The sequence below is a fragment of the Sylvia atricapilla genome, chromosome 3 (assembly GCF_009819655.1).
Source record: "Sylvia atricapilla isolate bSylAtr1 chromosome 3, bSylAtr1.pri, whole genome shotgun sequence".
Taxonomy (NCBI): domain Eukaryota; kingdom Metazoa; phylum Chordata; class Aves; order Passeriformes; family Sylviidae; genus Sylvia; species Sylvia atricapilla.
The window spans coordinates 91,201,196-91,318,115 of record NC_089142.1 but is presented as its reverse complement, the minus strand read 5'-3'; the positions used below and the strand labels follow the sequence as shown (position 1 = coordinate 91,318,115).

Here is a 116,920-nt window from a genome sequence, read left to right as displayed (position 1 = left end):
ATGTGAAGGTTTATAATTGTTCCATAAAGAAAAGTGAGCTCTTTGTCATCATAAACACATTAAGAAAAGCATGCCTGGGATCAAGGTAATTTCAGATAAATTACACTGCTTGGAGTCTGTTCACGCCTCTGCTGGAAAATATATAGGTGTCATCTGTCAAGTGCTGTGTTTCTTTTATGTTAAACACAACTAGGCCTGCTGGGTGGGAAGTGGGAGGCTTAGAGTGGACAGGTTGAGATTTATTAGTTCTTTTATACTGATGGTTGTTGCTGTGTTTCATTCAACATTCTGGAATTTTCCAAAGACTTCGCATTTTAGTGGAACCAGTAGAAGATGATGGATTTTCTACAGCTCCAAAAAATCAGGCCTTCAGTCTCAAGCACTTATTAGTATTTTTGAATTCTAGTCTTAATGTTTTAAGGCAGAAATTAGTAAAATTAGTTGTATAACTGGCTGTTAAATGAAACAGCAAAGCATTTGCTAACTGCCTTTCTACTGTTAATATCCCCCAACAGAGATTTTTTTCTTTGTTTTCTTTCCTTTTGTAGTGCTGTCTTCCAGTTATAGGTTTCAAGAGTGATCTGCTTTCCAGATCTGAATGGAATTCTTCTGCATCAGGACAGTTGGTAACTTTTTCTTGGAAGATGGAAATGTCATGTTGCAGTTCCTTTGAGAAGTCAAAGGACTTGAGCAGTTGTAGACACTTTTTCCTGATTAAATGCCTGTCACCAGGCATGATGTCATGCCCTTCTAAAACCTTTGCCAAAATATGAGACTCAAACTGTGTTATACAGTGTTAGTGGTGGATAGATTGAATGGACTGGGGAATGTTAGGACTTGGCACTCTGTTAAAAATAGTATTTTGAAATAAATTATTTGTTGCACCGTAGGAAGGCTTGTTCAGGAACGAGCATAATGGGTTAGTGCTAACATCTGTCTTGCCCAGTGCTTTGATCCTGACAGTTCTAGAGAGGAACTCATTTTGGAGCCTGTGCCATAATCTCTATTCAGTGTTGGCAGGAAGCCTATTCTTGGTCTTCTAAAGATTTTTACTCTGAAGTGTGAAGCTCAGTACCTTTTAAAAATTTTATTTTTCCTATGGATGTGTTACGAAAGCTTCTGTTTCACCTTTATGTATTTGTAGACTTGTTTCAGTGACTTCCTATACGTGAATTTTACTGATGCTGTATAATTGTATTTTTTTTTCCTTAAAAATAAATTATTTTTTTCTTTCTCTTGACAGGAGGGACAGGTGTTCCTGCTCAGCCCTTTCAGTATCATTGTTTCATTTCTCTTCAGTTAATCTAAATATCTGGTGAGCTGTACTGTTTACAAAGAGTAAAGAGGTTCTGTGTCTGGTTGGTTATGATGACACACTGTGGGAAAAGCCTGAGTGTAGCTGACTTAATCTTGTGTTACATAGGCAACTCGGGTCAACAGGTCATTCCAGAAAGTCAGTTTACAGATATAATTTAACCACTTATATTTTTACATATCTGCTTTAAAGGAAAATTTGGTAATAACTGGCAGCATGTCTTTGAATGAAAGCATTGACATTCAGTATCGTCAGTAAAGATTCTCAGACTGTGTATGCCTGGCTGAAATGGTAGCATTTCTTTACAAATAATTTGGGTTTAGGGCCAATTGTTTCCCACAGAAGGGAAAAAGATATTGTAATTGTTTTGGTAAGCTAGTGTGCTTTTACTTTGCTATTTCACTTTTGCACAGTTACCTAAACTACTTTTCATAGAACTGTTCAGCAGAAAGCAGAGGTCACCTAATTAATACTTAGAGGTGTTGGACTTCTGTAAGAAATGTAGTTTGGTTCTCCTGCATGATGTTTACTTTTTTGTGCATTTGTTTGTTGTGGTTTAGGCGGGGTTTTGTTTCTTTTTTAAATGCAAAGCAAGTGCTTTGATTCCATGCAGTTGGGGAAACTCTGCTAAACTTAAGCTTTACTCTTTTCTTGTCAGGTTGTCTGTCACTATGCTAACTTGAAGAGGCAACCATTTGCTGTGAGTTAATGATGTTTATGCTCTCTCCTGTGGGTCTCTCCTCCTTTTCCTTCTGTGAAGCAACATCACAAAAGGAATACACTGTGCAAGATTTTTTCCTTGCAGTTCATAGTACCAAGCACTTATTTTGTTGAGAAATGTTCTTTAAAGCATACTAGAATAAAAAAAAGAAAATGCTCTGTTACCATTGTTGTGTGCTGAATCTTGAAAAAGAGAGAACTTTACCCCAAGCAGCTTACAGTTTGTTTGGGATCCAGCCAGTGTATGTAATCAGAAATTGCATTTCCAATTAGGAAAGGAAAATGAAGGAAGAATAAAGGAAACATCTGTAATATGTTAAGGTGGACAAATTATGTAACATTATGTAACAATACATAATCTGCTGTCCATCCATTTAAGATAGTGTTACTGCAGGAGTAATCTTGGGGGTCTGAAAGAACCAAACCTGGAGAACTTTACTTGTGGAAGATTTTTTTACGGTTTTTTTTTTTACTTTGAGGAAGATGTGATTTTACATGTGGAAAAAAGGTGTAAGGAGTGATGTAGTAACCAGGAGTGGCAACTTTTTTGGCTGTATGTCTTAGGCCTTGGACTGTCAGAGCATTTTATGCTGTAGCATACTAGCACCTTCTGCTAAATTTTGTCTCCCACAGTTTATCCTCCCTGCCTTCTTGTGGTTTAAGGGTGGGGGAAGGAGGCAGGTATAAAGTGGAAAATAACACTGTCTAGAATCAAAAGAAGGTCCCTGATGTATTACAAGAGTTTGTATTTCTGCTTTCTGTCTTTTTTCTATAGAAAAGTATACACTGTTTCTTCGAAATACCTGTGTTATGAAGCTGTGCTGGATTTTGAAGGTCAGTGTTGCTGGACAGTGTGGATATCAAAACATTTCTGCTATTTAAGTGTCACATTTTTTGCTGCTGTAACTACTGTTTTGCTTATGTCATGATCCACAATTCAGATATGCAGTTTAGGAAAGATCAGCAAGATGTTCCATTTTGAGAATATCTCCAAGACGGGGTTGCAAGCAACAAAAATATAATCATTAATGAAATTTTTCTCATATAAGTAAGATTTATTTTTTCCACATGGAAATTGTTATTATAATACTGTTTCACTGGAATTTTCTAGGAGTACAAATTGAAAGTATCCTGTTAAAAAAAACCCAGCAGCTCAACAACAAACAAATCAATATGGGTATATCTGGCTCTTCAAGTTGTATTATACAGTGCTTCCAGGAATGATGTTCTCTCTTCTCCTGTCTGAGGCAAATATGACTAGATGAATATAAAACTGAAATCTGCAATTTTGCATTTAAGGATCAGTACATAAAGAGTCAATCTACAGTAGCAAAATTGTCCTTGGAAAAAATGAACTCTTTGCAGAATTTCTGCTGAAGTGTTTGTTAAACTGAGAGAAAAAACAAAAGCTCATGCCTACACGGCTTTAGGGTGAAAATGTTGGATACCACTAGGACCTTGCTGTTGTTGGTCTCCACACATCTTTTAGAAAAGCGCCCACTCAACTTCACTCTCAGCCAGTGCTTCAAATTCTCTTCTTGCTGGAGATGATGTTTTTACCTGCTCTTATATAGTACACTATATTCCGTCTAAATTCCATCTTAAATCTGCTTTAGTGAAGGTGGCTTTTATCCTCAGTTAAATTAAACTGATTAAAACTTGAAATATGTTATAGTCTGGGAGCCTGTTCTGAGGTCCATTTGTGTTAGACACATATTGCTCTAGAAAACCAAAGAGATGACCCAAGTTTGGGAGTCACACTTTGAGCCTACTGCCAGAGATCCCTCCCTATGGATACTGCAGAATTGGCAAGGGCATTTTTGATATATGATGTTCTGCTGATGTTTATTCTGTAAACATACACTTCTAATAAGTGTATTCTTGCCCCATCCACTCCTTCCCTAATTTCACCTTCCCATGTGCCACATGCTGTATTTTAGTTTGGTAGCTGCAGATAGGTCTGGATATTCTAAAAGAATGTCCTGATACTTCTCAGTACTGTGTGATTTTACAGAAGTTTTTGCATTAATTAACTGGTAGCAGTCTTTGCTTCATAATAATAGGTGGAAGTAAAAAAAAAAAAAAAAAAAACCCATTCTACTTGTATTGTAAAAAAACCCCAACAAAACCAAAATTAGAAAAGGCAAACCTCCCCCCCAGCAAGTGTGCAAGTATTTATGAAAATCAGTAGCTCATGTGTTACTAGTTACTAAATAAATAGGAGACCAGTGCTGATAAAGACTATAAAAACCTGGTTTTAAGATACGATCAAATTTAGAAAATCAGTAATTTTTATTTTCTCAATGAATTGCTGGAGATAACAATAAGACACGAGTTAGAATGAGAAATTTCGTTATCACTTTACTTAAAATTTAAATTTTAAGTAAATTTACTTTCATTTAAATTTACTTTCATTTAAATTTTAAATGAAAAAAAAAAAAAAAAGTGGTACTAAGCTAGTTACAAAACCAACCACTTTCCCTCCCTCCTAGATTTATGCTCTTCAGTTATTTGGCTACTTCTGCTTTTCCCTTTCACTGTCAAAGAATGCAACAAAATTTTGTCTACACAGAAAGCAAATACTGTGAGTAATGCAGCCTGTTGACATTAGTAAGTGGGAAATATGTGATGAAATGTTAAACTCAGGAAAAATATGAAATAAAGTGAGAAGAGTTTAGTCTGTTTTTTTTTTTTCATTCTCTGTTCTAGGGAGTTTTTTTGAGGAGAGGTTGATTTCTGGCTGTTGATAAATCTTCTATAACTGAAAAAATACAAGGAACTGGTGTGGTAAAGTCTTAAGGTAAGAAACTTTATCGAATATGTGACTTCAAAGCAGGAATTCTGAGTACAGGTAAGCCAAAACCTATAAATTATAAGCTCTGTGCAAGAAAATTATTCACTGTGCTGAGGACAGTTTTATGCTAGGTGCTCTCTAAGGTGTGTTTCTTGCAGAGGCTGCTTGGAAAGAAACACTGGCAGTGCCTTTACCACTGTCAGCCTCACAGGTAGGATACTTCTGTCCAGAAAACAAACAATGAGGCTTTTAAGACTGTTTGGTTTAGAGTTTAGGTTATATTATAATCTGAGGAGTCTGACTCAGTATTGTTTAGGAATTCTTTGTATTATTATATTCTTGGAAAATGCTGTATAGTAGCATACACAGGGGGAAAAAAAAGGCATCTGCTAGCTAGCACAAGCATATTCCTAACTAGGAATTATTTTTCTGAATCTGGGCTTAAGCCATCTAATTTTCAGTTTTATTCTTTAGACAGTATATAATGAAAACATAGGATTTAAAGTGGCTTTTAAAAATATTGTATATTAGAGACTACTAGGCAACGTTGAGAGATAGAGATGCAATTAGTAACAATACAGTAATTCAGCCTGCAGAGCTACTTGCTACTTTACAAAAAACAATCACCCAGAACTATGGGTTGCTAGGCTTATTGTGGACAGGGCATACAAATAAAATCAGTTGTTACAATTACTTAACAGGGCCCTGCATTCTGCTAGAATTCAAGCAAACTGCATCCAAACTGCTTAATTGTGCCTTGTTTTATATTGATCTAGAGACACAAGAAAAATGAGGCCAGTGAAATACACAGTAGAAGTGTTAATGGAAAAAAAACCCATCAAACCTGGAACCAAAGAAACTTCGGGTATTTTCTATCCCTTCTCTGAGTAACAGCACCAGTGGGTCACTGCCTCTGCTCTGAGACTGGGAGAGACTGGTGCATGTCAGGGCAGGTTTGAGCCAAGAGTATTGAGTGGACACAGCTGCAGTGAGGGGAAGGGTGATAGTAGCTGTTGTCCCAAACAAGATGTGTGGGGACCTCTTTTATGTTGGGTTCTGGGGGGATTATTTTATTCCCTCCCTAACTCTGGAAATCCAGGATGCTTCCACCTTTTGAAATAAATGGAGATGGACATCTGTCCAAAGGGGGAAAATTTTTCTATGCCCTTTCGAGGTGTTCTTTAAGAAGGAACAGTTCCTCCCCGTTAGCCCACACTCCAAATGTTAGATGTATAAATAAAAACTGGCTGTGTACTGCCTCATCAGTTTTATTTTGAGATTTTTTTTTTTCTTCCTTTTAGAACATTGGATTTTTTAGTTATTTTCCCGTAATTGTTACCCATAAGAAGTCTGGAGGAAATTCAGTAATTCCCAGACTAGAAAAGTGTCAATGTTTATTGTTTGCCAAATTTGTTGTGGCTCCTTGTAAATACTAACATACCTCAGTTCCTAGGTCTACAGTCTGCTGTACAACTGGATATTTCTTCAAGTTTATTTTAGATCCCAGAAATAATTAGACCTTTACAAACTTCAGGCTGAACTTTAGCAGTGTCTTGAGATAGTGTAGAAATAAATTGAACCCTTTCAGTAAGATGCACAGACATCTTCTCAAATTTTTTCCTTTGGATGGACACATGTGCTTGTTAAACTACGGACTTGCCTCAGTTGTAAGGACTTTTGTTTCTCATTGCTCTTACCACAAGATAACAAATAAGGTTAATCATAAGCAAATAAGTATTCATGGATGTTATTACTTAACAGGAGGCCTTTGCCTGCATTCCTTTGGGGGTAAGAATTTATGCAATAATGACTGCTTTATTGATTTGAATGTAAAAATAAATAAATAAAGTTATAATTGTTTCTCCATCTTAGTTGGAATTCAGATTTTTTTTTTGTTTAGTATCTTATGGCAGTGTAACTTGTGTATTACCTTCTGTACTTTGTTCTTCTATCAATGCATTTTATTTTGACAGCTTGAATTTGAACTGAAACTCAATTGAAAGATTGAATGCTCTTTTTATTTCCAGAATTGGTGATAGTTTGTTATAGCTGTATTATGATTCTTATCTTTGACAGTTTATTTTTTACAAAGAGCAAAAAGAAGTGTGCAAAACAGAGAAGAAATCAAAAAGACCTTAAATAAACCAGTTCTTTTCAATATAAACTAGCTAAATTCTTAGCTTATGAGATGTCCTTAACTACCATGTTTCTTTACCCATTTGATGCTGTGGCAGTGAAATAACAAGTCCCAAAGTACTGGCAGAGTCTAACAGCAGAAGCCTTGTGCAACTTTGGAAGAACGGGGTTTGTCCAGACTGTGAGGCAGCAAGAGCTGACAGATGAGCATTACAGCAACTTTTCATGCACTTGAAAACTTGCAAAAGGGTTGGTGATTTTTGTGACTGTAGAAGGAAGAGTTTTTACTGGCTTCAAAGACCAGATGACTTGGTGACATTTTGGGAAAAACTTTCTCACAAGATTTGTTAGACATTGGAACAGATTGCCAAGAGACTCTAATGGCTGACAAAGGGGAAGTTTTTAAAGTTACCTTAGTATCTCTCAAGGGTGAACCGTGTGACAAAGTGAAAGAAGTGAGCTCTGTCCAGTTCCAGTGTTTTTATTTCATTGATGCTGTGGGGTTAAATGACCTTCCACACAAATTAATTCTTGGGACTGATGTTTTCGAGGTGTTTGTGTGTATGAACACTGGAAGTTGTCAGTCGTGTTAGTAAATAGGTTGATGCAAACACAGGCTGCTGCCAAAGAGGAAGGTGTCTTAGCTGCCCTTTTCAGGCTAGTTTTCAATTCAATGGGGTGACAAATATGCACAGTTTAGATGAAGGCAAATCTGTCCCTTTGGCAGCAGCAGCTGCTCAGTGTGACCATGGAGCAGGATCTTAAGGCTCTGCAGCCAAGGCATGGTCACTTGCTGGATTGATTCATACTACATGTCCTGACCTAGGGCCTTGTTCAGGAGAGAACAGGCTGAAAGAGCAGCAAAATGCAAGACAGCTGAATGTCTTCTGTAGCAAGCTTTTATATTGGCCTTGAATGAAAGTGTTAGGTATTTAGTTCTGTCCAGTAGGGTTTAGCAAACATGCAAATTGAGCAACTCCAGTTTTCAAATTAAAAATTTTCAAATTAAAAAAAAAAAAAGATAGCTGAATAACTGGTAATGAAGTTGGACAGCGTATGTGTCCTGCTTCAAGTGGGGCTTTACCTTCAGCTATGTATCATTTGCAAAATTTACCAGTAATGGTAAGAAAATGAGTATAGCATTCAGAATAATTACAGTAAAACATTATTACAGTATCCCTCTGCTCTAGTGGTGTAAAATTCATACTGCCAGCAAGAATCATATTTTGCAGGGGGAAGAAAAATCTAAAAGGAGGTAGGGGATACAGGAGAAATCTTCCATTTGTTACTGGTCTAGCAGAGGTGGATTTTCCCCAGAGCTGTGCTGTGCACTGGCAGCAGTAAAGGTGCCCTTAAGACACCAGCATTGTGGCTGCTGCTGAGCAGCGCTGGCACAGCAGCAGCACTGTCACTCCATCATTTCCCCTCACTAGGGGGCTGGGGGTGGGCAAAATCTCGGGAGGGGACATAACCAGGATAGCTGACCCACTGACCAAAGGGATATTTCATACCATGTGATGCCTGCTCAGATACAGGAGCTAAGAAAAGGAGGAGGGAGGGGGGGACATTTGTTATTTACAGTGTTTATCCTCCAGAGCAACCACTGTGTGTGCTGAAGCCCTGCCTCGTGGGAAATGGCAAGACATCACTCACTGATGGGAAATAAATAATAAAACCTTTGGTTTTTCCTTTACTTGTGTGCACACTTTTTTTCTTTTTCTTTAGTAACCTGCCTTCTCTTGACCTGCAAGAGTGTTTTTCCATCTTATTTTGCTAAGGAGGGGAGTGATAGAGTAGCTTGGTGGGCATGTGGCATCCAGCCAAGGTAACCCACCACGCTTTGCAGTAGCATTTTAGTCATTTGCGATGTTACACGGTAGATGTAAACTCGGTGTAGATAAAATAGTGCTTTTGACATGAAGCTTGTAGGATTAAGCATGACACTGAAAAAGTAGGTAATCAGAATCTGGACCACACAATGCAACATAAACTGCAGCCAGCCCACACTTCATGGAGTTTCAGAAAAAAGCCTTCAGTTTCTTATTCTTATGTCACCTTGTTCCCACTGCTGTGTACTTGCTGATTCAGTTAAAAACCTTTTTCCTTTTAAAGGCCTCAAAATTCCTGTAATGTACGTCAGCTCCAGGTGTTTCCTAAGTCACAGATATTCCTGCAGAGCCCAGCAGAAGCTAAGATATATCGTGCACTTATTCCTCTGGCACAGTGGCTCTGAAGAATATTGAAACACTACTCTGCATCCCAGTTTTCCAAACCTCACTCTTGGTTGTTGGCAGTTGGGTAAATTCAGTGTCAAAGGCTACATTTACAATTTTGTCAGAGAGTTTAGAATCTTTTCAGGTTTGGCTTGTGCTGCTGAAGCTAGCAGGAACTAAATAAGCTGGGGTCTTTGTATAGATGGTTGTTAGGGATACTTAGATGTTATAAAGATGCAAATAAATGCTTCTAAGGGCTCTTAAACCCCAACAATTCAGGGAGAGTTAGTGGTCTTTTTGCAGCTTTAGGCCCTTTATTTTTTTTCTCCTAACCTGCCTCTCTGGCAGCAAATGCAGGTGTCCAGTACACAGATAATCACCAGTTTAAAAGAGGCTTCTGTGGCACAACTAATTCCTGCCTGGCAGCTGGGCTGGCCCAGGGGGGCTCTAGGAGTTTCCCAGGTGCCTGGCTGTGTGAGGGAGTGCTGGTGCCAGGATGCTCAGGGACTTCATCTGTAGCTCCTGTTGCAATGAAATTGTTACCTGCCTTCATCCCTCGAGTCTTACACTCTTAAAAATGCTGTGGGTGGCAGCGAGATCAGACTTTTCATGCAGTGTTGTCACAGTCAGCGTTTGGCCACAACTGTGTGGCTGAATTGGATCCTGTGTGTGGCTCTGCTGGAGGTGACTGCGGTTCCTGGCTGTGCTGTTGTCCTGGCCCAAGCCTCACCCAGGAGAGAGCAGGCTGGGCATTGCCAGAGTTCTGTGGGAACAGCGGTAGTGGTTAAAATGCCAGGTGACACAGGCCATCGTGTTTGCCATACTTTCTTTACTGTGAGAAATAGCTTTTCCTCAAGCACAAGAACATGCAGAAACATACTCATGTCTCCAGTATGCCTTGAGCTGTGGAGCCTGGAAGTGTTACACTTAATGAGGCCTTACAGCAAGTAAATGCCAATGCCAGCAAGAAAAAATACGCCTTTTAAATTTAAAAGATCTGAGTATTTTCCATTTACTGATAGATTGGTAGTAGGGGGGAAGAACAAAGTCGATTACATCTCTGAATGAAAACTTGATGTCAGTTAAATATCTCAAAGAATTCAAGACCTGTCAAAGTCAGGTCATTTAAACAGTTCGTCTCGCTGTTTTCACGGAGCTGTTACGCAGTTTGACCACATAATACTAAGTAGCCTTCTAACAGAAATCATCCTAGGGAAGCGTGAAGCGCGACCCGGGATGAGGGCGGCGAGCAAAGGCTCCGGAGCTTCGCGGCGACCCACCCGGGGTGGGATATGGCGATGCCTCCCGCCACCGAGGGAGCAGCTGCCGGGAGTTTGTCAGCGGTCTCTAGCACTCCGCGTTTCTCATCGCCCCGGGCGCGCCGGCGAGGGGTCGAGCAGGGCGGCAGCCGCCCCTGAGGGGGGAAGAGGCCGGCGGAAGGCGCCGTTCGCCGCGGACGGACGGACGGGCCGAGCGCTCCCGGGGCTGGCGGCGCCGGCCCCAGACGATGGCGCTGCAGCCCCGGCGTTGCGGCGCGGCGGCGGCCGGCGGGGGTCGCTGCGGGGCGGTCCGGCGGCGGCGGCGCGGGGCTGCGGTGCGCGGGAGGCGGCGGCGGCTGCGGAGCCCCGGTGCCGGTCCCGGCGGAGGCATGAGGCGCGCGGGGCGGGCGGGCGGCGGCGCGGCAGAGCGCGGGTCGGCGCGGCCCTGAGCGGAGCCTCCGCGCCGCGCTGCGCTCCGCAGAGCGACTATGGCCGGGGGAAGGCGAGGGCTGGTGGCGCCTCAGAACACGTTCCTGGAGAACATCGTGCGAAGGTCTAACGGTAAGGGGGCACCGCGGGCGGGCTGCCGCCGGCCACAAGGAGCCCGCCGCGTCCTCGGCGGGGACGGCGCCGGGCGGGGGGCGCCGAGCCCCGGGCGCTGCCGGGCGGCTCCGCCGAAGCGGCGCATCCAGGTGCCGGAGCCGGAGCCGGTGCCGGCTGCGCCGCCCGAGTCCTGCCGAGAGCCCCCGGCCCGGACGGCGGGGCTCGGGCTGCAGGTGCGCCGGCACGGCGGGCGCCCGGCGGCAGCGGCGGGCCGGGATCCGAGCCCCGGGGGCCAGCGGCGGCGGCGCCCGGCCCGGGGCGGGGGGCTCGGGGCGTCCGGGGAGCGGCGGCGGCGGCTCCGGACCGGGGCGAGATGCGGGGATCCAAGATGGTCCCTGGGCAGGGAGAGCCCGGTGCGGGGGCATCGGCCAGGGCTGCCTGCCCGGGTTGAAAGGGAAGGTTTGTCATGAGTGCGGAGAGAGTTTGCCATTTTGAGGGCTGAGGGTAGATATTTCTTTTTTTCTCCTAGTGCACTGTAACCAGGTCTGTCTCTTGGAAAACTGTGGAGTGGAAAATGCCTCGAATTTCACAATTGCATGCAAATATGTATTAATGCTATCCAGACTCTTTCACTTAGGGACTTACCAAAAGCTGCTCCCTCTGTAAGCCGGCGACCATGCAAGCGTTCATGGATTTGTTTAACCTAGGCATGTGCATTTCTTTTAAAGCCCCGAGCCTAAGTTGTGCCATTTTCACTGCTTCTACTGACTTCAGTGGGGTTACTTCAGGGATTAAGGACTTGTAGTATGGTTGAGAATATGAAGGATCAAGCTTCTTTTGAAGACAAGTCGAGTTAATTAATTAAAAACATAGTCAGTTTGTTCTGATAAGGCGAAGACAATTAACCCTCTTGATAAGCAGCTAAAAACTCAAATGATGCCAAGAATGATTTTCAATTTTTTTTCAATTAGGCAGTATTATTGGACAACTAGCCTTTGATAAAACCATATTTTCACACAGAATTGTGAGGCTCCTTTTATAGGTTATTTCTCTCTGCAACTTTCCTGTAGAAGGGAGGGAGCTGGAGGCTGCATTCCTGAAAAAATTGCTCTCCAGTCTTACAGTGAATCTTGCCCTCTTATTTTTATTAATGTATCTTAAAATGAATGTTGCATGTCATCATATTCAGGCTGCTTCTCTAATCTTCCAACAACAGTTATTGAAGGTTTTTCTCAAAACAGTCTCGACTTTGTAGATTATTTTCTTCATTAAAAACCAATTTCCTCTTTTGGCTTTCAGTGCCAAAGCCTTGATGCAATAAATCAGTTGAGGCTTGGAGATGGGGGGAATCATGCAGCAGAAGCTATGCTCTGTTTGTTCTTCTCTTCCCCCATTATTAAGAAAGTGTCATAACAGAGCATGGTGCCAGACAGCACAGGTAGAATGACAGCACTCCATTTCCAAATGTTCAGCAAGTCCTGAGGGCTGGAATCAATACAAGTTTTTTAGATTAAGCTTGGTAGGAAATGATGTGCAGTTCAGACATTCTAGGATAAGCTTAGGTAAGTGACTCAGGTTTAGAAGCCTTTTTCTTCTGTGATGTGCCTTCAAGTTTTTACTGGACCAAATCCAGCTTTGCTGTAAATGTGGTGCTGTCACATACCAGTGTTAGATGAATCAGTTTTTCTAACCTTCTTGTGTTTGAAGAGGCAAGGATAGGCTCCTTTCTCTCGTGCTGAAGCAGGGCTGTGCTGACCAGCACGGGGGCAGTATGGAAACCTGCCAGTTCCTTGTTGCCCATCTCATCTTGTCCTGCCTACTTGGCCATTGAGATGATTTGGGATGCCCACAGGATGAGTGCTTAAATGGGCCCATAAAGCTTGAGGTTTGGCTCTCCTTTCTTGGTTTTGTTCAATTGGGTAGTAATGTGACCCACAATGAAACTATCTATGCCATTTGGGATTTGCCAAATAAACCTTGGGCTTGCTGTCAAGTTTGTATTTGCTGGCACATGCCAGCAAGTTGAGTAGTGCCAACAGATATTAAGTTGATACAGATATAGGAATGTTCCTAATTTGGGGAGGATTCCCTTTGAAAAGAGAGGAATTTTGTCACTGAACAGAGATAATGTACTAAGTGCTTCATGGGAAGGGACTTGTACATTATATGAGTATCATCAGTCATGGGTGAACTGAGGAAAGTGTGTTTTGGGGCAGGGGGTGTTAATTCAGTGAAAGGATCTGTGTGGTGATAACAAAGGCATGCAGCCTCTTTTGCAAGCATTGCTCTAAGGACAGCCCTAATTCCACCATGATTTTATCTGTAGTTTTAGCAAGGAATTCCTTGGACAGCCTTTTGTGTTAGATGTGGGACTGATGCACATTCTATGGCTAGAGGTAGTAGACATAGACATGCAAGTTCAGGGTTTTTTCCATTAGGGTTAAAATTGGGTTCATGTTTATAGCACCTTCTGCAGCAAGATTCACCTCCAACACCTTTGGTCTGAATCGTCTACTTCGGAATTATCAGGAGTCAGAGCTTCTTCACAGGCTGCAAATCAGCTGAGACAGGTTCTCATGCACTGAATGCCAGCCAAAAGAGCTGTGCTAGGGTTAGAGCTGCAAAGCATTTCCTTCCCACTGGGGTAAAGAGAGGATGGGGTGGCCTTAGGGTAACACACACAGGAAAGAACATGTAACGTGTCATTTTCCTAGACCTGTGGACCTTGACTGGTCCTCTGTGATTTCTTCTCACACAAAGACCTTCTGGATGAAATGTGAGCTTAAGGTTTGCCCTTCTTTGAAATGAGGAACAGCATAATTCTGATCATCTTGTATTTAATGTTTAAAATCTGTTTCTATACTAGCCATGCAGAGCTAGAAAAATAAATGTTGCATGCAGTGGTTGGTTGATAAAAATTTCTTTGAAGCATTGAAATATTTAAAGACCAGAACACCCAGTGGGACAGAAAATGAGCCCATGCTGTAACACAGTGCAGTATATAAAGAATCACTAGCCCCTGATGGTTACTGCTAATGTGATATTAATGTTTTTTCTTAGTAATGTAATACATCCACAGTGTACAAGCACTGTAATAATAACAGTTATAAACCTGGATCATGGCCAGGGCACCCAATTCAACTGGTGCAGTTTATTGTAGAGGTTATTTGTGATATTGCAATGCTTTATCAATATCTGGAGACAAAAATAGTTTTTGATTTATGTAAATGTCAGCTGAATTCTTCAATCCTTTCTGGATCAAAATTCTCATTAAGGTGTGTGATAATTGTGCATGTATAAGAATGGAAAAGTAAGTCCTCTGTTTACATGGCTTAGGAATTTCAGTGGGACTCACAGGTGCTTTTCTGATTTATGGACAAAATAAGGAGGTTAGAAGAAGGGGAAGTTAGAAGGCATAAAGCTTGTGTGAGTTTAATTTTCCTTTCACAGAATCCCTGGGAACACTCTAAGGAGACATCAGTTATGGAAGCAAACCTGCATCTTTTGATGAAGAATGTAGAGTTCCCTGTAGAGAGAAAGAAAAAGCACCTTCAGACATAGATCTTGAGTATAACAGACATTTGCATGATCTATGGCATTGCTTTCATTACAGGCTATAAAGTCCCAGTACAATAAACATTTTGCATCCTGGGCATGCTAACCTTGTACCATCATCTGAACCTAGGAGAGAAATTAACTTTATTGTAAACACTTCTGAAACTAAAAAGACTGGTTTTGTGTTCAGCCAGAGAGAAATGCAGAGGAAACTTAATGGAGAATGAGAAATGAAAACAGCAGACCTTCAGAAACTGCAAGAGGACAGCTTGTAGGTTCTGTGTTAAGGACATTTTCCCTAAAAGAATGATGCAAAGGGTTTTATTGCTTCCTGATCTTCCTTCTTTCCCACGTAAACAACAGTAGAGACACATATTTTCATGCTTGCTTTTCATACAGTTGGTCAGTAAATTGAAGTACCTGTTCATTACTGACAATCTTTTTTTCTCAGTATCACTGGAATTGAATGTAATAATTTCTTTTTTCAGCTGGCTTTTACTAGGCTAGAAGTCTAGTTTTGAATGTGTGCCTTTATGCATTTAGAAATGTACGACCTCGTTTTGTTAAAATTACTTTTATAGATAGTAAGGAAAAAAATGTACAGCACAGAGATGACAGGTAATGTGCTTTAAAATTAATGTTCTGAAAGCTCAGTAAGTTCTGTGATAATTCAATGTATCAGTCCAGTTTCACATTAAATCCTAGAGCAAGATTGTAAAACAAAACTTAATGAAACCCATTCACTGGGGAATTGGTTAATGCATTTTTGTAACTCATAGATAAAAGTGAGCAGGGAGTTAGGTCTTGTCTCAAATACTTGTAAGGCTATAATCAGTAAATCAAATGGGTTCTTTAAACTAAAGAAAGGCTTGTAATCAATGCAACCAAAGTATGCCTTTTTCTGGATTAGCGTTCAGGTCATATGGGATGGGAAAACAAACCCCCATAACAGCTGAATAATGAAGTCTCACTGCTAAACAGTGTTTTTGTCCTTTAATAAGAGTGGTGCAATGTCTGACTATTACCAACTGAAGAGCTTTCTCATTTCTGAAAATCATCTAATTATCTCACTCTAACATCACGTATGTGTAAATGTTGTGGGATTTGTGTTTTAGTGTTTATTTTTGGAGGGGTTGTGTTGGATTTTTTTTAGTTTCTCAGTATGGATAGTGCTTCAAGGAAAGGTGACAAATCATGCTATTGTGCAATACCTTTGGTACAATTTTGGTGCCACTTCAGCTATTCTTATTTTGTTATTTTGCAGTAATTGTTTTATTTTAATAAATATTGATAATTATGAAGATTTTATAGCTGTTAGAATGATGCATTATTTTCAATATAAACTTTTCTCATGGTAGATGCCATGGTGAAATATTTTCTATAACTATGCAAAGTAAGAATGTTGAGGTAGAAAAGGTAGTTTTTTGTCTATTCTGCTGGCTGCAATTAGCATTCATTTTCTGTAATGATTTAAAGCTACTCACTTGAAGTTGTTGCTTTAGTTGGAGTCTCGTTATTTGTGGAGAAAGCGATGATAAAAATTTTTTAATGATTCTTTTCAACCTGCACTTGCACTTTGCTCTGGTATACACATGCCATTGTAAGTCATGTTTGAATAAACATGGAATGTCCGTGTTTAGGGAATTGTGTTCATGCTGTAGCAGCCAAGAAACTCTTAAATGCATTTTGTTTTGAAAATTAAACAAATAGTTATATAAAACTTTCATAAAACAGCCCAAATGAACTTATCTGTAGGGGTTTATGTTTTTTGTGTTACAGTGAGCTTAAAAATTTTGGCCTCAATATTGAGGATGGATAATTTTGAGGCCACTGTATCATTATTCTATAGAGAGATCAAGTTGTTCAGTGGGATATTTAAACACTGAACCACCAAACACTTCCATTGTAGGAATGAATGCAAGATGATACTGAGTGCATGTGGATATTCATGTAACACCACTGACTTCCACAGGAGGATGTGGGTGGGAGAGCAGAATTATTCCTACTTATTTTATTCTACCATATGAATAGTCTTTCTGTCATTTGAGCAGGTCTGTACTTGCTTTGGCTGCAGTTACACCACTTCTGTTAGGATGAAAATATGTTTGGTCCCTGAAGTGCAAGTCTCGAATCCCATGTGTACAAAAAAAAAAGATCGAATAAGTACTTGAAATTCAGTGTGACTTACTTGTACTGACTTAGGGCCATATTTTAATCTCAGAAGTTACATTTGAACAATGTAACTAATCAGTGTGACTAAATGCTTCTGGTTTACTTTTTTTTTTTCAAAGCTAAGACCAAGCATGAGCAAAAATTCATACATACCTATCCTTTGTTAGCAATTTTGACAGGCCTACTTATACACAATGTTTGATTTCTATGCTCTGGGAAGAAATTAGACAGAAATGAAGGAATCTCTTTTCTCCCCAGTATCCAAATAATGCTGTTTGTTATGCAAAGTCACAAGTTAGTAAATGCCATGTGTCCCTTGTCCTTAAGCTGTATGATACAATCTTACCTGCTTTGAGAGTGGCACATGATTTTTGCCTGCTGCACATTTCTTATGCTGGCTGTGACACAGCATCTCTGCTGCTCTGTACCCAGTTCAGGCAGCAGTAGCTGTATCCTCCACCCCTGTTCCATGGATAGGGTAAGAGACACATATGATCTGCAGTCCTTTTAGTTCTGCTGTAGAAGTAGTTGGTGCTTGCTAATGCTGAAGAACTAGGTTTGCTCCCCTGAAGATCCATGGGAAAAGTTTGAGACTGGATAAAAAAAGACCTGCTGGTCTCAATAACCAGGGCTGTCATCACCCAGCATGAGGGAGGCTGTGGTCTGGAATGAGGAGGGCAATCTCCTTCCCCTTCCTCTCCCTCTCCCCTTCCCATCTGGTGAGGAGCAGGTCTCCCCACCATGCTGAGCCTGGTTCTCCTTTTCCTGAGAGGGCAATAAATTGGGAACAAGCCTTTTGAGTGCTGTGTTTGTACGATGACTGGGGGGGAAATACATGAATGTATTTAAATCACATTTGTGCACCACACAAACCCAGGCACCCTGACCCAAATATGAGAAAGTGCAGTGGGCACCAGCCTCTCTTGTTACCGAGGTCTGCACTACACCTGCCTGGGCAGGTTTCCCTCAGCTTCCTCTGTGCAATGAGGGAACACCTTCAGTGTGGGAATGTGTCTGGCAGTGCTGTGGGAATATGTTTGGCTGTTGGTCTCCGACCTTCTGCCAGTGTGTCCCAGAAGAGGACCAGTGCATCACTGGTGAGACAGGGAAAGTAGAACTGGTGTGCTTGCCTCAGGAAAGACGTGGGGGGCATCTGAGCTTGGCAAGATCTATGTTACAGGAGAGGCTGGGATGCAGTGGGAGTGAATATGCAGCTGTGCAGGGCAATGAATAGTAGAGGGGAAACGTTTCAGTAACTTGCTCCTCCTCATGTGAGGAGGTGACCACTCCACAGTGAGCTAGTCCTGGCCAGATAAATGTCTGTGAGTGCAACTTATCTACAGTAATTTTGGAAGCTGGTGGGCAGTTTTGGTTAAACAAACTACTAAATGTAATGGTAGGATTCAATAGATAGAGTAGTTTTTTTAAGATGTCTGCTCCAGACACTTGTGGTTGTTTCTGTTTAAAGGACCATAGTTATTTAGAAAGACATTTTCTGATTCTTCTGTGATGGTCTGTTTTCTGAGTGGAAGAAAGTACTGGTTTCAGTGACTGAGTGAAATCCATTCTTACATTTTGGAAGGAGTTAAAATGTTTTTCTTGTTGCTTTTAAGTGGCCATGTCTACTTTAAAGTGATTACCCAAACTGGATCTGACATTTGAGTGTATAGATGCTGACGTGGGTATACTGCAGTGAGCAGAGCTAACCTGGGGAAAATGCAGGCTAGAAAATATGAAGTGATGCACTGCACAAAGTGATCCATGCTGCAGAAGCCTGCCCTAGTCATGCAAGTAATTGCACTGTCTTTGTGATGCTACAGCTCTTACTTGTGTTTCTGCAGCACGTTGTGCTCCATGCTGCACCTCTGCATATTTCCTTGCCTCCCAATGCTCTTGCTCAGATTGTGCCAAATACAACACAAGCCAGAAACTCAGGTCTTTTATATGAGCCTGCCCTTTCCAGTTCTAGCTCAGGTTTTCTTAGAGCTCATAAGAAGGGCCAGCTTCTTCTTGGGCCAGGCAATACTGCTGACAGAGTTGCCATTGTGATATAAACTGCTTTCCAGATAGGGGAGTTCATTGAGTCCTTTCAAAGAGGTGCTTCAAGTCACTAAATAGGTTTGATACTGCTCCTATTACATGTCCATTTCATCCCTGTCTTTGAAGGGAATTTAACAGTGGGTTTCTTCATAGTTTTCCCCTGGACAACTCCTTTCTTGGCCTTGCTGACCCACTTGTGAGTCTCCAAGAGTCTCTGCTCTGTGATCCTCAGAGTTCACTAGAGCATCCCTCATGCTTGTTGTGTAACAAAGCCACAGCTGTTTCCTGGCCTCTGGGACCCTGTGTCCCTGCAGATGAAATGGCAGTATTTGCCTCACTGGATGTTATTCAATATTTTCTTATGTTAGGAAAAATTTTTAACAGATCATGAGCTGTCCCCAAGCAGCACATTGTCAGGGATGTCAGTGCAATTGAATGTAAATGATAGCAATGAGGACAGCCCTTCTACCTCTGGGTTGTCTGCTGGAACAAGCCAAGCTATGCAGGGAAGTTATAAGTGGGAGTCCTTACTTTGTGCTGTGTCTTGCCAGCGTTCACACAGGCAAAACACTTGTCAGAGACACTTCTGAAGAAACGAGGTGTGTTTGTCAGCTATGTAAGGCCCAGATCAAAGAAAGATCAAGATGTATGAAGTTGGAATTAGCTAGAAGGGAGAGACACTTACGAAACAATGCCATCATCCAAATCTCTGACTTGTTCTTTGGTTTGATAGTTGTGCAAAGTTTTTCCTTTAAAGCTTTATGGGTACATAAAGATCTTGCTTCTAACTTGCTTGCTTCTAACTCATGACTAAACGCAACCTGGGCTCTCATGAAACATTGTACCCCTACATGCCGGTGAGGCTCACCCAGTGTTGACTAATAGGGGTGCATAAAATATGACGGCCAAGTCATACTGACTTAAAAACTCACATGGTTTGTGAGGATGTTGACATCTAGTCTCTGTGGTAGCTTGATGGTTAGAACAGTCATTCAAGAGCTAAAATAATGGTTGAGCTTTCACCGCCCTAAGGCTGCTTACATCTTCTAGGAGAATGTCAAAACTGCTGTTGGGGGAGAGAAATGTGTTCTCTATGCATCCTTTGGAAACTGCCAGTCCAAAAATATTGGGCTTTGCTGGGCCAAAGTATAAGGAACGTTATTCTTCAGCTCCTGCAATAATGGCAAAGAATTGAGTATTGTCTTTGGGAACTGGGCTTATGTTATAATATTAGGTATTGTAACACACATAGGAAAGGGGGAAAAAAACCCACCTTAAAATATCCCCCTTTTTCATTGTTTTCTGTGGTTTAACTTGGTCAGATTTCTATTTGCTGTGCTAAAGTTTTTCAGTTCTCCTCTCCAACAGTGCTCACAGAACTTCCAGCTCCCAAGTCTTTGAGAGCTGGGTATCTAGGGACTAGACTGTTGCAGTCTCACTTTTGGAGCTTAAATTCACTTACAGATTTAGGGCTCTGTTTTGACCTGTAAATAAGAGACAAGAGCATTGTTGTAACTCACAGAAGCCTTGCAAGGCTAGATAAAGTGGGATTATCACAGTGATGGTTATCAGAAATGTGTCCTATATAGCCCTTTAATGAAAAAACGCAAGAGATTATTTATCTGAAGACAATAAGGTTTAAGTGTGAAAGGCAGGCAATTCTTTAACAGGAGCGCTTTAGGAAGTGGAGAGAAGGCAGTGACAATGAATTCTTAAGCAATTCATGCGTGAAGTAACACCATTCAGATCAGGGCAGGACCTGGCCTAACATTTGTATTTGCCTCTTTTTTTGTACTGATTGATGAAATTTATTGTGATTTTTTGTACTTCATGATGAAATTTAAAAATATCCTAACACACTCTAATTTAGTGTTTATAATAAGACACTCAAAATCACTTGATTTAGCAGTGAGAAATTACTTGGTTTACTAATTCATAGGAAGGGGTAAAAGAGGTGTATTGTTTTGGGGACAAAGTGCTTCAACTAAGCAAAACCCATGGTATTTAAAAGAGGCTGTGAGAAACAAAGCTAAAATATCCTGAAGATATATTACTGGTGAATTTCAACCTAAAGAGTGTATAAAACCACACTTAATCATGCTTGTGGGATTGGGCAGTGGATTTGGCTAGCTATGGGACTCCTTTATTTAAACCCACTTGAAGTTTGGGGTAAAGATTTTGAAATGGGAAATTGAAACAAACTAAACTATGGATGTGTGGGCAGCTGGGAGTTGATACTGAAAAGTGGACAGTGTGGTGGACTCCCGTAAGAGCTCTCCTTAAAAATGAGTGCTTCTTGATCTCATGTGACTCCCCAGCCTTTCTTCCAAAAGCCAGAGGGTTTTTGCAGCTGTGACAGGAGCCACCATCTCCTGCTGTCTGCCAGTGCCCAGGGAGCAGCACTGCTGTCTGTCTTGGCACAGGTGTGGGTTTGAGTTGGCAGCCACAAAAAATGTGGCACACACAGCTCCAGCAAGAATGGAGGCGTGAATCCTGCTTAGTTTGTTTTCTCGTACTGACTGAAACTCCTTCTGGCTTGTATTGCAAACAAGGAGTTCCTTCTACTGATGTAGTTGCTAGCCCTAGTTCTTGGTGTCCTGCTTGAAGTGATGTGCTGCACACAAGTGTTTGAGCTTGTGTGGCCAGCAGTGAAGGCAGTGTCGAAGGAGCCAAGTCTGCATTCAGAGAGGAGAGCAATTGCTATTGCTCGGGTGTTGCTTCACATTCAAGCTGAGTGTCATGGTGGATCAGTGCATGTGGCACAGAGGCAAACAGTTTGGTGGATCTGTCCTCAGCCAAGAGGTGAATTTTACCATCATGAGCTATTTATGCTCTGTCTGAGTAATTAACACTTCTTTTAAAAAGAAAAATTTGCTTAAAATTAAAGCCAGGAATAATCCTGTTGACTGCAGTGGGAGTGATATCTGGGAAAATTCTGCAGGGACTGAAGCAACTGGGATTGCATTCTGAAATGAGTATTTCCTCTAAAGCAACCATAGCTTTGACTAATACCTAACTGATGTGTTTTTTCAAACAGATACTAATTTTGTCTTGGGTAATGCCCAGATCGTGGATTGGCCCATTGTCTACAGCAATGATGGATTTTGCAAGTTATCAGGATATCACAGAGCAGAAGTTATGCAAAAAAGCAGCACCTGCAGGTATTTGAGAACAGATTTATTTTGTGTTAAATAGCTTGTAGTGTTGTGCCTGTTGCTTGTGAAGAAAAGTAATCTGTTTATTCCAGTTTTGTCTTTTATCTCCTGAGGCTACATCTGTCAAATATGCTTTCCAGGTGAAATGAAACCAAAGAGGAGCCATTTCTAAATGGGTCCTTTTTACACTGTAAACAAATGGCTTTGTGTCAGGTGTCTGACTTGAATGTCTCTGTTTATTTGCAGTTTTATGTATGGAGAGCTGACAGACAAAGATACAATTGACAAGGTCCGACAAACATTTGAGAACTATGAGATGAACTCCTTTGAAATCCTGATGTACAAGAAGAACAGTAAGTAGTCAGTTGGTTTCTTCATTAATGTAGGTGTGTACAGTTGTTCTTAATTGTAGTGTAAACTGCAATTCTGTCACCTTGGAGGACAGTGCTTTATCTAGGGTTAAATAAGCCCCAGTTCTGCCACTTGATCTAAAAGGGAGAAATGAGAACATTAGAGATGAAAGTCACTCAGGGAGGCAGAGGAAGCTTTCTAATTTGTTCTGACGTTTGGAGTAATTTGTGTGTGATGCTTTAAGACAACACTGACGATTCCATCACAATGGTAGTACACAAGCCAGGTTTAGGCAAGTTGGCACTACAGAGAACATACTCTCAGATTTAATAAACTTGATATAGTGAAGCTAGTATATAGTAGTTTTGGAATAAAAAGAACCCATCTTTTGTTTTAGGAATTGAACTAATTCTGATGTTTTCAGATGAAACGTCTTTTGTTTTGGACAAAAAATTCTTAATTGGGACATTATTTTTTTTCCTGGGAGATTCAGTCTGTCTGTAACTCACACAACAGCAGATGAACTACTTGCCCCAAACTTGGTGTCTCACCTAGTGTGGACTATGTCATGCACAGTTATTTTCATCTGCTTAATGTCGCCTGAAGTGTAAATACACTGAGGTCTTCAGCCTGGCCAGATGTTAAGCTGAAAAAATTGCATTCTGTAACTTATTTTGCTCTTTGCAGTTTTGCCTTCTAATAATGAAGCTGGTACTGCCTGTGTGCAGAATCTGTATGGCCTTGCTTTGTGCTGCTTTCCTCCTAGGGCTACCTGCCTCTGCTGTTTACCTATTTCCTAAAAGCTGATTTCTGTTCCTAGCTCAGTTTGTGGCCATGGGGACCATATGCAGCTCACATCTATGCATCCAAACGCAAGTAAATAAGCTGCAGTCCTGGGATCTAGGAGAGTCTGGAATTCTCTCTCAGTTATCAGCTATTTGGCACCAAGAGACTATGCAGCTACTCTTCTGTCATGCTGCAGCATATGGCCTGTAGTAGAGCCTGGGGCCCCTCTGTCTTTTATGCAGATTTAAAGCAAGGTAACCGTGGAGTGAGGAATATTTTCTGGCCTGCTGTGCACTCCTCTGAGGAGAGGTGGCCTGGAACAAAGTCCAGCTGTGCAGGAGCTGTGTTGTGTGACATGCCAGAAGACAGAGTGTGATGGGTCTGCTCTGTACACAGAGGGTCACAGGCATGGGAAAAAGGAAAGCACAGAGCTCGCTTTCAAGTTTAACAAACTGCAGGGCACCTAATGTTTGTTGGATTTGCAGCTTTAGAGATACATTAACTACTGTTACAGAAACTGACTAATAACACTAGAGAGTTTTAACTGAAAAATATCAAAAAGGGGACATCCTGGAACTTTTTCTCAATATAAGCCACATCACAGGAAAACACTGTCCTATTTACCAGCCAGCACCCAGACTGCACTTTCCTTTGTGGTCACCTAACCTCTGCCTGCAACTATGGCAGTGGTTCAGATAATGAACATGATTGGTTCTAACCTGCTCTCAGTTTGAAACCTTGGGAAAGGATCCTGAATTTTGTTAGACATCTTTTTTGCTGCTCTTTGTTTCTTCTGTTTGGTATCTCTATTCTTTCCTCATTCTATTTTTCTTTTTCAAATTAGCCAGTGAAATAGATGGGAAATAGATTTTTCTTGTTCTTTACCTGTCTACTCCCTCCTTATAAACTAACAGTCACAATAAATAGCAAGTTTTTTTCCCATTTTTGAGTTGTTGGATAATTGGTACATTTTCCACAGCCTTACATTTAATGTAATTCTGCCTGTTTTAATAGTACAGTTGCTGTCCTTTTGGAGAAACAAAGGAAAACAAAATAGGAGTTTTGAGTTAATAATGACGTCTGCAATGTGAGTCAATCTCGTACTTTTAGGAGCAGCAGCCACTTTTTTCTTTCTCTGAGTAACAATTATTCCCTGGTGTTACCTGCCAAAGCAGATTGAGACATTTAATGATGCTACTAGAGGTGATAGGCTTTTTTTTTTTTTTTTTTTTTGGCATGGCAATCTCCATGGTGCTGACGCAGTGCTAGTATTTACTTGGTTGTTTGATAACAGTACAACATCCAGCTGTTGATAGTTACAGTATATCCACAAACTTCATTCACAGTTCACAGTATTAACTTTAGAAACAACGTACAATTTCCTGCCTTCATGTTTGCATTTATGGATGCTGCCTCTACCCTGGCCTTCCCTTTCTTTGTCCAGTCCTCCCTGCATCCAAAAGTGGCCATACTTCCTGTTTTCAGAGAAGTTAAGATGTGATAGAGGTTTGATGATTTCTTGGGCTTAGCCCTTGATAACTTAGCAGATATGTAAAAATCATTGTTATTCTGTGGAAGAATTGCTTCCCAGAAATACAGAGCCTCTTCAGGATAATTGGAAGCAATTAGAGCAAACAGGTGCATAGCCACCAGAATTTTGTCATTGTTGCTTTGATGCCATCCAGTTGCATGCAGTGGGGATTCATTGTCATACCTGGAAGGAGACAAAGTGAAAGCTTTCTTTAATCAGGACTGCAAAATGACAACAGACAGACTGGCAGTGATTTCACATGAGAACTTCAGTTCCACTGTTTAATTAGATGTGAGCACCCAGTGATGCTGGAATTATTGTTTGTTTTTATATGGGAAAATTAAAACATTACTGAATCTCAAGTCAGTGGAGACAAATGAACTTATACTAAGGAAGGGTACAGCTAATGTATAAGAAAATATTTTGTATCTAGCCATAGTTATCTTACCTTACTGAATTGACATATTTTAAACATCTAACTTCTTACGAGATTTTGACAGCCATCTGTTAAGTTTTTACACTTTATGGTCAGCCTCATGAGTTAAAAATGGCTGAGTAAATGAGCACTCAGGATTTTCCTTGGCTTGTTTTTCATCTACAATGTAGGTCTGGTGTACAAGCAGTGCAAAAGCAGGCTTATTCTATATGCACTTGCTTTTGTTATTGATGAAGTAAAGTTCTGTAAGAATACAAAATTCACTTGCTTCTCTCTGCCCCTAAAAAGGTGGTGTCCAATTGAAATCTAACCCCCTTTTCTATGCAGACTTGACCTACCTCAATGGAAGAATATTTGAAGTGGGGTGAACTTATCAAAGGTGAAGTGCATCAAGAGTTGGAAGACTCTTCAAGAGTCTGCTGTCTGAGCAGAGGCATTCCCATTGCTTCTGGTCTGCAGCTGTGCAGCAGAGAGAGTGTTGACACCTTTTTTTTTTTTTTCTGTCTCAGAAGTTCTCTACAGATAGGACCAGCAGAATGACTGCCAGAATGCTGGGTTGGCTGTAGGTAACTATTTTGCACATTGCAAAGCAGTTTGGTAAAGCAGTAGCTATTTGCTGAGTAGACATATTATGGTGACAGTCCCAAAGGCTAGGATGCACTTTCTATTTGTGCTGGGGTTCACTTCCCTGTTTTCTGAGTGCTTGAACATTTAACAAGCTTAATAACGTGAATATTTGTGTGTGTGTTTTTTTAATTTGATTGTTTGATTTTTTTAAAATTTTCATTTTAACATGTGCACAATCTTCTCCTTCCTTCTCTCTTCTTCCCCCCACGTATTAGAAATCCTTCAGATGTCAGAGAGTGACAAATCAGCCTAAAATAGTAATTTGGTAGATTCTGCTGGCATTTATCTTTGGGACCAGTGCTTTCTATAGAGGTTCAAAAACAAACAACCCCATCCTAATTTACAGGCAGCAAAATTCACTTCAAGGGGGTAGACCTGTAATTGCCCATCACTAAAGATTTTCTCATAACTGTTACTGGTTCAAACCATCTAAACCCATTTATATTTGTGTGTGCTATGCCTGTAGGGTCTCCAGATGGAAACCTTTGCTAACCCATATTATTGCACAGGAACAGAAGCAGGAAAGAATGAGGGTGTTGCAGTCGAGTGACATGTATCCTCCTCAACCTCTCACTGAAGTGTAGCTCCACTATTTGTCAAGCAGTATGCACACCTGCATCTCCTGTGAAATCCATCTGTGTGAGTTAAGTTACCTTCAGCAAGGTCAAATTAAATATTTTGGGCTCATAAAACTGGTAGTTTCCATTGATCTTGTCAACTTCAAATGTATTGGCAAGAAAGACTTGCTGTCATTTCCACAAATATGTACAGAATTCCCAGCAGTAATCCTTAAGTATTTTTCTTGGGGTAAATGGAAAGAAGATTTCAAAACTTTACTGTGTCTTATACTCGTGTTCTTCAGAGAACTTGGGATCAGGTGAACTGTGTCAGCACTACTGCAGTACCAGAGTGTGTGCTGAACCTTGATTTCTACTGTGTTGTTTCAGTGTGATAGGATTACCCTTGTGAATAGCAATTCTATCTTTGGGGACTAAAACTGATTTTTCTTATCTTAGCATGTAAAGATCTGACCTTTAGAAGCATTAGGTGCCACAGCATGCCAGCATCAGATAGAGAAGACATGAAGGTAACAGCTTTAAAAGTGCTGGGAGTGTATTTAAAGGTTTACTCTTGGCACAGAGTCGTGAGGTGCATACAGAGTTGGTCTGTTCTCACTTGGTACACTGCTCAAAACTAGGGTCTATAGGAAGACTTCTGTTCTTTGTCTTGCATGGCCAAATGTCATGGGCTTCTCTGAACACCTTGTTAAAATCTGTGTGGGTATAGTGGCTTAGCAAACTCTCTCTGACCACACCTCATCGGTTGGTTTGCTACTTTGACATTGGAAAAACTGTTCAGTCTGTGTGGGATAGAAAGAAACAGCCTTATACTGAGTACCTGGGCATCAGTGAAACCCTAAAAGGGGTGGCTGTCATGGTCAGCCATGCTGTTTATATAACTTAACTCCTGCTCTCTGCAGTGCTGCATGTAGGAATTGGTGGAGAAAGGGCACATGTTTCTATTTCCATACTGCTCGACTGTTTCCCATCAGGACAATATGTGTCTCATGAATGTTTGACTGAGACTTTATCAAGTAACTCAGAGGTTGTGCTGCTTAGAGGAAACTTGCCCCGCTCATTAATGGCAGTGTAGATGTCAGCTGGATTGTCAAAACATGGTTTTTCCATTGTATTTTAAAACTAATTTTGGTCTAATTAGTCAAAAGAAAAATTGTGTATTCCAGTTTTATTTAAATGGTGCTTTTTGTAATTTCAAGAAACAGCTGGCCTCTCTGGTTAAATGGCTGAAAGTATGGGCAAAGAGCACATTTAAACAGTGGTTTTGATTTTTATATAGCTTATTTTTGTTTGGCAGGAGAGAAAACTTAGCAGAGCTTAATGGTGTGCTCAGGAAGAAGCTGGAATAGACCTTTAAGATCTCTTTCATTTGATGTAAGAATTTCTGAAAGACTTCAACCAAAGTTAAATAGCATGTGAAATCCTGGTGTTCCTGCCCAGCAAGAGGCTGAACATATCTTTGTTGAAAGACACAGGATGGGGAAAAATGTTAGGGAAGAGACAGTAGTGTTTGTCTTTCAGACAGGAAATTGAAAGATATGCAGACATTTAGAGTGTGTTAGTCTGGAGAAGTCTTGGGACTTGAATCACAGCCCTTAAAATTATCTTTGCTTTAAAGCAACACTGTAAGTGCTGTCCTTAGGCCATAAAAGCCTATCAAGAGCTGCACCTGTTAATTCTGAATTGGATACATAACTTTGGTACCACAAGCCAGGCTGGTCCTATGGCTACTTTCAGGCATTCGTTGTTCATTCAAAGATTTTCATTTCTTCTCAGTTGTCCAAACTGTTTGTCCTGCAGCTTTGAAGGGGCATTCCCTTTTCTAGCATGATTGGTGCTATGCCACTAGACAAACGCTGGATTCTTTCAGTGCTGATTCCAAATCTAACAGAAGCCAATGCAGCTCATGAGTGTTTACTTTTTTGTTTGTGCACTGGTATTATCACTGAACTTTACCAGGGAGAGAGGTTGCCAGGACTAAACACAAAATATAAATAGAACTAGATGTATTGTTGGAAATGCTGGTAAACACTTTCTGTGTGGCTGTGCACCAGTGCAGACTGGGAAGTTACTCTTGTTTTGCTGTGAGAACTCTGGAACATGCTGCAGTTCCACTGAGTAACCCACAGGCTGAATCTGAAAAATCACATTTTTCATTAAAATGGCCTTTTTTGTACCTCTTGCTAGTCATGGTTGTCTGGCTGAGCAGGGATGTTGGCTTTGACACCAAGAGCATGAGGGCTGCCTGTAGGACGTTGAAATTCTAGTTTCCGACCTGATTTATAAGTAGTTTATACTTTAGGCTTTCCTGTTTAATAGTTAAATAAACTGTTTAAGAAGTAAAATTCTTCTGATAATTAAACCAGTACACAGGACAAAAGCAGAGCATGGCCAACTCTTGGCTGAGCCATTTGGTGTGTTCCCACATTTCAGATCCCAGTCCTGCTGTGAATGAGTTGCAGGGCACTGTGGAAAGCCCATGTAAGCCAGCACTGTGAGCACTCACCTCGTGACTTTTTTTTTATATCCACTTGTCTCCCGTTCACAAGAGACACTGACAAGATGTTAGGGAAAATACAATGAAAATACAGGGAAAATACAATGCTGTGGAGGCAGGTACGTGGCCTGGCAGAATTTTCCATCTACTCATTTCTGCCTTTGCAGTGTTGCTGTGTTGGTCCCAAACTGGAGATGGTTTCTGCAGGCCCTGCGTGCCACCTTGATTTTGCATTTTGCTCTGTTTGTGGCACTCTGAAAATTACAAGGGTACCCAAATAGTGCCTTTCATCAAACACACCTACTTTTAGTGTCAAGAACATCTGGCTCTTTCTTTTAGTCTGTGGGGTGTATCACTAAATTTTACACTTGGTTCCAGTAAAAAAGTGTTTTGTGTCCCTTCTTCCTATAAATAATGCAACACATGAGTGGGAGTCAAGGGAGTCAGAAAGTAAAAACCCTGCTGATAAAAGCTCCTTACCCTGCAGCAGCCTTTAGACAGGTTATTGGGAAAAGTCCTTGTGCTGCATTCAGAACATGTTAGAAAAATCTTGCAAAAACATACAATAGCATAACCATAAAGGGAAGATGACATCATGCATCTGACAAATAGCCAGAACAGGAGGGTGACTTGCATCTTTTCTGTGTTGAGTACAGCATCTTCAAAAGCACAGTAAGTAGTAAGTTTTTAGAGCTATGAGAGGCAGAGAAGAAACTGAGTGTGTAATTCAGCCTCAATGCTATGAAGGTCAATATTGTGAGCAGCCCATAGCAGAATGGCTGTAGCTCGAAGTAGTAAGACAGTCCAAGGTGGGTTTTGAGAGGGGAAAGAAATTCCCAAATCAAAAAAAGTGTGTGCAGATAAAGATCAAAAAGCAAGGCTGTGGATGGAGGTCCTGGCTGATTAAAAAGTTGCCGTGTTAGTGAAGGGTGTTGAAGTGGGTAAAATGAAATGCAGTTAGTCACCAAGCAGTCTCTGTAAAAGCAGGATAGAGATTTGATCAGCCTCAGAATAGTTCACATGTGAAGTTGGGAAAAACAAGTAGGCAAGAAGTTGAGGCAGGCAATTTTAGGAGCTCTTGAGAAAGGGTACTGTAAAGGGTGTTACTGTCTAGAAAATTGCTGTTGGCTGCTTTGTGGCAGTGTCTTCTAAGCTCATTAGCAAGTTAGTGATGATTTTACTGGCACAGTTACTTTGCTGAATCTTTTTTCTCACTTAGTATGTTTGTTTGTTTATACTTTTTTTGGAAGAGGTTGTTCAGGAATGTTAACTCTTTAAAAAAATTATATTGACCCTTGAATAATTTCTGCTATGGAGGCAGAAAGTATATTTCAGAAATGGCCACCAGTGATTCCATCTGGATTTCTCTGCTTTTTGAGCAGAGGCCTCCATGCATCATAGACCCTGCTGTTTATAGAAGTGGCTGTACATATGGCGTGGAATCTCAGCCAGAGTTTGAAACTGCTTATGTGTTATGCAGGCACAGTGGGAGCCTTAGGAATTGAACTTGGTTTATGGAAGTTGTCCATGGGTTTTGGAGATGCCCTACCTTTCTGTAGCCAGAAAAGACTGCTCAGCACTGAGGCTGGGAAACAGCCAGGTGAGGCACTGATAACAATAACCTCTCTTCTATTAACATAGTTGGGAATAAAGCTGCCTTTGCTTCTTTTTTTTTTAAACAGTAACTTGTGAGGTAACTGAGGTTTTCTTGTGGCCCTTTGACAGACAGGAAATGCAAGTTGCCCTTGTTACTAAAACATATTGCATGAAATATACCATGTCGTGCTCATGTTAAAATACTGAAAAATTCAGATGAAAGAGAATCTGATCACTAGCGGGTCCTGTGACTGAGAAAGAAAAGGAATAGTCTTCTATTAACTCTAAATAGACTTTGCTACATGAGTGACAAAGATTGTGTGGTGCTATTTATTCTGGCTTTCTCAGGAGGTCAAGCTCCTGCTGGTCCTGGTCTTATTTTGGCCCCTGGTGTGTAGACCCTTCTCTCCAAACAAAGCTCAAAAGAGACACATAAAAAAAAAAATGTTGCTCACAGCAAGCAAGCCTGAATCCTCTTTGTCTCTTACTTCTTGTGTTTGCAAAAGCATGATGAGTTATTTTCATTGTCTCTGAGGGTGTAGGGACAGTCTAAGAACCCATGTAAAAACTCCCTGAAAGCTGAGGTCTGGAGTATCTCTATTGCCATGTACCTCAGAGTTGGAGGAGTCTTTTTATGTCTAAAGTTAAGACTGCAGACTTAAAAACGGTGCTTTCATGGAGGTCACGTTATCACATTCAGGAGCCAAGTGCTTTGTTCTGAGCCCTCCAACCAGGTTATACTCAAATATGGCTAAAATCAGTGTGGTGAGTCCTGTGAAATGAGTGGTAGACACTGCCTTGTTACATGGAACTTCACTGGTCTCATTGGGGTCTTTTAAGCGGTGTCGATAATACAGAAATACAGAAAGGCAGAGCTGACTGACAGATTCTCTCCTCAAGGTGATCTGATCTGTGTGGATAGAGGTCAAGGAGAAATGGCAGCAGCATCTGAAGGGTTCTATTGTGGGACCATCTTTTTCTGTGATCTGCAGGCTTTCATCTCTCAAGCAGTTTTAATTAGCAGTTCATCTGCTGCAGTAATTAGAAAGGTGCAGTTCTATGATCCCATCCAAAGCTTGTGTTCTGGTCCTAATGGCTTGTTCTCTCCTGAATCCAGTGGGGTCTTGCTTCACGCTGGAGTGACTGGGAGCAGGCCCAGGACAAGGCAAGCTGAAAAGCAGCTTGTGAAGGGTTTCCCTTCCATGGGCAGATTTGCAGATTGGGCCAGAGCTCCCAGAGCCTGGCTCTGAAGCTAGACGTAGGTTACTATAGTAGCCTATATCTAGTTACGGCATGGTCTTTTTCAGGGTATTCCCTGTTGGCAGGGAATTATAAAGTCAACCAAACTGGTCATATTCTTGACTTGAGAATCTGTGTTATGCTCATGTCCTAGGCACAGCTGGGCTATTCTCAAATCCTGCAAGAAATGTCAAGACACACGTTGTTGTGTGCAGCCTTGGCATATACATGGGGCTCTTCTTTCAGGAGATCATAAAGCAGTTCTTAAACCCAAGTGATGACTTTGCAGGTGAAGTTCAGAAATAGGGTGATTCCTGAAGGTTAAAAAGCTAAGCAAAGATAGAGCAGAGAACCTAAATAACAGACTTGTCAGCTGCCTTGTTATTTTCCCTAATAGGTGTTTGTATAAAAAGGCAACATTAAAGTAACTCTTACAGATGGCTGATTTGAGATGTAAACATCCAGACTGGCACATTTACTGTTCTGCCTGCCATTGACCAACTCTTTCATGTATTTGTTTCCAGGAACACCTGTCTGGTTCTTTGTGAAAATTGCTCCAATTCGAAATGAGCAGGATAAAGTGGTTTTATTTCTTTGCACTTTCAATGACATAACGGCTTTCAAGCAGCCCATTGAGGATGATTCATGTAAAGGTTGGTCTTTTTCACAATTATATATTTATGCTGCTTTTGTTTGTTTGCCCCGATCTTGAAAGAGCTGAAGTCCTTTAAATACCCAAGGCAAAAAATTAAATGTTAAAATAGCTTGTAGCTGTGCCACTGGGGATGGCATTTGTGCAATAAATGGTTGCTGGTTTCTTTAGTGAAATTGCTCTGGCCTGCACTGGAAAGGGTCACTGCTAATGAAAGCCCCATTTGCTTCAGAAAGCCCAGTTTACATGGTAAATAAGTACTGTTCTTCCTTTAAAATACACCATTAACCCACTCTCCAGTGTGGCTTTCAAGGATTCACAATGTTGCTCAACAGCCCTGTACAAATTGTGTGTGAAACTATACGCAAAAACTGAGGAATTAACTCTGGCTGAGTCTAGCAAAGATCGGAATAATTAAATTCTGCCTGACTTGATGTTACTTGTCATTATTACTGGATTTCTTGTGTTAAAGTTCTGGACTAGTTTCCTTTAGCCTATGTGAAGAGATTTCAGTTATCTTAAGTGGAATCATGTTTAAGCTGTCCCGGTGAGTGAAGTAGCACTACAGTGTTCTACTCTTAACCCTTTGCTGAGCTACAGCCTGGAAACCTGGAAGCAAACTCAGCTATGACAGCAGCATGAACTTTCACTCAGGTTCAGATCCTGTCAGAAATAGACATTTTGTACCCTATACAGAATTACAGGGACTTGTGTTCTCTGGGTAAAAAAGGATGTAAGTTCTGTTTGCATTTTTGTAGTATTTGATAATATTTGTAGTATTAAATTAAACAGGAAACTTGCTGTGAAGATGAACTGATTTACATTTGTTCTCAAAATGTTATTCTTTAAAAACATAGTTTCTCAAAGTGGAAACACCTGTTACCATGAAAAAGGAAGTACAGCCTTGACAAACATACCCTCTTCCAGGCTATGTGGGAAATTTTTTTCCCTTGTTAATGCTATTTGTTTGATTCCTTATTGCCTTAATAAAACTAAAAAACTTACCTTGTCAAAAAGTTTGGGTCTACAGTATTTTTTCCCTGCCTAGTGGTCCTCACTGTAGCCTCATTCCTCATGAGGAGTGACAGCACAGATAAATTAACATGATGCAGTAAAGCTGGCTCTCATTTATTGCTGGTAGTGAAGGCCCTTGCTTCATTTAGTCAGTAGATAAGCAGAACTTTCACTCAGGAGTGGTAGCTGTGTGTTTTTGCTTTCACAGGAGCTCCCTAATGTGGTAGGGATAGGCAGTTTATCCTTCACTTTCAGTACAAAGAAACGCCTATTTTTTGTAAGTTTGTTTTCAATACAAGTATATTGAAGAAAGGGAATGCTTTTTTATTTATTTTTTTTCCCTGTTCTTTTCTTTTTATATCTCGTTTGGATCTTGAAATTATACTGTTCTTGCAGTGAGCATGGTAATTCTCAGTGGTTACATATCTACAGCAGTCTGGGCACTAAACCTACACATAAATGCATGAACTTGCAGGAGAGTTGATGATAAGCAGAATTTCTCTCTCTGGCCCATGGAAAATGGCAAAGTGACTAACAAAGGCTACAAACAGGAAAACTGAATGTATTATTTAGAGGCCACTGATTCACAGCTCTGCCCTCCTTCCCTGAATGCTATGTCTTCATGTACAAAAGGGCTTGTGTACTAAATTAGTCTTCCAAAGAAGACTGGTAAAGAGTTCTCTGTTACTGTGTTCACAAATCAAGCATGATAAATGCAACTGTACTTTCTGTTTTTATCCTTAATTTATCCCTTTTTCTTCCATAATTTACTTGTCGCAGGCTAGCTTTGGAATTTTGTTGTGTGATATTGTATTACTCACTTGATGGTTAGATGAGCAATTTCTTGGAGGAGCTGATTTGTCAAATAGAATTTTTTACATGTGTGTCCATGTCTTTAATGTTAGATCTCATTGTGGAATTGTATACTGTGAGAGGGAGAAGAAAAGACAGGTATGGAGTTTTAGAAAATCATCTGTAGTAGGCTCTGGGATTCACAGAGTGGAAAAATGTTTTTAAAAATCTATAAAAGGTAAAATTCTATTGGCTTGTTCTAAGAATCATTAATATATGTGAGCTTTGAAGAGGGCATATTCTTTGTGCTGTGTACAATGTTACACAGGAACTTTGTAGCACGCTTTTGAAAGAGGGCAATTTTCATAGGAATGTTTCTCATATTCTCAACCCAAATGAGCTCTCAAGCTGAAAAACTAAAACTGTGAACTGAAACCTGATTGCTAAATCAATTATTTTTTCCTTCTTTCACCTTCAGTCAGCTTAGCAAGTACTTTTCTTGTACTGTGTTTGTATGTGAAATCAGTTTCCTGTGCTTATGAGCACTTAATATGTAACAGGTTGCCTGTAGATGCAGGTATGTTAATAAAATGTGCTATTTGCACAGTTGCAGAACGTTATAGCTTAAAGTATTTAAGATTTTCAAAATCAGTGCCTGTATGTCTATGTGAAGGAAAACATTAAATCGATCATGTTCTTGTACTACATAAAGAGCAACTAATCTGTCAGGCAAAGGCTGCTTAGCTGTGGTGTATCTTGGTTTTCTATCACCTGCTGGCAATTTCAAGCCTGATTGTTCAGCTGCAAATGATGCAGCTCCTTGAGTGAAAATGTAGAGCTGTAATGGCAGGTGTTTGACTACACAAAGATGAATAGGCATCTTTCATCTGAAGGTGACTCAGAGGGATAGAAGGTCCCAGTACAATTTTTCATGCTTTTCTTTTCTTATTGATTAATAATATCAGACATTGGAATAGATGAAACAAGAAAGTCACATAAAAGGTAGACTTCTCTTTGTAGCCTTTGTTAATTGATTCAGATAATTTAGGTGTTTCTTTTATTACTTCAATGGAAGGTAAGTAAGCTTGCTTTTAAATGCAGAAGCTTTAAAAATAGTGCGTTCTAAATAAAACCACTTAAAAATAGTGTGTTAGTGATGTTGATAATATTTTTAAACAACCTCATTCCACTTTCCCTGCTTGCTTGCCCCTTGAAAAAAAATCAGGGAAATGAGGTTTACTTGAATAGAAGAAAGCAAAATCAAGCTATAGCATAGCTAAATTTGGCTTATCAAGTGGTAGGTCACCTTAGCTGAATTTTAAAGTATATGCTATATTTGGAATTAATGCATTTTGTCTTTATATGTCTCTCCTGATTTGAATCTAATACACCAAGTATGAGATGTTTGACAATAGCATAGAAAGTGTAATGTATCACTTTATGCAAAATAATTATTTGTGCAGACAAATAGAAACTGTGCTTGGACTCTGAGTAGCTTGTAAGAAGTTTGCCTGAACAGGTTTTGAATGTATTAATACAAGGTGAACTTATCCAGAAGCATCTATGCAGTCTGATAAGAGTTTGAAAACTAAGCTCTGGATCCTAATTTTTGCTTCTGATTTCTCATTTTTATACAAAGAGGTGGTCAAATTCAACATCATTGAATCAAATAATGGATGGTTGTTATCCTCCAAGATGATGTAGCCTTCTGTGCTTTGTAGCACTCATCAGTTGCTGTCTCCTCTGCAGAAGATGCTTTATTTCATTTTGCAGCTAAGCTGTTCTTTGCATAACAAGCAGGAGTACAGACAAAAAATATTTTGTTTCCTTCATCTTAATTCAGGGAAAAATTCACTTTTCCATCTTTTCCCTTTTTATTTCTGGGTTTGGTTTTTTGGGGCTTTTTTTTAGTTTTAGTACTGTTTTTAAAGATGTATTTATATGAACAGAGCCAGTGTTTGAAATATTTTGATTAAGATATACTCTGCTTTCATCTGGATGAAATGTTTTCTTAAAAAGAGGAAACAAATGAAAGGGAAGTAGTAAGTATATTAAAAAAAAACTTTGGTATGCTTTCCCAGTCCAGATGGAAAAATAATACTGTTTTAGTCATGAGGTTTCAAAGAGAAGGAGCACTGCAGAGAAGCTGGATGGATGTACGCAAGGATCTTTCATGTGTGGGAATACAAAGGTGGCTTGAATGGAGGCAAGAACTGCTGGAATCATGATTTATTCACATTTACACAGTTGTGAGAACAACAGACCTGTGGACAGTCAAGCTTGTTCTCTAGCAGAAGATGGCTTCTTGTTCTAACTCTAGGAATTGTGTAGAGTGATGGATCAGCAGTGTGGTAACAAGGGTTCTGTAACCGCCACAGTTCCCAGTGTTTGAATTCTTGAGTTATCAGGAATGAATTGAGAAGAGTGGTAGGAAACAAATAGCTACTGACAAATAAATAATAAATGTTGTTGTGCTTGAATATCAACCTAAAAACACAGAAAATTGGTGTCTTCAACTTAAGACCACTGTGAAATGAAACTTCATGCTTCAAGAAGAAAAGTTTTGATGAGTTGAATGCCACAGCACAGAAGTATATTTCAGTGCTGTATTTCCTCATGAAACAAATCTCAGGGCACAGTTTTTGTAATCATCTTGTCTTGGGTGTTATCAGAAGCAATTTCTATTCACCTTTTTTTGTGAAGAAATGGTGGAAAACTGAAAGAACATCATAGAATGCAGGAGTGCTGAAATCAGTGCTGTTAATCTTGAAGGTTTTCCATCCTTTTGAAGCTGGAAATGTTTTAATGTCGTCACATTTCTTTGTCTGTGCATGATACTTTCTGCAGGATGGAAAAAAATAGGCCAAACAATGATAAAAATTGGTTGGAATCAAAGGGACAAAGGCATGTGCTGCCATGGGGTGGTATCCAGCTTTATGTTTGCTTCTTGAATTTCAACCTGTTTTCTATGTGAGCTTATCTTGTTTGCAGAATATATATATGCCTGTATTAGAACAACCTAGGGTTGTTAGTTTTAAAATTTAATTTATATTTTCTCTGTTTCTAGAGAAAAACAATGGATGTAGGGCTATACCCACTGCTTGTGTTGAAAAAGAACTCCTAATCCATATAATCTGGTCCCTCTGTTTTAGCAGAACTGACACCAGTATATTCTTACACCATTTTGAAACTTAGTTCCTTGTCTTGGAAAGGTCCATGACCCTTAAAATTTAGTGTTTGTGTTCAGTCCTGTGGCTTAAGTCCATTACTTGACCTGTCTTTGTTGGATAGATGACTGACCTGCTGTTGGCTGTGTCTGCCCTTAGGGTTCCAGAGGAAAAGTTACAATAAATTCAGTGGGACCTGTTGTCTTTTCAGGCATTACTGGAGATGTTATAATTCAAAAGGTTTACTACTGGCATTCTGTTTAGTTTTCATATTCTTTTTCCTATGCCACAATTGGCAGGTCTAACTGTATGTTGGAGTTGCCATGTTTTTGTCTTTTTCTTTCACAAAAACCAAGACCTCAAAAGGCAATACAAGGAGGAGAATGTTCTGTTCTAAAGATGAAATTCTTAGGCCTTGCACATTGATTCAGTGCCTGGTTTTAGGCATACCATGGCACAGGGGTGGATGTATCTCCAAGCTGGGCTCCCACCAGGTGTGGTACCCTCTGTGGGGAGAGAATTAGGGTGTGTACTCCCAATTTGTGTCCATACTGCTTTAAAGAGCCAAGCTGAAAAGCCGTGCCTCATGACAAAATCTCTTGCCTGGAACAGTTACATTGCATTCAGATCAGAGTTTGGAGCAGAGGGTGAGATCTAATGTTTGTGGAAACAGCTCGCTTGTGGGCCATTTAGGCACCTACAAGTGAGATGTTCAACACATAGGGAGGGGAGGTGCTTACAAGGGATGCTGAGGACAGAGGAATGGGTTAAGCTGTACTTTTCAAAAGGAGATAACTCCTGGGAAGAAGGAGGTGCTCAGCATTCGTAGCTGCAACTCATGCCACAGAGTTGTCTGGCAGTGCATTTGTGCAAGTAAGCTCAAGTGAGGGTTTCCTTCTCATCCTCTCTCTGTGTATGTCCGAATAGCCCTAATCTTAGAACGATGTAAGGAAGAAAATGCACATTGACAGTTTGTCCTCAGGTTTTGAACCAAATTTCGAACCTTCCAGGAGAATGCCCTCCCCATCAATCCGGTTTGAGTTAGTAAAAGGAGCTGTTTTTGTTATCTGGCGTTAGAAATATTTTGCGCGTGGTAAGGGAGGCAGGTTTCGGGTTCGCGGGTGGAGCCGGAGCTCCGTGGTCGGTTCTGTCTCCCGCCGGGGCTGACATTGGCGGCCCAGCCCCGTTCGTTCCGTTCAGCACCACGGCCAGCGCCCGGCCCGCCGCCGCTCCCGCCCGGCCCCCGAGGAGCGCATCCCCTCGGGCCTCGTCGGGCCCACACCTGCCCAGTCCTGCACCTGGGCCGGGCGAGAGGCTGGACACGACTGGGCGAGGTGAACTTGAAGCTCATGAAGCCAGCTGTATCCTGGGATGCACCAAAAGCAGTGTGGCCAGCAGGCCAATGGAGATGATTCTCCCGCTCTGCTCCCGTCTTGTGTGAACCCACCTGGAGTACTGCACTCAACTCCGAGTCCCCAGCGTAAGAAGGACCTGCTGAGTGAGTCAGTGGAGGGTCACAAAGATGCTCAGAGGGCTGGAGCACCTCTGCTGTGCAGACAGGCTGGGAGAGTTGTGGGTGTTCAGCCTGGAGAGGAGAAGACTCCAAGGATGCCTTATAGCACCTTCCAGTACCTAAAAGGGGTCTACAAGAATGCTCTGTAGGCAGCGTTTTCCAGAAACAGGTTCTCATTATAAACTGAATCTTCAAAGTGCTGAGCATTCTTAGCTGGAGTAGGAGCTCAAGAGCTCCCAGGTGGTGCTAGCATTTTTCAAGATTGGGACTAAACAGACTGATACTTTTCCTTTCAGTATACCAAAAATACCTAGATGTATACTCTGCTTTTCTGTTATGGCAAACTACTGCTCATAAAGATTATAGTTGTAGCTAGCTCTTGTGACTGTTGTTGAAGGTCTTCTATTTTGAGGGATATTTGAAATCACTGTAAAAAATATTCTGAATTAAAATTCAGCATATGACTTCTCTGCCAGAAGCTGCTAAATGTTTAATGTGAGTTTGAAAAAAATCTATTAGTATATTCCCCCTTTTGTTTAGGGAGAGTAAAATTAATGATTTTGTTTTGCTTTTCTGCTCTGCTCTTTATTATTTTATATATATTTCTCTGCATATTCCATATCTATGCTTGATGCATCTGAGGCCAGATTCACTTTTGTTACAGACAACTCTAATTTTCATTGTGCATGACTCTAACCTTACATCTTGATTAATCTGGAGTGTCCTCTCTAGTGCTGTGAGATCCAAATCTCATTAGATTTAATATGAGATTATTGTATAGTGGACATTTATCCTTGCAAAATATGCAGTTCATGTTAGCAGTGCTTTTGTAGTCATTCAATACAAAGCCACAGCAGTCATGAGTTTTATTACTGTACCACACTGACACCTTTTTTCTGACTTGCTTTTATCTGGTACTTGGGTAAATTATACTCCCTTCTGGTCAGTATTAAAGCAGATTGCTCTGTTTTAACGTCTATTTCCTCCCTTTAGTTGTAAGAGGTTTTCTGAGGTAGACTTGCAGCTTTTTTTGGTGATGTGTCTAACTTGCATGTTTTCTCAAGGTTGGGGGAAGTTTGCCCGCCTGACCCGTGCCCTCACGAGCAGCCGAGGAGTGCTGCAGCAGCTCGCTCCCAGCGTGCAGAAAGGAGAGAACGTTCACAAGCACTCAAGACTTGCTGAGGTAATTTTTTCTTTCCCCAGGAGGCTGTAGAGAAATGTTTTTAGCATTTGTGGATATGTTGTCTCTGCCTGAGCCAAGAACTGTCAGTCCTCCCTGCCCTGGGAATCTGGTATATGTGCTGTGAAATGTGTCCTGTGACAGCAGAATGAAAACAGGCGTTCCAAAGACTTCATGTAACCTAATTGCAGAGTTGTGTTCCATATCTTAGCAGAGTCTTAAAGGTGTTATTAAAATAATACTTTCTTGCTTAGTTTCCATTCTTTTGAAGGTCTCAATATGAGTAGGATCTTGGACTATCTACTCATGCAAAACTGAGGTGAGAAAAACTCAGTCTAGTGCACAAGGAAATCCTGGAGAATCCATGACATGGTTATTCTCTGAATTAATTTATGTCTAGTTACTTTTCAGTGGGATCCCAACCCTGCATTACTAAGTGGTTAAATCATGTGTTGAAGTTGCTGCTTTTATGGACAGAACAGTTACAAGATGCCACAAACAGCACTGCGGACAGATCAGGAGAATGAAACTTTGTGATTTAAGTTGCCTCTCAAAGTTTTGAGATAAGCTCCAGGCAGAGAAGGCCCCTCAAAGCACTTAGGGTTTGAGGGCTTTCACCACGAGGGGGAGAGGCTGTCCCAAGTTTCTTGTAGCTGTCTCCTGGGCCAGTAGCAGGGTCTCCCTGGTGTTAAAACAGCTTGGGGAGAGGTTTGATATGGTGTTAGTGACAGCACAGCCAATATAACGTGACAGTCCTGTGTCACTTCCTGCTGTGAATGCTATGGCTATGAGTTGACAATAATTCTTGATCTTCCTGTGCAGTTGGAGGTGTAAGGCCTTGATGGGTTCCATGGGGTCTCCACACAGTCAGTTTTATTATACTCTGTTAGTTCTGTTGTATGTGTCTTAGTTTCTATTCAAACTAGGAGTCTCCTGTTTTGTTGTCATGTGTAGTGGCAGAATTCCCGTAGACAGGATCTTACCTAGTCAGTATTTAATACAGAAGTCAAGAAAGGGAAACTAATTTCTATTGGAAGCAGAGAAATAACATGGATCATACTGGCACAGGGGAGGGACAGGCATTCACATGGACACTGTACTGCAGAAGCATCATGTGATTAGCACATATCCACTCTGAGGTAGTTTTAGTGTCCTGGAATTTGGAATCTAATCCTATTCAAGGCTTCATATCAAATAATCCTTTTTTATCTTTAGATCTCTAGCCTTGAATTTTAGTTAATGCTAAAATGTCGGCAGCAAAACGTAAGGCAAAGAGTCTGAGGTTATTCTGTTTGGCAACAGTCTGGACACCAGTGACTACATGTTACCAAAACTTCTTGCAAGTCAATGTGGTCAACAAGTCTGTGCAAGCATTCTTCCTGGCACAGGCAATTGATTCATTAAAAATAATACAGAGCAAGTGTATAGTTTAGGTATCTGAAATGAGTTTCTTTAATTGCTGACTGAATATTGCGGTCATAATTTTACAAAGAACATTGGCCCCAGCCGTGATGTTAGGTAGCTTTTTTTTTTTCTGCTGTAATTCCATTTAAGTCAATAGAACTACACCAGAGGAAAGAAGAGTGCAGATAATCATACAGACAAGACCACTTTTCTTTATTTGAAGATACATGGAGTGCCAGGCTTCTTATTCTGCAAAGGTTCCTTCATAATATTGAATATGGGATCTCTAGCAGTTTCACATTTCTATTTTCAAATATTTTTTCTCTTTTCTTCATCCCTGCAGTAGCCTATCTGAAATTTTAAAATGCATCCTTTTTCTTTTGCTGCTCGCTATGACATTTCACATCAATCTTGTTTGTGTGAGAAGGTTCCATGTTTATTGCAGTGTTACTTGTGTTGCTCTTAGTTATTTATCACTTATATATTTGAATGTCTAGGGAGGCTGTTGCATCCTAGAACCTGAGTAGAGCAAGGTGTTGGAGCCTGCCACAACAGCTTACAAATTTTATTGTTTATGAAACAGTTTAAGAAAGGTGTGAGTGACGGACTAACAGGCCATGGATAATACAAGTGGTGTCTGTGAAGCTTCAGTCTCTGACTTTTGCCAGTAGGCATAGATTTTTTTTTTTTTTTAGCCTAACTTCTCTAATAGCAGTCATATGAGAACTACTCAAATTAACTATGCAATTAACACAAGTGTGTTAGGTAACTGTGAGACAACATTTGCATTTTGCATTGCATTTTGCAATAGGAGTTTGTAAAGTAACTGATGGATTTCTGTTGCTTAATCTCCAAGGAGCTGGTTGTAAGGATGGTTCTTCCCGGTCACTGCTGAATGAATACATGTCATCTGCACCTCTGGTCTTAGCTGATGTGTTCTGCACCTTTGCCAGGCAGTTCTGGGCAAACAGGCAAACATGACTGTGTCAAAAAAGAAAGAAAAAAAAAAAGAGAGAGAGATAATTAGGAGAAATAAAAGCAGAGAAATCATAATGTTGCTTAGCAGCACTGCTTAAGAATGGAACTTTTGCCATATTTTTTTAACATTGTTTACCAGGAGCTTATAACTGCCACTAAAGTTGCCAGTCAAAATATTGAGCCTTAGCACCTAGCCCTTAGCTTGGGAGCAATTTGTGTGGGTGCTTAGGAGTACAAAAGCAAGGGAGAGTGAGAGAAAACAAATAGGTGCAACTGAAAACATGAAAAGGAGAGATTAAGCTGGAAACGAGTGACTGGTTGTGTGTTAGCTTCTTTTTTGCCCCCAGTCATACAGTCTTAAAAATGAATAAATCATTGTAACCACTTTTGATGCAAATAATGATTCCCGACTTGGGATATACTCACCACTTTGTAAAAACATAGGATTTTTTTTTAATTACTGTGTTTAAAAAAAGAACACAGTCTTGTAAAACCCATGATGAAATTTGGTGTTTCTGCTCTTGGAATAAAATTCTCCAGCATTAGAGGGCTAATGAAGCATCATGCATCATCACCACAAATAATAAATGCAGATAATACAGCTGTATTATCTGATGAATAATAAGTAACTGAAATAATACTTCCATTAATAAGTTTCTGAAATAAATATTTCTTTTACTATGATAAAACTGTATAGTAGAGACAAATCTTCCAAAACCAGAGCCGTCTCAATTATTTAGAAAATTGTAGTAATCAAATAGTCCAGTGCACATGAATCAAAGCTCAGCATATTGGTTTATACAGTTGTATACATTTTCTTCATAATTTGCCTTTACATCAGTCTCTTGGGGCTTGTGATTTTTGCCCTCTCCAGGGGAAGTAGCTTTACAAGCAGTTTGAATGTGGTTAGTTCATGTGGTTACACCTGACTACTTTGGCAAACCTATCTCAGGTTGGCTCTACTCTCCCTAGAGGCTGCAGTGCAGCAGGACCACCTTGGAATAGGGCAGAAGGTACTTTGCATCGACCTGGGTTTGCTGGATAGTGCAGAGAGAGTGGGGTTTATATAGCTCTTAGTCTCCAGATGACCCTGGGGTGGTGTGTGTGTGGGGAAGGATGGTGAAGGAATAGACTCGGTGTGGCCCTTGGCGTGAAAGGTGGAAAAAGGAGCTCTTGTAACTTTCAGTGGAGTGACCTGACAAAACTTTGATCTCTAGCACTGAGTTCTGTGGACTTCCCTCTATGGTTTCTGTGCAGTACTGAGCTCTTTGTTGTGCTTTATGATAAAGGCACATGCTTGTTCTCTGAGATGGTTAAGCTTTGTTGTAGGCGTGTTTCTCTTCCTTCATTGAAATGAAGAATTTGGTGCCTTTGGAAGCTCTTGGCTGGCAGTGCCAGGCACTGTGAGACTTCTGCCAGTGTGCAAAGCAAGTTGCCTTTGCTGGCAGAGATAGTGTAAGCTGGGGCAGTGCCCTTCTTTCACCTCAGGCAGTGAACTCCTCTCTAGCACTGCCAGCAAGATGGAGTGGTTTTACAAAAGTGTGTGTTAGTGATGTAGTGAGAGGCAGCCCAGGCTAGAACTGTCACCTCCACTCCCACCAAAAAGAGGGCTGGAGACACCTCAGGCTTGCTGCATGTGACTTTCCCCACCTGGAGAGTGATTGGCATCCCTGTGTCATTCCTTGATGCCTGTCTCCTGCCTCTCCATGCCCAGTGCTGGTGTACATCCTTCTGCTGGAGACCAGCTAAAGCCATGGCTCCTGGTCTCTTTAAATAACCATTGGCAGGGCTTCACCAGAGACTCCAGGGGGTAACAGAAGTTCAAAAGACTTATTAATAAGGTCCACAGCTATTCAGATCGTTTAGAGTATGTTTACTTTCTAAATAGAAAGGGAAGATCAATCAATCACCAATCCTTTTTTATTTTCCTGTGCTGTAGCCCTTGAATCTCAAACAAGTAAGGAGAGAGTGCTTTGTATTTGGTGATGACATTTTAAAACACTGAAGCAGCAGTTTATTGTCTTAACAAGTTGGAACTAGAAGTCTGTTTTTTCTGCCTTTCAATTCAATTTTATATCCTTGCAGTTCCACTGGCTTTATTTTTATGTTTTTTTCTATTTACAGAAAAACAATGGACACCATAATTTAGCTCCTTCTTTTTTACTAAACAGAGATTGTTCTTGCCTTTTCCCCTATTTGGGTATGCAGGTGTACATTAGTGTATTTTCCAGTAAATTTAGTTTTGTTGGAGCAAAATTTCCACAAATTCAAAGAAAGGAGCAGTGACCAAAATGGACTGCATTATTCAATTCTCTATACGTTTTCTCTATAGATATTTCTCAATATCTATACAATTTATGTATCGATAAAAATCAGATGAGAAGAACAATTTTTTTTTCAGTTTTCATGGCTGAGGTTCCTGTGCTGATTAGAAGAGTTACCAAAATATTTAACTTATTCATGTAATACCAGGGGCTAAAAAAATAAGCTGTAGTAGGCCTGTGACTGCAAAAGAAGCAATTATACTTTCCTGCTGCATTTGAAGGGAAGGGTGATCCCATCTCCCCACAGCTAATTTTACTCTACTGCTGAGTAAAATCTCAGCATTAGAACTGAAATCCCACTAAAGGAAAAGTGTTGCTATGTGATGGAGATGCTTGGTTTTGCTGATCAATTATTGCAGGGAATGAGTGTTGCAGAAGAGTCTCCTTGCCTAGTGAAGCATATTTCAAGCTTAGGATCCTATGTTAGAGCTGCTGCTCATGCAGAGCTTCATAAAAGCCAGTAGTAACTCATTGCTTTCCAAGTAGTTCAGGTACAGCTGTAATGTGCAAAATGAAGGGCAGGAGATATTTGCAATATTGATTTGGGCTTGAGGATTTTGTTGGGAAAAGACATCCCAACATCTGTCACTGGGACTGCAAACAAGCCTTGAAGGGAAAAATGCTCTGATCACACATATGGACTCAATACACAACCTCTGCCCCTTCCAGTTACACCAGTGACTTTTGGGGACTGCATGGGCTGGCCAGTGCCTCCTACAGAGAAGTCCAGTGCCTCCTCCAGTGCCTCCTGCAGCCTTGTGCTTCTTCCAGCTCCTCTCAACACAGGACAGCTTAATTCCCTTTATTTTTGGGAGTATGGAGAACCTACATGAATCAGGATCAATAGATTCTGTAATTCTGCAGTGAACAGCTCTGAGTTCTAGTTGGGTCTGCAGGTGAAATCTTCCTTTCTCCACTTTGTTGTCGTTCTAGAAACTCAGTGCAACAAAAATGCTGAGTCCTCTTATTTTTTTTTTTACGTTGAATTTTTTTCAAACTCTCCATGCCTCTGTGGTAACATGCAGGTCTGTCAGAGCAGGTCATGTTAATTCTCTTCAGGAGAACATACTGGACTCAAAGTCAGCAGGCTTCCAATTCTCATTCTCATTTACACATGTGTGAGGAGCTGTTATCTGACAGTGTCTGACCCCTGTTGTGTACACATGAGTAAGTGATTATGTGATGTTCAAAGCAGGAGGGAATTTCATCTGAGACTGTTTTGTCCAAACTTTTGCAGCTGATTGTTTTCTTTTGTTCCCTTTAGCTGAAACTGTCAGAAAAAAATCTCACCAATCCACCCAAAAAAAAAAAAAAAAAAAAAAAAAAAAAAAAAAAAAAAAAGAAGGAGAAAAAAAAGGCACTCAGAAAAGCCTGCAGATAAAATCCATGTCTAAATAACTGACATTAAAATAGCTGAGATAAGGAGCATGAAAGGAAGACATCCTTCTATTCTAGCTGTGTTGTCTTATCTTTTCCCAGAGAAAAATGGTCATTTAATTTCCTTCCCTGCTTCCTATTGCTCTGAACTATGTGTAAATAAATGTGAAAAAGGAACCATGCTCCAAAATACTTCTCACAGATTGTATGAGTTTGGCATTACCAAACACATTTCACTCAAGCAAGCCTCCTTGTTCCTTTCTGTTTTCATTCATAACTCATCCAGGGTAAAATTTGCTTTAAAATTTAACTTCTCTTTATTTGGACACAGGTTCTTGATGTTGATTTCACCCTCATGTATATCTATACATATAAACAAACACATTCTTATTCACAGGTATGTGAAAGAAACTTGAGTTCCTGAGAATTACATACAGGTTAATTCTTTTTTTGCAGCAGTGGGCAGAACTGGAGATAAAACAGACATAAAATGGGCAGCATTGGTTGAGACTGCAGTTATGCAAAACAGCGCTCAGTGTCAGCATGTGCTCAGCTTGAGGCCCAGGGTTTAAAACACATGCTAGCAAATCATCTTCTGCAGCAGTGCTTTTCTGAATTCAGGCCTAACTGCAGTGTAACTCAGCAGTGTGCCTCGGCAGGTCCCCCAAATCCTGTGCTCATTTTGGAGGCCCTACAGGAACAGCGACGTGGAGGCGTTGGAGCCTGTCTGAAGAGCAATGATGGCAGTGAAGGGTTTAGAGAACAAGTTTGGTGAGGAGCAGCTAGGGGAGCTGGGATTGTTTAGCCTGGAGAAAAAGAGGCTCAGGGGGACCATTCTCTTGCTACAACTGCCTGAAGGGAGGCTGTAACAAGGGGGAGATCTGTCTTCCAAGCAACAAATGGCAGGACCAGAGGAAATGGCCTCAAGTTGCAGCAGGGGAGATTTAGATTAGATATTAGGAAAAATTTCTTCACTGAAAGGGTTGTCAAGCATTGGGACAGATTTTCCAGGGAATGATGGTGTTATGGTACCCAGAAATGTTCAAAAGGTGTGTGGATGTGGCACCTGGGGACATGGTTTGTTGGAGAACACTGTAGTATTGAGTTAATCTTAGGGATTTTTTCCAACCTTAATGATTCTATCTTTCTGTGATTCTACACCAGCAGGTAGTTAAGATATTGAACTTTTCTGAATGAAAAGGTCAAGTTCAAAATGAGTTTATTGAGGCTAATGATAGATATCCATGGGCTTTGGACCTGCACAGCCCAGAGGAGAGGAAGGAAGGCCTGTGCATTCATGATAGATTGTAGTATGAGATAATTTCAGACACATTCTGAAATAATGTGTAGGGTAGTGAAGAGTTAAATAGCCAATGTTGAAAGAAAATGTGGTCCAGTGGTCCTGCTGCTGGACTGGAACTCAGTTGTGTATTGTTCCTGGTTTTCCCAACAATTTCTATTTGCACCAGCCTTCCTGCCTATTCTTGCCCATCATTTTTCTGTCTCATCTGTCTAGATAGCTGAAGGGGTTCTCTCTTCTCTGTTTATCTTGGACACTCCACACATTAGACTTGGTGTCGAGAAATAATTAATGACATTCAAAGAAACAACTGTTCTTACTCTGATGCTGATTTGTGTAACAGAATACTTTTCTTGGCTTGCTTACCATTTGGTGGTGATAAAAGGAGTTAATGGGCATGAATTTTTATGAACTGTTGTACTGAGCTCGAGAATCTGCAGTGTGAAAAATACAATGAAAAAATTAAGCATGTTTTCTTTTTCCTCTGAAATCTCTCTGGCTACAGGTATTGCAGCTGGGTTCTGAAATCCTCCCACAGTACAAACAAGAGGCACCAAAGACTCCACCGCATATAATTTTGCATTATTGTGTATTCAAGACTACCTGGGACTGGATCATCTTGATTTTAACCTTCTATACTGCTATTTTGGTTCCTTACAACGTCTCCTTCAAAACCAAACAGAACAACGTGGCATGGCTAGTAGTCGACAGCATCGTAGATGTCATTTTTCTGGTGGACATTGTGCTTAATTTCCACACCACCTTTGTGGGGCCGGCAGGAGAGGTGATCTCTGACCCCAAGCTGATCCGCATGAATTACCTGAAGACCTGGTTTGTGATCGACCTGCTCTCCTGCCTGCCATATGATGTCATCAATGCATTTGAGAATGTTGATGAGGTCAGTATACCACTTCCACCCAGTAATTATTGCCCAATGGCTGGGGGGAGGTGAGGGAGAGAAGAAAGAAATCCATGTTTTTGAATTTATTGAATGACTACATATGTCTCTGGTAGCCACCCACAGAATCCACGGAAGTTTGCTTATGAGTCCTAGCCAGAAGGCTCATCTTTAATTGCTGCTGTAATTTTTGATGTTAAAAATCCATGTTTACTTTCCTTCTTTCTGCATCCTCAGGCAGACAGCAGCCCCTTTGCAGAGCACTGAGGGAAACTGCTCCATCTGACTTACCAGGAGTAGTTTGAACTGTGTGTCAGGACAGTTTCTCAGGGCAGGCTGTGCTTGCTTTCACTGGTGACCAATCAGGGTAGTTCTGTTGATGCCAATTCTTCACAGGAACAGCTGGGAAGTAAAATACACCTTTCTCAGCTGCTTCTAGTACACTATAGCAGGTTGCAAAGAGGCAGGCAGTGACTCACTGAATCATCTTAGAGCACCAGAAAGCACTGTGGGGATACCTGGTGATCTGTGCAGCATTGTTTGGCAACAGTATTTTTAGAGGAAGGTGAAGTAATTGAAGGTGCTTGTCTGGTAATTTCATAATTAAATTAAAGGGTAGGGAGAAATCTGGAAATCTAGACTCTTCCTTAGTTCTTCATTTCTCTGGGAATACATTACAATTCAGCAAAAGAACCTAACATTTAGACACTTAAATCCAGAAAACCAGTGTTTTTTAACTGCTTGTGTTTTTTAGATCAGCCTGCCAAGAAAATATTCCTAAGGTAAATACATTAAAGTTCCATGCCTACGTAGTTCAGAGAGTCAATGAATTTTTAATAAAATCTTTAAGAGTTTTCCAGCAGTCTGCTTTCTGGTTTCACGTTAAAAAGTCATCAACTACTTATGTGTTTGAGTTTATCTGTGGCACATGCTAAAGCTGTGAGGTGCAGAATCACAGAACCACTGGGTGGCTGGGCTTGGAAGGGATCTCTGGAGACCATCTGGTCCAACCCAGCTGCTAAAGCAGATTCACCCAGAGCAGGTTGCACAGGATTGCATTCAAATGGGCTTGAATACCTCCAGAAAAAGAGAGGGATTTACATACCTGCCTCATCAGGGCTTTGTATTTAAATTTTAGCCTGTGAAATTTAAATTTTATGACTTCCTTTAAAATATGCGCATGTTACAAAGGACAGCCTAGCTATCAAAAGAAAACTATGCCAAGTGAAATATGGGCAAAACCAAACCCCACTGCTTTTTAAAAATTTATTTTTTTATTATAAAGTGGTTTTCTCAATTACTTGAGGACAGGTAGGCAAATTATTAAATGCAGTGGAAAAAATGTGATGCCATTTGATATTTAATTCCCTTGAGAAGTTTTCATTTTATATCAAGCTACAGACTGAAATAACACAAATCAGATCAAACAAACAAACAAACAAAAAAGCCTTGTGACACCTGTCCTTAAGTATTTGTTTGTCATATGAAAGACCCACACTGCAGATTATTCTGCAGGGCTTTCACATATTACTTTGCTGTGACGCTGATAGAGAGATAGAAGGAGTGGCCATATATCAGTTTCTGACACTTAGACAGAAAGAGTAAAAATAATAAGTAAAATTACAAAACAAACAAAACTAAGCAAGAGACAAAAAAAAACTCTAAAAACCCAACAAACCAGGAAGGAAGCTTTTCTCACCTATGGCAGATAGAAGGTGAAGATTTTGCTGAAAGAATGCTTTCTGACTTTAGACTGGTGATGTGACCTACAGAACATCTCTGAGGAAAATGTCAGTACCAGTGGCTGTGACAGCCCTCGAACTGAGCACAGATGATTTTGGACTCATGGTAGCAATTCTGCAGAGAAATTCTTGTGTGAGTTTGTATTTCTGCAGGTTGTCCATCTTAGTGTTGCCTTGTAGCAATGAGAAGCTGATTGGTACTTCAGTTTTCCTCTGGATCTTCAACAGTCTTCTTAATCAGTATAACAGAGTTAGTTTTAGTTATTCTAACATTGCCCCCAAGGGAAAAAAAAAAATCAAGATTTTTCTTGATACTGTCCTTTCAAGACTGTTCATCTGCATTTCCCATAGTGGGTTCTGACATTTGGCTGGTATAAATCGTTGCAGAATCATTAGAGCAGAGTTTCCACTGGTGTAAATTGCCGTGCTTCTGCTGAGGGCTCATAGGCTGCTTTATGGGACCTGAGGGCTTTTGCCAGCAATGCCAGCAGAAAAACACAGTGCATATCAGGAGAGGGTTTGGGACAGTATATGCTGATCACTACTTCCAAAACTGCCTGTAGAGAGAAAGACAACCTTCTGTTAAAGAAGAAAAAATAAAAACCACTTTTAAGGAATCTTGAAAGCAGAAAATCTTTGCCTTTATTCTTTTTTTTCTGTTATATAGAGCATTCCATTGTGGGTCAACTCTGTTCCTTGCTTGCTGCTTTAAATTTATCTCTCTCTTGCCCTGGATTATATACCATATAATTTTGCAGCTGGATTAAGTCAGGTGCAAGGCTGCCCTGCTCAGCATGCAAATAACCAAACTGAACTGTAATCTGTGTGTCACTTTAAATTTGCTAGAAAGAGTTCCCTTGGAGCCATGGCACTGGAGTCATAGCTGGCTATGGCTGTTGCAGGAGTATATGTATATATATATGTATATTTATTTTTTCCTGGTAGTCCTAATGGGAATATTCTTTAAAAATGGCCAGAGATGAAATGATATGCAGTATCAACAGTGGTGATAAAATGAGATGAAGAATATGAATTGCTATTTTCCTGGTCTGATGTTTTCCATACATGATTTTAAGCAAGATGAAATAGAATCCTGGCTTTGTTGCAGCCCTTATAATGAAGGGGGACTGGACCAGGTGGAAGCTTGCTTATGTTGCTATCTGCTGTCATCTTCTGTTAAGAAAAGGGCACCAAAGACTCTGAGAATGTCATGGAGGAACTATCTTGACAAGTCAATTTGTTCTTCAGAATGCTGTAATTACTGTGATGGTGACTAATTGATTTGCAAGGGACACAGGACCTGCAGCTCCAAATAAGTAAAAACTTGTATAGTAGGGTATTGAGGGTTTGTATTTTTTTTTCTCTGGGCAGTTTTGGGGCTGTCCCATTACTTATCTCTAGATTAATAGTGGAACCATTTTTGTAATCTTTAAAAAGATCCACTAATTGTAATAGATGAAACTAGAATTGATCAATATTTTTGGCAAGCACATACTCAATTGAAAAAATTCTGGTATTGGATATGTTTTTTTCTATTTTGAAGTAACTTTTTGTTTTGCAATTTACTTCATTATTCCATTATAAGATGTAACAGAAAATATTTTCTTGAAACAAAATTGAGTGCGACTTCTGTGGTTTTCAGACAATTTCAAAATTCTTTGGGTTTGTTGCAGTTTGGAACATTAGTATATTTTCAATTCACATTTTTCAATATAATCGAAATTTCAGTTTCCTCTCCCCATGGTTGAGAATATTTTTGTCCACAAAAATAATTTGAATTCATTAACTATTAATCAATACGACTATTAATAACTACAATTAATTCAAGAGGCACTTAAGTATGAATAGTATGAATTCCACAGATGGAAGAGGAAAGAAAAAACATTAATGTCTTTGTTCAAGGCCATATAATTATATAAGAAACTGATCTCAAGTGCTGTGCTAAAAGAGACAGTACAGCATTTCATATTCAGACATGAGCAAAATTCAACAAATGAAGAAATTAATAGCTGTAGAGAAATTTCTGTTGTTACCCAAATGAAAGTTAAAGTTATGGATGTTTCTCCTGGCTTTTATATATGGGAAGCAAAGTATGCAGTTAAATCCTTATTATTTTCTTGACCTGACAGAATTTCAACAAAAGAAAATATATCACTGATTGATGAATCAACTTAATATTAGGCTCGAACTTTCTATTGTTAAGAGAATACATCATGCTGTAATTTAGTCTGAGTAAGAAGAGAAAATATTGGTCTAAAATTTAAGCAGCCTTTGAAACATGTGGTGTTAGTCTCTTTCAAATTCGAATGATCAAAATTGCATTTGTCAGTAATTCTTTACAGTAATTAGTATTATTCCTCACTTAAGGAAATACCACCTACTTTGGGGGATAACGTTATCTTTTTGTGTTCAGACATCAACCAGTAAATTTAACAAAAACCAGGCTTAAAGAAAATTCCACAATTTTTGCCAAGAACAGTACAATTTAAAACTTTGAATTCCAAGGCATATTTTTGCAGTGTCAGCTTGAGTAATTTAATACTGTGGTTTTCGTCCATAATGCCATAAGATGTAATTTATATTGGAAAAATTTTCGACTTATTACATGTGATGCTGTTGTGAAATCTCATGGTAGGAGTGGAATCCAGTCATGTCACCACCATATAAATTTCTGAAATAGGGAGTTTGCAGGAGTAATTGCAATATGTGCTTGAGCAGAGTGCTGTGATCAACTGTTGGCTGATGCCAAATTGAGGACCATGTGTCACTCTATTAGTCAAGGTAGAAGAGCAAATGCACAGTAAAAGAGCATCAGGAAAGATGTATTCAATATAAATGATCTAGTGCTCACTTAAGTGAATGAATAGGAGAGAAGCTAGCATGTAGACAAAGAAGATGTACAGCTTTGAAAGGCCAAAAATTTACGATGATAAAAAAAGTCCCAGAAAAAAATACAATACAGAAAAATAGAAGTTAATGAAGATAATTAGTGCTAAGTGAGTGTGGTGTAGCTGGAAAGTAAATAGTGAGCTGAGAGAGGAAAAAATGAATGTGTTGCTGGTCAAATTGTTGGCAACTCTCTGAGGCAGTACTTTTGCAATAGATTAATTTAAACCTTGTTAGTGGAATAATCTCTCATGCTAATACAAATTAGCTGTCTAGGAATTACTGAAGTAGCTACACTGGAAAGCATGCAACTTCCCATTTTTTTTTTAACCACTGCATGCAATAAGGGACAAGGGAATAAATTATCACATTTACAGTTTTTTTGGAATGAACTGTGACTTATAATGAAAGATTTTGGGTTAGATTAATGTTGCAAACTGGAAAATATAATTTTTAAAGTATTTTTAAACTGTAAACAGTTGAGTAATATGAACTCTGTTTGAAACAGTAGTTCACCACTCTCATTTGAATCTGTCCAATGAGGCAGTGCTGTGTTTTGCATGTGAGTCTAATGCTAAATGTAGTAATGAATGAATAATTTTCTGAGGCTAATTGAAATTTTAAAGTAGTCATCACCTACTTTTTATGTAATGTCTTTAACGAAGAGCCCCCAGCTGTGTATCACGGAGTGTGATCCAGGCGTAGAAGAAATGTTGGGAAATTGTGGTTGGTGGATGAGATGAAAGCAGACGAGGAGGGAGGGTAAAGTGAGACCCTGTGGACTGGGTGACACCTACTGGGGCTTCTGGGGAAGGATCGAGCAATTGGGTTATTGTGCCCAAGTGGGACGTGAGCCTTGGATTGGGGGTGTGATGGTGAAGGAGGTCTATGTGGTTGGGTGTCCCTGTGTGAGAAGCCCCTGAGAAACAGGACGAAGCCCATGGGAGGTGTGTGCTGGGGGCTGTAACCTGCCAGAAACCCTTGGAGCATGGCTAGGAAAGTCCTTGCTGTGGCTCCTGGGTGGTATTTGGAGCTTCAGAAGGAGCTTGGTGGCCTTGAACTGTGGAAAAAGGGGAGTGCAGTGGAAAGGAAGAGCAGTGGTGGAGGAGGTGGGCTGCTTGTCTGACTTCTGTAAGTGCCTCTGTTTGCAGCATGGCCCGAGGCCTGTGCTAGGCAGGAATTATTCCTTAGCAGACAGGTACGTGGAAGGAGCATTTTGGGGAAATGCAAATAGTGTGGAACAGATTCCTGGGCTAAAGTGCACAGCCAGGATATAAACCAGATAGGCAAAAGAAGCACTTGCTGTTCAGAGTCTCCTGGGGATTTGAGTGAGGGTCTCTCTCTTCTCTGTCTGCTTTTTCCACATCTCCTCACCTCCCCCCCATCCCATCTTTTTTTCCCAATCAAATATGAGTTTTTCTCTCTTCCTTCCTTAAAAAAAATGCTACCCATCACATGCCATTTTTATGCTACCCTGCAAAGGGGCAGGCTGTCTTCCCCCCAAGTCCTCAGTTTTCCAAATTGTGTTGATGTATATATGCACTGCAGAGCTCTTTGCCTTGGAAGACATTAGGGGTTAAATTATCACCTATGCTGTAAGCTTGCTTCAGGTGTTGAGAATTAAAATTTATTTTAATTCTGCTGCCTTCTCTGGTCTTACCCATGCTCATACACCTTGGTGGCTCAGAGACATCTGCTCTGTCTGCTGATGGATATAGCCCCTACCAAAAGAGAATTCCAGAGCATGATGTGTTGCTGTGTCCCTGCCTGGTGTTGACCTTCCCTGTAGGTTCTACTGAGGCTGTTAAGACACCATTTGACTTCTCTTCTTCCGCACTCCAAATGTTCAGATTTGTGTTTCTGCTAAGTCACAGATAAGTAAGGGTGTTATTGGATTTCAGGGCTACTTCTTCATAGCTTTGAAAGGCCTGACATGATTTATCATTCTGTTAAAGAGAGAATAGTAGTCTACATAAGCTATTCAATCTGTATCAGGCTAAAAGAATTAAAACACTGAATTACATTTTCAGTGATAATGTATGGTGATAGCCTTTGTCCAAGGAGGAGAGCTAATTGAATATATTAGATGCTGAATTATTTCAAAAAGCTGCTGTTAGAGTGAGACTTACACAGGGTATAAAGGGAGGCATGTTCCAGAGACAGAGATCAGTTTCTCTCCTCTTCTCCCCCCATTCAGCACACTTGTATCGATCTGAGGCTGAAAGTCAGATGAGATGACACAGGGTATTTGTTTGAGTAGCTAAGTGGTTGCTCTGTAAGTCTATTTCATATTAGGGATGGAATTAAAATTGGAAAGATGGAGAGGTATTAGATGCCAGTAACACTAAATCTTATTTGGGTGTTTTGCTTCTTTGAGATAAGTGAAAATCTTCTGGAACTGGCCGTTGCTTTGAATCAGAAGCATTGGGAAGCAGTTTGTTGTCTCTTGGTGTTAATTTTTTATTTACTACTGCAGAAAGCAGGATTTCTTTAGGCTACTGAAGTGTTATCTTTATTCTTGTTCTTCCTCTCAAGGTAAAATGAAAATAGAATTTGTTTCATGGTTTTGGGGGTTTTTTCTGAGTGTGTATGTTAGCATGTAAGGCAAACGTGGACAGAGTTTTACAAATGAAAAATCAGCCTCCCCATCCCTTCCCACACCCTGTGCTCTTATACATGAATTATTGCTGTTTCTCCCCCAGTTCTAACCAAGCACACAGATGTCTGACTAAAATAAGCTTCAGGAGTCTAGAGATCTGTTTTCTTCAATGCTGAAAACCACAGCAGTATCCAGAGGGCTTAGATATTGATTTTGACCTGTGCACATAATGCTATCTCTCATCTCTTGGTTGCTAAATATGGCAATCTGTAGGAAAGGTCATGTTCTCAGACCTAATTAAGAAAATCAGAGGAGACAAATGACGGAAATGTGTAGTCCTAATGATGACCTGACAGCGCTGCCAGGTTACTGCAGGTAGGCAGAGCCAGGTTGTGGCATGGCCGACTTCAAATAGAGTGTCAAGAAAGAAGGCACTGCTTTCTGTGGCTCTCGCCTCACAGGAGTGATAAATTTGGTTCATTGCCTCCCCTTTTGGAATAAATAATTTTTTTTTTGTCTGTTTCATTCTCTTTCTTTTAATGGTTAGCTTTTAGTCTCCTGCCTCTCCCTTTAATTGAGATGAGGCCTGAACATTAGCAGTTCCATATGAGAGAAAAGTGCTGGAAAACTTAGGAAAGATTTGTGCCAATATTGAATATTTATCTTTTTTAAAATAGGTAGTAAGTAGGAAGTAAATTATCCTGCCTTTGAGCCTAGAAAAAAATCTTAATGCTTGGCTTAAGTGCATTTTCTTTCTGAACATGTAGAAAGTGAATAATGGCCTAAAAAGTGAATACTGTCATGTAGATTGAATCTATTACGAAAGTACTTGTGCTACTGCAGCTGTAGGAGGTGGGGTGAATGTAGCATTTTAGTTATTTTCCGCAGTTGTTCATGCTACGTCTTATTTGGAATGGAAAATGAATTATTTCTCATGTGTTTGGGGGGGCAGGTGGCATGGCCTCAGTTACTTTTTATGGCTGTTCTTTAAACAATTTGTATTTTGATTTTTTTTCTAGGTGGGCTTTTATTATTCAATTAATTGAGTTGAATTTAATTTTGCACAGCAAATGAACGGCAGCAACTGTTTTTATCTGTGCAGCATCTCTCTCTGTAGTGTCCACTGTTACTGTTCTTGGGGACCATAATGACACAAGCAACAATAATTGCTCTGAGTGCAGCCCTTGTGTTTTCACAGTCTGTCTGTCTCTTTTTCTGGGTGTGGAGCTAATAGCACAAATCTTAAGCTGTCTGATTGAGAGGTAGAGCCAAAACATGGATATCCTGGATCTGTATTTGGAAAGAAAGCTATTTACATGTCTGAGGTACCAGTGTGAGACAAAGGATGCACTCACAGTAGATTAGATCTTGCAGAAGGCAAGGAAACACAGAAGAAAACCTGTGTAAATGTGCACAGTATGTAGTGAGGAGGTCTAATAATTGACAAGTCATACATGGAAATTTACTTTTGACAGTCTTTAATGGACATATAAAATGGAATATAAAAGATGGGCAATGCTTTCCCCTGGGACCGAGGCTGATCTGTTTTTCTGGTTTTTAGGGTAAGTTCTACTCTGCAAAGAACGTGTAGAAGGAGGGGAAGTTGTTGTGTTTATTATTTTAAGGGCTTTTGACATTCAAGTCTGCTCAATCAGTGGCTATGGAATTATTTCTTCAGAGTCTCAGTGCTTTGAGCTTGCCTTTTGGTTTGGAGGCAACTGGCTACACTTTCTTCCTTTTTTATGCAGCAGGCATCACTGGCAATGAAAGTAAACCTGCTAACCTATGAAATATTTATCAACATCTATATACAGGTATCAGCAGTAGAATTTTTTTTTTAGTCTCATTCAGTTGCTTCAAAACATTTGGAATATAAATGTGTATGAAATCCATTATTTTCTGACATCCTTGACCAAGTGCTGCATATTGAAGTGAACACTGCACCCAAGTTCTCTCTGTAAAAAAATACAGTAAAAATGTGCTATGTGTCTATTCTGGCTATACAACAGATTTTTTTGAATTTATTTTTGCATAGCCTCAAAGGACGTTTTCTGTTGGATAGTGTACCAGTAGTTGCAACTCTGTCAGGGTAAATCAGACACAGGTAGAACTCCATGGAATCTTTCTTAGCCTTGTCCTTTCCCTGGCTGCCACACAGACATTCCTTATGGTGACCATTTAGAGCAGAGCAGCTGGGGGTGCCTGCTTGGGACCCGCAGTGCCATTTCTATCTCTTTATTAACTGAGGTTTTTCTGTTTCCTTTGGGCAGAAGGGTCTCTGGGTGTCTCTTCATCTGCCTCTCAAAACTGGCAGTAGTAGCAGACCAAGAGGGTGGGACATGCATCAAGAGGAGTAAATTGAGTTCAGGCTCCTTTGCGTGACATCGTGGAGCCATCTGTATGATAAAAGCATAAAGATAATCTGCACTGATAAGAGCATTAAAATGAACAATAATCTAAAAGTACAGTTCTATTTGAAAAGTGGTAATCTAAAATTGTCAAATTTTCAATCCAGCGGATCTATTTCAGTGAGCATTAAAATATAACTTGCTAAAACTTGAGCCAAAAAGTACTGATTTAAAGCATTGCAGGACTGTCTAATTTTTTTCCCTACTTTATCATCTGTGAAAGTCTCTATTAAGTTTCTGTTGTTTGCATCCATCTGAAATCCTTTCACTTAGAAATTTTTAAGGGTTATATGCATAATCGTTTCCCTGTGCAGTTCTTGCTCATGATATTGATCAGATAGGCAAATCCTTTCCTTTGAGGAAATCCGAGAACACTGTTAATGCTGAAATAAAAAGAAATTGTTTTCTTTTAATAGAGCTTTTTCTGAACTTTTAGAACCTCATTGGCAATGCAGTCAGGTGAGTATTAGGAGTAATTTGAATATTAAAGGTATCCTTTCACTGCAACCAAATCAAGTAATATTTTCAGTAAATATTCAAGTCATTTTTGTAAAAAAAGCCTAATTTTCTTATCTCTGGTCAGAATTTGGTAGAATCAGTTTCTCCCAAATGATGCAGTTCAATCCCATTTATATTTTTTAATAAAATTTATTTTAGTGACTTTCACAAGGGAAATTTGGATAGGAGAATGTTCAAAAAAAGTATTTTGCCTTAGACTTTGAAAATCTGATTCCACGTATTTTAATTAGTATTCCCATTTTTCATATCCAATTTCTTGAACTCCTCTTCTGTGATTCTTTCCTTTCCCCAAATATTTCTAATCCTTGACTCTTTTTAATTTTTAATTAAGAATTAACTAAACTCTAACCTATTAAGTCCTTCCAAAACAATTATTATTTTTTGGCTGTGGTAGGAGTCTTGGTGACAAGCAGCATTTATTTTTTTATGGCAGGGATATGTTTAATTTGAAGAACAAATTTTGCCCTACTGCTTTTGAACAAAAATAAAACTCTTTTCTTGGACTTTGGGGTGGAGATTTTGAAGCACTATGTGATTAAAAGGCTTGGTTTTGAGACTGAAGTTAAAAGAGCACCATTGCTAGAGACCCTGAAAATGTGAAAAATTAGTGTTTCACTGCAAAGATTTGTAAAGAGAAAAGGAAGAAATGGGCCTTGCTCCTGAGGGAAAAGGTCAGAAGTCTGTGTTGTAATGCCAGAATATTTAGAATGCAGAAACTAAATTCACTTGTCAGTCCAGGATTTGCATATCCAATTCTAAAATGTGGTTGTATTTTTTTGCATTTTCCACTGTGCTTTTCCTCTCCATTCTGAGTGTTCAGAAATACCTGCTTTCCCTCCCGTGGAAATTAAGGCCCTGTGTGTCATAGTCTCGGAATTGGCACTGATGCTTTGCTCCACTGTTTACAAAACAAACCTGGGTATGGAATGAATGGGAAGTGGAAATTAACTTACTTTGTGTAGCAATTTTGTATCAGTGACTTGAAAAGTTTGGCATAGATATTCATGAAAAAAGTAGTTCACTTGCTCTCGTCTAGATTTCTGCAAATATTTCTGATTTAAAGGAAGGCTGCTTTTTTATCTTCTTTTTTTTTTTTTTCTTTTCTCTCTCTCCCTTTTTACTCCCCACCCCCTGGTTGCATTAGATCTTGTCCAGATACTTAATAGAAATTGATAGTGTGTTCCCAGGTAACAAATTACATCTGCCTCTGAAAATGACTCAATGTAATCATGACAAATTCATGAAATAAAGGGAAAATATATTGCTGCAGTCCTGGGGAACATGAGTCAATATACTTTATGTAATTATTTAATAAAGCATCTTTTCTAGTGCATTGAAGCAGCCTAAGATACTGAGGCAGTTGTATTTATGCAGGAATAAACAAACTTCCAGTAAAAGCTGGTGACCAGAAGTATGCAATTATGCATTTCCAGAAATACTCATTAAACCAGCCTGCTTAAATTTTAATCAGACTTCTATGTATGAAACAGTCTTGGTAAGAGGAAGTAGGAAAAAAAAAGAAGGATTTTTATGATTCAGATCTTCTCATGCCCCAAATGGGTTTGAATTTTTTTGATTTCTTGTGCAAATCTGTTTAAAAGTTAACAATACAAAATCCTGCGTGCTGGCTTAATTTTATTTTATGATAGCCATATTATTTTCAGCACAGAAATACTGCATTGATATCAAAGCTGTCATAAAAAGGATATAATTAGGGGATTAGTGAGATGTTTGAAATATTTAAGCTTTGTGTATTTCGTATGAGAAACGTCAGTTTCATATGAGAAATGTCAGAAATGTCACTGATGATCAGCACATGAATTTCTATAGGAAAGTAAAGTCACAGGAAATGCATTGTAGGAAATAGGAAAACTACAAATTGCCAGGTGCTTCCAGTATTTTTTGGCTTTCTTTATTTATCTTTCTGATGTGTCTGGGCTAAATATTGGAATCTGTGTTATATCTGAGACATTACATCTGATGTGTTGCATAAGAACTCACAACTGGATATGCAGTATACAGCCTGTCATTTGAAGTTTTTACAAAGGAATTTGTAAACCTAGTCACATAATCTGAAAAGGGAGTTCAGAGAGCAACCCACAAAACAGTAGTGGATGAAGGCAAGAGTGCATCTATTCATCCCTGGAAAGGGTCACTAAGCTTTTTGTGCTTCCCAGTTTCTCTGTTATCTGGTGACTATCTGTTTTTTACAGTTCACCTTGTTTCTTCGGAAGCCGCGGTTACGGACATCGTTGCTTTCATGTGAAATCCTAATGGCCGCTGTGCTTTTATCCTTCCAGGGCATCAGCAGCCTCTTCAGTTCCCTCAAGGTGGTCAGGCTGCTGCGGCTGGGCCGCGTGGCTCGGAAGCTGGACCACTACATCGAGTACGGGGCGGCCGTGCTGGTGCTGCTGGTGTGCGTGTTTGGGCTGGCCGCGCACTGGCTGGCCTGCATCTGGTACAGCATCGGCGACTACGAGGTCATCGACGAGGACACCAACACCATCCGCACCGAGAGCTGGCTCTACCAGCTGGGAGAGTCCATAGGGACCCCCTACCGCTTCAACACCTCCGGCTTTGGGAAGTGGGAAGGCGGGCCCAGCAAGGATTCTGTCTACATCTCCTCGCTGTACTTCACCATGACCAGCCTCACCAGCGTGGGGTTTGGGAACATCGCCCCCACCACGGACGGGGAGAAGATCTTTGCTGTGGCCATGATGATGATTGGCTGTAAGTTTTGGAGATTCTGTCTTTCTCATACACCACACCAAATAGCTGTGTATCGTAGATGCTGATTTCAGAAGAACATCTGGAATCCTGGTAAATGTGATGCAGCTACAAATATTTTTAGTGGCAATATAAGTATTACGCAGTTCCTTACCAGCTAGGTTTAATCACAAATAAGAGTATTGTTGTGACTAGCAAAATTTCAGTCGTTTTGGAAGGAATATTCTGTCCATTCCATCAAGATCATACTCAATATGCACTTGTAAGTAAACCGTAAAATACTTTAAGCCTGAACTGCTAAGAATTAATGCACCTTTTTGCTTCTATTTTAATATGTGGCAAACTCTTTCCATGTCTGAGAGCTGTATACATTTGGTAAGTGGGTCAGAGTATGGGAAGAGATCTGGGAGCATCATGTCTCCCAGATGAAGAGAAGAACTCTTTAGGAACCACAATCTCTGTTTTGGGCTCAGCATACAGACATAACCTAAAGCAAGGGGAGTGCTACTGTCCTTGGGCACCTCTGGCTCAGACATCCTTGTTAGGATGAATACATGTTGCCAAGCTGTCCAGCTTTTGGCCATCTTGTCATTTCAATGCAGGAGCCACGTTCAAAGTGTCTTGAGAGCTACTTGGGGTTAAGAACCATATGGTAGCCACTGTTAAACTAGGTTGTGGTTTTCTAGATAAGGGTGAATTTTTGAACCAAAATAAGGAAAAACAATCTACTTTTTCCATGGGAAAATGTGTCATTATATGGAGAAAGATAGAAGCTTCTGTATGGTAATATTGCATCTATAGGAGGAGAGAGTCAATCCTTGCTAAGCAGAAAATGAAAACTAAATACATAATGAAACTTAATTAGTGATGCAATGCCTGTAGTAGAAATGTGAACCTTTGATTCTGATGTGTCCTTTTACAGCAACACTGACTTCACACACTGAGACTATGTGTGCAGTGAAGGTTAGTGAGAAAAACTATCAAGGCAAGCATTGTTGATCACACAGGAATTGGGATATTTTAGCTATGAAAATTGATAATGTTGTTCTTCCAGCTTTTTCCACTGCCAGGAGTTCCATCATCCTAAGAAAACATCCTGTAGGAGAAGGGAAATTTTTATAAAACATGGATAAAATTTTGCAGTTTTCTCATGAGAAGATACATTAGACAATGTAGTGGTGTAGCACAAAGCAGGCTTCCAAACATATTTCCTGATGAAGGTGCCAGTTTGATAGGAAATATCCTGATCTTTGGCCTATTGTTATGACCATGATACCAGCTTGATCTAGAACACCTAGTATTAAACAGTATTATTATTTAGTACTATGAATAATGATTAAGCATAGCCGTCAAGAAGTCATGAATGCACATGGGGTTATTTTGGATGTGTACCTAAACTCTTCATATGACAGTGTGGCAGAAAGAAACTGAATTTATGCATGAACAACGTTGATTTAGATGAGCAAAAAGAAAATTATAACCTTTCTTTTTGTGTGTTTTATCCTCTGCTCATTTGCTTAGCACTAAGTGCTGTATCAAAAGGCTAATGACTTAAACAATACTGTGGCCAGCTGAGCTTATAATCACAATTTCATTAGCAAGATCACCTTTGAAATTTTTATCTTTATTTCTTAAAGAAACTGACTTTTCTGGAAATGGTAGTGGAGAAAGTGACCATGTGTGAAAATGTCATCAAGCCCCACCTTTCTTGCATGGGCTGTATGTGAGGCTGCCCTGCAGAAACTCAGGATGCAGTGTGGTGCCAGGGATTTGCCCTCCCACTGCTGGCTGCCGAAGGAGCTTCAGCTCTGTGGGGCCTGTGTCCAGTCAGAGTCACAACACTGCCTCTGCACCCTCCCTCTGATTATTGGTATCAATTATCTTGGCTTCAGTTTGCTCCATGAGCTGTAACTCCATGGTTTGGTAGGGGCACTCAAGAGCTGCTTCCCTGGAGTGCAGACGTTGGCATCAAGGAGAAGGAAAGGAAGAGTTTGCTTTTAGAGGTGTGAGTTCTTCCTGCTCAGAATTATTTTTAATGCAATGGATTTGATTGTGCGAAGTTCTTGTACCTCTGGGAAAGGCTGGTCGTGGTGTGTACATTGCCAGGTGCTGTGGTGGCTTTGCGAGGCTGTCGGGTCCTTGTTTCTAGCAACTTGGGTTCTAGTTTTGTTTTGGTTTAGTGGCTCAGTGTTTTGAATAGTTTTTGAAGAAGAAAGGTGTGAATAGCAGTGATACTTTTTTCTTTGATCTTGGATTGTTGTCTATTGAGCATCTGTTTCTGAAGAGGACTTGCTGTGTAAACAAGTGTTTTTAACACCTGCATTGCTGTCTTTTCCACTGGCAGACTGACTGAAAGGTTTGTGCAACAGTCAGCACAGGCCTGTGGTGACACCCAAATGGGGTTTTTGGGTCAGAAAGGCTCAGAATATTAGAGGTATTTGAAAACAGTTCATAACTAGTGTCCTTCCATGTGTCTTTAGTATACTTATCACCAGAGAGATGGAATTTACACTGTAATTCCATCTTCCATAAGACAAACTTTGGCTTGCCCTGCTGCTCAGCCATGGATATGTCCCCTTCTGCTCACTGCTTACTCCCTCTGTAAAGCTGATCCTGTGGCAGAATTTCATTTGTGTTTCTTTAACTCTGTAGACACACTGACCACTAGTGATAGTACTTTGCTGTGATATCAGATAGCTGTTTAAAAAAGTAGGTAAGACCACTTCCATCTTCTCTTTTATTCAAGCTTTCATTATGGTAAATAATAAATCCAGGTAACTTTTAATTAAAAATTTAGAAATACTTTAGGGAAGCTGTCCTGGACTAGTGGGAATTGTGGCTGAGTTGAATGCAAATGTTGACCCAGTAAAAAGTTTAATGTCTGTAGCTTGTAGGGGCGGTGGGTACATCGTATTAGCTGTGCACAGACACTGGGAAGGCATGATTGAGCTGAATAAGCTGCGTGTGGGCTCTGAGCCTGTGGGGCTGGCTTTGTTGGTTGGGTTTACACTTGAGGCAAAGTTTAAGAAAGCATGGCTTTGTCTCAGCAGCCACGGTCTCTGCTTCAGGGCCTCCTTCTGCAGGGAGGTGTTCTTGTGCTCAGATGCAAGGATGCACATGCTATCCTACTGACCTCATTGTGGCTGCAGTTTTCAGGGAGAAAGTGTTTTGCTGTTGTTTTGCTGTGGGAAGGTGAAGCCTGTAATGAGAGTAGTGGGGGGCTGTGGCACACTCGTAACCCCAGGGATGTTTCGTCACTCTGTCAGCTCTGCTGGAGGGGGCAGGTGAAAATTGCTCTTGATTCTTGACCTCAGATAGTGCACATCTGCTTGAAAAGATCAAGTTATTTTAAAATAGAGATGAAGTACCCAGTGGCTGCTTTTAATGATTTCTGTTCTGTGGAAGCTTGTGTTTTGTATTACTGTGTAGCTGCTTTTCCTGAACGTATGGTGAACTAGAGTTTTGCAAAGCAAAATATCTTCACATCTGTGAACTGACCTGCATGGTTTTGCCTCACTTTCTTTATTGTGTGTGTGTGTGTGTATAGAGAGAGAGAAGGATGAGTGTTACTACGGGAAGTAAAAGCAATTAACTCCTCAGCTTCATTTTAAATGAATCAAAACATATTTGCTTATCCCTTTCCACAGATGGCCACTAAATTGGTAATTAATAGGGAATATGTCTACAGACAGATCTTTCACTGAGGCTGATGTTACATAAAACCAGGCTTAAAGCCACTGTCTGGGTCTGGAGAAAGACATATATTTTCCCTTTTTAATACTTGAGAGAAAAAAAAAAAAAAAGCTGTTTCAATTTTTGGTTTCTTCCCTGTGGAGACATATGCCTTGAAATTACAGTCTTTGTATATTTTGCTCAGTGATTCTGTCAAATTGGGTTGGGTATTGCTTATTTTCCTAAGCACTAGCAGAAATCAGAGGACTTTTATTTGCAGTTTTTCTATCTGGGCACTGTGTCAGCAATCCCCTTGCTATGCAGGTGGAGTAAGGATGAACTGTTCTAAAAATGCTTGGCATTCTTGACTTTTGACATAAAATAATACTGATGGATGCTTGCCTATTTGGATTTTGAGCAATGAAGCAAAATCCATCATTTTGGGAGCCCTTTGTTGATGTTCTCAGTTGCATTGAAAGATCCCAAGCTTTTGGTGTTTGTTTATGCTAAATTCTTTGTTAGGTAGGAACTTAATGGAAATACAGGGCTTGACTCATCCAAACTATGAAGGAAAAGGCACATGTTTGAATGCTAAACAAAATTATAAATTCCCCTGTGAACACTAAGAGCAGATAGTGAGAGGGATGATAGAAAAAGAAAAGTAGGAGTTAAAAGGTCAGATTCATGAACAGGCACACTTACATACTGTGATGAATTATCAGCCACTGAGTTCAGGAATCAGAACAGTCCAGAAACCCAAGCCATTCCTCTCTGTCAATGGTGTGCAACACAAGCATCATGCAATCCTGCAGCACTTCAGCTGTTGTCTCTGATTAAGGTAGACACAGATCCCAGGAGACTGGAGTAGCTGTCTCAGCTTTGATCAGCTTTGTCTGTGAATAGTTTCTTTCTCATTAGACGAAAAAAAGCACCAAAACAAAAAACAAACCAAACAAATACACCCAAACAATCTAGGAATGAGAATAACATTCAGTAAATGTGAAAACGTAGGCAATTTTGTTTACAGCACTCTTGCTGAAAGGAACAGTAGTGTGACCATCCCGTGAGCTTTAAGAACATCTTGGTGGCAGGTATTGTGATGCACGGGTCAGTGTTGCTCCTTCACAGCCTCACAGAGCATTGGTGTGCTTTGCTGGCCTCCAGCAGATAAGAAGTGTTTAGTGGTTCTTGTGAACAAGGGTATTGAGGAACTGATAAAAACTAGACTGTTGTTATCAAAACACCTGGACAAGATACAGAGGCATTGCAGCATCCTGTCTGATGATCTTCGTAGGGCATGATTTCCTTCTCCTAAAGCAGGTCATCAATTGAAAAGCAAATGGATGTGGCCATTTACTAAACATGTATCCAATGACAAGAGACACATTTACCCCTAGAACCCCTTCTAGGTGGTGGGGGTAATGTGTTGGAATAATTTTTTGCTGGAAGTTGGTGGCTTGAAACTAAGGGCCAGCCATGTGCCAAGTATTAATTAGGTTTGCTGAAGGTGTCATTAAGGAGTGCAGCCACAAAGGCCTGAGAGATTTTAAACCCAAACCAACTTTGTCTGTGTTCATGGGTATTGCCAGTGCAGTGTTTTGGGTTTGGGGGCATGCTGGGGAAGGAAAGAGAAACCTTGCCTTGCAAAAGCTGTCTGTAGAATTCCTGTTCTTTGTCACATCCCTGGCAAGATGACAAAAATCTCTCACATGCTACGGACCTCTTGCGAGCTCCTGAAGTTGCACATAGCAGGCTTTCTATAGGGCTGATAGTTTTACATAAATTTTCATTCTCACCTATCTTAACCAACAGCAACACTACTCCAGCCAGTAATTTCTAATTTAAAGGCCTGGATTTAATTTTTTTTTTAACATTTCTTTTTAATAAGTATGACCAGTTTTTGCAGTTCTGTTCCTTCACTCCTCTGCTGTGCTTTATTACTTTTTATGTGGTGCTAGTCACGACATTTGAAGAGATGGTGTGTTATTGCTGTAATTGTTAAGTAACTGGGATTTCTGGATGTCATTATTCTTGGATGCTTTCTCCACTAGAACAAACCACCAGAAGCGTTGTGGATGTATTTCTGTGCTACAGCAGGTTTCAGCAGAGTGATAGAGCTGGCAGAAAAGTGAGTAGAGTTTCTCTGTAGGTTAGAAGAGAGTTTAACTATCAGGGCAGGATTTGGTCTGGTTATCTCTAAAAATACCTCTATTTTTTTTTTTTCAAAGACTAAAGAACAAGTGAAAACCAAGGGAAAAAAAAAGAAAAGCAAAAAGCTGCCTCCTTAAAACAACAACAAAACCTACCAAAACCTCAAAGTCATTGTAATAAATAGAAATAAAACAGATAGCCAACATTGTTTTTGGCTTTTTGGATAAATAAACAATCCTTCAGACATCTGAGTCCTGAGGGATACAATTTTCAGTGGAGCGCATCGGTTTTTCTCATCAGCAGGCGTGGGGGGCACCAGGTCCTGGTGGCATTTTCAGCCCCACTGATGAGCCTGGCCCACACAGAGTTACATCATTGACATTCAGTGCAGACAGGCCATGGAGGAGAGATGCCATCAGTGCTGACAGGCTTCACAGCACAGCAAGTTCCAAAGTCAGATTTTAGCTCTTAAAAACTGCCTCCTCTTTGGATAAGGACGTCCAGGACCTGCATGTTTTTTCAGGGTTGCTTGTACTGAGGCACAACCTGTTCCCCAAGACTCAGTATTGGAACCAGATTTGTTTAATATCCTTCTGAATAATCTGGATGAGGGGGTCAAGTGTACCCTCAGCCAGTTTGCAGAGGACACCAAGTTATGTGGCAGTCTTCATTTGCTGGAGGCCAGGAAGGCTCTGCAAAGGGATCCGCACAGACTGGATTGATGTGCTGAGGCCGTGGAGGGGCTCAACAAGGTCAAGTGACAGGTCCTGCACTGGAGTCACAACAACCCCGTGCAGCTCTGCTGGCTCAGGGCAGAGTGACTGGAAAGCAGCCCAGCAGAAAAGGACCTGGGTGCTGGTGAGAGCAGCTGAACATGAGCCAGCCTGTGCCCAGGTGGCCAAGGAGGCCAATGGCATTCTGGCCTGTACCAGCAATAGTGTGGCCAGCAGGACCAGGGCAGGGATTTCTCCCTCTCTACTGAGCACTGATGCCCAGTAGATGCCAAACTCATATCCTGTGTTCAGTTCTGGGCCCCTCACTACAAGAAAGGCACTGAGGTGCTGGAGTGAGTCCAGAGAAAGGCAACAGAGCTGGTGGAGGGTCTGGAGCACAAGGCTGATGAGGAGCAGCTGAGGGAGCTGAGAGTGTTTAACCTGGAGAAAAAGAGGCTCAGGGGAAACTTCATCACTCTCCTCAACTCCCTGAAATGAGGGCATAGCCAGGTGGAGATGGGTCTCTTCTGCCAGGTAACAAGTGACAGGATAAGAGGAAATAGCCTCAGGTTGCACCAGAGAAGGTTTAGATTGGATATTGGTAAAACTTTTTCGTGGGAATAAGAATGCTCAGGGCAGTGGTGGAGTCACCATCCTGGAGGTACTTAAAAGACACACAGATGTGGCACTGGACAGCATGGTTTATTGATGGACTTGGCAGTGCTGGGTTAAGGTTGGACTCAGTGATCTTAAAGGTCTTTTCCAATTTGAATGATTCTAGAGTTCTGTGAAAAAACACTGGTGTTAAAGCCAGAAAAAAAGCCTTTGGGTGACATTTATCTAAATAGTGAATTCCTACAGAAATTGTCTCCAGGCAAAAATGGGCTCAAAGTTGTTTTTCAGGTTCACGATGCAAGTACTAATGCTGTAATAAATCTGTCTTGGCTAATGCCCATGGCCATATGAGGAGTGGCCCATTCATATGGGGTTACTCCTTCCTCACCCCAAAACACTTAAAGCACGAAGTATTTTCTGTCAGTGTATTAGTGTGGTAATACTTTGCTTCTTAGGTGGCTTAAGGAAACTTATGTTAGTTCTCTGTGAGATGTTACTTCTTAGAATGCAAAAATGAGTAGTGTTCCTTTTCTTGTTGTATAAAGCATATATGACCAGATTAAAGCTAGATTAAATTATTCCTGGTAAATTCTGGGTGAAATATAATTTGGAAAGGGCAAGGGTAAATTGCTTATGTACATTTGGCTGTAGGAAAAAAGAACATAAATGTTCCAGAGCTACATCACATACCTATGCTTTATGAATTGTCCTTTGATATGTTATTTGGCCATAATGACTAAAAAATTCAGGCTGTACTTCAGCCTAATAGATTCTAGAGAATCACTCTAGCTCAGAATATACTAGAATTTAATTGCTAGAATAGTTACAGGATATAGTCCATATCTCTATCAGTACTCTGAAAATCCAATCAGGACAATTTTTGAAGTGAGATTTTTCTAAAAATTTCTAATTCTCAAGGTTTTTACAATCCATTTCTCTCCTGCAGAGCTTAACATTGCTCCCCAAGACATTGGACAACTTTTGAAAGAACTGTAAATGCAAATGGAAAAAAAATAGTTCTGTTAGACAGGAGGGAAGATGAAAGCTATGAAGTGTTAATGGTTTGGTTTTTCTAGGATTTCAGGAGAGCTTACACTACATTAATGTTATAGATAATTGCCTTGTCTCTTTCCTTCACACAGCATTTCTAAATTTTGTCTTTAACTCTTTAATATGAAGGAATAGGATAAGGAAAATAAGTAGGTGTTCTAGCTGCGGGTACCTTTCTTTTTCACCTGATGTCTTTCGTACCACCTGCAGGATTTTGCTTTCTTTTAGACATTTCTAACATCAATTCCTATAAGTAGATTTAAAACACTGAAGCGTGCTGGCTTTATCAAACTTTAATCAGCATGTGCAACCAACTTGTTTTAAAATTTAAAGGAACGTGATTAACCCAAGTTAATTTGTGAGAGAAGGGTGTGATGCATCCAGAGCATGGACTGAAACAGCAGAAGAATATAAAAAGAAGAAAGAATATTTCAGGCAGGAACCAGGGGATAATATGTAAGATAAATATTTTGTTCTCTATGATAAAACGAAGAATCTGCAAGAGACAAAGTGCTTTGCTATGCAGGTCAGGAAACCTTGGGGTTCAGTTTACAAATTTATTCTTAAATTGCTGAATTACACAGGTGCCATCTAGAAGAGCGTGGTTTGTCTGTCAGAGCTATATTCTGAATTCCCACTTTTGGAATTGGCTAGATATGTGCAACATACAAAAAGTATGACAGATTTTTCATTGTTTCTGCATTCCTGGGAGGCCTTTCCTTTAGCAGCCAACTGTATTGCTGGAGGATGGCCAAACCTGGACAAGGATTTGGGTTTATACAAGTCCATTTGTGACTAAGAAAAATCCAATTATATAGGCATTGGGGGAAAAATAGTAAAATAGCACATCCTCCCACATGACAGATCGTGACACTTGTCGTCTAATATGTGGAATGTGATGGAAGTTCTGAAGCATCTTCTAAGCGCTTTTCACTTCTGCAGCAGCTTCAAAAATGGTATAGTTATTTTAATATTTAATTTCTGCTGGACTCAAACAGGCCTACTGTAGGTTACAAAGTGTTGGCATAGAAATATCTTGCCTAGCTGGAATGTGTAAGTGGCTTATAGATCATGATATGACCTTAACCACTTGGATAAGCATTCTCTTGACAATGCATAGGGTTTAGTTGTGCTTACCAGATCAGTGAGTTTTAGTGCATTTGGCTGCTATTATATTTTAAAGAAAGATTTGGCTGTTTATGAAAGTGATAAGGAGTGTTTTAGAGGAGGCAAATGCTGCTGTGGGTCATATGCAGTCTATTTCTTGGAGCTGAAAGCTCTGAAATACACTAGATATGAACTTGCATTATTACTTGAAGACATATCCTATCATCAGCAGCAGCCTGCTGGAAGAAATTCTGATCTACTGAGAGAATATGGAATATATGTAAAAATATCAGTATCTTTTATCCTCTGTACAGCAACTCTTGCTGCTACTGGTGTGAAAAATGTGGAAGGAGACAAGTAACATATTAATAGGTCCTATTGCCTGGAAGAAAAGTAGAAAATTTATTCTTCCAACCAAAGGATTTTTGCAGCCAGTAGGTTCTAAAATCTCAAGTGCCTTATGGTAAAGAATGAAACAGTTGAGGTATTAAGACCTGACTTTTCTGACTCACCTCAACATGAATTAGGAATGCTTTTTTCCTTTGAAATCAAACCAGTAGCTGTACCAAGTGGTGTGGAATTAGATTTTTCTGGTGAGATGATAGGCAAACCTTGCCTCCCCGTGTCACCATCCCAAAAGCAAATATTCATTGGTTGATTAGTGCAGGTGAATGGGATGATTCAGGGTTGTGGTTTGGTACTTCTTCATCATTATTGCAAAGATCCTGCAGGATTTTCACTACAAAATAGGAAGGAACTGGAGATTGATAATATCTTCTAAGTGTAAGGAGGCCAAACAGAAGGAGACAGAATTGGAAGTAAGATAATTAATTTCTGTCTTTGAACTTGAAAGAGGATTTTTTTTTCAAGTAATTTTCTGATAAAATTAAGTTATATTAGGAAAGTAGGAAAAATAATGTTGGAGTTTTTGGTCATCCTAGTCCACAAAGGTCTTAAACAGTCTCAGAGCTTCTAGAAACTTCATCAAACGAATTCTGAAAACTGTAAACTTATTTATTACAGTTGTATGACTTACTGACAGTTTGTACTTTCAATACAAGTTTTGCAAAATATGAAGTAGCACACTTGCTCCAGTTTTGGACCAACCCTCTCCTAATGTTCCTTTCCAAAATCTTTCCCCTCTTTTATATTCAGAAGGCAAATGAGTGGAATTTCACCTCCTAATTGTCAGGCGTGCTGTGGCACTTTGTGTGTGTGGTCCTGGACAGCATGCATCCTTTTGCATCAAACACACATATCTGGCAATTATTTGGTCTTGGAAATAACCCAGTATCCACTGAGAATAGTTCACAGAACTGCACCCTAAATCTCATGTGGCCTATTTCCAGTTGTCTTTTCTAAAATGGACCACCATTTTTCTCTCACTTCCCTCTGTAAACCTTCATTTCTGGGCCTGTCACCACTCTGAGCTTTGCCATCCCACACTAGCAGCATCATCCTGGTTTTAATTTTTTTCTTCACAGAGAAAATTTAATAAGAAACAAGGAACCAGAAAAGATACTCAATTTGACTTGTTCTGCCCCTTTGCTTTTTGAGAGGGAAGTTGTTATAAATTGTAATTCCTAGAGCTTCTCATTCCTTAACCATTTGCTGAACTTGAAAATTTTTGAGTTTGCTGCATTTAAATCCAGAGGGAGGGGAAATGAAGTGATTTCCTATATTGCAACAGTGCAAATAAATGATTGCTTGATTCACTTCTGTTCTGAATATTTTTGATTCTACTTATTTTTTCTTCTTAAGGACCTTTCTTCTCATGACCTGGAAAATTATAAAATCAATTTCATCAGTAACTAAGTATGCCAAAACTGAAGATTTTAGGAACTGTCTTTCTCACACTCCTTGCAAATAAGTTGACTGCAGGTTAGTAATGAGATGACAGTTACAGAATGTGTGAGGGGGGAAATGGGCATTTTTCTGGAAAGGAGCCTTATTCCACATGAATTTAGCAACCTCCTGTGAAAATCACAGAGGAATTATCAAACAGAGAAATTACTTTGAGCAAACCACTGTGTCACGTAGGTACTGCAGAGACTATGGGCATTGGAAAGGAGAAGATGACCTATCAATGTGCCACCTTTGGCCCATGATGCTGTTCTGATCTACTCCTGCAGAGAAAATGACTTTTAATAGTGTTCTGAACCTTCATGTCCACGGTAAACTGAAGTGGCTGGAGGCTGTGCCAGATGCTGTCTGGAAGAGGCATTGCAATGCAATTGCTGGTGCCCTGTAGTGTGACACAGAGGAGCTGAGGCCCATATGGAGGTGAGGTTTTAACCTGTGGTGTTACCTTCTGTGACCTATTTTCCCTTCTTTGCCGTTCTTGTGCGTTTAGACTCTGTGCAGGGAGGTAGGCAGGGACCTGCCTCATGTTCCAGATCCTCCTGTTTGTTCTCCATGCTGCATGCATTGGTGTAGGGGTTTCCAAGAGGCACCTGAGAACAGTGAGAACATGCCAATGCTGGCATGATGCTGCAATATGGAGTCTGACCAAGAGGGCAGCTTTCTGGGAAAAAAGGAAAAGAGGAGAGGCAAACGAGTCAGAATTTTTCCCTCACCGATACAAGAGAAGACAGCACACTTGTTGTGGGAACTACAAGAGTCCAATCAAAACTTCTCCATGTATGTTTAGAAGTATGAGAACAGTACCTGTGAGGCAAAGATCTGTATGACATTGCCAAGCACCTTCTTGGGGTATGGCTTGAAACGGCCAAGTAGATGGATGCTCCTGTTTTCCAGTGATGGCATCAGAAGGTCCTTTCAGGACAGTACAGCTGACTATCTGCTTTTTTAGGCTTCTGCTGGTCAGTTCCTAAGTGCACTGACAGGTGTGAGATGGAATAATGTAGGTAACTGTGATTCTCTTGCTTCTTTTTGCTGTTATGATGAGGTATGTGTGAGTGAGCAAAAGGGAGAGCGAGTGTTGAGAGAGAGAACAGAACTTGAAGTTGAAACTAAGGTTTCTCCTTTTCCATTACAAACTCCTAAACTTCTTTGTTGATTGCTTCCCAAAATAAACAGAAACGAACATGGTGCATGTTTTAGATGGTTGTTTCCTCATGCTGGTTACAGACCTGTAGTTCAAAAGATGGGCAGTATTTCTCTTCTTTGGCCCTTGTGGCTAAAAGAGTGTGGTTTAAAGTGTAATGATGCATTAAAGCAGACACAGACCTGAAAGGGGAATTTGAGACAGTTATTTATGTGAGGAAAAATGCATGCTGGGGCATGAGGTAAGTAAGGCCTGTTGACTGTGCTGATTTTATCAGGCTTGGTATTGTACTGTACAAAGTGCATGAGATTCAGATTGTGATTATGCCAACATGGAAGATAATCTCCATTCTTGAGGGTGCAGTTCAGGTCCAGAATGGAGTTATCTTTTATTCATATGCAGCCTTCAATAATACAGAAGACTGGAGGGAAGACTACTGTTTTATGGGACCATTGTGTTGTATCATTGGGCAGCCAGACAGAAGAAAATGCTCTGAGTCATTGCTGGTTTGGGTTGAAATGGAAAATATGATACAGCAGGCAGCTATATCCAAAAAGGTATGAATGGTTCAGTACACGGAGTTTTGGTACAGCTGCAAGGGTCCAAAGCACAATGGAATGGGCCGTTCAACAGTGAAATACTGGGATAGATAAGATACAAAAACTGAGGAAGGTGACAGCCTGAAGGCAACCACATTTCTCAAGCTGTTTGCCTTCAGCTGGGAAGGACAGCAGTCTGCTGTGAGGCTTGTCTTCTCCTCTTGCTTTGGGGGCCTAGCTGTGGTAGAACTGGTCAGGAACAGAGCTAACTTTCTGGCCTTGCACACTGCACCAACAGGTGTGAATGTTGAATCAGTGTTGATGACACAAATACTGCCCTTGTGGCAGTAGTTATGTGTTCCTTCCTACAGCAGTTCTGTGAGCAGCAGAGGGCTGTACTCACTCTTCAGAGATTTAGTATGAGACAGTGTCAGAAGGCGAGAGCAGTGGGGAAGAATTCTGGGAAAGCAGCTGCATGTGAATGAGAAATATTTCCTGTAAGCTTTTGACGTTGGTTATTGTCAGGGGTTGGGGGCAGGATCTGTACACCCATGCTTTAGGTAACACTGGAGATGGATGAAGAGTTTGATTAATTTTGAGTAAATGGTCAGTGAAAAAAGCTGCTTCCCAGAAGAAGGCAATATGGGTTGAAGAAAAGAAAGAACTTAAATCTCAGACTGATATGTTTGTGCATATGTGCATGCTGCTAGTGGTTTTTTCCTCCTTTAGTTGCTGTCTCTAACCTTAACCTGCCAGAGAATTCTGCTTTATACATTTAAGAGAAGAGTGTCTGGTTTTGTACCATTTTCTATGCAGTGATGCACAGAATGGTTGATACATGATAATGTTTGCCTGAGGCCACATAGCCAAATTTCCCACTGGTTGCTAATGGGAAAGTTTGTCCTTCAGTAAATACAGAGCAGTGCTTCTGTTTTAGCAGTTTTGGAGGACTTTGCCATCAGTTGCCAGCTGCCTGGTGGACCAGGAGCACTCCTGTAAAGCCGGGCTGCTTTCCCAACCAACCTGCTCTTTAAAATGCCCATTGCTTGTTGATTATTTTAAATGTCACGGGATTTCTTGCTTCTCTTGGTTCAACAGGCTGTAGATTCATCTGAAGTGAAAAAAGAGCATTTAGTGTAGCTACAGCTGAGAAATAGAAGGTTTCCTCCCAGTCCTTGCTGAGCCCGTGCCCAGGGAGGGTAGGGGAAGCACGCTGCTCCTTCTTGCCCCAGTTCTTAATGGTCCCCTAGGAGAAGGAGGGCAGCATAGAAATGTTCCAGCTGAAGAAAATAATACACAGTCCACAAAACCTGTTTACCCTGAGGATCAGATTTTACTTTTGCATCAATTTCTCCTCTCCTGACTCCAGCTATGCTGTTCCTGAGGTGTTTTGGGAAGAGCTGTAAAGACTTGACCCTGTGAGAACTGTCAGAGCTTTTGCAGTAAAGGAATGCCTTCACACTTTTCATTTAAGGGCTGGATTTCTTCTGAACTTGACTCAGAATCTCTGCTTGCATATGCACTTTCTCTTCCTCATATTGGGGTAGATTTTGAAATTATGCCAGTTTTCAATGTTCACACAAAAGATTGCCTGTTGAAGGAATTGGAGGCTGTTTTGTGCGCTGTCACATCGTCTTTTTTTAACCAGTATTTTTCGTGGCTGCTTAATAATTTGTGGTTTATCTTCAGATTTTCCCCACTTGGTACACTGCAAATCTTCTTTATGTTGCTGCATCTCTGAGGCAAAATAGATTTATAATTTATTAAATTTAGTATTATCACACTTATAAAATCAATCAACCTGGCATTAAGAATTATAACTATTTGTGTTGGTGACCCACTGGAGAACTCTGATCTTAGACAACAGAAGACAAGAGAGGCATAAGAGTCTACATTTTTCAAGTTGGGGATATACATACCTGTATGTATATCATGGCACTTAAGCAGAATGTTTAATAGAGAAAATGTTGATGAACTGTAAAAGTTAAAATGAGAATTAGAAACTAAAATAGAGAAGCCTAGCAGCACAGGCTAATTCTGCCACCTTAAAACACCTAGTTATTTGTGGAGACAGCTGCACTTTCAATGCTGGCACTAAGATTTCTGGTCCTGTCAGGTAGGAGCTGCACCTTGCAGATATGCACTCTCTGCCAGTATCAACAGATAAGGTTAGTGCTGATACCTGTGCATCAGCAAAACCATACTGTGCTTCTGTATACCTTGTGTGTGATCTCTGTGCTCTTTCTGTGTACTGAATACACTGGGTACGCTGTAATTCAGACTGTGGGCTTTAAAAATCACACTCAGATAGACAAACAGAGCATAACAGCTGTGATAACAACTATTTATCAGAAATTATATGGCAAGCAGGACCAGGGAAATGTTCATTTCCCTATACTTGGCACTGGTGAGGCTGCACCTCAAATCCTATGTTCACTTCTGGGCCTCTCACTACAAGAAAGACACTGAGGTGCTGGAGTGAGTCCAGAGAAGGGCAACAGAGCTGGTGGAGGGTCTGGAGCACAAGGCTGATGAGGAGCAGCTGAGGCAGCTGAGAGTGTTTAACCTGGAGACAAAGAGGCTCAGGGAGACTTTATCACTCTCTACAGCTACCTGAAAGGAGGATGTAGCCAGGTGGAGATGGGTCTCTTCTCTCACATAACAAGTGACAGGATGAGAAGTTGCACCAGGAAAGTTTTAGACTGGATATTAGTAAAAATTTCTTCATGGAAAGGATGTTCAGGCACTGGAATAGAGTGCTCAGGGAAGTGGAGTCACAATCATGGTCACTATTTAAAGACATAGATGTGGCCCTTGGCGAATGGTTCAGTGGTGAACATGGCAATGAAGGGATGGCAGTTGGACTTGATGATCTTTAGGTCTTTTCCAACCTCAACGATTTTATGATCATTTTGAAAACAGCTTGACTGAACCTGTGTCTTCTCATTAGAATAGGAAAACAAACACAACCCAAAAACAAAGAGCTTTTTTTACCAGTGGCTTTGTTCATTCCACAGGCTGATGATGTGCTTTGTGTTATTCCTTATGTTCTGAGTCCTTCCTACCATTTATGATTTTACTGCTATTATCTGTCTGCTGTCATTACGATAGCATCAGAACAAAATGTAACAACATCTATAATTAGGGTTGTCTACACATTTTCTCTCTATTTTCCATTTGACTGATGTTTGTAACTTTCTAAATCTTTCAATTTTCAAGTTGAGATAATCAAGGTCAGCCATTACTGAGAGCAAGGGTGGTGTTTATCCATTTTTAAAAATGATATTTTGATCTTCAGAGCAGGTATATAAGAACAGCAGGGCTGGAGATTGAAACTTGGCAGCAAGAGAATATTCCTAGAAGAAGATTCTTAGAAAAAACCCAAATCTTCTTTCAAGAAAGATAACCAACAATGTAAGGACATTTAATAGTGACCTATTGGAAAGTGTTGAACGTGAAAGACACACAAGATTATGCAGTTATTGAGATAGCTATATACATAGTTTAATGTCAGTACAAGTCCTGAATAGACATGAAAATTATATGTATTGCCTTCTCTGGATGAAACCCGAGAGAATGAATCATGGAAAAAGATGGGTGAAAAATAAGGTCCTGAAAGTCTCTGCTCTGAGGACAAGCTAGGACATGTAGGCACCCTTTAGCTGCCAGTGCCCACAGCCCAGCCAACACACAACCACGGGCTGTGGGGAAGCACCCAATGGAAGAAGCTGGCCCTCAGCTCTGAGTGAAGAAATGGTTCTGCTGGAGCCCAGGGCATGTGAGAAGCTTTAGGAGCAGCTGGGAAAAGGTGATGGGTGATGGACACATTAAACTTTTAGTCAGTGACTAGTGTGTACCTTCTTGCATTGTCTAGGCTGGTGTTTGTGCCTTTGTAAGGTTGCCTCAAACAGCACAGCTGTGCTTTTCTGCACGGGGGGTTCTGTGCTTGACCTTGGCCAAGCTGTACTGCTGTGCACAGGTGCTTTTTAGCATGTCTGGTTTTCAGCCAAGTGTGACTTTTTGCTTTTTATTATAAAGGTTGAGGCTTTTTATATTTTTTTTTCTGAGATCCTTAAAAGCATCCTCTTTTGCATCTTCTTTTGGGGAGTAAATTCTCTTCTGCTGAGTTTTTCCCTAGTCCAGTGTGATACTACAGAGTGCTGTGTGTGCTTCATTTCAGGCACTGATTTTTAGATATTCGAGACAGGCCATAAGTGAGTTAATTGGTGATGCTAATTGGTGATTAACCTAATAATGGCTTTGATTATGTTAATTAAACTCTTGTCCCAGACAGCAGCTGTTAAATCATTTGTCTTCAAGCTCTCCCTCAGCTGGGGTCCTTCTGAAACCTACTGCTTTGCATTTGCAGGGTGGAGTACTGAGTGTGTGATACCAACATGAGTGTCAGCGCCAGCACTATACTCAGTTTTTTTCCCTTTAGTTTTAAACTTTCTCTTGTTAAAATCCTATGGCAAAAATTTAAATGTCATTGATCAACTTCTGTAGTGTGGTTCTCTGGAAGTTCTTCCAAGTGTAGCTGTCCTCCAAGGTGATGGGAGAGATCCTATGGCACCTATTTTTGCTAATTTTCCTTTTGGTGCATGTATGCACTTTGTGGGATGTTTATGGACACTGTGCTGGATACACAGATCAGGAGAATAAACCACAGAAGTTCACTAAACATGGGAAGGCTGGGCCAGGTTGTGATTTTCCAAGGAGAGAAGTGGCTCTTCTGTAAGGATTGTTAGCTGACAGAAAACAGTGTAGAAATGAATACATCAGCAAGAAAAGACTTAACTGTAGTGGAGGGCCTTGTGTGGCAACACTGATGCTGCAACACCTTTTCCAGAGTAACTCAGATCTTTTACATTTGAGTAAGTCAGCAGGCGTTTCAGACTGGCTTGTCCACAGCTTTGTAGCAATTGTAATAATTTCCATGCTGCTTTTTAAGCATGCTTTCATCCAGTCAGAACAGTCTAAGAGACTGCAAATGCAATGAAAAGGGAAACTGGGCAGTTCCATGCAAATGTATATTCTATGGAACATGGATTTTCCTGACACTGCCCTGGTACCATAGCTTTTAATGCTCAAGCAATGAGCACTAAGTACTAACGCAGCAATTAGGTTGTCTTAATGCTGGTTTACTGAAATTGGTGACAAACTCACACAGAAGGAGGAATTTAGCCTTTTATGTGTGTAAAAGTAGTATTTCTACTTGCAGAATATTTCAGTTTGCCCCTGTTTTGTGGTTGTGGTCTTCTGAGGCATTCAGAAGCCCCGCGTGGTTTGTTTGGATTGTTTCAGCTGAGGGTGCTCTGCAATTTGAAGTATCAAGCCTCAGGTCAGAAAGATTGCTTTTCAGAACTGAGGAGCATTTTAAATTGATGGCACATTTACAGTGACTACCTTTCCAGAAGATTGAACAGTACCAAGTCTACAGAAGCCAGTTCCTTTAAACAATGCCTTATCCCTTGTGATTGCTGTGACGATTAAATAACTTCAGAGTTGAAAAAGTTTGAATGGCATTTGCCTTGAGCGTTCTTTTGCAGTGCTTTTTTTAATGAGCTCCCACACTGCCAGCTTGCAACTTCTAGTGTTTAAAGCTTTCTTTGTGCTTCACTCTTATTGCAGTGTTGATAAATTGGGTTTAAGACTTTTATTAGCAGTTGTCCTTTTTCTGTGAAGTGTGAAGCCATGCATTAAGGCAAGGAAAGGTTTTATGTTTGTTACTACTTAATTCTGTTCTCACTTTAGTCTAGCTGGAAGCCTAAATGTACTAGACAGTAAGAACAAGGGCAGAATAATATAGGAAAGATGAAAACTGTGATAATTAACCCTCAAAGATTCCAAAATATTTTTTAAGACAACAAAATATTTATATGTTTTAATGAAACTGCTGTGACAAGACTTTCCCACTATGCACTACTATTGGAACTTTTAAAAGGACATTGCTCCTATTCTGAGGCTGAGGAAGAGGAGACTGTATGAAGTACCAGCAGAGGGAGTCAGGACTGGCCATTAAATGCTGGAAATTTTCAGATCCCAGTGGTCATCATCTGGAAGGAAAAACATATGTGTGAGGTGAACTAAAAAAGGTTTCCCTTCAGAATATTCTGCCTTTTGTGTGATGAATATGTGTGGGTTTTTTCCCCCTACATTTGGATTAAGACTATGAAAACACAATCTATTCTATTTTGGGTATCCTCATAGTGATTCCATTCAAAAATGGTTTTCTGAGCAATTTCCCTCTTTCTTGTGCACTTCTCAAACCACACTAATATGTGTGGAATGTGGTAGCCTTTAGCACTCTTCAGGATTTAACACCTCTAGCTTGTCACTGATAGAAAAATAATGGCAAATGGGATAGATCCACAGAGCTGGGGAAGAAAAGCAGTTGAACATGCCAAATGTTGGCAGCATGCTCAGAAGAACTATCTTCTCTCCCCCCAGCTGCAGAGCAGTGCTCTCTGTTTGGGTGGGATAGATGCTGTCTCCAATGGCACACTGATGATGAGAACCTGGGCAAGTGAAAATGCTCTGAAGAGATTTGTGGCCATGCAGAAGCTCCTGAAGCTCTTTTCTGTCAGTCTGCAGATTAACACACAGGACTTCATCTCTCTCTTTCACACCTTGCTTGTGGCAACTTGTTTACTTAGGCTTTGTATGAAGGATATTGTTAGGACCCAATGTTTTTGTCCTCTTTAGTGTCCTTTGCAATAATCTCTCTGGATTTTGTTGTCTAGTGTTCCTTGGCTTGTTCTAAAGTGTTTCTTTTTTCATCTCTCAGGTTTATTCCCTAAGATTTCATCACTGAAATAATGGAGAAAAGCAAATAAAAATCATGGAGTATTTACTTTAAGATGTAAAATTTGATGAATTTATATTCATTAGCCTCTAGCAAAGACAACATTCTCACTGGGGTATTTGTTATCACTGGCACTGTGTTCTTTTGGTCTGACTTGCTCAGTGTAAAGTATCTTGCACAGCAGTCATGGTGTTGACATGCTCATCAAACAAAGCTTTTAGGGATTCACGTAAGCCACAGCTCTGCCTTCTACATTTCACTTACTGATCTTGGTGAGCATGATCCTAACTCAAACTTTTTATTCATTAAGCAGGCTTTTGGTACATTTGGGTTTTTATTACTGGAGTAATGGAGACTTAGCCAGAGACAGTGTTTTTATTCTGGAATTTGATTACCGAAGATTCAGAGAGGTTGGTGCTTGTTGCCCCCTTGAATTTGCAGAAGGTTCTGGATGCAGCAAACAGGTGTTATGACCTGCAAAGGAAATAAGCTGAGATGCAAAGAGCAAAGCAAAAGGTGAACAAACCCTGTTGCTTGTGTCTTCAGTGCTGACAGTGTGGAGCTGGTGGATGGGGGAGAGGCCCTGAGCTGGCAGGTTTGGGCTGAGTTCCCAGCTCTGTCACACACTCCTCTGTGGCCATAGTCAAACTGCTCCTGGTCTCTGCTTTTTGCCACTCTTAATTCTTCACCTCTTACTAGTGCAGAGTGGCTTTCACTGTGCCCTGTACACACCATACCATTGTGTATCTATTCCCTCCCTCTGCAGTGCCACTGAAGTGTCTTTTAATCTTGGACAGTATTGATATCAGTAAAGCCAAGCCTGTGCAGAAAGCTGGACATTTAAACTCTCTCTGTGCTTTTTCCACAAGTTCAGTTATCAGCTGCTCCTTCATGTTGTGTGTTCCTAACCTCACCTGCATTCCCTTACTGCTCTTTCACCCCATGCTTAGGTGTCTAGGTTTGTGTCCCTGTCCTTTCCCTTCTTCCGCTCCTCTGATCTGTGAAGAGACCCAATTCTTCTGACCATCTAATTTAACTTTGATTCCCTCCTAGTCATTAGGCTTCTCTATTGAGGCCAAAAGGGTCTGGCAGCCTCTTTGATGGGTTTGCTAAGCTGTTGATTTAAATTTTACAGGCTTTGTGATGCAGAGAGACTGCTAAATCACTGCTCCCATGACAGGTTTCTGAAAGGCTGGAGAAAGACAGGGTATTGAATAGAAAATCAGAAGAAGTGAGAGAAAACAGGAGGGTAGACCTTCTGGAAGGAAGCATGAAGAGTAATTACGGGCCAGGTAGATGACAGGAGTCTGACAGGGAGAAATCGTTTTACAGGAGAGTGTGTGTGTGTAGATGGAGAAAGGCAGGATAGAAAGACAGAGGGACATTTGTCAGAAGGAGCTGAAACCACGGTGACTGGATTCTGAATGCTCAACATCAGGGCTGATATTTAAGGACATCTTCAAGAGGTGCTGATCAAGAAAGTTCAGCTGTGTGGTTTCAGATAGATTCTCTTATTAAAAACAAATCCAAAACAACAACAACAAAACATGCCACAAAACACCTGGAAACAAATAAACCAACCCCAACAAACACAATACCTAAAAAAATCCAAACCCAACATCGAGGCTGTGTACCATTCAAAGCATGTCAAGAGAGCTTGACAGAAAAATATTTTAATAGCCTGCTGCTCTTGTGCTGATTGATTACAGCAACAGCTCAAAGATAAGCATTCTGTCAAGAATCATTAATATCTGTCAGCCAGTAGTAGCTATGCAGCATCAAAAATTCAGGCTGTTGAAAAGCGTTCTATCCTTGCCTTGTGCTGAAGACCAGTAAATGAATATTCATGGTAGCACACAGAACTTACAAACAGTTCTTCACTTCACATAGCTTTCAAAAGATGAGCTTGCAGGTTAGTACCACAAACTTAGGTGCGAAAATAAGTTCCTGCTTTATTACTTCTTTAGACTTCGACCACTTCAATGCCTGTAGATGACATGGAATATATTTACCACCATTGTTTGCCCAAATCTTACTCCTAATCTCTAATGAACTTCAAGATTTTCTTGTTGCCTCCGTCAGTGGGAAGGAAGAATTTAAGATCTGAAGATTTAAGATGCTACTTAGGTGATCCTGTACATGGCAGAGAATTGAATTACAGGGGGCAAGTTCTTCAGTGCTTAAACAAGGAAAAGACTTATGACAACTGTAAAAACTCTTCTGGAAGTCCTCTGCTGTTGTGAAAGTTATCCCTGATCTGTAACCATTTTCAGAGGATGTGACCTTAGTGACTGCCTTGGGACTGCTGCAGGGGTAAGCTACATCCAGTGTTGTGGGCATCTGGGGGGACTTTTCCTTTTGGAATCCAAAGATCAGGATTTAAGTTCAGGGGGAGCCATTGTTGTTGTACCCCATGTGTACCTCATGTCACAGTGATGAAAACTTTACTCTGAGGTTTGACTCCTGATGATGTGCTAGGGCTTACTTATGCTGAGAGTCTGGTTACTTTCACTAGTTGGTACAGCTGCCTTATTTCCTTGTGATTCCTAAGACTTTGTTCATGCACATATGTGAAATAATTTCAATGAATCTTAGAAATTACTTTTCCTGGGATCTTTTGGGAGTGCTGGAGTAGTAGGTGTTCTCAATCTGCTGTGGCTGGTCAAGTAAAGCTTCTCTGAGCAAGCCTGCCAGAAAACACAATTCTCTGGAAAAGTGAGAGCAGTGAAGTTGGTGTTTATGTCCAGAGATATCTGCCTCTTCCATTCTAATCCATTATTTCATGGTTCAAAGACTCCAAGGATATGGAAATGTTGGGAACACACCCCTGCTGTATTTATGGAGATTGGAACAGTTCTACTAGTAAAAACTATTTTCCTTTCTTTTCTCTTTGATTCAAAATACTCAGTCACCTTTAGGTGGAGGAACTCTTCAGAAAAATGGAAGATCTGAGTTCAAGTCTCTGCTCCTGCGCTGATATTTGAAACGTAGGCCTGTTGTATCCCAGATGTTCAGTGGGTGCAGGGGATTATCCTTGAAGTATAATCTTCCCAATTGTTCTTTCCTAAGCAAGGAAAAGCTTTGTGTGCCTAACTGTTGCACGAAGTTTGTAGCTGCAAATTACTGACAGAGATATTTCATTACCTTTGAGAGTCCTCTCTACTTTCTGTTGGACAGCTTCAGCTTATTAGCATCTGTAAATGCCTTTCCTGTGTTCCTGGCAGGCACTGCGCAAGCAGAATAGTTCTCTAAAAAGGTCCCACTGGGATAGTAACACATCCTTACTTCTGACTGTATATGTTTTTTATGTGCAAATGTATTTGCATTTTGTGGTGACTTGCTAACAAACTCACTAAAGCACAAAATGCAGCTGCCTGACATCTTTTAGATGTCAGATGATTTCTGTGTAATGCTGGCTTTAAAAAGAATTTAGGCAGTATCTCTTATGCAATAGCATCTACCCCTGAATATCATGATAAATACAATCCTTTTTAGAAGTGAGGTATGGAGCTCCCAGCTGTATACATGTTTACTGCTGCTTTTAGTCCTCCTGAGTTCTAATAATATAGCCAACTCAGCCAGGAAGAGAAGTGCTTTAAGACTGGAGCCATAGGAACAGAAATGAGTACCTGTTTCAGAAAGTTAGGCTGTAACCCCCTTCACCACTCCAGAGGTGAGTATTCTCTCACATCCATGGTTTGTCATTAAAAATTTATGAGTGGTTCCAGTTACATTTTGATAAGCCATCTGTATCTTCACTAGCCTGTCATTTAACCCGTCAGGAAAGCAGGGCCCCCTTGAGAAGCCACTGTCTCTGAGTTATTCCCATGTCACATTCTGGTAAATACTGTGTGCACCTACTGATTTTGGTCTGCAAGCACACCTGTGATTGGTGTGTGGGAGGAGAATGACTCAGACCTAGTCATTCCAGTGACAATTAGTCTTTAACCACCCCAAATTAGTCTTCAGTGGTAAATGTCATCTCTGTCTCCGACCTCATTGTTTTAGTCAACATAATTTCAAACTTCATTATTCGTATTTCTGTGACAAACAGTATTAAGTCTTTGTAACTATTTAGTGCTACCAGAAAAGGGAAGGTTTGGGGCCACTTTGTCTTTAGGTTTGTTTGGAAAGTGTTTGAAAGCCCTGTGTAGGATATAGTCACATAACTTGTTTGTACTTGTCGCACCCAGAAGTAAAAGTTGTGCATATGCAAGAAAGGATTGGCAAGTTGGAGATTAACACCTTGCAGTCTGGCTGTGGTTGTTGAAGTAACTACACCCCAGGCTGGCTTACAAAGGTTTTGTTGCATCAAAACCTTCAGACTGAGCTGCAGAGAGGCAAAGCATACAGGTGCAGCATAGTCCAGTAAAGTGCAATAGCTTTAGGTGCTTAATTTCACAGTAGAGGAGATCTGAACTGAGAATTAATTGTTGTCCTTATGTCCAGTGTCCATTAATCCTGTCAGGTGCAGTCATGTCCTTAGCTCTTGCTGGCTGGTCTGTCACCTGAACAGACCTGGCAGCTCCTGGGTGATTAGCACAGCTTCTCGGGAGTCTGGTCAGTGCAGAGGTCACTGCTGGTTTCACAGTGTGACTGCTTAGAGCAAAGTCAGCTGGAAGGGCTTGCTGAGTGTAAACCAGGTGAGCTACGGAAGACACCGGCTTCCAGTTACACACTTTCAGTTGTTTTCAGGATTTTGTTTAACTAGTTTCAGGTTTGGGGGCAATAAAGTTAATCCAAAGAAGTGTCTTCTTTCTGAAGTCTGTGAGACAAGGGATGTACAATTTTTCCATCAGCTGTCTGGTTGAGGCCAGCACTCTACCACCCACCTCTGGTTCTCTTCACAATGAAACCACTCCATCCCACTCTGCTTTTATGTTGGGGTAATTAATAGGCATTAAAATTTTACCTTTTTCTTTTGTTCTCAGGTAAGACAAAGTCTAAAAAAAGACTGTGCTGTACTGCTTCATAGACAGCAGAAGCTTTTGTAAGTCACTGGATGAAAGTTAGTGGTCGAAGAGAAATGCATTGTCTTGGTATTTCTCTGAACTGAGTCCTTAGCTTTCATCACAGGCAGACATGCCCACACCTTGCAGTATTGTTTAAAGCACAGCTGAGTAGAGGTTTTAAGCCTAATGAGACGTGAGATCACTGCAGTCTCAAGGGAAGCCTTGGGTCCTTCCTTCTTTTGGTCTCATTGGTGGTTTCTGATCTGAACATGATCAGCAAGGAATGCAGCTATGAGCTTCCCACATGTGTGCTCTGGTGGGAGTAGGTTGAAGCCACCTGAATCCAGTTATCATTTGGGTCAACAAATTACTCTAAATACCGTACTCAAATGTAAGATACCTTAAAAGAGATTGAAGCACTGACCAAAAGGAATCAGACGGGAATTTTGCTTCAACTTGGCAAGTGACTTTAGCCATTAAACTCTTGTGTTGCATCAGTGATGTGGGCAGGCTTTGTCCAGAAATCTGTATGTGGTAAGTGCTGGATGGTGGTTTTGGTGTGTAAAATTCAGACCCAGTCCTGGACTCTCAAAGGGCATGGATAGATTATTGCAAAAGGATAACTGCCAACAGGAACAGGCCTGAGCCAGCAGTGCAAAGCCCAGCAGAATGTGTGGCAGCAATGGAGGGAAAGGACCAGAAAGTTCTGATAACAGATGATCTCCTTGAGCATCCTTAGATTTCCCTCCTGCAGGGCCTTGTAGAAAGGATCATACAAGTCACAGAGGAAACAGCATGAACAGAGGAATGCTAGCAGCTATGTAGGTAAGCAATTTCACACAAAGAGAACTTTTCTTAATTGTGGCTTTTGATTTTTGTTTTTGTTCTTTTGTTTGTGTAGTTCTATTTCAGTAATAGATTTTAAAATGAGGAGAGTTGGTGTTTAATTGGGGGAGACCATTTGAGCTAAGTTGAGGGTAGATAAAACAGCTTTGAAAGCGAAAGCTTTCATATTGGTGCAAATGAGTAAAAATCTAGAAGCAGTATCTGGAGACTTAATTTTAACCAAGTAATTGAAAATGGCCATGCATTACCCTGTATAAACTGTAGAAGAAAAATGATGCCTTTAAATGGCTCAGTTGTCATTTAAATGGTGATCTGTTCATTAGTGCTGGGAAATGAAATGGAAATCCATTTCAATTTTCTAGACAATTTAAATTTTATTGTCCATAAAATTCTACAAAACAGTAAAAGAGTATCCTTTCTCACAAATTGCGGAGGATTTAATCAGATTTGGCATTTTATTTATTCTCATCATGGTAAAACCTGCTAGTGAATACATTGAGCTGAGTTCATCCTGCATTGGTAGAAGTGTCCCACTGGGGAGTGTGCCTTGGTATGTTTGGAATAGAGATCAGTTTTGCAGCTGTTATCTGTTTGTACACTTTATTTCCTCTTGGTAATGAAATTGGCACATCAAGCAAGATCTTGATGATCCTCCATGTTTTGAGCATATGTACTTCAGTGTTGCTCTAGACTAATCCCTTATGACATTCCTGAAGATGTTGTGATAAGTATGCTGCTCTTTACAGGAATTGTAGTTCGTGTAACTAGTTGTGAAAATTGGTACATTTCCTTGCCATTCTGTTTTACCTTATCAGAGATAAACCTATCTGTCGGGGAATAAAATTTGGAGAGGTGACTGGGAAGTGCCATTTTCTGTAGAATCTTTCTTTTCATCTAGTCTTACTTTTGATTTATCATGGTGACCTTTCCCATTTCACATCTTGCCTGTTGATCTTGCTGCTCCATATTTTTATGTTTTGACTGAAATAAATTGATTCTGCAAGGAGTTTTCTGTGGACTCATTGATTAAACTGTACTAGTTCTTGGAAAGTCTTTTTGCTATCAAGGGTTAAGGCCCTAATTTCAATAAATGACCAGGTATTACTGTGTTTGGAGTTAGTCATAGCATTCTGTCAAGTTTAAGAATTTGTCTGTAAGTTGAGCCAGAACATACATCTTCCTGTCTGGTTTATGATACACTTTTGGATGTAAAATACTGCTACCCCCATTGGGACTCACTAGTCAGTGGAGGTGCTGGGCCTTGCAGAAAAATGGATGTCTTCAGGTAATTTAAGTAAGAAGAGTCAGGTGAACTCATTGGTCTGCAAGTGCTATTTTTTTTATAGAAAAAGAGTGTGCAATCCTATTTCCCTGAACGTGAGAGACACCTGGTTAGGGATTTCAAAGTCTATCAGCTTGAAGTCTCACTGTATCCAGGATGCTCATCTCTTTAATTCCTTTCAGCATTATGCTTCTGTTATCTTCTGTTGGTGTCCCTTTACAGCAGAAAGATAGTACATCACCAGATTCTTACTCCTTAATTTCTCAACCAAGAACACATCTAAGTCCTCACAGGCTTCTTCTGACTTGTTGTGCATCTGATTACTTTAGTAATCTGCTTTTCTGAAAGCGTATTGGCTGCAGTGGAGTCTGTGGCTGCCATTAAATCCCCCTCTGGTGACTGTTGGCACCTTTCAGGGTAAATACAATACTAAACTGTAGCTGTCAAAACAAATGAGTGATGAGTTTTGTGAATCAGGATTCTTGCCATTTTACTTGTTTGGACACTTCTCAACTTGTCAAAATCCAGATTTTACAGTGTTAATTAGTGGGACTATGTTAATTTAGTCAGGTGGTGCTCTGCAGAAGTAGGAGCCTTGGCTGGGGAGAGGTAATAACCACCACTCTTCCTTTGTATGGATTGGCAGGAGGCTTCATCCTCTTTTTTCATAAGCAGGCTCTTGGATCCAAGATGCAGCCTTTCATAGAGAGTAGGGTGCTGTTGGCCCTTCACTGTCAGTTTGGAGAGAGCTGTTTGTGTTGAAGAGCTTTCTTACAGGGCTGATGCTGCAATTTGTTCTATTGGCTTGTACTCTGGCTCTGATTGCTCCTCTGATCAGTTTTGCTCGGTGTGTTTTTCCATGCTGTTTATCTCAGCCCAAACATGCTAAAGGCAAAAGCAAAACCTGTTGGACAGTTGTGCTGTGCATGATGCTTGTGAGCCAAAACACCTGTGATTGCTGCTATTGGCTGTGTGGGTGCTTGCAGATCAAAATTAAATAAAAAAACCCAAAAGCTTTGAAGCATCCTAAGGGATGCTGGACGAAGTTTGGTAGTTTACCAATGCTTGCCTCTATTCTTCCATATTAAATCTTAAACTGGCAGAATGTAAGTAATTTCAAATCAGTGAGATAAGAGGAGGTTATATAGCTGTGCTGCTGTAGTAGCAGGCTGCTTTTATTTTGTAGAGTTAGGAAAGGGTGTGAGGAGATAAGCAATGGGAGCTGCTTGTGGTGTTTGTTCCATAGCTGTTCTTAACTTCCCTTTCTGCCCTTACCCACAGCAGACGGCCTATTTTAAGGTGCACAGATGTTTCTACTACTCTAGTCCGTGGTAGTTGCTTAAGTGCCTTCTTAGAGCAGCTGTTCCCTTGTTTATGTCTCTGACGCTCATTTCATTGCAGCTCTTGGTTTGGTTTTTTTTGGTGATGGGAAGATGAAAAAACCCCATGTGCTGATGCTCTGTTGTTTAGCCTTTATCAATTGTGTCCTCACTGGTGTCCTACCCTTCTGCAGGGGAGATATTTCCATTGTAGCTGGAGCCCACTGTTGTCCTTCTCTGTCCCAATTTTGCTGCCAGCAGGGTGATTTCACCAAATGTGATGATGAGAGAGAGAAGATTTGCAGTAGGATTCAGCTAAGAGTTTAATAAAATTTGCCTGTGGTCTCTCATCTTTCATCCTAGGAGTCAAGTGCTTGCACCACATGGTTTGATGTGCATGTCCCTCATGGCCTATTCAGGCTCTCTGCTTTGCTCTTTGCCATTAAATTGATTTTCAGACTTGCTCAGTAGTGTGCCACTTCTCTGATCTTTGCCATTCTTACTGCCTTGCTTCGGAGGTGCAAATTAGGAGCTGGTGGCATGAAAGAGGGAGGTGGAGCGGTGTATTGTTTCAGTCCAGGAGAACAGAGAGCTGTGGGAAGAGCAGGATTTAACAGTTACTGGGACAGCATGGGGGAGAGCTCCTCTGGGAATTTACTTTCACTTAAAAAAAGGTCTTCTTCCCAGGTTGTGAAATTCAGGAATTGATGTACATGCTAAGACTAGCAATTGTAATTTGTTTTATAACAGGTGAAAATGTTCTGGATGTATATTGTGAAAAGTCATGAAGTGCAGAAAATTAATTGACGTATTAGATTTTGGCTAAGTTGCTTACATTTATTCTTTACTAGTTAAACGGAATCATATCTTTATACATTGTGCTAGTAAAAAAGCAAAAGGTAGATAAAAGATTACAAATAGGAAACTTTACAATACACAAAGCTTCCTAAGAAGTAGCAAATTAAGCAGCTCTGGGTCTGTCTGTACTGTTCTAGAAGGTTGTGTAGATACTTGATAAGTACATCTCGCTTTAAAAACTTTGATATCAGATTGCAAGACTACAAATAACAATTATATCAAAACTAGTTCTGTAAACAATTCTTTAAGATACCTGTTCAGTTTGGTATTTGCTTGCATTTAACAGTTCAGTGTTTTTCTTTTAACTGAATGCTCTCTAGGCATAATTACCACTAATCAAGACCCCTAATCTCAAGCAATTATACACTCTTACATTGTTCTAATTGCACATTTGAAAATAATTTTCTCGTATAATTATGAGATGATCCATACAATTAATTTCTGCTTTTCTTTTTATCTGATCCATGTTAATTTTGTGTGACCTCACAATGTGTTATCTGAAAAATGCCTTTGAGACAGGCAGTTTTTGTGGTTAATTTACGGTTGTGTTTCATATTCAGTAAGAAGTGATACAGTGCAACAGATTTTCAAGGCTGTGCTTTGAACTGAATAATTTGTTGTATACTAGGAACTTGTTGGTGAAACAAAGTGCAATTATACATTTAAATCATCTACTATTTGCAAATGCAGGTGCTTGCTCTTTGAATAGTACTTAGGTTAGTGCATTATGTAAAAGGGGTTTGTTTTGGTTTTTTTAATTCTTAAGTAGAATTTACGCGCAGACAGACAGACTTTCTCAATCAGCTTTCCAGACAGCAAAACTGAAGACAGTTCATTTTCAGAAAGCACTGCAAGTCCTGGGGGCAAGATCTAAGACTTTGTTCACTAGCTGATGTTGGTCTCACTTGTTGCTGTGTTGTTCTTCTGCACACATTTTGTGTGTGAGGCCATTGGATGAGTCCATTTTGAACAATCATCATCAATCTGTTGAGTCATCTCAGAAACTGAATGCAGCACTTACATCTGTAATTGGGGTAATTGTAAACCTCTCATTCTTACAGATAGAAATTCTTTCTTTTATAATTTTAAAATCAGACCCCAGATCTTTTACTGTGGTAGCTGAGACCTACACTGGCTCCTATTTATTTTTCTATTCTTACTTGTTACATCGCTAAAAGTAGCAGACAATTTGGTGACCTTTGCAACCTGTGTCTGACCTTCATGATTCACTTGTGGGTAATTTGCTGCTGCAATTACTCTAGTCCTGTCTGTGATGTTATTTAAACACTGGTTTAAATCGAGTATCACAGACTGCAGTGTAAATGAGCAGCCACACTGTTGGGGACAACATGTTTTTCTTTATTGTCAGAAAAGAATATTAGCACCAGGGGGTGAGGGCTGCATCATTTCTGAGGGATCTTGACATTCCTGGAGGGGAAATGCTGGAGATTTTACTCTGTCATAAATAAGCCAACTTTCTTCCTTTAGTAGAGAGTGTGTTTCTGAAATCATTCTGGGGCTGCAGTCCACTGCGGTGGGTTCATTTCAATATTCCTTTGAAAGGAAGGAAAGGCACACAGCCAGCTACTTCTGTGCAGAAGAGTTCAAGGTTTAATATGCTAATGTATCTACCCAGGATTAGGCTGCAAAAATACTTGGCTTTAATGTGTCTTTAATAGTAATAAAATGGTTGGCTAATGATAAATTAAGGATTGCAAGTTTGGGAATTAAAAAATATTAATCTAGGTAGGAATAATTTTTCTTGCCAAGATAATTGTCATACTGGAGCTGCAATTTTCAGTGGAAATTGCTTGCTTCATAATAATCAAAATATACTATCAAACTTCTGGTTTTTCTTTAGGCTTCATTTAGCTGGACATTAATGGGTCAGAGTAGGGAGTCCATTTTACCTTTGCTGGCAAGGAGCTGTACATGTCAAGGTACTGAACCCTGAGGTCTCACTGTTTGCCAGAGTGCAAAGAGACAATGGGCGCAAGTGTTGTTGGCGAGAAATCTACAGATAAAAATCTGCTTGCCACCCTCTCTCTAATTTGTCACCAATTTCAGTGCTGTGCTGGCTGCCTTGTGCTGCTTCAGTCTCCTGTAAGGTGATGTTGGCATCTGCATAACAGAGAGCAAAACAGGACTTACTTAGGGATAGGTAATGCTGTTCTAATACAAAAATACTCATGAATTAAGGATCTGTTATGGTAAATCTGTTTTGTAAAAGATTTATTATTCTTCACTACTCATTGGACTGCCCAGTATGGTTTTGTTCTGGCACAAGTTAGGGTCAAACAGGGAAAATATATGTTTCTGGTCAATTTCTGTCTCCACTTTTCTTCAAACTGAATGTGCACATTTTTCTGCATCTTTTTATACCTTTTTGTACAGAAGAGTAGATGGAAAAAGGGCGAGCTGTTCTCTACAGAAACTCATAAAAAGAAAAGAAGTCATGCAGCATCAAGAAGGAATTCTGCAGAAAATCAGCAGTGCAAAGGCCTTGAGCAAACCTAAACTTCAATTACATCTCTTGATCAGGGCAAAGACAGTCCCATAGGTTTGTTTTTCACAGTATCAAAGGTTTTTGTTGGCCATAGAGCCCTAGAGCATCTTAGTTGGCTTAAGGTTATCTGCCTATAACACTGACCTGAATAAATAGCTGCATTCTCAAAGAAAGGAGTGGGATGAATATTTTCTTTTCTTTTTCAATAGTGGGTGAGAGAGTAAACAAACAGCAAAAAGGGGTACTTCAGTAAAGCATAATATATTTTTCATAAATATGACTTCTCATTGATTTATTTTTATCTTGGGTGGAAGGCATATGATACTCACAATTTAGTGCTTGTTTTGGGGGACAGGAAATGATTAAGAGGAAAAACTTACTCAGCAAGCCAGAGCACTTATGGGTGGTTATCTGCAGTCTGACTGTTCCTGTCCCTCTACAGCCAGCCTGTCACATATCAGTGACCTGATTCACAACACAGGAAAGCTCTCCTTGAGGCTTCCTGTCTCTCCATTTCATTCAGGGCTGGATTGGCTGGAAGAACCTCAGCCCCAGCCTCTGCAAGCTATCAAGCTTGACCAGTGAGGCTGCCACCAGCCTGCTGCTTTGTCTTGGGCTTCAGCAGATGGATCTTTTCAAGTCCTGTGTGTTTTCATCTGCTTCTCTCCACGCTTGGAAACACTGCTTTTTTTTCCTCTTCCTTGTGTTTATTCTTAAACCCATCTTGATGAACCAGCTGTCTTCATAACTGTGTTGTGTGAAGTCAGGAGGGCTGTGCAAAGGTCTGCCTCTAAGGGCTCTAGCTCTTTCCTTGCTGTTCTTCTGCCTGAAGAATATAAAATGTAATGCGAGTTTTTATGTATTACTAAACTTATGTCTATAAATTACTGACCCATGGTAGCTGTTTATTACATATTCCATCTTCTGCTTTGATGCATTGTTGTTGTCACACTGAGGTGGGTAACGATGACTCAGCTTACTACTGTGATAATGCACTTAAAGCCTGGAAATCTGTCACTGATGGTATTTCAACACAGGTGCTATAAACATGAGATGAAAAATTGAAGTATTTGCTGTCAAGCTATTTCTCTTAAAATTCTTCTGTCTTCTGTTGTGGTTTTGCAGGGTTTGGGGTACTGAATTGAATTTGAATTGTTTGATGGATAAACAGTTGTGTTTTAGGAACTCGGTGATGCAGGCCATGCTCTCACAAATGTAGGTGGTGGTCCACACCTTCCTGCTGAAGGTGACCTATAAAATGCTTGTGCTCATCAGGCCTCCCTAATAAAACACCAATATTTGCATGCATTTTTATGACCTAGCATTTCCAGCCTTAAAGCCCAGTGGGACACAGATAAGATCACCACATCTTACCATATATTTTCTCTGTGGTTTTTCTTCTTTTTCACAGCCCTTCTGTATGCCACCATTTTTGGTAATGTGACAACCATATTTCAGCAAATGTATGCCAACACAAACAGATACCATGAAATGCTGAACAGTGTCCGGGACTTTTTAAAGCTCTACCAGGTCCCCAAAGGGCTGAGTGAACGTGTGATGGATTACATAGTTTCCACCTGGTCAATGTCCAGAGGAATAGATACTGAAAAGGTAAGTAAATTAAACTGCAAGGAAAGAAGTCACATCCTGAAAGCAGTCCATTAAAATAAACAGGAGGTACTGTCTTAGTAAAGGAGACAAATATTCTTTAAATAGTTCTAAGCAGCAGCTTCCCTTAATTTTAAACTTTCAAATACAGTGTTTCAGCTATTTTATCATACTGACATATGATAGTGGTAAAAGTATGTATGTTTTGCCAATCAAATGGCTTGAAATAGTATAAAAATTATAAAGGAAAAAGCTCAGTTTATGGTAAATAAAGATGATAAATAGCAAGTTCTGGATTGTAACACAACCTTCACAGTTTTTCCAAATGAGATTTTTTTTTCAATATTTCTTGTGAGGTTGCTTGCAGCTCTGTGGGCCTGAAAACAAAGTAATTTTGTTTTCATTGTTGGAGAATTTGAATGTAATATTCTGTGTGTAGGTTAAAGATATTAATGAAAACTGTAAGTATTTAATAATGTATTGCTTGAAATCCACCTTATGTAAGGCAAATGTTATCATTCTGATTCATTGAATTTACAAATAAATTCCCATTGTGTCTTTTAAAATAACAGATGGCCTCTCACCAGAACAAATGTACAAAAGCAACTCCTTGGCACTTTCATATTAGTTGCCAACTTTTATAGACATAGACAGTTTTTCTTCTGCTTGTAAAGAGATGTGATTTGTGGGATGGATCATTTAGGAAATTATACCAATGCTCTGGTCACCAGCCTTCTGGTTGGCAGCCTAATTTAGTATTCTGAACTGTGGATGATGCAGTTAAGGAGCAGTGTCAATTCTGTACAGCTGTTACAACATAGTTATGAAGGAGTAGAACAGATGTGGCCTTGCACTGAGCTGCCTGGAGACTGAGGGGCACACCAGGCACTGTTTGCTTTCCTAAATGGTCTTCAGCATGTCTGCCATTTTAGATCCCAGACATGATTCTGTAAGCACTGTCTGCCACACCAGCTTTCAGAAGGAAATGGTATTTTAGTGCTGGATACTGCTGGTTAGAAGCTGTTCTGCATGTTTTCTCACAATCTGTCTTTGTGTGGAGTTGTGATTTGAGGTAGATGCATTTGGGGAGGGTGGAGAGACATTTGAGGATAAGCAGTGTAATGAGTGCTGGTGCTTTCATTCAGCCCCCATTACAAACTCCTGTCATCATTTTAACAAAACAACAACAACAAAAATTGCTATGTAAAGCATGGGGGTGGTTTTTTTTTAGCTTATCTTCAAAGTTCATTCTTGGCTTCCTTTGATAAGGAGAGAAAAACTTAAAGGATGCATTTGGAGACAGCAGAATAACCAAACCAAGCGCAGTGTAGCCTTTGAGAGTACAATTCCCACTGTAGCCTTTGAGAATTATCTTAATAAACTGGAAAAAAGCCTCCAATTGTCAGGACACCAAAGGGCTCAGTACGGTGCTGTTTTCAATAACTGGTGTGCTCACAGCTGAGCTGCCACTGGCTGTGACTGCTAAACCAAGAACTCAGCTTTCATCTGCACAGCAAAAGCTATGGTTGGCCTGTGCCAATCCCTGAACTCCCAGGTCTGAGCTCTGTTGTTTTGATGCCTGTGTATAACTTCTGGGATGTCTTGCCATGAATAAAACATGTATTGCTCATGAGACAGAGCAGTGGTAGTTGTGCTCCTCTGAAACACAACGCAGCTTCCCACAGATGAGCAGAGACTTAAATATGAGCAGAGCACAGAACTGGCCCTATCTCTATTTTGTAGGCCACAAATTTGTCAGTTCAGTGTTCACTGCAAACACGCTAAGTTATTGATCTAGGAAATGCCAGTATAACAAAATTTGACCAAGATTCTAAAAGAAAGAATACTGAAAGATTCTAAAATTGATGCATGAAGATATATTTATTACATCCTATACAAATGGAAGTCTTCTGTTTGTCTGTAACTCTCAAATGCCTTTAATCCCTTTTATTTTTGTGAAGTCTGGAGATAACTTCTTTAAATGGAGACTAGAGAATTAGTTAACTTCCTCTAAGACTGCTATACCAAAAAGGTTTTGGATAGCAGCATAATTTTAAATATTCTGTTATTTATTCAGGGCTTTTTGCTGCTATTTCTATTACAACAACCCTTTCTGTGTGTGATATTCAGGTAACTGCATGTGTGTAATACCAGTAGCAAAATTTGGCAAGAACATGCCACAGGAGAATATTTTTGTTGCCAGAGTAAATGAGATAATGGAAAAGACAGATATGGTCCCTGTCTGGTGTTCCATGTTAAATACTGGTCTTGTTGCCCCAACCCATTTCTGTGAGCCTGGAAAACTGAGAACTGGCAGGTTTGGCAGCACTTCTGTATGGGGCAGCCAAAAAAATCATCCATGAGTGACCAAAACCTAAGCACTGTAGAAATATATCTCTTTTTAGAAGTAATATCTGTACTAAAAGGTCTGGAGGTGGGCCAAAGATAATGATATTAGTGGTGGAGTTATTTGCCTTTGGAGTACCAGGCATGATATCTGGAACCAGTGCCATGAGCAAAACTATGAGCTTGGTTCTCTTCTCAGATCTTGCACAGAACCCCATTTCAAAGTGTAGGCATAGCCATAGTGCTTTCTGTGTTACCTTTATGTTTTTCAGGAGTATTTGCAGTGAGACAGTCTTCTCTTTCCATCTAGGAAAATGTGGGGGAGTAACTCTGAAGCTCAACTAGAGCGTTCCTTAATTGGACAGAATAGTTATTACTAAGAAAATAATAATGAAAAAAAGAGGCAGACTTAGACTGCTCAATGTTTTTCCTCAAATAATATGTCGTAGATGTGCTTCATGATAGATCATCCCCCAAGGATTTTGTTATCCCCAAGCCCTGTTCATGTTACTTCTTTCCACTTTTAATCTGTGCATGCAGCAGTGATTTTGTATTCTTTCCACCCAGCTGTCTGTATTATATTAAAACCCTTCAGAAATGGCCCTGCCTGGTGCCCGCTGTGCTGAGCATCAGCTCCTGTTCTCTCAGGAGCACACATCGTGAATTGCCGTGAGGAACATTGCGTTTGGAAGATCAAAAGCTGCCCAAAAGAGCATCATACCTTAAAATCCCCTTCCTGCGTAAACAACTTGTTAATGCCACTGAGGGGTAAAATTTGAATACCTGCAATTCTCAGTGTTATGAATTAAAGTTCTAATAATTTGTTTTAGTTGTTAAAGCATATAACTTGTGCAGGCTTTTCATGGAATCTGCCTATGAAAAAAGTGACCTGCCCTCTGGAAACAATTCTTCAGGAAGATTTTCTTCAACACTTTCAGTGCTGCTGTTCTCTAAGTTTTATGATCTTAAAAATCTGAGGCCTTCTGGTGATTCAATATCCAGCGGAGCATGTTGCTGAGATGAAAACAGTGTTTTTCTTCAGATGTTATAAAGTAGACTAAGTTTGTATTGTGAGTTATGTGGATAAATAATATAAAAATAAACACACACTCTGAGATTAGAAATTTTATAAGAAGGAGGAAAGTAGTTCTGGAACCTTGCATGGTAAACTAGCCATGGCAGGCACGCAGAAGCCATGCACAGGGACTGATTGCCTGATTTCCCTGTTAGGTTTTGCAGATTTGCCCTAAGGACATGAGAGCAGATATCTGTGTGCATCTGAACAGAAAGGTTTTCAAGGAGCACCCTGCCTTCAGGCTGGCCAGCGACGGGTGCCTTCGGGCCCTCGCCATGGAATTTCAGACTGTGCACTGTGCCCCAGGAGACCTCATCTACCACGCTGGGGAGAGCGTCGACAGCCTTTGCTTCGTGGTCTCGGGCTCCTTGGAAGTCATCCAGGATGATGAAGTCGTTGCTATATTAGGTGAGTCTGAGAGCTGGTAACCTGCATTTGCATAAATACAAATATGTCCAGCAATTTATGGCCTCTTCTACTTTTTCTTTAAAAAGCTTCAGTTAAGTTTGTTTTTTCGCAGTCTGGAGAGGTTTAATGGGCAACCATCTAACATCCAGATTGCTTCAGCCCTAGTTCATCTGGTCAATGGAAACTTTATTTTAGTATGGTGTCTTGGTAATTCTTGGGGTTTTCTCTTTTAATTAGAAATTCCATTTAGAACTTCAGAAAATTTGTTTTTTAAGTTCCTGGCTTCACTGCCTCACTCCCACCCCTCCCCATAATAATCCACATTTGCTGTAATTTTTCTAGTTAGATTTATTTAAGATGTGTTGAAATAATATTTATCTATTTTAAAGTCAAAGTAATTTAAAACATTTAGAGCCGATCTGTGTCAACTTGGAATGGCAGCTTTGGGTTGGAGGCATTGAAAAGAAACTGATAGGGAGTGTGAACAGCATTCTGAGGCAAAGCTAACAGAAGAGAGTGGGATAATCCAATAGATGTAGATGAATCATGAGATGGCTGGAGCATTGAGGAGGTGATACTTACCATTTGATTCTGTCAAGCCCTTTTGTGATAAGATCAATTCTCATGGTGGCTTAATCCTGTAACTGTCACTCATAGCAGCCTGAAAAAAGGGAATAAAACATCTTGGTAATCTTACCTTTTTCTCAACTCAGCTCTCCTAAGATGAATGTCTACTGAAAAATGAGGGGGCTAATAAATATGCTGAGCTCTGTTTTTCTCTACTTTTGAACAGGATTGCATGTATAGCATAGGGTAAATGTAGAGTCATGGGGAATCAAGTTGATAATACTTTGTGCCACACAAGAAGCTGAAAAGGTGAGAAGATGGAGGATAGCTGATTCTTTTTTGTTCTGGAATCACCTGTGTTGCTCAGGACTATGTGATATTTGTAACTTCTGCTTGTCTATGCTGCACATCAAGAACTTGCTACTTTTTGCCCCGTTGGACTCTCATGAATTAACTTGACAAATGTAGAACACAAACTAAGACCCCTCAGTTTGTGAGCCTTTATGCCACCACCTGGGTTCAGCATGAGAAGAAAACCTCAGAACATCTTGCTGCTCTGTTTGAGAGTAGGTCAAAAAGCAATGAGATGAAAATTTCTTTAAAATGTTCTTTAAAGACCCAAATTTTCTCCTCATCTTGACTGGTAACTCCTGCATTTTATCATAACACTCTAGAAAACCCTCAGCCAAGATTGCTGGAGGAGTCAGTGTTAAGGAAACCTAACTCCTAATCTCTGCTGCTGCAGAGTGATAGCTATGGATAAATGAGGCTGTTCCCTGGGTATCTGGATTAATAGAAGTATTTTGTTGCTATACTTCTCCTGGGATGTAGCTATTGATCTTCTTCCCTCCACAACTTTTTATTTTCTTCGTTTTCTTTCTTTCTTTTTTTTTTTTTTTTTCATTTCATTTTATTTTATTTTATTTTGAAGTCAGTTCCTGGGGTCTCACTAGAGTTGGTGAGTTTTATTCACATTTTCTTTGTGAATATTGTAAGTGGAGAGGAAAGTAAAATGAAGCAGGATCTGTTTGAGATTCTGTGAGATTTCATTTCAGATGTGCATCAATTTTTTGTGTTTCAGTTTCCACACGTGTCTACCTTCCTCCCTTATGCTGTGAGGACTTCTGCTGAAGGTTTCTCTATCCTGAAAAGAATTTATGTATTTAACTAAGCTTTTCACTCTTCTAAATCAATTGTAGTCCTTTTTCCTTCAGCATTGTGTAATTACCACGCTACTGAAGGATGCACCAGGAGATGGGTCAGGATTTCCTTTCTAGGTTCCTTGCACTCTCAAATTTCTTGTCTGTAGAAAACAGTACTTTGGGATGGGGGTTTTTGGGTTTAATTTTTTTTAAAATTTCCTAGTTAGCGAAACATGCCAAGTTCTTGATGAATGTATATCAGAGAAAACAAGGTACTACAAGGGGGGAAAAAAGTGCATTGTACAAGAAACATGATTTTTGCTGATCATTCAGCCAGAACGACCTACACCACAAATTTTGTTTACCAGTCTTAATCAAGCATAGCTGTGAACATCAGGCATGTAACAGCAAACCATGTGAGGAATTCCATAGGGTAATTTTAGTTGACAGGTATGTTACAGAGACTGTAATCTTCTTTCAGGCATTCTGGAAATGAAAATGAAAAAAATAAGTGCACAAATTATTTGAGGTGAGTTATTTGCTGAGGTCTGGCTGTCACATAACAAAGCAGCCTTTGCAGCTTGTGATGTAGCCTGTATCTTCCTGACAATGGAGGAATGAATTGCAACTCTGAATCCGTCTGTGGGACTGCTGTGCAGCATTGCATAAACCAAAGGCAAACTGCACTTAATCCTTAAAGGATCCAATTCATAGGAAACATTTTCAAGTTCTGAAATCATTTAACCTTGCAGGCTGGCGTATAAGAGTGTATTGTGTAGCCCTGGAGTGAATTGTGTACGCTTGCATAATGTCCTTCCAAATGAGTTCAATGTAATACCCCAGAGACAGGTAAATTCTCAGTTCAGGCTTATGTTCTTAGAACAAAGTGCTGACTTTGATTGACTTGGATTAATACAAGTTCTGAGTTGGAAGAAATTGCACAGCAGTGAAAAAAAGTACTATATTTGTGTGTTCCCTAAGATTGCCTTCCCATTAATTTAAATTGAGACACAAACACAAAAATATGCAAATTTAAAAAAAACCCCAAACCTCAATTCTTTGCATGTTTGCAGTAAATATTTTTAAAATCTACGCACAAAGTGTGATTTGTTGGGATGAAAGATATATTTTTTGAATTCTATGCAAAATTTATGCTAAAATACAGAAATTACTAATGTTCGTGTCACACAATCTTTGGATATTGTGTGTGAAAGAAATAGAAACAAAAATGTAGAAAATGACCTCTCAGCCAGGTTGTGTTTGTGATTCATTCCAATACAAATGAGTCAGAAAAAGAAGACTTAGCAAGAAAAGCCACTCTATTGCTATGTTTTCTATGTTAATGTTTAAATTTGAGAGTGGGATTAAGTAGAAGGGATGTTGAGCTGGTGGGAAGCTGCCTGGATGAGACACAATTCTGTTTCTGGTAGTTTGCTGTTCTTCCACTGACACTGCTGTCACTGCGTAGGATGAAGTGCTGACGTACGCTCAGCACTTTGAGGAAGACTGAGACAAATCACACAATCCCTGCCCTGAAGAGATCTGAGCAAAGCACAGGTCATGCAGGACTTCCATTAAGAGAATGTTTTCAACTTGGCTTTGCTTTTAACTTTCCTAAGCCCTCCTACTTGGCCTGATGCTGCTTTATCCACCTGGGACTAGCAGTGTCTCTTTGAGCTACTCTTATTTAAAAACTTAGCCATTTTTCCCAATGTGGTTAGAAAAAATGTGAGGGTTTGTTCCCTCTGTTAGAAAAAATTAAGTGTTTGTGTGCACTTCATTTGGCAGCTCTAGTTTCTCTATTTTGGAGCGGATCTTTCAGTCTGAGACTCTGACTATCTGAAAACCTGACTTTACTGCAGGCCTTTGAGAAGTTAAAACCTACTCATGCTCAAAAGATTGGCTACGTTTTCATTTGTCAAATAACTTCTTAAAAATATTCCTACTGAATTAACTGTGTTCCAGGCACAGACCATAAGGTCTGACTGTAGCTTTCTTTGGAATATGTAGGGGAAAAGGCACTTTGCTGCCTTCCAGCCATTTAGTCTGAGCCTTTTAAATCTCTCCTCACCATTGCTTGAGGAAGTGCTAAATTCCTGTGCTATGTCTCCAATTGTGTGTGTGCTTAGATAATTTAATGAAAATTACAGGAATGTATGTCATAGCAGAAAAAAAATAACTTTTTGTACGTATTTTCTGGAAATACATGGAAGGGCTGGATAGGAGACCTTTTTAGTACCCAAGTTGGTTCAAAGTCTTTCTGCCTGAAATGAGAGTTATTTTTCACATTTAGGAAAACGTTCCAGTAACAAGCTAGAGAGAGGAAGGAGACCCTTGAAAATTAGGGTGACAACCTTTTTTCATAGATAGCAGTGGGGAAAGCAGTGTCTTGTACTTAAATTTTCAGACTGCTGCAAAATTTGTCAGTTAATGGCTCTTAGAGGACCTGACGGAGCAGCAGATCTTTACTTTTATGAGATGTTCAAAGCTGCTGAAATGGTCTTGATATTTCCTGCAAGGGGGCCATGTGTGCATGGAAGGTAAGACTGTAGGTTAGTTTTGTGGACTTGATTAGAGACAGGGAACTTAAAGCTTTTATTAAACAACTAAAAACCACAGCAGTCTTCAGAGCTGAGCACTGGATAAGAAAAATGGCATTAACTAGAAGAAAAGAAAAAAGTTGAAAAGAAAAAAGCAGCACCTTACCACCAAACAGTTTGTCCCAAGTGTTACATTCCAGCTGTTCTGCATTTATGTTCTTGCTATCTTTATTTGACATAAAAACATTCAAAATAATAAAACTTTTTCCTGGCTGTTGGTTTAGCATCACAGAATATCCTGAGTTGAAAGGGACCTGTGAGAATTGTTGAGTCCAACTCCTGGCTCCACAGAGGACAAGTAAAGTGAATGAGACAGGAAGGGAAGTCAAGGCAGGAATTTATTTTGAGTAAGGAATACATTTGCTCTCCAACAGGTCAGTTTGTGGTTGCTATTGCTTTTGCTGCTATCAAAGCTGAAAGGCAATAAGGGAGTGGAGATATTGTGTAGGCATGCAAGTGTAAAGTAATACAATGTCAAGGATGGGATTTTTTGGGGGGAGAGGGGCAGGGAGTGTGCAAAGGATACACATAGATTTACATTAGAGAGCACACAGGAGCTGAGAAAGTGAAATTTGCATGACCCCAAAATACAGACCTTTTATTGTTATTTACAAAGCTACAAAGTTGACAAGATTGGAGACTCTGGTTTTAACATGATGTTGTAGAGGACCTTGGTGTGCCGTGTTTTGTTTCAGCAGGATATTAAATGCTCCATTTGCTTTGTGGGGGGAAATTCCTGCTGATTTAATTTGATCTAATTGCAGTCTTAAAGAAATGTTATAAGAATAATTATTTGTTGTCTTTACAATTGCTTTAGCTTGCTCATTTAGCCATAAGCATTTCATTCAGATGTAGACACGAGAGGATTGATTCAGATTTTTTTGGGACAGATTTGCATCCAGATAGGACAGTGCCAACTGCAAGGGCAGCTGTGCCACAGGGGTGGTCTATTTTAGAGGAGGGACAATAGAAGTGCAGAAGTATTGTCTGTGTTAGAACCCTCGCCATGGAAAACGGTACAACTTCCACAGTCATGTGAAAATTGCTTCTCAGCAGACTTGAAGATGGCAGATAAGTTAGCTGAGCCCAGGCTATTATCTTTAGATTGTCCCTAGTACCTGAGCTAACTCAGATTTCCCTGAACTAAACTGCTCTGTGTACTACCCCATTTTCAAAAGTTAGCTCTGTTATTTTACAGCCTGATATTTAATCCCAAACCTTTGAAGAAGTCCCGTACTTCTCTGCTTAATTTTTCACCTGAATTTTAAATTTAGGTACACCTCTCCGTGTTAAAAATGCCCAGCTCCTGAGCTCTCAGTCTTATGAAATGATTGCAGGATTATGGATGGCATTAAGAGTTTTCTGACAGTATCTAACATCACAGCATTGTTTGTGCTATTGAATAAGACTGAAACATGAGCAGCGATGCTTTGACAAAGGAATGATTGAAATTAAAATCCATCTTTATCCTCACTAGTTCTATTCTGCTTTTTCTATTTATAGTTGAAAGGTGGAGGGTTTTTTAGATGATTTATATAGGCAGGTTGGACAAGTTGCATGTTTCTGTGAAGTGATTCAATAAACATCAACTGAAGGAACAATTTTCAGAGTCTGATTTGCTCAATGAATGTTCAGGCACACTTAGCAAAAGCATTACAGATGGAGATCCAGCTAAACTTTTTAAAAGGCCATGGCATAAAGAGGTTTACATTAATATAAGATTTTAATTTCATGGTGGATGCAGGAGCAGCACTAAAACCCTTATTGAGGAATATAGGTTTATCCCACACAGTGGTTTTGGACAGAGAATATTCCTTATTGCTGTCCTCCAGACATCTGAGGTGAGTTGATATCAGGCCTTGCCATTTTTGAGCCTTTTTTTTTTGTTGTATGTCTAATTTCTGACAGACATTAAAACATGAATTGTCAAAACTCCTGTCCACTGCTGTTTGTAGATGGTTTAAGACTGTGCAGTGTATTGGAAAAACAGATTTTTAAAACATTTGATGACTTGGAGTCAGTGAGGAGGAGGAGTATTCCCTGTGAACAGTAGGGAACTTTTTGGCATGTTTCATGTTTTATTGCTGTGAATTTATACACCTTTGCATAATGTGCTCTTAAATAGTCCAACTCCTTGCATGTGGAAGAAGTCCTCCTTGGAAGCAGGCAGTGTCTGGCAGGACACTGGAATGATGATCCATGACACTGGCAGCTGAAGCTGAGATCTGGTGGGGATGAGGCTCATTGTTCCAGCATGCCCTTGGATATCTCAGGATATCTGTGTTAGTAAGGCTTGCACATCACATTTGTGTGCATGCTGCAACTGGAGGTGTGAAGAGGTAGAAATTATAAATTAGGAAGGAAGTCAGCTTTCTATAAAGACCCTGATTTCTGGGAGGTGAACCACTGAACTAATGCTCTTCTTTTTTTTTCTTTTTTTTTTTTTTTTTTTTTTTTTTTTTTTTTTTTTTTTTTGGTAGGGCTTTGTTTCTGTTTCAAATTTTTGGAGGAGGAAGAGTAACTTTCTTCTCACTGAAGAGACAGGAGGTTAAAAAAGAACTGAAAAAAAATTCATGAAACTTTAGTTTTTCTTTGTTTTCTCCAAATTTCAAATTAATACTTTTTTTTAGAGATATGTTTCTGTAAAATTATTAAATTTATACTGAAGCAGTTACAAGAAATACTAAATAAAATAAAAGATAAATGCAAATTTTGTGAAATTTTCAAAATATTTACTTTCTATATTTCAGAACATAAAACTTACTATTTAAACTCTTGTGAATCCTTTCTATCTGAAATAAAATAATAAAATTTGGGGGCTTTAATGTATGTTTCAAGCAATATCTAGTACATAAAACCTCTCCCTAGGCAATCAAGGAAATAACTCAGAGGATATTGCAATTTGAGCCTCTTATATAGGTGGGGGTTTTTTGGTCTTTTTTTTCGGTCAGAGAATTAGACTGCCCACGCAATGACAACATAGATTGAGTTGTGTTTTTCCTATTACTTAACCACTGCAAATACATTCAAATGTATTTATTACTCCAGTTACCTGAGCTACTCTGTATCCTCTGAGTTTGTACAAACTGGCCTCATATTTATAACATTTTTATAGTAACCATTAAAATGCAAATAAGGATAAAGGATGCAGATTCTGGTGAAGCCTCCTGGCTTTTTTTGTGAATAAACCTGGTAGGGCCCAGTTGATGTTTGAAACTTTACATCACAGTATGTCAAGTAGTGAATATAATCCATGTTGTATTCTGAGACACAAATAAACACCTTAATTATAGCAGCAATAATAGAAATTTTAGCTGTAACTAAATCACGTTGTTGCTACTCATCTCTAAAATAAATGTTTTTATTTTTTCTGTACAGTAATGTGTTTCAGCAGAGAAAATTGATGCAGTCGAGTAGTAAACTGTCTGCAAAATGTTGCCAGGGTGTGATTTACAACATGAACAGATACACTGTGTTTCTATTTGTGCACCAGGCAAATCACTGAAAGAGCAACTTCGGTTTGTTATCTCTGTAACACTTATTTGGTCTCTGTGGCAAAGATACTCAGGCTCTTTGGAGTTCTAATTAGAGGAAAAGACTAGTTAAAACCTCTGGTTAATGAGAATTAACATATTCTCTGCAGTGCAGTTGGTCATTCACTTTTCATTATGTCTCAGTTTGCACTTGAGAAATCTTAAGAAGATCCAAAGCAGCAAACCACTTCCATGCACCATCTCCTTCCAGCTGTACTGTGTTGGAGAACCAAACTAAGGCTATTCAGTGGCTTCAAGTTGTGGAATTTATCTGTAGGACAGCTACTGAATGCTCCACCTCAATGCCAAATGGTTGCTCCATTTTTTTCTGGCTGACAGTTGTTGTTGCATTAATGCACTAAGAGGAAAAAATTGATTTCGCTGTAGTGTCTTTACTTTGCTTGAATCATTCTCCCCTCTGTAAAGTGGGAAAGTTTAAATTGCATAGCTTACTTAGATTTGAAGGGAATGAAGGAAGAGAGGAGAAGGGAAGGGAAGGCTTTTCAATTGAAGCCAAATAATCATCTGGTGATCACAGAGGGGGTTTGACCCTAAAAAAATCTGTGTGTGTGCTTTTATAGCAGTTGGTGTTTCTAACTGCTAGGAGATGGAGAGCAGATCCTGAGGGTGCAGGCCAGTGTGGGGGCTCCAGGGAGCTGTGCTGGGAAATCCATTGTGGCAGCCCCTGTGGATCAGCATCACAGATAACTGTATTGGCTAAACAACTGATTGCCAAGATATGCTTAGTGCTGCATTGCCCCTGAGGTGAGCAATGTTTGGTCCTTCAATGCTCTACCATGAGCCATGTTAGGTCATTCTGTCTGGTCTTTGGATCTGCTGGCACTGTGTCAAAGCCTAATTCTGTTGTTCAAGCTTGTAGATGAAGGCAAATTGGGTGGGGATGTGACCTGGATTCTGCTATTGAATGTTGTCACAACCACTACTATTGCTTTGAGAATGATTCGGACATGAATATTTTGTCTGATATACTGAAAATCCATGGATTCATGTGAATGCCTTCAAAATCCACACTGACTCAGGAGATCTGCAACACATGAATCCACAGCTACATCTTCCCCCCCAGCTATCACACCAAAATTGCACCAGGATTTGAAGACACCCAGAACCCAAAAGTGGACTGAGGCGGTTATCAGCCAAACACATCTTCCGCACAAGTCATATTATTTTGGAGTAGAGTGGGATATCTTCTATCTGAGAGAAGAGCTCTTCAATCTTTCCTCTTGTAACAGTGAAAAGGCCAAGGGTTGTTGTGGTATCAAGGCAGTACAGGTGTGATATGATAGTGTGGCTCTTTTCTCAGAATCAGCAGAACACCTGACTAAGCTCAAATAATCAGATTTCGTCACTGGTGCTGCTGCTTTCAGGAGACAGAGTGGATGTGGCTGAACCTTATGCCTGACTTGGGCTGAATTGGCAGTGGTAACAGAGTAATCATCTTTTCACTTATAAGATAAACAGCTAATGTGATGGGGAGAAGAAACTGGGAAGGGGCAAATATGAAAACAGATGGTTTTATAAAATATTTCTTCACAGTTTAAATATATCAGGATTTGGGGACTTGTTATTATGATTAAAACAAACAAGGAAACATAAAAGGCAGAAAACTATTTGGCTTTCCAATGCATGCTGAGCTGCTGGTGGAAAAGGTCTTCACCCCTCAAATCCAGCAGGGAATATAAATGATTGATGGTAAAAGCTTAGATCATCCACTTTGAGTGTGATTGACAGATAATGTTCCTGGCAAACATCTGGAATTCAGCAAGCTGGGAATGAGAAATGCAAACTACTGACAAACAAACGGCCATCTGCATTTCTCTAGCTTTTTAATCTTTTTTCAGAGTTAAGGTGAAGTATATAAAGCCTGGAGTTATATAAAAAACAAGGCTTTTGGCTCATGTTCCCTAATGCAGCCCTTGAACTTTGCCAACCACTTTCTGACTCAGAAGTATCACCATACCCTTCTTGCTTTCCAATTACAGATGGTTTTGATAAAACACCTGCTTAGTCTTCCCCCCTTCTTTTTTTTTTTTTTTTATTCCTGTTTCCACAGTGCTTGATCTTATTGTGTGGAGAACATATAGACAAAGGGAGATGGTATGCAATTCCTTCTTATGCATAAGAGGCCAATTGTTCTAATGCACTGCAGGTGATCCTGGGTGGAATTTTAATTCCTTCTTGTTATATAGATTTCTACTGCTCCTTCCCCCCTCAGTTTTCTATAAGTGTCAAACATGGATTTTTTTTAGAATCTGACAATCAAATTCAGTACTTTTGGTACCCATCATGTAGAAAATGGACTTGACAGAAATAAAGCAATGAGGTGATTTCATGTACTTCACTTTGGAAACTGAAATACAGTGTGGCATTCATTTTCAGCTAGAGCATTGGGTGTTAACTTCAAGGAAGTTTGTTAATGAAAAAAAAGAGTACAACTTCTTTGAGTTTTTTAGTTTGTTTCTTAAAACAGGGACCACTGTGATCTGACTGAGTTTGTCACTCATGTGTTGCTTTTCTCTGGTTTGGCTCAGCAGGCACCCAGCAGACCCAGCTCCCTCCTGTGCTGTTCTGGGCACTAATGGGAGGTGGCAGGACACTGCAGGAGGGAGATTTTTATGGAGGGAAGAGTTACAAACAGTGAAGGGAAACTGTGGTTGCTGCCATGAGTGAAGGACAAAATTGTGTCTTTCTGTGTTATGAGAAAAGCAGAATTAAATTTCAAAAAGAGTAAGACATAACTGACTTCTGTTTTACCTCACTTGTGAGGGAGGCACAGCAGCACCATGCTGTCTGTGCTTGGATTGGACTGATCATTCACCACATTACTGTGGGACAGTGACATTATGATTGTCATTTTAAGGTAGGGAAACTTGTCTGGAGATGTCAAGCAATACACTTAGAAATGAGTTAGAATTCTCCCTTGTGCTTGGGCTACCAGCTCTAACTGTTACTCCTCAGTGATGGCACAATTCAATGCCTGATAGACTCCAGAGCGTTAATTAAAACAGTTGTTTAGCTAATTGCCTGGAAGATTGTGAATAAAAGCATATTTATTCCAAAAGCAAACAATCCATTTTTACCCAGTGAAGCATATCAGTTTTTATGGTGCATAAAAATAGTTGCATTTCAATTTTGAATATATTGTGTATTTGTCTAAAAGCCTTATAGATGCTCTGTTTTAAGTGCATGGAAGCTTTTTTTTTTTTTTTCCCATTTTTAATGTATCTGATAACAAAAACCATACAAATAATTGAAAATGTGAAAAGTCATTACTATTAAAAAGAAAAGTTGTTTACTGTAATGGGCTGTGGGACTTGGTAATATGCTTGGTAATATGAAGTTTTGTACTATTTCCAGATGTTCTTATTGTTCTATGCAAGACTAGAGGTGGAAGAAAGATTATCTGTATAATGTCTTTTCCTAATTTTGTGAAAAATGTGCTAACAGAACAAACAGGTGGCTTCAGTGTATATACACATTTAAAATTAAAATAAAGTGGTCAGGATCTAAACTGATCCATGTGAGGTGGATCGTGTAGGTCTTCTGTGGAAGACTGGGAACATATTAGAGTTAATGACATCTTATTGCTTTATTTCCTTATTACCTTAATTCAGGGTAGTTTGCCATCAAGCTGATAGTGTTTTCTCAAAGAAAGAATGCTTCTCTTCTAATGGAAGAGATTAGGTAAGGGTGGAAGCACAGCTGAAGGGCTGAGCTGGGAATTCTGAATTTGATTTAGAAGTTTGCTTGAGCTCTTTGCTCATGATAATTCTTTTGACTTCATATAGGCTTTCAAAAATGACAATTTATTTAGGGAAGGCAATCTAAAAGAACCTGGGTGAAGTCAGTAATCTAATATATATTTTGATGCTTTGGATTTAAGAATTGCTACAGGCAAGGTATTACTTACAAGACAAGGGACCATTCCTACCACAACTTGATAGATATGAATGTATTTCCATGTTGTTGGTCTTAAGAGAGATGGGCAGTGATGATATAGCACAGCAGAAGTTTGGGAGGAAAACAGATTTCAGAACAAGAACAGTAGAGCTTTTCATTATCAAGGTAACAAGTGAATATTCCTTTTTTGTTAGCACTATGCATTGGAAAACAGGGGGGAAAATACCATTACTCCTGTAAATGAATTTGTGAATTTCTCCTTTTTGTGCCCTGTCTGAGCTGGTGTGTAACCCGTGAAATCCTGACTGGGGGCTGCTCCTCAGCTAGATTTTGCTGCACATGCCGTGCACTGCAGTGCCCAGACTGGTGCAAAGGCCATCCTTGCAGTATTCCACAGCAGGGATTTCTCTGACTGCCCCGAACTCACAGTGACATGCACACAGGAAGGGTGTGAGGAAATGGCTTTTTTCTTCCTTCCAGTGTGAAACAGCTAAACTTTCACGCCTTGTCATTGTTATGTTGGGGATAACTAATTGTACTCCTTGTTTTGGACCCTGTTTAGCAGCACACTGATGTGTGATACAGGATGGTTTTATTGACACAACAGTGGGTAAATTTTAGCCAGATTAAGGAAAATCAACAACACAGATGTAAGAAACAGATCCTTTGTGTGACAGTTAAAAAGAGGAAGGGGAAAACCATTTCTTCTTAATTAATTTCTTTGAAAGGGATCAGAAGAGAACATGAACCAAGAACGAAGCACTTTTCTTTCTTTCTAAAGAAAATCCTTCATTGATATTTAAGGAGACTTTTCACATGGAACACCTTTAAAGTATGAAGTGTTACTAGGCTGTTGTAATTAAGAAAAATGTAATGGAAAAAGTTTTCAATTAAATATTTCAAAGTTTCTTTTTTTTTTTTAATGACAGTATTTTTTCCTGAGTGCAAAAATTGAAGAAATTTGACTGCATGAATGAGCTGTCTGCTCTTTTACACTTTTGATGGGAATAGTGCTGTTACTGAAAGCAATGCTGTTGATTTTCTGTAGGCAAAGGAGACGTTTTTGGTGATGTGTTCTGGAAGGAGTCAACTCTCGCCCAGTCCTGTGCTAATGTAAGGGCTCTGACTTACTGTGATCTTCATGTGATTAAAAGGGATGCCCTGCAGAAAGTGCTGGAGTTCTACACAGCCTTTTCACACTCCTTCTCCAGAAATCTCATTTTGACCTACAACTTGAGAAAAAGGGTAAGTAGCTGTGGTTTTAACATACATCATGTAAATTATCTCACTTTTAAGGACTGACTGCATGAAAAAAACTGAATGGCTTGAATTCTTGAAAATTTTGTGGACCCCTTTTATAAGATGACTTTTCAGAGCTTGCCTAAGAGACCCTGCTAGCATGTAGAGTCAAAAGGCTGTGAGTATTTATTCCAGTGCTAGCTTCAGAGGAAGCTAGACTGTGTGTATGTGAAAGTATTTTACATTTCCAGGAAGTAGATACGTGAAAACTCCCACAGTTGTGATAAACAGTGTTCACTACTTAATGCAACTTCATAGTTTGTAAATCACCTAAAAATATTTTGGGGGTTTTGCCTGGAGTCACAAGGGAAATGACAGGGAATTTGTAAAATCTAATATATGGAACAAAAGTCAAGTACAGTAAAGACTATGGAAAAGTAATGTGAGCATGGCATTCTATCAAAAGTTGTTTCTTTTATGATAAATCACATTTTGGAGTTACTTTGCTTATCTATAATATTTCCATTTTCTTATCCTTGTTTTTTTGGGCTCTTTTCATTCCTTGCTGTGTGGCATTTCAAGTTATTTTGTCAAATGCAAGTAATCATAATCTAACAGCCCAGTTCAAATCCTCTGCGTAATCTTCAGTGAACAACCTCTGCAGAAATTTATTAAAACTGTGGTAGGTATAATTCAGATTATATGATTTTATGAGGCAAGGTAGAAGATAATAATATTACACTGAAAAGAAATACATTAAAGAACCTGTACTTCCTTTATAAGGGTATTTGAGATCAGTAAAAGGAATATATTTGATAGGAGACTTTTTTGTTTCTAAAAATGATTCTCTGTAGTAATTTCTAGGTTCCAAATGAGTCCTAGATAATTAGACATGAAAAAAAGAGAAATCTTTCCATCTTTTAAATCTATTTTGTAAAATTACAGTTTACAACTAGACATTTTTAAAAAGATTTTTTAAAAATATATAGAGTTGGCATACTGCAAGTAAAATAGTGTGATGATATTTTTTATCTCCATATGTTATCAGTATAAAAGAATACAGCTTTTTAATGTTGGATGAAAGAAGAATGCGTGATCCACACTTGGGTGAAATAAATCAGAGCTCTGGTAGAAAATTTACGTGATTAAAAACTAAGAAGCAAATTTATATTTGGGAATTTCCTCCTAAGACTTTTTTCAAATGAAGGTATGCAGCTGTAAGCAAATTAAGAGGGATGTCCTTTTAATAAACAGCTCCTTACCTGATCTTAGTTAATGTAAGAAATAAAATAAATGAAAGAATCTGACATTACTCTCACCTCAAGAATCAGTATCACTGACTGACATATTTTATAATTAACTCCATGGGTAATGTGGTAATATGCTCTCAGAATATATAACTACTTTTTCTTATTTCTTAAAATCCTTAGAAATAGCAAGATTTGAGGCTTAGAAGGACCAACTTTTTCAAAACTCACAGTAATGCTAGCAGAGTTCCCATAATTTTGGACCTCCTCTGAACCAAAAGGCCCAACTTTAGAATCAAATACCTACTCCAGAAGTGGCACTGTCCCTCCATATTTATTGGTATTGCTTTTCCCAGCCCAGATCACAAAACATTTTTTAACCATAGTGTCACAACTCCTCTGCTGTCAATTTCCTACACAAAATGTTCCTAATAAAAATGCACATCTTATGATAGCAATTTCCATCCAGTTATTCAAATAATTGGATTTTAATTGAGTTGCAGTCAGCAGAAAAGTGGCATTGATTGATAATGGAAGTGAGAGTTTGATGGTTCTAGGTTAACAGACTGTAGCACTATTTATTTTATTAAAAGAAGGCTGATTGCAATCAGAATGCAAATGTTAAATAATGTGAATAATATATGCTCTTGAAGATGTGTGAAAGGTACGATGATGCACAGTAAAAACACAACTTTTTAGAATTTGGAATTTATTCCTGTTTAAATATCTGAGTTTTTTTTTTGTTTGTTTTTTTTTTTTTTGTTTTGTTTTTTTTTGGTTTTTTTTTTTTTTTTTTTTTTTTTTGTAGAAATAGGTTCCCAGCTTGTCGTTTCTAACACTTCTCTGGTCTATTTCTGCAAATGGAATTTTGTAGAACTAAGATGAACTGGTACCTTCTGTTAGTTACATTTGTGATGTATTGCATATTCTTTGGAGTATAAATACCAGAATAACACTTTTCATTTCAGTAAACAGTTCCGTCTCTGGCTCCAGAAGTGTTCAACTAGTTGAAATGTAGATACTGTATATTTCTCCCAAAAATATTCATACAGATTCCAAATGCAATTCCAAAAGCAGCTTTGGGGATTTTTTTCAGATAGATCTGATATTTTTAGACTTGGTTATTCCTCTGAGGTGTCCCCATCTTCAGGGTACCTGTGCCTTTAGCTGGCTGTGGTACTGAGCCCCTGTGCAGTGCTAGGTGCTTTGTAGCCAAGTTTCACTCAGCTTAAGGCAGGTCTAGCACTGGTCCATTTTTTTTTACCATATTCACATATTTCTTGGGTGCTGGGTCTCCTCCTAGTGATCCCGGCTGGAGCTGGTGCTCCCTGTTCCAGGCCTTTTGGTGCTACTGAGATGTTCCTCCTCTTGCTGGGTGTGGGCCCACGTGGTGATGACTGTGACAGAAATAAGCAGACATGCAGGGACATTGGAAGATACCCAAACTGGTCAACTGGTCTTGACCTAAGCTAAACCTAGAGCTGGATTTAGGTAAAGTAAAAGGCAACATTCCTTGTGCTATTCTTCCTACTTGTCTTGAATGTGGTTTGAGCTGAGCTGGGAGGGCAGGAAATTTCTGGTCTGTGTATCCCCTTTACACCTTCTGTAGAACAGGCCTGCAGGTATGAAATGTTACTGCCTGTGATGCTTAAAGACTTGGTGGCCAAGGGAAAAGTTTCCAATGCTGTGTGCCTGGCATGTCATTATTGTCCCTGTCTATGCTTTGGAAACAGTTTCCTTTCACTCACTTTCTCAACAAATGCCAGTGAAATATACTCTTTTCTAAAAGTGTCAGCTTGCTGTCAGGTGACTCCCTGAGCAGTTTCCTCAAGTGGCTAAAATCCCTCCTGAAGTTATTAGCTGTCTAGTTACCTCAGAGTGGGGCTCAGACTTAGGGAACTTTTTATTTTTCCTAAAGGAAAAGAGAAAGCAGACCTTTAATTAACTCCTTCTGCTGCCAGTCACTGAAATTTTCATGTAAGTGGGAACAGGGGGATAATCATCTGCTGCATCTCTCTTTCCACCATCCAAAGAAACTGAAACTGCACCAGTCTGTGCCTGCAGGTGCTATGTGTTGGACTTCAAGACTTTGCAGCTGAAAGGAAGCTGATAGAGATTTTTCAGAGCAATACTTACCATAACAATGTTCTGAAATTAAAGCAGGTTAACTGGATGTTTCTCTCCATTTCTGGAATCTTTGAGGGGAACCAGAATGTAGACACTGGGGGTATTGTGGGAATGTCAAGTGACAAACTCACCCTCATGAAGGATATGCTGGACAAAAGAAATACTGCAGGTTGGGAGGGCAGCAGGATCCATAGGCTGGATGGAGGGGGTCTGTTTTTTCTAACCAAATATTTAAACACTTCTGGGTTTCCAAACTGGACATCATAACTCCAGGTTGGTAGAAGCATAAGAAGAGAAAAGCTTGCTTCATAGCTAATTGTCATTGTCTTGTGGTGGGATGCAATTGTGCTATCTAAGAATGGGAAAGGCCTTTGGCAAATGTTCTGGCTTTGGCAGCTGCTTCTTTCCATGTGCATAAGCTTTGTGACCAATATTAACTTCCACTGGGTTGTACCACCCTGTATTTGCCCATTTCATTCTGCTGCAGCCATAATGATGTTATAGCTCAAATGTCTGCTCACACTATATAAAAGGGAGAATTCTTATACATAATTTATTAAGCTGAGATTTCTCTAGTAAGCCATTTTAGTCTGGACAGGGATTAAGTGACTAATTCTGAATATTTTGGAGTGTCATGGTAGAAAGCACAAGTGGCTTTCCCAGAGGCTGAAATTTGTATCCTGCTATAAAAGAAGGAAGGCGGTAGGACCTAGGTATGTTACCGGGATTTTGCTGGAGTGAAAGTGGCAAAGAATGTTCTGCATTTTTACAAATCAAACATTATTTAGTGACTTAGAGCCAAAGTTCCTAGTCAGAGCATACTTGAGAGAGCAGTGATTGTAACAGAATAGTCTCTCTCCTTGGCAGTGTAAGATTACTTGCTTTTTTACATATAGTGGTGTTTTTATTCTATGGTGTTCCAACTGTGCCAGTGGACAGGACTGAAGCATCTCTTTCAAAAAAGCAATTTTAAAATGTAATTGGGCTTTCCTCTTCAGCATTAGTTTAATCTTTCTTTTTTCGATAGTGTAAGCTCTAACTAGAGAGAGAACCTCTCTCAAATCATACATTTCAGCTAGGAGTGCCTGAAGCCCTGATTGTAAATCTCAAGGGATGTTGGCAGCAGTTTGTTTTCAGAGGGGCATCCCATGGGCTTATATTCTGCTTTTCCACAAGACAAGTTTTAATTTTTTTTTTCATGATACAGGTTCAAAATGGTATCCCAGAATTCTTTCTGGTACACGAAAGCCAGAATTGCTGGAAGGTTCCAACAAAACTTTTTTACGCTGGGAAGAGAAAGGTTTTAATTTTGGAAATATTATCCCATTTGATGATGGATTTCATAATGGTCAAACTGACAGACTGCTTCTTTCTCCTGTGTTTGTACTCACCAAACCAATCCCACAAGTCCTGTGGGAAGAGGATTTTGATGTTTGACTGGCATGTATCTTACAGCACTGAAAAGCGAGGACACTGGACCTTACTGAGATGTCTGGAAGGGCCCGTGGCTTGGGAATTATGCCAAATTCCCAAGGAGGCAAAGTTGTCAATTTCCAGAAAAACTGTCCAAATGTAAATAAACAGTAAAGCAATGTGTTTTTTGCCATGCTGCTTTTTAAAAGCTGTTCAGGGAGTCAGATACTCTTGTATTCACATTTCTTCTATGTCAATCTAAACAAAATGTGTTTTATTCTGTTTCATCAGCAGTAGATTCCATATTGCATTTTTCCATCTTTTCCCTGGCCTTGGACATGTTAACTTCTATCTGTTTCTAACAGAGAACTGTTTAGCTAGCCCACAGATTTTTGGTCAAATAGACTTTACACTCTGTACTGAAAGTGCTCTGAGGCACTGTGTCATAAAGTTTGCACATCTTCTGTGGATGATCTTAGTGTTATGTCTGTTGAGGAGTTGAGACCTCATGCTCTCAGGAGGATGTGCCTTTGGATTTCTTCCTTCTCCTCCTCTGTAGTTTGCTGGAACCCTCTAGGTAAAGCATTGACACCCACCCTTAGGGTAGATTTAATGAACTGCAAGCCTTTAACATTCGCACACCTAACAGTGATTGTTGATGTGTGTGACTGTGTTCAAGCCAAAGTAACTCCATTATCTATTTTCCAGAAGTTCCAAATTCTAAACTTATTTCTGTTCTATTTAATGCTTACGGCCTGGAGCCCTATAGAAAGGAAGATCTGGCTACAGACAAATAGTTTACATAGTGGGGAGGTGTTTGTCTACAATAGCAAACATAATTAACAAGGAAGTTGGGGAGCCACAGATCCTGGCCAGAAGACCTGCTCCTTCCTAGGTCCCCTCAGTAACCTGCAGGGCTTCAATGGGTAGCCTGCTCCACCATGGGCTTCCATGAGCCCATGGGGACAACCTGCAGCTCCACAGTCTCCACCATGGTCATCAACCCACCAACCACTGTGGGTTGCAGGAAAATCTTTGCTGCAGCCCTTGGAGTACCTCCTCCCCCTCCTTCTTCTCTGACCTTGGTGTCTGCAGAGTGCTTTCTTCCACATATTGTCAATTCTCTCTCTCAGCTGCTGTAGTGCAGTGTTTTTTTACTCTTTCCTAGCTAAATATGTTACCACAGAGGTGCTGCTGACAGGCTCAGCTCTTGCCTGCACTGGCTCCATCTGGGAGCAAACCACAACTGGCT

The 116,920-nt window shown here is 40.0% G+C and overlaps 1 protein-coding gene across 1 annotated transcript; it reads left to right on the top strand.

The window, feature by feature from the left end:
* The first annotated feature begins 10,864 nt into the window (after nt 1-10,864).
* KCNH1 (potassium voltage-gated channel subfamily H member 1) lies at nt 10,865-115,839 on the top strand. Its single transcript, XM_066316140.1, has 11 exons — nt 10,865-10,998; nt 21,785-21,908; nt 22,149-22,255; nt 32,068-32,196; nt 39,746-39,864; nt 47,750-48,142; nt 60,597-61,026; nt 93,857-94,056; nt 97,630-97,882; nt 110,691-110,887; nt 115,463-115,839. Exons 1-11 carry the CDS (start codon nt 10,926-10,928, stop codon nt 115,829-115,831), a joined length of 2,394 nt encoding a protein of 797 aa, XP_066172237.1. The 5' UTR covers nt 10,865-10,925; the 3' UTR covers nt 115,832-115,839.
* The last annotated feature ends 1,081 nt before the right edge of the window (nt 115,840-116,920 follow it).

Coding starts and splice junctions, on each gene's coding strand:
- KCNH1 (XM_066316140.1), top strand. CDS start 10,926: ATGGCCGGGGGAAGGCGAGGGCTGGTGGCGCCTCAGAACACGTTCCTG. Junction 10,999..21,784: donor CATCGTGCGAAGGTCTAACG/GTAAGGGGGCAC, acceptor TTTTTCAAACAG/ATACTAATTTTGTCTTGGGT. Junction 22,256..32,067: donor CCTGATGTACAAGAAGAACA/GTAAGTAGTCAG, acceptor ATTTGTTTCCAG/GAACACCTGTCTGGTTCTTT.